General features: G+C 29.8%; 9 protein-coding genes and 2 long non-coding RNA genes across 27 annotated transcripts; 7 read left to right on the forward strand and 4 right to left on the reverse strand.

Moving 5' to 3' along the window:
* Nucleotides 1-2,079: 2,079 nt before the first annotated feature.
* Nucleotides 2,080-4,571, reverse strand: LOC129916455 (uncharacterized). The gene is made up of 2 exons (XM_055996431.1): nucleotides 3,428-4,571; nucleotides 2,080-3,374 (listed from the first exon to the last, which is right to left on the reverse strand). The coding sequence occupies exons 1-2, from the start codon at nucleotides 3,839-3,841 to the stop codon at nucleotides 2,346-2,348; spliced, it is 1,443 nt and encodes a 480-aa protein (XP_055852406.1). The 5' UTR covers nucleotides 3,842-4,571; the 3' UTR covers nucleotides 2,080-2,345.
* Nucleotides 4,572-6,790: 2,219 nt separating this feature from the next.
* LOC129915757 (lysosomal Pro-X carboxypeptidase-like) lies at nucleotides 6,791-16,197 on the forward strand. 3 transcript variants are annotated; one of them, XM_055995419.1, is made up of 7 exons: nucleotides 6,791-6,812; nucleotides 12,483-13,004; nucleotides 13,166-13,263; nucleotides 13,808-13,950; nucleotides 15,417-15,700; nucleotides 15,776-15,920; nucleotides 15,981-16,197. In XM_055995419.1, exons 2-7 carry the CDS (start codon nucleotides 12,589-12,591, stop codon nucleotides 16,074-16,076), a joined length of 1,182 nt encoding a protein of 393 aa, XP_055851394.1. In that variant the 5' UTR covers nucleotides 6,791-6,812; nucleotides 12,483-12,588; the 3' UTR covers nucleotides 16,077-16,197. The 3 variants fall into 3 exon arrangements, with proteins under 3 accessions (XP_055851394.1, XP_055851393.1, XP_055851395.1); XM_055995418.1 differs by lacking the exon at nucleotides 6,791-6,812 and adding an exon at nucleotides 7,975-8,240; XM_055995420.1 differs by lacking the exon at nucleotides 6,791-6,812 and adding an exon at nucleotides 8,289-8,399.
* Nucleotides 13,251-13,813, reverse strand: LOC129915758 (uncharacterized). The gene is made up of 2 exons (XR_008772367.1): nucleotides 13,675-13,813; nucleotides 13,251-13,582 (listed from the first exon to the last, which is right to left on the reverse strand). It is a non-coding gene; the product is annotated as an uncharacterized LOC129915758 (long non-coding RNA).
* Nucleotides 16,198-17,795: 1,598 nt separating the features above from the next.
* LOC129915327 (trafficking protein particle complex subunit 1) lies at nucleotides 17,796-18,531 on the forward strand. The gene is made up of 3 exons (XM_055994817.1): nucleotides 17,796-17,993; nucleotides 18,078-18,216; nucleotides 18,284-18,531. The coding sequence occupies exons 1-3, from the start codon at nucleotides 17,891-17,893 to the stop codon at nucleotides 18,477-18,479; spliced, it is 438 nt and encodes a 145-aa protein (XP_055850792.1). The 5' UTR covers nucleotides 17,796-17,890; the 3' UTR covers nucleotides 18,480-18,531.
* A 4,533-nt stretch (nucleotides 18,532-23,064) lies between these two features.
* On the reverse strand, nucleotides 23,065-30,394 carry LOC129913793 (E3 ubiquitin-protein transferase MAEA). The gene is made up of 7 exons (XM_055992651.1): nucleotides 29,659-30,394; nucleotides 29,488-29,593; nucleotides 25,311-25,586; nucleotides 25,106-25,230; nucleotides 24,905-25,047; nucleotides 23,627-23,699; nucleotides 23,065-23,566 (listed from the first exon to the last, which is right to left on the reverse strand). Exons 1-7 carry the CDS (start codon nucleotides 30,019-30,021, stop codon nucleotides 23,468-23,470), a joined length of 1,185 nt encoding a protein of 394 aa, XP_055848626.1. The 5' UTR covers nucleotides 30,022-30,394; the 3' UTR covers nucleotides 23,065-23,467.
* Nucleotides 30,395-30,706: 312 nt separating this feature from the next.
* LOC129913791 (NADPH-dependent diflavin oxidoreductase 1) lies at nucleotides 30,707-41,030 on the forward strand. Of its 2 annotated transcripts, none has more exons than XM_055992649.1 (6): nucleotides 30,707-30,725; nucleotides 32,618-33,001; nucleotides 33,066-33,289; nucleotides 33,361-33,574; nucleotides 40,003-40,636; nucleotides 40,698-41,030. In XM_055992649.1, the coding sequence occupies exons 2-6, from the start codon at nucleotides 32,629-32,631 to the stop codon at nucleotides 40,975-40,977; spliced, it is 1,725 nt and encodes a 574-aa protein (XP_055848624.1). In that variant the 5' UTR covers nucleotides 30,707-30,725; nucleotides 32,618-32,628; the 3' UTR covers nucleotides 40,978-41,030. The 2 variants fall into 2 exon arrangements, with proteins under 2 accessions (XP_055848624.1, XP_055848623.1); XM_055992648.1 differs by lacking the exon at nucleotides 30,707-30,725 and adding an exon at nucleotides 30,991-31,163.
* Nucleotides 35,298-36,399, forward strand: LOC129913794 (U3 small nucleolar ribonucleoprotein protein IMP4). The gene is made up of 2 exons (XM_055992652.1): nucleotides 35,298-35,567; nucleotides 35,630-36,399. The coding sequence occupies exons 1-2, from the start codon at nucleotides 35,381-35,383 to the stop codon at nucleotides 36,349-36,351; spliced, it is 909 nt and encodes a 302-aa protein (XP_055848627.1). The 5' UTR covers nucleotides 35,298-35,380; the 3' UTR covers nucleotides 36,352-36,399.
* Nucleotides 41,031-44,548: 3,518 nt separating the features above from the next.
* On the forward strand, nucleotides 44,549-48,370 carry LOC129913792 (lysosomal Pro-X carboxypeptidase). Its single transcript, XM_055992650.1, has 8 exons — nucleotides 44,549-44,785; nucleotides 44,863-45,275; nucleotides 45,335-45,440; nucleotides 45,513-45,616; nucleotides 47,415-47,560; nucleotides 47,624-47,898; nucleotides 47,957-48,101; nucleotides 48,260-48,370. Exons 1-8 carry the CDS (start codon nucleotides 44,616-44,618, stop codon nucleotides 48,362-48,364), a joined length of 1,464 nt encoding a protein of 487 aa, XP_055848625.1. The 5' UTR covers nucleotides 44,549-44,615; the 3' UTR covers nucleotides 48,365-48,370.
* Nucleotides 48,371-57,112: 8,742 nt separating this feature from the next.
* On the reverse strand, nucleotides 57,113-81,114 carry LOC129913833 (equilibrative nucleoside transporter 1). 5 transcript variants are annotated; one of them, XM_055992728.1, is made up of 11 exons: nucleotides 80,896-81,114; nucleotides 73,233-73,312; nucleotides 66,915-67,028; nucleotides 61,926-62,056; nucleotides 61,712-61,854; nucleotides 61,490-61,635; nucleotides 59,773-60,005; nucleotides 59,530-59,701; nucleotides 59,345-59,466; nucleotides 59,094-59,269; nucleotides 57,113-57,397 (listed from the first exon to the last, which is right to left on the reverse strand). In XM_055992728.1, exons 2-11 carry the CDS (start codon nucleotides 73,294-73,296, stop codon nucleotides 57,244-57,246), a joined length of 1,455 nt encoding a protein of 484 aa, XP_055848703.1. In that variant the 5' UTR covers nucleotides 73,297-73,312; nucleotides 80,896-81,114; the 3' UTR covers nucleotides 57,113-57,243. The 5 variants fall into 5 exon arrangements, with proteins under 5 accessions (XP_055848703.1, XP_055848705.1, XP_055848702.1 ...); XM_055992730.1 differs by lacking the exon at nucleotides 80,896-81,114 and adding an exon at nucleotides 73,799-73,918; XM_055992727.1 differs by lacking the exon at nucleotides 80,896-81,114 and adding an exon at nucleotides 73,433-73,563.
* Nucleotides 73,715-74,369, forward strand: LOC129913834 (uncharacterized). Its single transcript, XR_008772098.1, has 2 exons — nucleotides 73,715-73,821; nucleotides 73,871-74,369. It is a non-coding gene; the product is annotated as an uncharacterized LOC129913834 (long non-coding RNA).
* Nucleotides 81,115-86,525: 5,411 nt separating the features above from the next.
* LOC129912998 (C-terminal-binding protein) lies at nucleotides 86,526-116,651 on the forward strand. Of its 10 annotated transcripts, XM_055991302.1 has the most exons (9): nucleotides 86,526-86,885; nucleotides 91,880-92,005; nucleotides 92,437-92,662; nucleotides 92,738-93,043; nucleotides 97,871-98,131; nucleotides 98,200-98,340; nucleotides 98,425-98,650; nucleotides 111,886-112,070; nucleotides 116,376-116,651. In XM_055991302.1, the coding sequence occupies exons 3-9, from the start codon at nucleotides 92,465-92,467 to the stop codon at nucleotides 116,439-116,441; spliced, it is 1,383 nt and encodes a 460-aa protein (XP_055847277.1). In that variant the 5' UTR covers nucleotides 86,526-86,885; nucleotides 91,880-92,005; nucleotides 92,437-92,464; the 3' UTR covers nucleotides 116,442-116,651. The 10 variants fall into 10 exon arrangements, with proteins under 10 accessions (XP_055847277.1, XP_055847276.1, XP_055847279.1 ...); XM_055991301.1 differs by lacking the exon at nucleotides 91,880-92,005; XM_055991304.1 differs by lacking the exon at nucleotides 116,376-116,651 and adding an exon at nucleotides 113,072-113,386 and having other exon boundaries at nucleotides 91,880-92,662.
* The last annotated feature ends 1,737 nt before the right edge of the window (nucleotides 116,652-118,388 follow it).

Consider the following 118,388-nt stretch of genomic DNA (forward strand, 5'->3'; position numbering starts at 1 on the left):
AAGGACGAAAGCGAAAAATATGACAACTCTAAATTTTTGTTGTGTCAGCTGTTTTCGGAACATTCAATATACAGTGCTGCCAAGATTTCAGGTTAAGCCCCGAGGCGTTTTTTTTGTCCACTTAAGACCGGTGGTAATAAAAAACACACCTAATAGGTGTGGACAAAAAAAACGCCTCGGGGCTTAACCTGAAATCTTGGCAGCACTGTATATTGAATGTTCCGAAAACAGCTGACACAACAAAAATTTAGAGTTGTCATATTTTTCGCTTTCGTCCTTTTCTTGTAATTTTCATGTATGTTTTACAAAGAGATACAATAATGTATGCTAGCAAAACTATTTTAATACATTTTGTCCTTCCAAACGTCAGTTTTCACGTTTTTAAACAAATTCTAAACAATTTATGAAAAAATTAGTCTGGTAGCACAGATTTAAAACTGTTCAAAAAGTTAAGCCCAGAGAAATCTCCGGGCTAAACAACTAAGCCCAAGGGGCTAAGGTGTTGTTGTATTTAACATGTAAATTGCTTAGCCCAGACTGCGTTTTTTTTGTGCAGTTAAGACCGGTTGTAATAAAAAACACACCTATTGTAAAGCCATATGCATGGGATAGGGGTCATTGCCTTCATTTTTCAAAGAGAGTCCGGTTCCGCAGCTGTAAATAAACACGCTTGTTGATGAATGCCATCAAATTCACGGAACTAACAGCACAAGCACTGCATATATTATATCCTCTAAGCGTAAATCTGAGATTAAGGCCTTGTGTGAATTGGGTTAAATATTTAACCTCTGTTAAATTTTTGACACTATTGAGGTGAAACAAAATTTTTCAGCTTATTGTTTAATATTTTTCTCTGCCTCTTTTCTGCCATGATTTAATTTAATTAAAAAAAAAAACAAATCAAAATCATCTGCCAAAAAAATTTAACCCAAATTTAACCGGGTCCCAGAGCCCATAAAATTTTTAACAGCTGAAAATGTTTTATTCACCTCAATAGTGTCAAAAATTTAATTTTATTTGGGTTCACCTACCAAAAATCCGAGATTTAGAAAAGTAGATTTAGGCCGTGTGTGAATTGCGTTAAATAATAGTTAACCCCATTTTTGACGCTATTGAGGTGAATAAAAAAATTTCATCTGTATTGCTTATTGTTTAATATTTTTCTCTGCCCCTTTTCTGCCATTTAACTCCTTTTTAATAAAAAAAAAAAAAAAAACAAAACCATCTGCAAACAAAATTTAACCTAATTTAACCAGGTCCCAGAGCCCATTTAATTTTTAACAGCTGAAATGTTTTTGTTCAATAGTGTCAAAAACGTTACACGGTGTTAACTATTTAACACGGCCTTAATCCAGAGTGAATAATATGGCCGTTAATGTCCCCGGAAATTCTTTGTGTGTGAAAAAGTGGTACTTTTCAATTTCGCTGTGTCGAAAAGCGTACTGCAGAAAATTAACTCCACTACCCCAAAAAAATTAAAGGAACACAAAATGATTCATGATTTTTTAAATTGATATTCAATAGACATCTCATTAAAAAAAATTCTAGTATCATGACAAAACAAAATGCAAGTGAAAGCTACACTCTACTAGTTTTTTACCAAATATATTATTTCAAACGGTATATTAGCTAAATCATTGGAACTGTTCAAAAACCAAAATTTTCAATTTTTTTGTTTTTATTTTTCTCTTAATAAATTGGGAAATTTTTTTTGATCAAATGGTTATTATTTTTAGAAAGTCTATTAATTTAACTTCAAGATTCTTCTTGTTTGAAACTTTTACGATTTTTTTTTACACTGCGAAATTAATCATCAAACCAAAAACCATATTCTTGAATTTGACTATCAATACCTCAACAACGGAAGGAAGCATATATCCTAGTTTCATTTATCGCAATAAAAGTTTGTACAAATATTTTAAATATGCATTGGGTGTGAAAATAAAATTTAAAATTAAAAGTATTATTTGCAAAAATCCTAGATAATTGTTGTTGTATTAATTTTTCAAGTCTAAACTTCAACGTTCACTGTGGCGTATGTGGAACCTTGTTTTTATTTTTTATTAAGAAATTATTTTGTTTTGTCTATATCTGTCGCAATAGCTGTTTCTCCTCTTGATACTACAATACTTGTCGTTGTCTTAAAAAAAAAATTAAAAAAAATAAGATTTGTGATAATATCCATTAACAGAATTTAAAATGACGCACTAAAAACATAACAATATTCAAAAGTCTTTAATGAATTTTCATAATTTTATTAATTTTAAGAGAACCGTTTGAATTTTTTGTAATTTTTTTTTTCCAAAACTGTACATTTAACAATTAATTTACATATATAAGAAAATTTAAAATTTAAATATCCACCCAATAATTCTTTGCAAGTTTCTAAAACGATATGAAAGTATTTCCAAACAAAATACCAATATTGAAATTCCTACCAAACTACCAAATAAATAATACAAACCATAGAGGCGCTCATTATTCAATGGTATGTTCTTTTTTTGATACTTTAAATATCGACTTATCATAAATAATACATCATTCTTTACAAATTCTGATCTTAATATTTCCAATATTCCTGCTTCATTCAATTCTTTTATCATTTTATTGAAAGGAGTCAAATAAATCGAATGTTTTCGCATAAACATAACAAAATGATAATTGTAAATAATTTCCGGGGTAGTAAAAAGCCCAGTTTCGGTTTTGTTTTTTAGTTTTTGCAAAACATAATAAAATAACTGATCATATAAAGTCACTGTTACATATCGGCCTTTGAGTTCTTCAAAGAATTGTAGTCTTTTGTCAAATTCACCCATTTTAGCTATAATTGTACGTTCCTTGGGGAAATCAAATAACTGTGAGTTGTCGAAGGGAAGTATAATTGTATAGTTCCATTTAATGAGATCCTCAAATCCTGATGGAATCTTAAAAAAATTATCCTTACGAAAAGCATGATACAGAGATCCAAGATAGGCATTGCGCAAGATAAAAGTAAGAAGAAGCATATTTAGAAATATAAATCTAGCGAAATTACGTCGTGGTGTTCGGCACATTGGATATCCAAGAAAAACTGCCAAGAAATTAGTCACTGGATTGTGATTCTGTTCTCCCAAGACAAACTGATAAATTGATTTCCTCGCTATTTTGAGGAGGAATATAAGGATTATGGTAAGGATAAAAAAAACTGCCACAAGAATCCACACTTCAATGGAAAATGGTCTGGCAAGACGACCCAGTGAACTAAGCATGTTTTTCCCTCGAATCACAAAGAAAATCGCAGAATTATGATACGCGGTGCTTGGAGAGAAGCCCCATCGAACAATATTTGAGTCTCCGAAGCCTCCAATAACAACATCTGCTTCGCCATTTCTTAACTGCAATAATTTTCATTTCAAAAAGGATTTTAATCACAAAATTACTAATTTACCAATTCAAAACATCCATAAGATTGGTCTTCGGCAAAAGGCAGTAATTCAATCGTGAAATTCAATGTCAAAGCTAGATACTTCATCAAAGCTCCTTCAAGTCCGGAAATATTTTCCCAGTTTCCTATCGGCTCTGGTTTGCTTTTATTCCCAATGAAAGTGAAATATGGAGCAAAAGTGCGGGCTGATAACTTTATAGGACAACCGTGAAAATTTTTAAGTTTCGGCGGGAAAAGATTGTTAAACTTTTCAAAGCCTTCATTGAAATTGTACATAAGTATTGGAGAAAAGCCCCGACAGATGGATTTCGTAAAAAGAAAGTAGGTGAACATAGAGACACCTCTCTTTGGGTCTTCTGTTAGGATATTTACATCGATAACGTTGAAGTGATGACAAAGACTGAAGATTTCTTCCATGACATTCAGGATATCTGGTGTTTGTTTAGTTAAAATGATAAAAAAACGAAAATGTCTCTCATAGGGAGTTTCTTTTAACAAGAGATAGAGTTTCCTTAAAAAACGAAAATTAACAAATCATTGAATACTATTCATGTTTCAAGTCTTATATGAAAGCTTCTTGCGAGTCTAGAATTAATACATAGTACTCCAAAGGCTGCTTATAGTAGTCATGTTCATAAAACAATTGAATTGCAGCTCTTCCATTAATATGATGAACAATATAATCCAGGATCTCTCCATGTAAATATGCTGATTCAGTTGTAGAATGATGTTCTGCTATTACTATAGTTGATGTCAAGTTGCTAATATGTTCTTGAACTATAAACATTGCTACATCCTTTAAAAATTTATTGTTTAACTTATAAGTAGAGGTTTGTTTTATAAGGAGCGTAAGCCACAAAAAGAACAGACAATTCACTTTAGCCATATTAGGTTAACTAAAGACCTTATGATAGTAAGTAGTATAATTCTATTTTCAATTTGTATCAAATTAATTTGATTAAATATGAATATGAGACATGCTCAAGTTGTTTTTACTTAAATGTACATAGAGCGATGATACAACTTGTTTTCATAATCGACAAACATTGATATGACAGGTGTCTCATTGAAAACTTTTCGATTGGCTTTTAGTTATGCTTTAAATGTTTGCTGGATTTACAGTACCTTGCCATATTATTAGGCCCAACTAAAAAATAAATAAATTTTTTTTGATGATGTTGATGAATTTTTAAAGTTTTTTGTCGAAATATATCTTACATTTTTTTTGTCTCATTTACTTATACTTATCATTTTCACGGATTGATTTAAAGAAGGTTTTAGATTTTCAAAAATTTCGATAAAAAATAATGTGCAAAAGGTATAACGCTCTTCAAGACGTTTTCATTTTTATTTTACGATTTCGGAATAGACTCGAGGCTCAAAGATTCTCTATTTGTGCATAATGGGGTCCTTTGCATAAAGTTAAGAATATTACGTTTTACCTTGATGCAAAAATTAAAGTATTAGACCGGTCCGGAAATTGTCTGGTCATGAATTCCATAGAAAACGTCTTTAAGAGCTTAATCCTTTTTACACGTTATTTTTATCGAAATCTATAATTTCTCTTACTTGTTTAATAAGTCAATCCGTATCTACATGATAAGTGTAAGTAAATGAGACAAACATTTTTTTTTAGATATTTCGACAAAAAATTAAAAAATTGAGCAACATGAACCAAAAAGATGTTTTTTTCGCTTGGGCCTAATAAAATGGCAAGGTACTGTAATTATGATAATTACATTTCTATCTACTATGGCACAGTAAATCATACAGCGCAATGATCCTTCGACGGGGTATGTCAGCAAGTGGAAAAGAAAACTCAGGTTATTTGTAGATTTGTGAGTAAAACTGCTAATGTCATCAAGTTAACATCAAATTCCCTGAGGGTTAAGTGAATTAGTAAAAATATATTAACTCTTAGAAAACTTGATGAACTGGCACATTTTGGTATGACTTGCATTATTGTCCAGGAAAATAAGTGTTTAACCTCGGAATAAATACTTTTAGACTAAGGGAGAGTTTGTGCAAACATTAAAGCTATGCCCAAGTAACAATTTTACTTGCATAAGGTCCATTTTCTTCGATTCGGCAAGCTATAGTTTGTATACGTTATTTAAAGAAGACCTTTATAAGACCTGTTTGAACCGTTCTAAAGAAGCCTTCTATTTTCAAGTGACAGAAGGCTTTCATAAGACCTGTTCCAAGAGGTTCTTGTAAGTATGCAATGTTTTCATCTCTCAAGTATGCAGAGTTTTTCACCAGTAAGTATGCACAGCTTTTATCCTGCAGATATGCAATTTTTGTAACGCTTTAGAAAAAAACATTGCATTTTTATGTGAGGTTTCAATTAGCTCCCTTTTTCCACTCATCTTTAATATTCGAGTATGGTCTACTGGTAAGGTGCTGGCTTGGTATGCAGAGGTACGTGGGATCGATTCCTGGCAGGAGCATGTGAAAATAAAAAAATGTGTTTTTTTTTTTTTGAATTAAAATAATTTCCTACCATTTTAGAACAACAGAAAAAGCAGTAGAATTTCCGAAAAAGGAGAAAAAACAAAATGGAAGAAATGAAAAAAATAAAATAAATTGAAATAAAATAAAAAGTAGAAAATGCAAACAGAAAAAATCAAAAGAAAATAAATAAAATTAAATAAAATTCAATAAATTCTTTTTTTTTATGCATAAATTTAACATTTTCTACAACACCTTCAACAACTTCTATAAGGCCTTATTATAACATCCTACTCAAGTGCATTAAATAAACTCTCTGCAGGAAGACCTCCGTAAGGCCATTTTAAGCTGTTTATCACAAGCTATTAGCTTGTGGATTACCTGTGAAGGAAAGTCCTATGCAATTTCGGTAAAATGCGCCAAAATGATTTGTATAAGACCTGTCCTTCTTGTTATGAAAGCCAAAAAATAGCTTGCATTGACCCTTATGAAAGCTAAATTGTTACTTGGGTGGTGCAGCAATTTTGATCTTAAAAAAATGGTGTTATAGCTGGTTTAGGATTCACATACAAAAAATGTTGTTCAAATTTTTATTATTCTAATTTTGCCAAATTTTGTTGCAATAACTACATACAGTATTTAAAAGTAGTGTTTTTAGAGTCAAAAAAAATTCGCATGTGAAAGTCCCTTTAAAAAATCATAAATTTCCTAATAGCAACACTGGATTGATATTGTTTATATTGTTTTTCTTGGAATTATATTTTCTGATGTCATCTGTTTATTAAATGTTTAAATTGATAAATATTGGATTCTGTTTCATTTGCGCATTGGCATGAATGAATTTTTATAGCCCGAGTCTCCCCCACAGTCACAACTTGTGATAGTGTAACAACAAATCTCAAAGATGTGATCTCCAATTCCAATAGTAATAGAGCAGGTAACAACTCACAACAATCTAAACAAAGGATATAATTACATTCTTTTTGTGACTGGGGGAATTTTTTTCAAAAACAAAACATTTATACCTTTTCATTGGAATTAAAATACTACTAATTAAATATCTGCGCCTGTGTCTGAGAAATAACAATATGCTTTAATAGTCTATGATCTCGCTTTCAACGAGCTTCACGGTATGATTTTATTGTGGGAAAAAAGTATCCGAGACAACAAAAACATGATAACGATAGGGTTTCCGCCTACTATCCCGCCCAAGTTGACTTTTTTGCAGTTTTTTTTTTGTCTGAACACCTATATTTCAAAATATATTCACTGCAATAACATTACTTAAAAACACAAAAACAGTTTCTAGTTTTGTAAAAAGGATTTCACATTTTATCGTAGATAAACACTTTTTTACAAATTTTGCTTTTTTTTAGATGATGGGTCATCTTCACGTTTCACCTGAGCCTGCTAGCAGTGCCGTATAGATTACATGTTCATCTTAAAAGCCAATTCATATGAAGTCAAGTCTTATTTAAGACAGCAATTCGAATATAAAGTCAGGCAGATCAGGGTGTATAATCGTTGAACTGATTTGTCTTTTACCACAGAGGTCTCGAGTTCGAATCCCGAGACTGCCCAATAATTTTTTACTTTAATATTTTTTTTATTATTATTTTATATTTTTTTATATTATCATTATTTTTTAATCAAAAACATTAAAATGGATTTTCATAAAAAAAAAGTATGCATACACCTGAGTGCACCATCTCGAAAAAAAATAAAAAAAAAAATTACTTGTTGATGATAGTCATCTGTCAACCATAGAAAATACTAGCTGAACTTTCTTCTTCAAATAGTTTTCATTTCATGCACTTATGCTATTCATTCTGCTCCGATTTTAATGAGACAATGACTATAAGATAAAAGTGACAGTTACTTTTACAATTTTACATGTACATAGAAAAATAAACAATAAATTTGTATATTGAACCTATATTGTATTTCTTCTTATCACAAATATTAATCAGTCTGTGAAATATCAGCAAGTATTCTGATGAATCAACCTTTTAGGTCAATTTTTGTAAGATACTTCTGATAGATGTTGTATAGACTAGTACACACATGCACAATGCACATGCATACATAGTATAGTAATATTCATTATTTTTGACGACACTCGCGTTTGAGCTGGACTTGATTTCGCAATTGATTTTCAACTTTGTTTTCGTTTATTTGTTCAACCCACAGTGTTTTATAATAATTGTTTTGTTTTTATTGGTAAAATGTATTTCATTGGAAGAACTCTTATTATTGTGGTTTTATGTTTTTTAACATTTTGTGAATCCGCTCAGTATGAAGAAAAATATATAACAGTCCCACTTGATCATTTTGGATTTGCATCTGATAAACCTTTCAAACTAAGGTGAATTCAATTTGTTTTCAAAGCTGGCTCACTTCGAACTTGTTTGTTATTCAATCAAAACAATCAAAGTTCTGAATATATTTATTGGCTAACACATTGTATGAAGTATAGTAAGCAATCAACTATCGTGATATAAAGATTTTCTCTGCAAAAAAAATAGTGAGTGAAAATATCAATCGACATTATCTATTTTTCTATCTTCTTGTTCTGGTGGTTTAAACTTTTTTAGCTAAGCTTTAAAAATCAAGCTTTTGTTTAAGTTATCAAAAGGAAAAAAAAAACTTAAATACCATTGCTAAAAGTCACTATGTTTTAACTTTTTCTAGATGATTTGGTAATGGTACACTCGGGTGTATGCGTACCCTTATAAACTTAAAATGAATTTTAAAGCTTTTTCTTAGGTTAAAAAAATAATTAAAAAATTATTTGTTAGCAAAAAAAATTTTTTTTTTTTAACATTGGGTTGTCTTGCGATTCAAACACGAATCCGCTTTCAAAGTTGTCTTAATATCCAGACAAAGTAAGCCATTTAATTTTTTCTATAACAACGAATTTTTAGATTTTTTTTTTTTGAAAATTATAGGAACCGTTTTTTTAAGTATAAGTAGTTTTTTTTTAAATAATTTTTTTTTTAAATAAAAAAAATGATTTGGTATGCTATTTTAAAGAGATTACACAGGTCGACAAAAATAAAAATATTTTTTGTGCTTGGGTTTAATTTGCACTTTTTGGGTTCATGGTAAATCAAAACAATAGATAATCACCCTTTCCCCTCCTAAGATTTGCTTTTGTAGTGTTGGGAGCAAAAATACAATTTTCATACCCTGTGAGCCTAACTGGAGTCTTATGAGCTATAGTGCTAGAACCGTGCATTGTACAAAAAAAACTGTTAAGGTATAAAATGTAGATAATTTAAAGCTCTACATTTTTGCCACAGCGATTTATTCGACATAAATTATAAGAAAAAAGTTATGATGAATACAAGGGTTTTTCGCTCCGAAAAACCCTGTTTTGTTGAGTGCAAACTGTAATATTTTTTTATCTAACTTTAACTTTGGAAACTTTTATACTTTTTTTAAAACTGCAATACCGGGACAAGTTTTAAAAATAATAAACCAGAGTCACACAATACAAATTTCTGTCGTCTTGTTGCTCTGAAAAATAAAAGTAAGAAATTGAGTTTTTATGAAACTCGGAACTGTTAATTAATTTGGAGAAAAATGGCGTTTGAAATAAAAAATATTTTTATTAATTAATTGTTTCTTATTGTTAGGCAATGTTTTAGTGAAAGAATTGTAAAACAAAAAAATCAATTATGGGCAAAGAAAGCAAAATACTTTTGAAAAGTAGGGATTTTTCATATTTAATCGAAAACCTCAAGGATTTAGGATGAACAAGTACCAATTTTTGAAAGATCAAAAGTTGGCATATCAGCACATTTCGTTTGATCCATTAGTTTTTAGACACCCTGCATATGCAACAAAATAATAAAAATACTATGCAAACAAATTAATTTATAATTTTTCAATAAATAAAGAATTTCAATATAAACTAGTTTGGCTACTGCTTGGATACAGTTATTTTTGTAAGCAATTATTTTTGTATAGTAAAAATACCATAGGATTGAATTACTTTTACCATAAATATTGAAAATAGAAGGTATCATATAATGCCTTAAGCTCCCATCTGACAAAAATAATAAAACGAATAAACGAATAAATAATAAAACGAAAATTTCGATTTAATTTTTCTTTTTCTACTTAAATTTCTTGATTTTTTATTTTTTCTGAATATGAATATGAAAACAGCATTAAAATGAAGAAAACAAAACAAAAATCAGCCCAAATCGGTTAAGACGTTCTCGAGTTTTTGCCAAAATTAAGCACGACAATTTTTGTAAAAGACAGATTTACTTGAATGCTGGAAATTGCTCTGCTGACTTTAAAAGCAAATTAAAAAAAAATAAAATAAATGTTTTCCAAATGAGTATCAATATATCTATCATAATTTCATAGTCACTCACAACCCAAGCACAAATTTTGTGTTGACCTGTGTTATTATTCGACAAATAAACACAAAATTTCAAAAAATGTACTAGTAACTAGTAGTTTTCAAAAAACTGATTTGTCAAAAAAAAAAAAAGTCAACCCAGCACTGAGGGGTTTTAAAATTAGAAAATTATGTCGTTTTCGATTGGACGTCCAGAAGCGTCCGGAAGCATTCAGAAGCCTTCTGAAAGCGTTTTATTGGCATGAAAATGACATCCAGAACGCTTCTCAGAAGAGAAATTCTCTTCTCGATTTCAAAACAGAATCAAATCAAGAAGCACTAACACATTTACACTTACATGTCAAAGAAACACTCAATCATTTTTTTTTTGTTTTCTGCAATTAATTGTTAATTTATTTTCAAACAAATAAATTATGCTTTTAAAATATTTTCCACAAATGAATTTCCCATTAATTGGTTAAAAATTAGGTACAATTTTCTTTAAATATTAAATATTTTTCAAGTTTGACATTTTAAATTTCAAAGAAAAACAAACACAAACAAAAAAAAAAAACAGAATTGAGTGGAAGCGATTCAAACTGTTTTATTGGATTTCAGAATGAGTGAATCCTTGAGTGATTCCAATCGAAAACGACATTATAGGTCGTTTCAAATCAAAAGTCCCATGGAAAATTGAGCAAAAATAAAAAAAACTCATTCGCTTACTGGAAGGAAGCATGTATGAGGCAGCTGAACTTTTTCTAAAAATTACGATAAAATAATGAAGAACAGTCCTTGATATCATTATTTTAATTAATTTATCCGTCTGGGTGATTCAATGGGTTAGCCTCAGAAAGCGGAGGCAAGTCTCCCGAGCTTGCATCACTCCATATCCGCGGGCAATACACAAAAACATACAATTATTTAATTATTTATCATTTGAAGGCAATTGGGATAATTTGCCGAAGATATTGTTATAGGACTAGGTGAAGATGGACCAGAAATGTCCAGTTTATATGATAGCATTTCATAACTTAAAATTCTATTCACATCTTTTCATTTGTATAATTGGGCAGTAAATATCTTATTTTTATTTTTCAATTATTTTGGAGTCGTCACCATAGAAATCATTAATAAACAAATTCAGATTTTTCGTTTGTTTATTTTTTTCTCTAGCATTTATTTCATTCAAACAAGCATGATTTGTTGTTATTTTTGAGTTGATTTGTCGCAATGAGCCAATAGAATTGAGTTTTTTGTTTATTTTTTCTCAATTTTATTGGAAGGGAGAAAATAAACTCAGAGTCAGGACTTTTGATTTGAAACGACCTATAGTATAACATTTTAATATTACGGCTACTCAGACGCTTTTGTTTAAAGCAGTAAAGTCATTTAAGAAAAAGACCAGAAATAAAGAAAACGGTTGCACGAGTATGTCAGGTATCATTGACATGGTTCAAAAAATATTTTTTTTATATCAAAAGTAGGACCTTAAACTTCATAGTACATCTATTTTTCTTAATCAAAATTGTTAGAGATGTTTTTTTAGAACAACAACCTTTTCCATTTTGGTTGTATGGCAAGTACGGTTAATTTTTGAATCCAAGAATCCTGTGTAGAATATTTCAGAGCAGAAAATATTGATAGCTATCATTCTTCAGACTTCAGTCAATCTTAGTTAAGCAGAAATATTGTTCGGTGAACTCAAATCTGATCGCGTTTATTTAGCATTTCCTTGTTTAAAAATTAAACCAATTATGTACGTATCTTTTAGTATAACAGTCGACAGCTAATACCTGGGTATGAGTGATAGCAAAGAATCATTGGTATTCTTGGAAAGGTCTTTTATTGTATGTATGAGATGTACAAGTCTTACTGTGCCAAATCATTTTATGGTATCATAATTACCCAGTTTTGAAGTGCATCGCTTACCCAACTTAAATGTTAACCGTTATCTTGCTTGTGTTAAAAGTATTTCAAACTTTAGTTTCAACTAAACACCCTATATACTGCCAGTTTAAGTGAAAGTTAGAGCAGATTTTCATCTAAAAAACTATGAAAAATCTCAAAATGCTCTCATCCAAAAATTTCAGTTAAAATTGTAAGAATGTTTCAGTATTTGTTAAACCGTGTATTTAATTCTCTTAAGGCCAACTACTAAATCAAATAACTGACTATCTTGACTTGAACTATACCAATTATAAATAAACTAACTGTTTTTTTTTTTTTTTTTGTTTATTTTCTTACTTGAAGATATCTCATTAATGATACATTCACCAATGGAAATGTCAATTCACCAATACTTTTCTATTGCGGCAATGAAGCTAATGTTGAAATTTTTGCCAAACAAATTGGATTCATGTGGCAATTCGGTGAAAAAATTAATGCTCTCATTGTATTTGCTGAACATCGCTACTATGGAAAGTCACTACCTTTTGGAAACGACTCAATGATCGGTAGAGATCACTTTGGATATTTATCAACTGAACAGGCTTTGGCAGACTTTGCTGAATTGGTGGTTCATTTGAATCAGGAAGCTTCGACACCAAGATCTGTTATATCAATTGGAGGCTCTCATGGTGCAAATTTAGCAGCTTTTTTTCGAATGAAATATCCACATTTGGTGGCAGGAGCTTTAGCATCATCGTCAACTTTAAAAAAGTTTTCCAATATAACTTCATGTGACAAATACTCTCAGATTATAACGAGTACTTTTAAAAATGCATACAATGAACATTGTACAGAAAATATAAAGAAATCATGGACAGTTTTAAAGTAAGTTTTGAATTAAATAAGCATAGATGGGTTCAAAACTCAGTTCAAAACTAAAAGATTTTGGACTTAACAACGTTAAATTCTTAGTTCAGGAATGACTTTAAAAACCTGAGACAGCTCGTATTGTGGAGAATAAATTTTGTTTTATTTTGTTTAACTAGGGACGTTGCATTTGCGGAATATGGAGTTCAATTTTTTAATGAAGTTTTCAACTTTTGTGAACCCTGGAAAGCTGCAGATCCAGTCAATAATTTTATTTGTGAGTATATCAGGAGGTAATACTATTTTTTTTTTTTTTTTTTTTTCATTTTGTTGAGTTCCATTGGGTTCAAAATACACAATTCCGAGACAGCAGACAGGGTCAATATTATTTGGTAATAAGAAATATCCATTTGGTCATCATGAAGTCATCAGAAGCGAAGATAATATGATTTTTGATCGCAATACTTCCGTTCAAACGTCATATAAGTAATAAAAATAGAAGCGGTCCAATATAACTTCTTTGGGAACTCCAAATAGCACATTGATTTCTTTCGATATACATATAATTTTGAAGCTTACATTCTGTGTGAGGTTTTCTTGATTTAGGAGAGAATGAGACAACATTTTTCGAGTTTAACAAAAATAAAGAGAGAGGCTAACCCAGTCGAAGGTTTTACTTATTATTTACCATTTGGCATGTTATTTTTTATTAGATTCGTAAAATCGAGCAGATTTGTTGTCTTTGAGTTATGATTTTAATCAAGCTTCCTTGATAGTCTAAAACCTTCAAGTATTTATAGTAAATTTATTTATGTTTTCAGATGAATTAAATAGTATATACTGGCACATGGCCATGACAAACTATCCTTACGAAGCTGACGTATATACTTTTCTACCAGCAAATCCGATCCGGAAGTTCTGTTCTAATCTTGATGAGAACTATGATGGCCAGGAATTGGTCAAGGTAATTTAAAAAAAAAAAGAATTGAACGATTTAAAGTCTCGTTAATAAGGCGTTAAAAAAGCTCTCTGCACGGAGAAAAAATAAGGTGTGAACCACCTTATTTCTGGTACATTTAACTTTAATGTAAAGTTAAAATAGGGATGACTCCCCAGTAAAATGAAATTTACCTTACTTTTCTAGTAAATTTATAGCTTATGATTAACTTTACAGTAAAGCCTTTTTTTGTATGAGTTTCTAATAGAAATTACTAGAAAGTTAGGTACATATTTTACCTTACTATAAGGCTGAAAATATTGATTTTTAAAGTAAATTGAACTTCTCTATGGAAGGTATATAATTTAATTACAGATTGGGTCAAATAAAGTCAATTTCATTTTTATTGATGACATTTTTCTAAATAAAATTGTATGCATCTATCCTACAAAAATTAATTAAAATAAAAAAAGGTTTGTAATTATTGAAAATCATAACTGGGTAACACGTACTTAATCCTCAAAGCCATTTAGGAGTAAGAACGTATGACAATGTTATGTTTTTCAATAATTACAAAAATCACCTTTTTTTATTTTAATTAATTTTTGTAAGATAAATGCATACAATTTTATTTTGGCAAATATCATCAATAAAAATGAAATTGACTTTATTTGATCCAATCGTTGCGAATTCTTAATGAATTAATGTAATTATCCCGCACTCGCCACCTAAAAGCTTTGACAAAAAAAAAAAAAACATCCAACAAATGGATGGAGATGGAGAACAAATGGTGCACTTTTCAATGAAAGCCTTAAGAGTTTTTTCTATGTATCAAGGGCACTTATCTCTATTGGGGAAAATTCCTAGAATTCAGGATTATTATTACCTTAGTGTAAGGTAAGACTTATTCATAGAATAGTTAAATTTGTAAAATATGTTTTACTAGAATCTTAAAGTGAAAAGATTCATACACTTTTTTAGTTGAAGGTATATTTTACTCTACGTAAAGAAAATATTGCTACTCGTAAGGTATATATTACTTTAATTTGTTCACCATAATTTTCTTGTAAAAATTACTTTACGGATTCAAGAAATGTTCAATACATAAGGTAAATTTTACTTAAAATCTAGGGCTTTTTACTTTAATTACCTTACTAGTCATATGGAGCATAAAATACTAGATTCTTTTTTCTCCGTGTGCGTGAAGAAAAGTCAGTTTTTCAGTGTCGAAGTTTACTTAGAATTAATTAATCCTGGCAATACATTTTAATCACAGTTCTGTTATAAGGGAAATTAAGAACAGATTAGCTCCCCAAATTTGGTGATTAAACTCGGTTTTAACATAAATTTGGCACTGAAAAATCTTATATGCAATACCTTATAGGTATTATTACATTTCTTATTTCTGGTGTCCAAATCTAACAATGATACCCCCACGCCCACTTTATATAATGTATAAATAGGTTATAAAACATTTATCTATTTCATTCAAGGCTTTGCGAAGGGCTTTGGATGTGTACGCCAACCCAAAAGGTGAAAAGAAATGTTTCGAATTTCCTAAGCGCAGACTTATGCAGGAGTCTGATCAAAAAGCATGGTCTTTTCAAAGGTGCACTGAACTAATAACTGGAATGTGTGAGGGAACAAATAATAACATGTTTCCTCCCGATAACAATAATTTACAAGAAGAAATTAAAGGATGTAAATCAACTTATGATTTGCCAGTCGAACGATATGTGAACAGGATAAGGGATCATTTTGGTGTTGAAAAATTAAAGTGAGTATTTATAAAATATTAATCTAAAGTTTTTTCATAAGTTGGAATGGTATTTTAATTTTATTTTTTTTATAGAACTGCAACAAATATCATATTTTCAAATGGATTATTAGATCCGTGGAGTGCTGCAGGAGTTCTAAGAACACCCAACGATGAATCAATTGTGATAAATATTCCTGAAGGTGCACATCACATAGATTTAAGATACTCCAATCCATTGGTTTGTTTTTATATTTTTGTTTCGTTTTACTTCTTACAAATATGAAAATCAATATTTCAGGATCCACCGTCAGTCACTCAGGCAAGAGAAGTTGAAGAACTTTATTTGAAAAAATGGATAAGACAATTCCGACGAAAAACTTATAATTTTATGTAAACATAATATTGGATTGTTAGAATAGAGTGCAAGTTGCTTAAAGTTTTAAAGCTTTGAATGTATAGATTTAATAAATGTTAATTTAAAAAAAAAAAATAAACAATTTGAAGAAAAGTTTGAACGACTTGATTAAAATGCAACTCTAGTAAATAAAAATTCAAAATCGGTTGAACCAATTTTAAAAATTAAGAACTTTCGTTTAGAAATAATTTAACAAAATTAGTGCTGGCATAATATTTATAGTATTCAGTTAACAATATCTTAATCATAAATTTAAAAAAAAATTTTGATTTTATTAAACAAAAAAAAATAAATCCAGAAATTTATTAGTATTCGGAAATTTTTGTTTTTGATTTTAGCTTTAAGCCTAGTTCGAAGCTGAAGCGAAACAAAATTTTCCATACAAAATTTGTTTTTGCTTTAAAACTTATTTTCCGATGTTTTTTCTTGAATTTTTACTTTCCTATAATACCCGATGGTATTTTTTCGTTAACAAGTCCACTGTTGACTTTGGAGACTTCAAAATGTTTCGTTTCGCTCCAGCTGCGTACTAGGCTTGAAGCTTAAGCTTTGGAGAATTTTAATGATTTTCAGCAAAACGGTAAGTCTTATCAAAAAAATTTCAATGCAAGAATTGTAGACCAGGTGGACTAAGTCACTTTTTGCATTGTTTGAAGAAAAACTTACATAATAATTTTCTTATAACGATTTAATTATATTTCTTTTATGAAATCGCTAGAGGAGCAATAAAGAAGTTTATTTACTGCAATTTCGCTTTCAAATAAACTTTACCCCTTAAATACTAATTATTTTTAGGCTAGATTTGATGCCATTTTTGCGGGTATGCGGTAGAGGTACGGGTAGCGGTAACAGTACTTGTATGAAAAAAATTCCAAACTGACATATCAACGTTCAGATGTGGAATTTTTTTCATACAAATATCGTTACCGCTACCCTTACCTCTACCGCATACCCTCCGGTGTGGCCAAGCCTTTAGACGAGAACAAATCTAGATTTTAAAATTGAAAGTTAAAAACGTCAGATTTCGGTGAATAAAAATAAATTCTCAAGTTGAGAATAAAAATCCTCAAGTTGTTTTCAACTTTGAGTGAATAAAATCGCCCTAAGTAGGGTTCTATTCTTATGAGTCTTAAAGGCTTGGCCACACTGGAGGGTATGCGGTAGCGGTACGGATAGCGGTGAGGGTACTTGTATGAAAAAAATTCCAAACTGACACATCAACGTTCAGGTGTGGAATTTTTTTAGTACAAATATCGTTACCGCTATACCGCGTACGCGGTAGCGGTACGGGTAGCGGCAAAGATATTTGTATTAAAAAAATTCCACACCCGAACGTTGATGTGTCAGTTTGGAATTTTTTCCATACAAATACCCGTACCGTTACCTGTACCTCTACCGCGTACCCTCCGGTGTGGCCAAGCCTTTATACGAGTTTTACAGCTGTGAAATAAATCATGAAAAGAAGCTTCTCAGGATAATAATAGAATCGAAATTGTTAGTTTGGGCGTTAGCTTTGGAGAGTTTTAAAAATGTATCCACTGACTGCGTCCTTGTCTCTGCAATAAAAACATGTTGCAAATCAATATCAATAATTTGGAACCACTTATAGCCTCATTGCCATTACATTACGTTGCGTGCGATATGAAAGCTGCTTACGTTTTCTGACATTTGACTTCCATGTAAACAAACTCAACATAAAATTTATTTCATTCGGTAAAAAAAAAGAAACAAAAATACAAATTAAAAGCATTTCAACAAAACTAAAAAAAACATTTTAAGCAAAAATTAACAAGATGACGATATACAATTTGTATATTTTCGATAAATATGGTACTTTACTTTACTACGGTGAATGGAATCGATTAAAAAAATCAGGAATTACTCGAGAAGAGGCAAGTTGTAAACAAAAAATATAAGAAATAATGTAACTCCAACAGATTTGTTAATTTGTTTAATTTATTTTATATTTATGCCAGGAAGCTAAACTCACGTATGGAATGTTGTTTTCAATAAAATCTTTTGTAAATAAAATATCTCCTCACGATCCCAAGGAAGGATTTTTATTCTACAAAACAAACAAATATGCTTTACATTATTTGGAAACACCTTCAGGTTTGAAGTAAGTTGCAAAATATTATCTATTTATTAGACTTTTTATTGTTTAATGGATAAATTTAATTTTCTAGATTTGTCCTGAATACCGATGTAGCTGCAATGAATGTTAAGGAGTTGTTACAACAATTGTACAGTAAAATTTGGGTTGAATTTGTTGTTAGAGATCCTTTATGGTCTCCAAGTACTCCGGTTACCTCGGATTTGTTTCAAACTAAATTAGATGATTTTATTAAAAACTCTGCAATTTATGGTATAAGAAATATATAGTCAATCATTGTTATTGTAAATTAAATAAAAAATGTTTCATTCCGAAATTAGCAATAAAATAGACTTAATTGACATATTTCAGGAATATGCCTTGTAGGTATAACTTATGTCGAATTCCTTTCAATTGAAAAATCGAATTTTCGGCGATCTCGAAGCGAATTTTTTCTGAAAATCATGTTCCATAGAAAAAAAATTCGCCTCAAACGAAGCAGAATTCGAATTTTTTTTAATCCCTCTTTTTTGAGAGATTTACACGGATTTGCACACACACTTGGAACATTTGACATTTCTCAAACGTCAAGCTGAAAGTTTTCTTCGTGTTGTTTGTTTATTTGAGAACATCAACTTCAAATAAAGAGTAAATTTTTATTGAATATCGTATTTTTATTGCGGAAAAATATGAAATAAATAAAAAAAAAACAATGTACGATCAAAATATATTTTTTCCTGGCATAGTTCTTGTGAAAAAGTCAAATTACTGTGACTTTTCTTCTCGTAATTGTCGTCAGCAAATTTTTTCTCTGTAAAACCACAGCATACGGCCAAAATAATAACCTTCTACTTCATCTTCACTCAGATCTTAATAATAACTGCAATTTTACTTTGATTCTGATTAAAATAAATCTATATTACGAAGAAAATAAACAAAATTATTGATCAAAGGAATCTCTGGTTTTATTTTGCAGAAATTGTTTTGGTTTCAGCTTGACGTTCGTGTAAAAATTGTTGTCAAATGACACACATACAATCGCAAAAAGAATTCGGTCTGTTTTCATGTTCCTTTTTAACACCAAAAATTCGATTTTTTTGAGGCGATTCAAAAAATTGAAAGGAATTCGACATGAGTTATTTCAAGGGTAATTTGTTCCTTGAAGTTAAGATCACAAAAATAAAATTTGATACATTCTTTCACCAATCAAAAAGGGAAAAGGGGTGTGAGTTAGAAATACTCACGCCCCCTATTTCCTAAAGCAGTAAATACTAGATTAGAAATATTTTATTTAGCTAAGTACCTTGTCATAATTATCAGGCCCTAGGGGCAAAAATACATCTTTTTGGTTTAATTTAAAAGTTCAATTGACCTCAACTCCATATGCGTTTTACCTAAGTATAACAGTCAATTGAACTTTGAAATTGAATTATATTGAATCACTCCGCTTAAAATAAAAATAATTTTCATTATTTTTTCCTTTGTTTATTTTTAGTTTATGTTACTCATCTTACATTTTTGTTTGTCTCATTTACTTACACTACTTATCATGTACAGTGCTGCTAAAAACATTCATTTTTATCAATTGAAGTTTTATAACACAAAACTGTAACAAAATACTATTTAAATATTTGTTCTAGGTCGTTTATATATCAGTTAAGCAATTTTAACAGAAAATAATGAGCTTTAATGCATACAAAAATTTTAAAAATTGAAAAATTAAGTTGAGTCAGAACTGAAATTCTGCGAAAAACTAACCGGATTTTTCAAGGATTTCGATTCTCGTTGTTGAGGTAACGGTTTTAAGCGTCACTTCAATATCATTTTTGTTTGCAGTAACAAAAAGAGTTGTTAGCTTTGCGAATTGTAAAAATTATTAAATGGTATAACGGAAAAAACGTGTTATAGTTATCAAATTCGTTATTGAGTTGTAGAACGTTTTCAAGCCGGAATAAAACAAAATATTATCCCTTTGGGATGTTGAAAATTGCAACGTCAAGTGAGTTTGATATCGTCAAAAAATAAAAAAGCGAATAATTTGTTGAAGGAGATCAATTGGGTGGATGCCATCACAAAATATCCCTAAAAACAGATAGGCGAATAAAGAGTTTTTTGATAAAAGATCCTTTTGCGACTGTACAGTAAGGAAGGCTTTGAGAGATTTGGTCTTTAACTCTTTCTGCTCGGAAAAAAACCATTCTTTAATACTAAGCATTGCCTAAAAAGGTAGGCAATGAAAGGGTCTTAAGAAACACTTTAAATTTTAAAATAAAAATACTTCATCATGGTTGTATTTACAAAAAAACATCTGAGTTGCTCGATAACACAACGGAAAAATATTCTTTTCAGTTATAAAAGCAATTTTATCTTGTTTTATTCCGATTGTGAAATGGCGCAAACATGGACATGTTTGAAACCAAAAAAATATGCTCCCTATTGTGAAGCACAGCAGAGGATCAGTGATGGTTTGGGTTTTTTCAGCTGCAGGCTCTAGCCCGTTACAACAAATCAACGGAATTATGGATCATTTCCAGAATAGAGAGAGGTTTTAGTCGATAATGGCTCCATTAAAGGAGAAAGAAATGCCTTAACGTCGCCTCTTTCTGCAAGTTAAGATGCCAAAAATTCTTAAAAGCTCATTAAACAGTAGTTTGGGGCAGACAATACTCCTGGATTAGAATAGCCGGAACAATTAGCCGACTTGAACCAGATTAAAAATTTGTGGGCCATCTTTAAGTGACGGGTAGAAAAGAAAAAGCACACCTCAGCAACTAACGTACTTGTAGCTTTGAAAAAGTACTGGGAGCATATTCCTAGTTCTATTTTATTTAATTTGGCCTAGTCCAAGTCTCGTGCCAAGCAGTCTTCAAAAAGAAATTTTACTGAGCAAAATATTAACTTTGAAAATTAACATTAAAAAATCCGGTTAGTTTTTCACAGCTGAAATTCTGACTTTACTTCATTTTTCAATTTTTAAAATTTTTGTATGTATTAAAGATCATCTTTTTCTGTTCAAATTGCTTAACTGATATATAAACAACCTAGAAAAAATATTAAAACAATATTTTGTATCAGTTTTGTGTTATAAAATTTCAATTGATGAAAATGACAAAAAAATCCGTTCGTGTTCTTAGCAGCACTGTACATAGATACGGATTAATCTAAAAAAGTTAAACAATTCAAACATTTTGATAAAAAAAAAAACGTAAAAGTAGTGATAAACTCCGTTTTCTTTGGAATTCATAACCTCTTTCAGCAAAGAAAAGTAAACATGAAATTTATTTTATAATTGATAAGATTGCAACACCCTTTTGACCTTTTGACAAATATTTTAATATAACTTTGTTAAATCTATACAATTTTTGAAACCTGAAATCAAAACAAAAATCCTGTTAGTTTGGGAAAGGGTGAGATGTTTAAAAAAAAAAAAACTGTTATACGAGCGCTACTGTTAAGAATGATTTTTAAACAATAAATTTCTCACGGAAAAAAGATTTTGTTCCAAAGCACTTGCTAAATGGCCAAAATGGAAAAGACTGTTTTTTTTCACAAAAACGGTAGGTATTAACTATTTCAGTTTTCGTGGTTAGTTATCAAAACACCTTTTCAAAATTTTGTTTTCCATGTTAGTATGCTTTTCAACTTAGTTCATATTAATTTTTATATTTTTTTGCACATGCAGTACTAAAATAGAAGCAGTTCGCACTTTTGCAAAAGGAAAAGACCTTTTTTGAAGTGTTTCACATAATCTATAGATTTGTTTGATTTTTCAAGTCAAATTATAACGGTAACTACAGGTTTTATTTACAATTTTTCTTTACAAAAATAACGCTTTTAAAAAATTATATGTATTTTTCTAATCAGATTACCATAACAAATGTAATTATAAACAAAAAAATGTAAGTTTAATCTTTCACTTAAAAGTGTGAATGAAAGATTTAAAGATTTTTGTTAGACAATATATGGCAAATGAGTTCCAACTTTTGAAAACGGTTCTTTGGCAGGTACCGTTAGCCTTCCATAGACCCTTTTTTTTTTTTGTATTTTATTTTTTAACGGTTATTAACGTTAAAACTATGTTGAATGGGTTAATTAACGTTAAAACTAAGAATAAAATCATTTGTGAATTGTTTCAAAAGTATCAATATTTTGTTTTCAAAAATCAAATTTTTGAAATGGACACATGAATTATTATGTCGAATAATAAAGTTTTAAGATTGCCCTTCTATTTTGTTTTCTAATAAAAAACTATTAAAAAACGGCTCTAACGATTTTGAAAGAAAAAAATTCTTAGTATACCCACCTAGAAGAAATTAAGCGGCATTCTTCATTTGGAGTTCTAAGATGTTTTTTGAATTCTAAAAACAAGTTTTAATTTTTGTATGTAAGATCTTTGCCGTTAAAAAAATAAATAAAACTTTTCAAAAATTGGTATCTCAACTTCTCAACCAATCACCGCCCCATCAAATGACAATTATTCATCTTAGGGAACATTTTCTCAAGAGAAAGTATTTCTTTTTTTAATGACAAAAACAACTAAAACTAAAAATGTTCTCTTCCCAAATCAAGAACATTAAAAACAAAGTAATTCAATTCGTTTCAATAGAACCTTGTGATAACTTTTCTTATGATGGTCTGTCCATGAGTTGTCATATGATATGTGCTGCGATTGATGGAATGATACTATTTACCTATTTCATGCCATTTTATTATTTTCTTTATTTTTAGTCTTTATGACTCCTTTGCCAGCTTGAAACCAAATTGAATGGCTTTAAACGGCCAAAATCAAGCTTTCGATGTCTACTTTAACCATTTTGATTTTATAAAATTTCACCATGAAAATTTCCTTACCTGATAAAACTTGGATGAAAATAATTAATTTCAAATGTAATATTTGTTTTTATTTATTTATTTTATATCGGTAGTACTTCAAAGATATACATAGTTAGCGGTAATTCATTTTTCTATGAATTGTTTGATATCGTTTTTTTTACATATTAATAAAAATATATTTTTTCATAATTTTATATTATATGTGAGTTCACAAAGTATAGGTAAATGTTTTGTTTTATGCATAACCAACGGTTCATTGTGGTTTTGGTTTAATCTTAAACATACAAAAAATTAAGATTATTATTATAAGAATAGAGTAAAACTTAAAATTTAAAGTTAATCAAACATAACGAATTCTTAAAAAAAAAAAAAAAATAGAATAAAGTAGATATTTCAAAAAAGAATAAAATAAATGTGGAGATTTATCCTTGAAACATGTTATTATTCACATGAAAAATACTTTTTCGATTTTCGGATTCGAAAATTTAGCTTTAGTTACGGGGCACACGACAGTACCATTTTCATCTGTTATCCTAGGAATAGCCTGAAAAATTATAAAGAGAATTTAAGATTTTGAAAAGTATACAAAATTATAATTAATTACCAATTGACCATAAATTTGGCCGTTTGGAAGCATCATTGGTTGATTGTGTTCGTTTAATGGCAACTCTGTTATCCTTTGTGAGAAAAATAATTTTGTTATACATATCACAACAAAAACATTACTGTTAAAAAAGGAGCCAAGTTCTCCTATTATGAAATTATGCTGGCACAAAAAGCACTGAGATGTAAAAGTGTACCAAGTTCTAAAGTTTGGGTTCAAATTCGTATTAATAAAATTTTGATTGTTCTCTTGACAATTTTTCTTTTAATTACCGATTTTTAAAGTTATATTGAAATTATTGATTTTTAAAGTTATTTCAAAAATTGCCAAGTAAACAATCAAAATTTTATTGATACGAATTTGAACCCAAACTTTAGAACTTGGTACACTTTTACATCTCAGTGCTTTTTGTGCCAGCATAATTTCATAATAGGAGAACTTGGCTCCTTTTTTAACAGTAATGTTTTTGTTGTGATTTCAATACTTTTTGCAAGGTATGGCTGTAGAATTGAAAATCTCTATATTTGATGAAAATTCAGTGAAAATGGGCGGTTGCCACGCCCCCTGGCTGAAATTCTCAAACTTTAAATTTTTTCCTTTGTATAAACTACCATCTCTACCATTCTACCAAATTTCAAGATTCTACGATAATCAGATGTGCTCTATTATATTTAATGAAAATTCAGCGGAAATGGGCGGTTGCCACGCCCCCTGGCTGAAATTCTCAAATTTTAAATTTTTTCCTTTGTATAAACTACCAGCTCTACCATTCTACCAAATTTCAAGATTCTACGATAATCAGAAGTGCTCTATAATATTTGATGATAATTCAGCGCAAATGGGCGGATGCCACGCCCATTGAATTGAAAATCTCAAATATTCGTTTTTTCCCTTCGTATACACCACAAGCCCTATCACCGTGTAAAATTTCAAGTTTCTACGTTAACGGGAAGTTCTCCATAATTTTGATGATCTGTCAGTGAGTGAGTCAGTCAGTCAGTTACGGTTTTTGCGATTTTTGAAGCCCTATATCTCAGAAACTACTCATCGTAAAAGGCTGAAATTTTGTGAGGAGTTTGGTTTTGACAAGCTCAATAAATGTAGCGAGTTTGAAATTTCTAGCATCTTTGGTGTGGAAGTTAGAGGGGGGTCGAAAATGGCCTGAGCTGTTTCCTGTAAATAAGGGTGTAGTGCCAAAGTTGCTAGAGAACTTGGCTGGGCACTACCGTGCCCCTTGATTCCTATTTTTTTCTAAAATTTAATAAAAATAAAACAAACCTGCAAAATAGACGACTTTGTACACAGTGAGAAAATGGCAACGTCATGGCGATTTGGTTCAAGTCCTCTTGACAAACGGGACAGTTGAGGTTCTTGCATGTTGGTGAGTAACATTGAGCAGTCTTCAGTGCTGATAAACCAGCCTAGACAATATAAGTCCATTAAAATAAATGAAAACAGAACATTATTTATAATTGTTACCTGAACTGCAACACTCAAAAGTGACTGTGTTGAAAGTTGGAATAATCTGTAATTTTCATTGCGGAAATTCAATACCAATGTATCCCAACGTCCCATGTCAAAAAGGCCTTTGTATGGATCGATTTCTAAATGAAACAATTTTAAGTGATCATAAATTATTACAAATAATTAATTAGATTTTTCTTTAAAAAAGATCTTTACTAACGAGTATCTGGTTGATAAGCGAGAAGTGCCATACATTTGCAAATCTCATTTAATTGTGTCTTATCAAATGCTGGGAAATATTTGCGGGCATGTCTAACTGCTTCTGTTCGATTATTGAATCGCACCAACTCGACAAATTCCTGAACACGCAATTGAAATTCAATATTTGAATTGATTTTGCGAAGCTTAGATTTATTGTCATTGCACCAGAGTACACATTTTGCTGTACGATGATTAGCCAAATCTTCTTCAACTTCACGAGATGTTTGGAAAATGTCTAAAATAAATAAACACAAAATTATTAATAAAGAAATTTGAGAATGCTATAATTTTTTTTTTCTTTTTTCATTTCTGGAAACTATTTATAAGTTAAAATTGTGTAAGATTTGCAGTTTATTGATATTTCGAAGTCAAATGAAGGATCACAATCTGAAATGTTTATACTTACGTATATACTTTAGTACATTAAAATACTTGACTTGAACATTAGATAACAGGCTCTTATTATGATCTTTTAATTTCACATCCTATTAGTAAAATTAAAAAAAAAAAAAAAAAAAAAACAATCATGGTATGCTATCACTCACATCCACAAAATTGATGGGAGTTTTTATTGATTTACGTGATTTCGGTATGAGTTTGGTTTAAATCTTACTTTAAATATATTTTTTTAATTTATTGTACAATATCACTGCTTCCCCTAATGTGCTACCATACTCTAATGTGGTATACTAAACTCCCTTAGAATATACCAACAATAAAACAAATTTATTTGAAATTTTAAAAAGCATTAGTAATTTTTAATCTTTTGTTATTTTTCCTTCATTCTTAATAAAAACAAATAAAAATCTATACTGCGTATTTCAAAAATGAAGACACTCATAAAATATATAATATTATATTGGGGAAGAGTATACCACATTACCCTCCACTTTCCAAATGTGGCGTTTTCGAGGCCACAAAACTTTTTTCACAAACAAAAAAAACCCTGCAAAACATTCAAGACACGAAGCTAATATACTATAACACATCTTGACAAATTTTCGACGAGTTTGATTCAATATTTTCCAAAACATATTCAAATAAAAAACATGTATACCACAATACCCGACTTAACTCTACGATGCAGATTATAACGGTTTAATCACTCGATGCTTTTAAAGAGCAAACTTTAAAAAAGACGAGTGCCTTAGGAAGTTGAATCTTTTTTGAAACCGATATTGACATTTCAGAGCAAACAGCTAAAATAGCACTGGCCAAAGAAATTAAACTTTTTTTTTTACAAAAACCAAATAATACTTTTCTGTAGGATTTTGGCGTCCAGAACTTTAATCCGAACTAAAAAAAAAATATAATAAATTTAAAAAAATCTATCACATCATGTTTTTGCGATATTACCGTTAGAAAATCGAAAATGCTGCTTTTTAACAGTTTTTGAGATTACTTCTAGCACGTTATTGTTTGTTTTTATTAAATATGTAACGGTTTCTAGAGGACTAAATTTCTTGTCTCTAAATCCGTTGGAATCTTTTTAATATCTTTTCTTCTTCGAGAAATATATAATAGCAAATCTCGAAAAGTTCTTCTCCGATTGCTTTCAAATTTTGAAATAAAGTTGCATTTGCAATGTTTATTTATTTACTATTTATATTATAATTGCTTAATTTTTTTTTTAATTTAGTGCATACAAATTGTATTAAAAAATGTGCAATGCAGGAAAACACCAAATTTCAAAACTATCATTTTTACAATTTTTTTATTTCAAGAATTTCCTGTTTTTAATGGAGACTTTAAATTTAATGTTTCAATTAAAAATAAAAACTGTCTTGGTTTTTACAAAAAGTTGTCCCATCTACGTATATAACACATTTTTGTATATAAATGCAATCATTTTTGTACTATGTAGTTCGGTTTTTATTTTAGATGCTACGAAATTTTTGTATAATAAGTCAAAAAAATTAATTAAAGGCCTAGTACGCAGCTGAAGTGAAACGGAAGAATACCATCGGCTATTATAGCAAAGTAAAAATAATAAAAATACAAATAAAAAAATTCAAGAAAAAACATCAGAAAATAAGTTTTAAAGCAAAAACAAAACCAATTTATTTTCGTTCAAAATTTCGTTATTAAATTTTTGTATAGAAAATTTAGTTTTGCTTCAGTTGCATACTACTCTAAAAAACTGAAATTGACTCGCAGTTTCTGTAAGCAAATATCTTACCTCAATATCGATTCTTTTTTGGCTCTTAATATGTTTTCATAGATTACACTGGTCAACAAGGTTTTTGCCACAAAAACCAAAATATACTTTTCTAGTAGTTTTTGGGGTACTGAATCCGAATCTGAAGTCAGAAAAATTTGATTGGCCTTCGTTTTTGAAATATTACCGTTAGAAAATGTCAAAAAACGTAATTTTGGCTGTTTTCGATTTTATGTGGAGTAATTCATTATGAACAAATTTGTAACGGTGCCTATAAGAACTAGTTTTATTCTTTCGAAAAATGTTTAAATCTTTCCGATATCTCTTTTATTGCCCGAGATATTTAAAATTTAAGTAGCGGTTTTTGAATCAAAAACAACACTGGCCAAATTAAACTTTTTTTGCCACAAAAATCAAAATATACTTTTCTGAAGGTTTTTGGGTTGCTGAACTCGAATCCGTAATCAGAAAAATTCTATTAGCCTTCGTTCTTGAAATATTACCGTTATAAAATGCAAAAAAATATATAATAACGGTTATATTTCAAGAACGAAGGCTAATAGAATTTTTCTAATTGCGGATTTGAATTTTTCTGATTGATTTGAAAAATGAATCAAGATTTAAAATTTTTAAAAATAAACTTAAAATATTTTTGCAAAATAGTTAAAACCTAATTAAAGTTAAAAACTAATTAAAATTAATATTAAATTTCACAAATATAGATTTAAAAATGTTGTAAAATATAGATTTTAAATGTTGTAAATTTGCAAGAACGTTAAAACACGTAACAGAAAAATTGTTAAAAATTTGTAAATTGTATTTGTTAAAAAGTTCAACGAACTAATAAACTTTATTATTATTATTATTATTATTATTATTATTATTATTATTATTATTATTATTATTATTATTATTATTATTATTATTATTATTATTATTATTATTATTATTATTATTATTATTATTATTATTATTATTATTATTATTATTATTATTATTATTATTGAGTTCAGCAACCTTCAGAAAAGTATATTTTGGTTCTTGTAACAAAATTTCTGTGGCCAGTGACTTTAACTTTAGATTAAGTTTAGTTTCTCTTTGGCTTATTAAATAAAAGTTAAGATATCTCGAGCAATAAAAGAGATATCGGGAAAATTTAAACAGTTTTTGAAATAAGAATATCTGTTCTTATAATAACCGTTACAAATTTGTTTATAATGAATTACCCCACATAAAAACAGAACCTCGAAAACAGCCAAAATTACGTTTTTTAGCATTATATAACGGTAATATTTCAAAAACGGAGGCCAATCAAATTTTTCTGACTTCGGATTCAGCACCCCAAAAACTACTAAAAAAGTATATTTTGGATCTTGTGGCAAAAAAGTTAAATTTTGTTGACCAGTGTTATTATTTAAAAATCGCATTTATCATTGAATTGCATGGAAAGTTTTTATCCTTTATTTATTAAAACTACGGCTATATGATATATTTTAAAACTATTTATATTTTTTATCCATTATGCTGACCTCCAAAAACTATTCAAGATCTACAATATCCGGTATTTAGGCATTAACTTCAATTAATTGCTGCAATTGAATTAACACTCAAGGTAAGTGCAGAGGTAAGTATCGCGTGCATCCTTTGACGAAAAAAGGAACTGGACTTAGCCAGCCAGGTAAGGAAACAATACCAAAATTCTAATAATGAGATTTATTTACTTAATACTTTACGCTTTCAACTATTTTCCCAATTTCCTTGATTTATAATTGCGGATTTAATTACGCACTTAACCCCTTTACTATGTAGGTTATTACTCTACTGCGTAAATAATTTTTTCTTTCAACAACAACTCCTTTCAGCTATTTTATTATTTTTTTTTCAAGGTCGATTAAAAGGAAATTAAATCAAAATTATTTATGTTTTTGTTGCTTACCAAATGGGAACAATTAAAAAAAAGTTTAAAAAGATTAATTACCTAAGTTGGTCAAATGTCTGATGTCACTGCGATCAGCTAATTTCTCCGCAGTCTCATAATAACCCATTCGCAAGAGATGTTCAATAACCATTCGATCCATGCGAATCTATAAAAACAAAACACACAAATCATCAATCCACCAAACCAATCAAGAATTCTTATCAATCTTACCCTCTTCCATTGATCCACAGATGCTTGCCAAATTTCATAGCTCGTCTTCATCTCAGGCGATGCATTGGCCTTCAAATGTTCCAGTTTTCTTTTGCACACATAACTGGCAGCCAACTCATCCGAAATACTTTCGTCAGCTTTTCGTTTGAGCACTTGCAAACGTTCCACAACTCCACCAACAAGTTTGCTAATCTCAGCAATTGTTGGATTTTGTCCCTTCATGGCTTTTTCCACCTCCTTGGTCGCACTAAAGGTCTGATCGACCTCGCGATCCAGTGTTTTCTGGGCCACACGAAATTTCTTGTTCAACACTTCGTAGGGCACTTTGAGTGTCGCATGTTCCATTGATTTTATTTCCGACATTTTTGTTGTGTAGTTTTTCTTTTTCGTTTTATTTTTTCTTTAGCAAGCAACTCAATGCACACTCCCTTTCTTTTGTAAAAGAATATTCTTCTTTTGATTTACAGCTATTTTTGCTTTTTTTTGTCTTGTGAAATTTTATTGAAAATTCTTTGTTATTCTCATGGAAAAAAGTTCAATGTTTTGATTTGATAGAATTTGAGTAGCAAATTATTAATGCTTTAAATAGTTTTTTGTATATTTTTATATCTGCACAGCTGATTTGGTGCGTCGCCACGGCTGATTTTTACAAATATGCGATGTGAGTTTTTTTCCAAATTGGTAAATTGAATGGAATGGGGGAGCAGGAGCACGGAGCACGCCACAGTCCCAAAATCTACACAGAACAGAACATAAAACAACAAATACAATTTTGGGGTATTGCCATATAAGAAGTTTTGAAGGAATCTAGTACAATTATTGAAAGATACAACGATTTTGAGGTGTAGGACTGTAGGATAACAACTACACCCAGAAAAATATTACGTTGTAGTTTATAAAAAAAAATATGTGCGAATTTTATAATCCGTTTCTTATTAGAATTATTTCTTCCGGTTCCAGCATCAACAATCAACAGAGCTGCTGGTTGCATCAAACCGATTTGTCACGAGTCGATTTTTGACGATCGCAATGCGTTTAAAGTGACAATCTCGTCATAATGTGAGTAGGTAAATGAAATTTCTTTATTTTCCTTAATTTGCATTTTTTTGCCAGGAGTAGTCTACTAACTTAAGAGGAGGTTAAACATTTATGCAGAATTAAGTAGACATACGCAAAATCATTTTCTAAGAAAAATACATATTTCTTTCTTACAGTGTGTCTAATGTTCATTTTTGTGTGTAGCTTTGTAGTTCCCAAACAAAAATGTAGTAGAGTTCATGTTGTAAGTTTAACTTACATTACGTTACGATATATATGACAGTTCATACACCACTATACGTTAGTGGTGTATGTATGTGTGGTTTTGTTGTTTTCTTCTGTCAGCTGTTCGTGATTTTATAAAAAATAATTTAACTTACCAAAAGCTTCAGCAATATTTTTTGTATACACTTATAGAAATTGAATTTGATATAACATTGTGATAACTGTTAATATAAAATTAAAAAGTGAGTTGAAATATTTTAAAAATTATTGAAGTATCTAACTATTTGTTTCCTGCCCTAAAAAGTTTTGACACTTTGTTGCGTGTTGCAAACGAACAATGTTCAAAGCACGTAATGAATGTGCGTTCAAACAATCCTTACTTATGCTATTAATTCCAGGTTTACAGTAGAGTCACGCCAAATGTCTTATACAAAAAGTACATGAAAAAATAATAATAAACAATTTAATTTTTTTTTTGTGGCTTTAAGCTAGTACGTAGATTGCGCTCAGAGCAAATTGGTATCATAAATCACAATAGCCGATTCCACGCCTGCTTTCTATCGGGATCATTTTCATTGAACCAAAAACAAATGCCTATTTTAATTAGTAGATGGCTTCTTTAGGTCGACAGGAAAAAAAAATAAGAGATGGAGCATGAATTGGATAATAAACAAACATGAGCAAAAAAGAGATGAATATACAAATCTGCATTCATATTGATATAGATCGTTTTATTTAGAATTCATGACCTAAATGGATCATTAGTCATAATTAAACGCAGCTATTAGCCGTTTTTTATTATCACTTGATCCATATAGATCATTAATTAAAACGTATTACAACAAATACATGAGATCTTGCTTTTCATCAGGATCACGAATCGTGATCTTGCAAGATCTCATGTAGTTGTTGTAATACGTTTTAATTAATGATCTATATGGATCAAGTGATAATAAAAAACGGCTATTATTAATGTGGGGTAAGACCGTTATATTATAAAAACAAATTATTAATTTTTCAGTTTTACCATCACTTACTTTTGCGTATTAGAGTTTTCTTGGCTCATAAAGTACTGACACACAGTATTGTCTTTGGTGCTTTATAGCATCAAAAATCATGTGCAGCCCTATTTCTTGACGAAGCAACACTACTAAATTTTAACAAAAGCTGAATACCTTCACCGAAACTTAAATATTAATTGGAAAGCCTTCTCAAAGCATCCCCCTAAAAATAAAAGCCTACAAAATGTTTTTATAGTTGTTAGTTTTTATAAGACCTTAAAAAAGATGTATTGAGTGTCTCCAATAAACTTGCATAAATGACTCTTCAAAAGCCTATCAAGCTTCTCGACTGTCCATATTGGTTTCTCTAGTACCGTTTACAAGAGCATTTTTCCTGAATTGGAAGAGCTTCGTTAAATCCTTATAGAAGTCAAATTGTTAGTTGGGTATCATGTTTCCGTGAAATCTTGCTTAGTGGGTCCTTAGAGAGAGAGTGACATGAATTTAGAAATAGGATTCACCAGAACGCTCAAATTGAATAGCCACATTATACTAAAAAAAAAAGGTTTTCAATATAAAATTTGTATGACGTTTTCAGTTTTCTAGAATATTTATCTATAAACTCTTTATTATTTTTATATTTTCAATACTATTAAATTTTGACTGTTGATTTTGTTTTTGTATATCTTTTAAAGCTCTAAAAACAATGCGTCTACTTGTATTATATGGTAGCCAAACTGGAACAGCTCAAGATGTAGCTGAAAAAATTTGGAGAGAATCCAAAAACTACTCATTTACTGGTCCATTTATGTCTATGGACGACTATGATATTCAAAATTTAATAAAAGAACAACTTGTAGTTTTCGTTGCTGCAACCACCGGACAAGGCGAAGAACCTGATAATATGAAGAAATTTTGGAAATTTCTATTACGAAAGAGTTTACCCACAAATTCTTTACAAAACTTGAAATTTGCTTGTGTTGGCCTTGGAGATTCAAGTTATGCCAAGTATAATTTTGCTGCAAAGAAACTCAACAAAAGGTTGATTCAACTTTCGGCTTCTCCTATTATTCCAATAGGTAAAATTTATTCTTTATTTGTTCTAATTATATAAGCAATTTTTTAATTGAAATAAAATTTCAGGACTTTGTGATGATCAACATGATCATGGAATGGCTGCTAGTTTACTCCCATGGATTCAAAATTTGTGGACAACTTTTAAACAAACATATCCTTATCTAAAGGAGACAATTTCAAATGAGTTCTGCTATAAATGGACTGTTTTTGAAAGTTCCAGTACCTTTAACTCAGATTTGAGCCATTTAAAATGGCCATTTAAGGAAAAGCCTTTAAACTTTCAAGTTATTGTAGGTTAACTTTAAAATTTCTTATAAAGTATGGTAAAAGATTTTTATTCTTATTTCTATTCTTTTTTTAGGAAAATGTGAGAACCACTTCAGAAGATCATTTTCAAGATGTCCGGCTGATAAAGCTTAAATTTCCGCCAAACTCAACTTGGAATCCAGGTGATGTCTTACAGGTACGACCGTGTAATTCTGATGAAAAAGTTGATGAACTGTTTGAAATTTTGGGCGAACATAATCTGCCTTTCAATAAAAATACTGTGGTTGAACTTAAACAAAATCACGAAGGTAAGCAATTAACTTAACATTGACCTTATATTGTAATAGAAATATTTAAAGAATAGTTATTATAAATAATGGCTAGAACTTTGCTATAATAGTGAACGTGTTTAAGGTCAATTAAACATTGTTTGTGTACAAAATTCCAAAAGAAAAACTTAATCTTTCAAAGCTATCTTTGTCGATTTTATCTTTGTTTCGACAGTCAGAGAACATAAACTATACGAAAACACATTCGGTAATAAATAAACTCAGGCTGATAAAAGCACTCTTTTTCCACATCTTAATATTAACAAGGGACATGACGTCCAATCGGCGGTCTCCAAATAGTCAATCAAACCAATCATGTTGAGGATAAAGGAAAAGGCATTCTCCTTATATTTAAGGTATCCGAAAAGCCAACATTGACTGATAACTATTTTCCTTTTGTTTAACTCTGCCGTAATGCCTAGTACGCTGCGGAAGCGAAACGAAAGAAAAAAGACCACCAAATCTTAATTTTTTAAATGTGCTTAATTAAAAGAAATCCACTTAATTTAAGTGTAAAATCCTCTTATTTTTATGTAGAGACAAGAAAAACAAAACTGGCAGCCACTGGGGATCGATCCTTTAACTGTTGGGTCACTAGGATCAGACCATCTCACCTTTGAAAATTAGTATGATAAACTACCCCATTCTCAGCAAACCTCACAAGTTACAAAAACCTCACAAGGTGAGCTGAATTTGATTTTGTGTGGTTTTCGATCACAAAAACCTTTGTCACAAACTCACAAGTTGGATTTTTGGTAGTAGGAAGTTTGTGAGAAATAAATCCTTACAAAACCGAGTTATGGTAACCTTGTGAGGTTTTTGCGACTTGTGAGGTTTGCCAGAATAGGGCTGTAAAGTTGAGACTTCATACGATAATTTTTAAATTTGTTTAAGTTGTTTCAATTGTCAAATATTTAGAAGATTTCCACATTAATTTTAAATAGGTTCCTTTTTTTAAGAAAATTATGAAGACGGCGGTACCCTACTAACAATTTTGCTTCTATAATGCTTTACAGCAGCAACAATTGCATCTGTAAAGCTTTATAGAACCAAAATTGTTTGGTTCTATGTTAAGGTGCCATTTTTTTTCTCCGTGTGCATATTAGGCTTTACTAACCTTTAAGCCTAGTACGCAGATCGATCTAAATTTTAGCTCTCATTAAAAAATTCTCTCTAAAATTTAGCCGAAATAAAATGGCGCAAAATGTTAAACGATTAAGTAAATTGCTAAAGCCATTTTAGTAAGTTACTAAGCCAAAAAGCATACGGATTTTTAACTTAGTAACTTACTTAATTGCTTTAGCAATTTACTAAATCGTTTAAAATTCTGCGCTAGTGTAGTCAAGAATTTTCCATTGAGTTGTGCCAGCCTTAGCTGCATTGATAGGGGATGCTCGGGACGGTTATTCACTTTCAATGAGTGAAGCGGGCTACAAACAAACACACAAACATGTGTGTTTTCTTTAATGGCTGCCATCAAATAAAAATGAAATCGACAAAGGAGCTCAGCGAAAGGTGAAAACATAAAAACAAATTCAAAATGTGTTTTGGTGTCTCAAAAATTTTAAATCAGTTCCAAATAATGGCCGCTACTGTTAATTTCATCGAACATCGAACTTGTATCTTACATCAAACATGTTCGTTTGATTTGACATTTCTCTTAACGTCACCACGTGCGGTGTTGATTTGATTTTATTTTCATTTGTATTTTATTTCTTCGGCTTGATTCTTTCTATTAATTTAATTTGTTTATAATAAATTATTAAAAAATAAAATAAAAACAACATGCTACGTAGACAAGCCCGTTTACGACGAGAATTCCTCTACAAAAAATCAGCCGAAGTCCGTCACAAAAAACTACAAGATAAAAAAGAGTTGCTAGAAAACAGTTTGCAAAAAAATACACAAATTCATGGCAATCTCCAGAAGCAAGCAATTCAACTTCAAGACAAACTCAAATACAATGTTGATGGTAAAGTACATATTACAAAAAATACTCCAAACAATCAATTAACACCAAATTGATAATTTTAGATCCAAATGGTGTCACCGAAGCAAATATCGACGATGAATACCGTTGGGCTGGTTGTGAAGATCCCAAAATAATGATCACAACCTCTCACAGTCCTTCAGCACGTCTTAAAATGTTTGTCAAAGAATTGCGTCTGCTATTCCCCAATGCACAACGAATGAATCGTGGTAACTACGAGGTAAAGCAACTTATGCACGCTTGTCGTGCCAATGAAGTGACAGATTTCATTATTGTCCATGAACATCGAGGTGTTCCGGACAATTTGGTTATCTGCCATTTGCCTTACGGTCCGACGGCATTCTTTAATATCTCTGGCGTGGTAATGCGTCATGATTTGCCAGATGTTGTGCCAATGAGCGAACAGAAACCACATCTTATATTTCATAATTTCAAAACAAAGTTGGCCGAAAGGACAATGAATATATTGAAACATTTGTTCCCAGTTCCGAAGAAGGATTCCAAACGTGTGATGACATTTGCTAATCATGATGATTACATTTGTTTCCGTCATCATACTTATCAGTATGTGAATAAGGAATTGGAGTTGAAGGAAGTTGGTCCGAGATTTCAATTGAAGTTGTATCAGATTAAATTGGGTACATTGGATGAACTGCAAGCTGCTAATATTGAATGGGTTTCAAGGCCGTATATGAATACAGCGGCTAAACGAAGATTTTTATCTGATGATGATGGGTGGGTGCAAGATGACGATAATAATGTGTAGTTTAATTTGAAGAAATAAAAGCGATTTTATATAAAAAGAAATAAGGTTGAATTTTTTTTTAAATTTTTTGGATGTTAAAATTTTTGTTTTATGAAATATTTCTTTTCACTCAGTTTGAGTTTTGAGGTCTCACCGGAAGAAGACGAATCGAACAAATGCGAGGAGTGTACAACATTATCACTTTATGTACAGCCATATTTACTACAAAGCAAGTGATGGATTTAAATGCATTTATATCATGTAGAAAGGTCAAATGTATCTTAGGGCCATATTCACATCTAACTTACAAACGATGAAAGCTATAAAAGAACCGAAGACGAAGAGCTAAAAAAGTATTTTTCAGCTTTTGACCAATTTATTAGAAATTTGTGTGTGTATATTTTTTAAATAACATTCACAAAATGGTGGTGATTCCAAAAACATTTGTTTTTTTTTCAAGTAGCTTTTAGCAGTTTGTAGTGTGGAGACTCTTAAATTACGAAATTACCCCCAACGTGTAAAAAACTAAAATATTTAAAAATAAATTGCACGACTGGGGTCGCACGTACTTGCTCTTATGATTAAAGTAACTATAATGTTAAAGCTTTTCATTCAAGAAATTTAAAATTTGATATTTTGAAGAAATTTCATAAGTAGTATAAAAAAATTAAATCTGTTTTTATAATTAATTAAACTCCGTTTTAAATTATCTTAAAAAAAATAAAAAATATGCCATTTTATTTCTTGTATAAAAAGGTATTTTTAGAAAAAAATTTTCGAAAATTGTAGGAGCCGTTTTTTAAAAAAATAATTTTTTATATATAAATTTTTTTAACATTTTTCAAAAAAAAAGTTGGTATGCCATTTTGAAGAAATAATTAATTTACACATAAAAACTAAATTTCAAAATTTTTCATTGATCCGTTTTCAAAAAATTGATTTTTCAAAAAAAAATTTTGAAATATTTTTTAAAAAACCAAAAATGCGTTTTTTGAAAATTTTCTAAAATTTTAATATTATCTTTACTAACACACTTTTGTATAAAAAATTTTCATTTAAATCGGGTTAATTTTGTACCAGATATTCAGAAACGAAAAAAACCGTTCTATGACAGGTACCGTTAATAACGGTACAAAAAATATTTTTTTTATTTAAAAAGTTGGCCCTTATGTGTAGTATTACACACAAAAATTTTAATCAAAATCGTTAGAGCCGTTTTTGAAAAAAATTAACTTTTCTATTTCCGTTATATGGCAGGTACCGTTAGTTTTGGTCATAAAAAAAAAATTTCAATTTCCCCTCTAGGGAATCACCAAAAACTGCTAACTACCAAGTTTGAAGAAAATCACTTCACTCGTTTAGGCTGCAGCTCCAGATAGAGACAGACGGACAGACAGACAGACAGACAGACAGACAGACAGAATTGCCGGACCCACTTTTTTGGCATTCTCCATCATCGTAATGTCATGTAAAATTGTTATCTCGAGTTCGATTTTTTTTACGAATCCTAAACTTGCCCTATAGTACCTATATCGCAAGTAAAAATAGAGCTTCTAGAAATAAATGAATATGATTTTTAGCCTAAATGACCCAAAAACCATTAGCGCAAAATTTTAAACGATTTAGTAAATGCTTAAGCCGTTTAAGTAATTTACTAAGTCAAAATCAGACTGATTTTTAGCTAAGAAAATTACTAAAATGGCCTTAGCATTTTACTAAATCGTTTAAAATTGTACGCCATTGAGTTTATTATATTTTTTTTCTAAATTATTTTAATAAACGCTGAAATTAAGGAAAACTTAATAAGTATGAACATTAGACTGATTCATAGTCATAATCGAAAATATTATTGGAAATGACAAAAAAAAAATACTGTAAAAGTTGCAGCCTTTTTAATATTAATATTAAGTACTGTCGTATCGCAAATTTCTATTTCCCATATGATTTACATGTGAACATGTTTTTGAGTTTGGAATTTTATAACTTTTTAATGGTTCATCAAAAAGGCTAGATTTAATCATTTTCTTGTATAAAATTGAACTATCTACAAAAATGTATTTATACAATTTTGAAAAAACCGATGCGAAAAATTAATAAAAATAATTTTTAAAACTACATTTTATATATTAAAGCTGAATGACTTCGAAACGGGGCGGTTTATCAAAAAAATTAACAAGAGCTTTTTTGTAGAGCGTTCAATTTTATAAAAGAAAATCATTAAGTCCAGCCTTATTGATGAACCACTAAAAAGTTATAAAATGCCAAACTCAAAAACACAATCTTTCCCATGTAAATCATATGGGAAATAGAAATTTGCGATGCGGCAGTACTGAATATTAACTGCGTTCCTTTGGAAATATTTATCTACTTTTTAGTACTTAAAGCTGCTTTGAACTACTTTTTTAGTATAGCAAAGTAGATCAAAGTAGTTTTAAGTACTAAAAAGTAGATAAATATTTCCAAAGGAACGCAGCTATTAATATTAAGGGCTGTTACTTTCCCAGTATTTTTTTTTCGTCATTTTCAACAATATTTTCAATATAACTATGAACAGTCTAATGAACATGCCCCCAAATATGAAAAAATTAATATTTCACAAACTAGAGGTTCTATAAAGAAATCAATATGAACCCAAATCCATAATATTTTATATAAATCTTTCTAGAAAATTTAAAAAAAATTGAAAATTGTTGGCCAGTGTAATCTATATAAATTTATAAATTCTGTAAATATACTATATTTTCGGCACTATCTTTTGAAAATATAGCTAACTAATCGCTCGTCTGGTGAAGGAAAAGAGTTTTGTCATATTTGTCATATTTTGCAGATTACATTAAAATGTAAAAAGTTACTAAAAAATATAATTTAATAACTTCGTACTAAACTGCAAATGCCGTTTTTTCTTTGTTTTGTTATATTTATGTATTTATAATTATACGTTCAAAACAATAGATTTTACATGAATATTTTCTTATCAGTCACAATGTGTGGGGTTTGTCCTTTGTTAATTTGAAATATTTTCTTAAGCACCATAAGTAAAGCGTTTCTAGACCTTAAATAACTTACGTCAAAAAATACTGCATGTGTAATTACCTTCTCATCCATTTTTGTCTATTTCGGAAAGTTCTTAATCGTAGATTTCTCTCTACTTAAACATAGTCTACTAATTAAACTTTCTCGTTCTTATTAGTAGAGAACAGTTAAAAAAGAGTGTATAAAACAAAATTAGCTGAGAAAATTTAAAGAAATAATTCAAGAAAAATGTTACTCATACGCCATAGTGAACATAATTTGATACATTAAGAACCTTTCGGAAAAACTTTCTCAGGCATTATGTATACTACACAAAACAAGTATTTATTTCTGCTAGATTAATAAAACAATAACGCTTTGTTATTATTTGAGTTTAAAAATCATAACTTGCAGAAATTCAAATAGAAAAAATAAATGAATTTGAAAGTCATTTTGCCTTTTTAACTGTATTAAATAAAATAAATTTTAGATTTACAAACTGAAAATTTAATTTAAGTCCCCCTACCAAAAATAATGTGGAAATGATTTACGTTTTATCACATGAGGTACAGCATATTAAACATTTCTAAAATTTACAATTTTTTTATTCCTTTAATGTTTTGGGTGTTATATTTCACTTCCGAATATTCTTTTTTACAGACCTCCCTGTTCCACTGCCATATCAACACCCAGTTACCCTTGGACTCCTGGCAAAATACGTTTGGGATCTCACTTCTGTTCCTAGACAAAGTGCCTTCGGATTATTAGCTCTGAATTGCAAAGATGAATTAGAAAAGGAAAAACTTGAAGAATTCACAACATCGGAGGGTTTGGAAGAAGTGATAGCCTATGCAAATAGACCGCGCAGATCAATACTGGAAATATTATACGATTTCCGTCATGCAACAGCCGCTTTAACTTTGCCTATATTATTTGAACTTTTTCAAATTATACAGCCGCGAAGTTTTTCAATAGCTTCTGTGGTTGAGGAAGGGTCTCTTAATCTTTTGGTGGCCATAGTTGAATATAAGACAAAGTTATCGACACCAAGACGTGGTTTATGCTCCAATTGGCTTAAAAATATTGTAATTGGAGATGAAATTCTAGGAACTATCAAGCGAGGAACATTTATAATTCCCAAAGATTTTTCAACGCCATTGATTATGGTTGGACCTGGAACTGGTATTGCGCCGTTCTTAAGTGTTCTCATGGAAAGAGAATATTCAGCAGAAATTCCCACCGAATCAATGGTATTTTTCGGTTGCAGAAATAAGGACAAGGATTTCTTTTGCAGGTAAGAATCCTCTATTAATTAATTTAATTTATAATGAATTTAATAATATTTTTTGTTAAAGGGAATATTTTGAACGTTTTGAATCAAAAGGAATTGCAAAATGTCTGACTGCTTTTTCTAGAGATCAAGAAAACAAGATTTATGTTCAACATTTGATAAAGGATTATTCTTCTTCAATAAGAGATCTTATTTTGAATAAAAATGCAATTATTTTGGTAGCGGGATCCTCCAACAACATGCCAAAGTCTGTTAAGGAAGCATTTACTGAAGTTCTGGAAGATGAATTATTCATTGAGAAAATGATCAAGACAAATCGATACCAAGAAGAAACATGGTCCTAGATAAAATTGTATTTAAAAAAAATTAATAATAAAAGTTAATAATAAGTTACTTGTGGAGGTATACAATGTCTTTCTATTTTACATTTGTAAGCAAAGTTAAGAATTTATAATGTGGGCGTTAATAAACTTATAAAAGTTTCAGTAATAAAAAGTTCAATTGAATTCCAATTGAATTGTTAGCTTATTATCTGTAAGTGATAAGAAACTTGCTGACCCATTGACAACAAATGAATGTAAACAGTGTACAAAAATACAAACGTATCACATGCATGAGTATAAATAATAAGTCTGACACAAAAATTCAAATTAGATGAATTTGCTTGTTGAATGCTCTTCTAGATGGTGTTCTCAAATGCGAGAGATTCAATATTGCACAGTATGGTCGCATTAACTTGCTCACCCTAAGTTAGCGTACTCAAAGCAATCACATCGACATCAAAATATATTACGCGATTCAGTCTGCAGTCCATTTGTCGTTTTCAACAACTCGTTTTTTGTCGTGAACAACGACACGACAGAGGAAACGAGAGCTGTCGAAAAAACGACACGACAACATCGCTTATAGGCATGAAATGTTTTGATAGTATAGTGGCCCGACCTAACTGAACCTTTTTTACTTTTCATTAAAATATTTCCTTGAGTAAAGCAAAAGAAGGTCATTACATTTCTCCTTTTGATTTCCGCCATATGCGGAGGTAAGATAACATTTGATACTTTGATTTGTATACCAACAGAAGCTAGAACCAAGTTTAATTGTTCAAAGGAAGCGTACAAAAATCCATCATTCAATTCGAGAAAGAAAGCGATATCGCGTATTTTCTTGAATGTTCACTATGGCGTATGAGTAACATTTTCGTAGCTTTTTTGCGCTGTTTAACTTATTTTTTTTTTAAATTATGTGTACCTACTAAATTAAAAAAAAAAATAAATGAAAATGAAATGAATTCCAATCTGATATTACAAAAATGGTTCTACAAAACATAAAACGGCTTAGTTTTCGTTCCGAAGCCCATTGTTAAGGTAAGATTTCACTGTGCAGTGGTTTGAGCACTGTTAACGCTTAGGAAATTCTATTCACTAAACAGTTGTAGGTATCTGGCTGCCAAAGATAAATATATTTAATTTTTTCAGTTTTTAACAACAGAGAACAGACCTTTACCAAAAATTAAACTTTGCAAACATCTTCACTTTGAAATAAATTGATTTAAAAAATTGAAGGGAAGAGGTGGAAAATGTATGAGGTGTATTGTATATCAATTCTGTTTATAGATATAGGAATAATATTTAAAAAGGTGCATTACCGTAACATGGGGTTACTTTGCTCCGTTTTTTGCACAATTTTTAGAAAACCTCTTAAAAATGGTAGAGACATTTTTGTATCTATTTGTTTTTTTCTTTTAATTCATTGATAAGACATGAAATAATGCATTAATTCTAAAAAATCATTCAAATAACAGTACAAATATTTTGTTTTTTAAGTTGAAAAGTGGGGCAAAGTAGTCCAAGGGACGGGGTTACTTCGCTCCACCTGAAGTTTTTAACTATACTGCCTGTATTTAAAGAGCTGGAGCAAAGTTAGTATTGTATTTTAATAGCCCTGGATCAAAGCTTCAAATCTGTAAGAAAAAAAAAATTGTAGGTACACACACAACCCTTTTTTTTACAAAAAACAAAACAGCCTCTTTTATTTCATTAATTGATTATATGTAAATAAATACGAACTTAAAGAAAAAAGAACAGAAAACTTCATTAATTTAACTAAAATAAGTTTAAAATAAACATGAATACAAATAAATAAACGAAAAAATAGTTCACTTTTAAAAACAATTAAAACATACCTACTTAGAATTTAAAACACATTTAATTATAAAAATAAATTGCTCCTGGGGCAAAGTAACCCCAAAACAAAAAAAAAAAACTGCTTAGTCACATAAAAAAAATGCAATAATTATTATTTATAAATTAAACAAACAAATGACAAGCGCGGAGTAAAAACAAAATAATATCATAACTAGAATATTTGTACTTTCTTTGTCAATTATCACACAACTGGTTTTACACACCAAATTTTTCACCACAAAAAAAACACGAATTTTCTACATCAAATTCACAGGTCAACTGCTTCTTAAAAACTGCCGGTAGATGGTCCGTTACAACACGTGGTAGATGTATATATGTGTGTGTGTATATTACAGTAGCTTCGATATAGAGAATCTAACATGTCTGAGCGTGAATCAAGAAACTAACTTTTTTCGTCAGTGGCGCAAAGTTACCCCCGCCGGGGCAAAGTAACCCCATGTTACGGTATGCAAAAAACTTAATTATAACAAATTAAGAACATAAATTATAGTTAAGCAACTTTATGAGAGTATTTATAAAACATATTTAAAATTAAAAAAAAAAAAAACATTTTTGAGCAATAATAACTTCATAATACGATCATATCTCTAAAAAGTAACGTCATAGATTTTTTTCAAGAAAAGACCAAGTAAATGATTTTTGATGCTAAAATAATGAAATGTACCACTGTTCGTCAGTGCCTCCATCTGTAAATCGATTTGGTAAAAAATTAAGTATTTTTAAGGTAAACAAAAAAAGAAATTATACAAAATTAGAATGTGCAAAAAATAATTTTTTCCGAAACCAAAAATTATGCTTTCTAATAGGTTTTGAATATAGGTTTTGATTGAATCCAAAAGCAGAAAAAACATTTTGAATAAAATAACAGCAAAATTCGGTTTTATTGTTGAAAAGTAAAAAAAGAAATATCCGTACCAAATTTGAAGCAAATTAATTTTTTAAATTTTTTTTTAAGAAACCTATATTTTAAATCTGTATGAAAATCTTATAACTTAAAATTTGGATTTTCCAGCTAGTCTTGCTAGTGATAGTTATTTGGATTAAATCGTATTTACATTTTTGGTGAATCTCCTCTGTTATTTATATCAAATAATTTTAACTTAACGGCAAATAGCCATGTCTAAATTATTTTGTTTTATTTTAAAATGTTATATTAATTTTGTTAATTCTGAATAAAATCAAATGTGCCCATGATTATGAAAGTGGACTAAGTCACTTTTTGCATTGTTTGAAGAAAAACTTACACAATAATTTTCTTATAACGTTTAATGATATTTCTTTTATGAAATCACTAGAGGAGCAATAAAGAAGTTTATTTACTGCAATTTCGCTTTCAAATAAACTTTACTCCTTAAATAATAATTATTTTTAGGCTAGATTTGATGCCATTTTTAGGAGTGACTTAGTCCACTTTCATAATCAAGGGCACAAATCTAATCTAAAAAATCTTTAATCTCGAATTGATTAACTGGGATTAAGTTTTATTGCAAACATTTTTAAATAGCATGAGAGTTTAAACTATAAACTCAACTTATTTTCAAAGACAGTTTATTAAACTTATTTTTTGATATCGTTGTGAAAAAAATGGCAAATTCTTCATTTATTCACAAATCAAATACTTTGTCTTTAGAAAGTAATAATAATAAAAAAAAATTATTCACCCCAATGTTTAAGAGCGATCGTTGATCTTGATACATGACCAGTTCTCATTCGACATCTCAATCGAATTGATCGTTGCTTTGTGTGTACAATTGCGCACAATTAATTCCATCATCAGAATGCCTAAAATATTTGGCATTATTTTTTTTGGTTCGTTTTTGTTTTTGATACGACTAACATCAGCAAGTGATAATAATGTAAAAACAAAATATTCCTGGAAAGAAAAATACTTGGACAATGTTCCGGTTGATCATTTCAATTACGTGACAGATGCAACTTTTTCATTGCGGTAATTTAATATTCATATTCAAGTCATTGTTTTAATTTATTCAGTGATTTCTCTTTTATTCGAAAACAATAAAAAAGTTATTTGATTAATGATGAATACTCGAAGAATGATAACACAACTCCGATACTATTTTATTGTGGCAACGAGGGTGACATTGAACTCTTTGCCCAAAACACTGGTTTCATATGGGAGAACGCACAACAGCTGAGCGCTCTGATAATCTTTGCCGAACATCGTTACTATGGAAAGTCATTGCCATTCAAAAATGCCTCCTTTGATAGTCCACAGCATTTTGGTTTTCTAACAGCTGAGCAGGCTCTAGCCGATTATGCTCAGGTTTTAGATGTGATAACAGGTGGAGAAAATGATAGACCTGTGATTGCTATTGGTGGATCATATGGAGGTATGTTGGCAGCTTGGTTCCGCATGAAGTATCCACATTCTGTGACAGGTGCGCTAGCTGCATCAGCACCCATTTGGCAATTTAAAGGTTAAACACAAGAAAACATTAATATTTTTGCATAGTTAGAAAATTTATTATTTATTTAGACCTAACACCATGTGATATCTTTACAAAGATTGTCACTTCAGTTTTTAAAACATCACTCAATTCAAACTGCAGCGAAAATATTAAGAAATCTTGGAATGTACTCAAGTGAGTAAATGGCTTTTGTTGTGCATTGTGAATTAAAATGTTATTTAAAATTAATTGCATTTCCGTCCACAGAAATTTTGCTGCGAATGACACCGGACGGGCATATCTTAATACGAGATTTAAGTTCTGCAAGGGGGAAGAGATCACCAAGCCGGATGACGTTGATGCATTTTTTGGTTTGTTACATTATATTTAAATGTTGTTTGCTACATTCAGAGTAAACAAAAAATGTGGAAATCTGAGACTAAGTTGTGTTCCACGGAGGTTCGGACTCGATTCAATTAAAAACAACCTGATTTTGAAGACCCCATTGTTGAAGACCTGGCCATTAATAGAACTCAAGTTAAAGGCTTTTCAAACTTACAGTTCTTTTTGATGAAGAATTTTCAAATTAATTCAACAACCTAAACTTCTACAAAGCCGTCTTAAAAAAAAATCTTGAAAATGCACTCAGAGAAAAAAATAGTTAAAAAAGGTTATTTGTGACTATTTTAATAGTCAATCGAAGTATTATTCAAATCAACTATTTCATAGTCAATTTAAACTATTAAAAAAATTATTTGTTAAAAATGCTTTTTTAAATAGTTAAATTGCAGAATATTTCAATTGACTATTAATTTAATTTTTATTAATTTAAAATAGCTCTGACTATATTTTCAACTTTTTTAACTGAGTGTATTTTTTTTTCTGAGTGTATTTTCAAGTTTTTTTTTTCAACCGGCTTTGTAGAATATTTGGTTGCTTAATAATTAAGTTGAAAAGATCTTGAGTTCTTAGCGGTATTTTTTCATTTTCTAAAAAATTTTAAAATAAAATTGGTATGTCACTCGTATGAAAAAATTTACGAACACAAAGTTTCAAAAATCAACCAGTTTTCAAAAAAATAAATTTTCCAAAAACAAGTATTATTTATTAAAAAAAAAAAAATACAAAAACGGCAAGTATTGGTTTCGTGTAGAAAAAAAATCGAGGCTTTAATCAAAACCAACATAACGATGATGTAGGTAGAAGACCAAAAAAGTGGTTTTGTCCGTTTCCGTTTTTTTCTTTTTTCTAATATCTCCTTTTAAAGCTTATCTGCCATATAACGTTTTCGAGGTAGATATTGTAATTTTTTAGAAAAAGGCTCTAACGATTTCGATTACATTTGGTGTACGTAATAGTCTTATGGCCAATTTCATAAAACCCTTTTAAATATTAATCAGGCTTTTACTTACATCCTAAAATGACGTTTGTCCCATACAAAAAACGTCATTTAAAATTTTAAAAGCATGTCATATGTTTATGAAATCGGCCATTAGTAATTCTAACAAAACTGCGTTTTTATTTTATCTTAAAAAAAAAATAGGAAAACGGAAATATGGCGTGGCCGTTTTTTTTTTTTAATTGATTTTATTAAATATCGTATATTTCATCAAAAACTGAGCCAATTTTATTCAAAATTTACAGACAGATATTTCTTATCATTTTGAAGTAAAATGTAAAAAATTAAAAAAAAATTTTTGAAAACGAAATTTTTTTAGTTTAATTTTTTTAATTTGATTTTTTTTCCCCCAAAACTTCACCAAAATCTTTAATTTCCAATAACTATTTAAGATAAAGCTACAACAAGAGCAAGTAGGTACGTGCGACCCAGTCGTGCATTTTTTTTTTTTGTTGGTGCCGAAACTAAACTATACTTTTCCAAAGGTTTTCGTTGTGCTGAACTCGAATCCGAAGTCAAAAATATTCTACCACGTATCGTTTTTAAAATATGTATCGCCGTTGGAAAATGCAAAAAAAACGTTTTTTGACTGCTTTTGAGGTCATGCTCTACATGGGGAAATACGTTTAAACATATATTGTAAGGTTTTCTATAAGAACTGTTTAGTCTCGGAACCAAAAAAAAGTTAAATTTTAATTAATTAATTAAATACATGTATATTTTTTATTTGTAAAATATTTAACTTTGAAGGAATCTAATTTAAATTTCAGACTATTTAGAAGATGTTTACGGTAACCTGGCCATGGCCAACTACCCATATGCCAACGAATTTCTAGCTCCACTTCCTGCGTATCCTGTTCGTCAATTTTGTTTCTACCTATCTCAGGCGTATGACAAAGATAGCGAACTATTAGATGTAAGCTTAATGGTCCCTTATACTCCTTTTTTAGTCTCTTTTTCATACTCATACTTTGATTAGGCACTTGAAAGCGCACTAAGTGTTTACTATAACTTCAACGGAGCATCCAAGTGTTTAGATTACAAATCTGCTTATGCCCCATCATTGGGTGGCTCGGCTTGGGATATTCAAACATGCAACGAAATGGTTATGCCAATGTGTTCCAAGGACGATGGTAATATGTTCAGGAAAAAGGATTGGGATTTCAAGGCGTACTCAGATAAATGTTTTAAGAAATTCAAAATTCGTCCCAGAGAAGATGAGATTTTGATTCGGTTTGGTGGAAGGCATATTGAGTAGGAGAAAGGATATATCCTTTTTTTCAAAGTTTTAGTAAATTTGATTTCTTTTTAGATCATATGGAAACATAATTTTCAGCAACGGACTTCTTGATCCATGGAGTGGTGGTGGTGTATTGAAGACATCGAATAGTGGCATAACAATTATAATTATACCAGAAGGAGCTCATCATTTGGATTTGAGAGGATCTATGCCTGAGGTTGTATAAACTTAAATTCCTTATGTTCAATAGTTTTGAGAAAAAAACGTTAAATCTTTTTATAACATAGCTTAGAAATGGTCAAAACATTTTTGGCGCATTATTTAACGTCTGTATTTTGGTATACAAATAACTGATGACTTTTTTTATCTTTCAAGGATCCATTATCGGTTATCGAGGCAAGAAAACGAGAAGTAAGAATTATTAAATCATGGATAGCAGACTTTTACATGGCGAAACTAAAACAAAGAAGAAGATTGTAAATTTTTTTGAAAATAAAGATCAAGCATGTCCATTTTTTTGTAGAAAAAAAAACAAAAATAAAATTTTTTTCTTTAAACTTAATATCGAATACTTGAATGATATCTATGGAATGGAATAGAGTCACCACTAAAGTAAAACTTTTGCATCCTCTCAAGCATTTGAAGGATCCAGGGGAAAAATAACTCATTTTGAAAAAACACATTTTAAAATTTTGTTTCCCATACAACTTAGTACTAAAAAGCACACAATTTATTAATTTTTTGCAGCAAGGCTTAAATTTGTTTTATAAAAGTAAGGATGCCATCAGATAGTGCTCAATAAATACTGCAAGACCTCATCATTAGTTAATTTTTGACAAAATTTAGACATGTGCTGTTTTTCCCCTGGACCCTTCATTTACTTCAGCACTTCCTAAGTTTGTATTCATAAGCTAAAATTAAAGAAATGTATGTAGGTATATCTTTGATTGCGAATTCTTAGTGAATTGAAATTAAGATCAATATTTGGATTCGGATTTAGATTCTCCACACAGAGAAAAATATGACCCCCTAAAAACTAACAGATTGCCATATTGTTTTACTGTCCATACATTTTATAAGGAAATCTTATTAAAATTAACGATTAATAAGGTTTTTTTAAGGAGATTTCTTATTATTTTTATAGAGAAAATCTTATTAAAATTTGAGTGAAAAATTCATTTTTTTTTTGCAACTTGGCACTACAACAAAAATCGCGATCAATATTTTCATGGCAGGTTGGTTCAGGTGGTAAGGTGTGCGAATAATGATTTGAAGTCTCCAGTTAGAAAGCAAACGATTTCTTACTGGTTCTTCTTTTTGTTACTTTAGAGCGATAAATCATTAGTAAAATAAAAAAAAAAAACAATGAAAAAAACTTTGATTCTGAATCACCTTTACAAATTTGCAGATGCAATTTACGATAATTTTCACAATTATTCAATAAACTACAGAACACGAATACTAATTTTTTTTTGTGAATTAAAATTACATTTAAATTGAAGCGATGGTTCTTGCAGCATCAAAAGTTTAAAAACAAGCCTTGGTCTTTTTTTTAACTACCCTCCCTCTTCCGAGGTATTTGGGTTAAGGTAATTTTTAAAAGCAGTTTACATTAGGTGGATTTTTTCCTAAATTTGTAACTAGAAATTTTGAACTTGGTACAGAGATGATTTCTATAAAATTTTGAAAGTTGTTTATTTTTTTAAAATTTTTGTTTAATATGTCCTTTGGAAGGTACGGATGCCTCATAACATTTTCGAGATAGATTACTGAACGACCGAAAAAAAATTGATTTCAAAGAAAGCTTCAATATAATTTTGATAGAAGCTAAAACAAAATTTTATAAAAGAAAAAATTTGGACAAAGAAATTTATTTCTTGATAATCAGTTTTTGGAAAACGACATTTGATTTTTTTCTTTTTTGAAATTCGTGGCATTTTTTTTTAACTGTTCAAGGAATTTTCATTTTTTTTTGTCTTAAAATATATATTAATAGAAGAAACCAAATTGTGTTGGAGACCTCAAATTAATTTAAGAAGTAATTTTTTCGTTTTTCATTTACATTTACTAAATTTATATAAACTCCTGCTCAAAATTAACGCACACATTTTTCGTCTGAAGTTATACCCCTGCATCTTATTTTAAAAGGCTTTAAAATTCTTTGGTGCATTTTTTTGTGTTTTGTTATTGTTTAGTAAGTCGAAAAAATGCTAAACTGCAACAGTATTATCAACCAAAAAAAAGATAAACCAAATTTAACAATTCAAGGTCTGAAAACTGATTATAAAATAATTTTTATTTTTAAGAAGAAGAATTTAAAAAAAATGGAAGCGGGTGACGGTGCTTTCCCATAATTGTATTCAATACTTGGTATAGTCTCCTCTAGCGCATATGACAACCTGGAGTCGTTTGTCCATTCCACTAATTAACTTTTGAAGGTTTTGTTTTAACACTTCTTTCACTGAAGTTTTCAGTTGATCAAGACTGCTTGGAGGTGGATTTCGGTCGCGAATGCATCTTTTCAATATTTCCTACACATGTTCTATTGAATTCAAATCCAGATTTCTGTGTGGTTAATCCGAAGCTGGAATATTAAAATCTTGAAGATATTCTCAAACTACTCTAGCATGCATTATCGTGCATCAGACTAAACTGTGGACCAAATCTAGGGGTGATTGGAACCAGATGCTGTTCGAGGGCATCAGTCAAGTATTTTTGGGTACTTAACTTAGGTCTAGAAAGGCTCGCTAACTCCGTAGGTGTTGTAAAGCAGATTTAACTCCATGAAATTTTATGACTCTTCTTTAAAAGGCTCGCGGGTTAACAGACAGACTTCAGCAAATCTCTCCCCAAATCTTCCCGACAAACATATTATTCCATACCTTTAATTTAAGATCACTATTGTCTCATTTGAGAAAATAACCATGATGCTGTGGCATAAAGTAATAGCAGAACTTTACTTTAAAATAAATAGGATGTGCGTTAAATTTGAGCAGGAGTGTATAAAAAAGTTTTTTTTTAAATTTAAATATTTAAACAACTTACTTGAACCCTTAGAGCACGTTCACGCAACCCATCATTTGATTTCGTTTCGTTAGCTGTGAAATACATAATATTCTGTTAGTTAACGAAACCCATAACCTACCATTGGTTTCCTTTGGTTTGTTTCTGTAAGAGCGTCAAAAAAAGGTACAAACAGCTCCAAAAGTGTATTGAAAATTGAAAAATTGTTTCTCAGACAATATAGAACCCTTAAAAAAAAAAATAAGTATACTCCATAGTGAACACTTCCTTTTTGATTGCTTTTTTTGCGTGAGTACAAAGTGTGAAGTATTTTATTTATTTAGCTGACGCAGATGCATTCTGATGTAAATAATTTGGTTTATTTTGAGTTTTTCTTAAATCAAAAAACGTTTAATGAATGGTTATGTATATTTTAGGTATATTTAATTTCAAAATTGTATCTTTCATGCCATAAATAAATATGTTAACATGTTTATATATATAAATTTTTATCTACACATATAATACATAATAATGTAAATTTTTTTATAATATAATTCATAAAAAAAAGTTTACGAATTATAATATTTATTTTGTTTTATTTTTTTCTTTATTTTAACAATATTTTCTCTTCATTGCGGTTCTACATTATTAACAAAAATACAAAATGGTATAAAAAAAATATTTATTAAAAAGAAATTTATTAATTATGTAGTTTATTTTATTTTATTTAAATTTTTTTTTTCTATTGGTATCAAAAATTCAAAATTTTGTGATAGGATTATTGTCTTTGTTTGAATGTGTTTTAAAATTTGTTTTATTTTCTATGGAACACATTTTAAATTCCTTTTTTTGATTGATGAAATATTACGAACATGGTCTATGATAGTGTTTTTTTTTTTCTTTCACTAAATATTTTTGGTAAATTTTTTTTTAGAATACTTATTGATTGGTTCTTGCTGGTATGCGTTTAGTAGATTAAGTTTTTTTTTAAGAAGAGTAGAACAAGAAAGTATATGTGTGCTTTTGTTTAAAATGTATATAAGAATTTAAAGCCATCAGTAAAAGGCTAATTTGAATATGTGCTTTATTCATTTAAATTGTTTTGTTTGATTTTTAGAAAGGAAAAATATTGCTTTTATTTAGAATATTCATTTTGATTGTTCTAACTACATTGTAAACAGTTGTTTTTTTTTGCATCTTAAAAGCTAAACTAACCCTGGACGCTCTTGCATAGATACGTTACTCGTCTTTGGTTATCACTCATAACTTATGAGTTTTCATCAATTAACTTGAGCCTTTTTTAAAGATAAAAGCATCTAAATCATTACTTGATTTTGCGTCCATACTCTAGTATGTCAATAACATTTTTTTTATTTATATTAAATATTGGTGTAAGCTTGAGAAAGCTTTTAATAAGATTTTGAGATAAGATATTGAATCAGAAAGAAAATATGTATACAAAATTCATTTAAGAAATAGTTTTTTAGTGCTGCGAGAAGAGCTAATCCCAAAGTATTAAAGCCCAGTTCCTTTTTTAAGCGAGATCATTTTGCTGTCATGTTTAACACCGAAGTGGCCCATCAATTTGACTGCATTAACTTTGGGATTAATTGAAGGAATATATTTGATAGATGTGTATTGAATTTAACAAAAACATTATGAAACTCAAACATTTACTATCAAGTATTCTTATAGTTTTTACCAGTAGAAAAAGAAGAACATGAGAGAGAGACATAATTATTTCAATTATGATGTATAAAAATATATTTACTCTTAATTAAATTAAAGTAATAAAAAAAAAGAATAAAATGATTTAAATGGACTTTTTTGTTTATTAAAAAAAATAAATAAAAAGATTTATTTTTCTTTTCTTTGTTTTTTAATTTGCACTTTGTTTATGTATTAAAACAATGCAACTATGAATTTTTTTTATCTGTTGATTGTTTTTAAATATATTATCATTTTAAGATTATTTTAATATTTTTATTTTTTTAATTTATAACAAGCCAACAAATTATTTTATTAGGTATTATTAACAATAAACATTTCATTTTTTTTTTTAATTTTATGTGATGTATTTTGATTGTGTATTTTCAATATTTTTAACAACGGGTAGTGAAAACAATATCTATTGACCTTAAATAGATAAGTCACTATTGATATTTTTTACTTAAAAAATATTTTTACTTTTTTTATGAATTTTTATTTTATTGGGAAAACAGTTGTTGTCATGCGAATTGCGAAGCATACAATTTTATTTTTTAAAGATTTTCTTACAACTTGTTTATTTGAATTAATAAAATATAAAACGAAATACTTATAAAAATATTTAATAAGGAAATAAAAAAAATCCAAATTTGTTAAACTTTTAAAGAAAAAAAACATAAAAGTTGTCTTTAAAAAAGAGTCAGACGGTCATAAAATTACTAAGGTAAATTCCTATGTACTTAATAGTGCAGATTTTTAAATTAAATTTGCGTTTTTGTGTCATAAGGAATTATCAAACTTTTATAATTTGTGACACTGTTAGGTATAGATATTACTTTTTTTTCATTTTTAAAGCTACTTACATTATTCTGTTTTTCCAATTTACTGTATTTAATACAGAGGTCAACCTTTTTCATTTTAAAACCTGTTTCGTTTTGCAAAAAATCTCACCTTCTGAAAACCAAGAGCTTGTACTTCAATTCAATTTAATTTACATTATGAATTCATAAAGTGTTGCTCATTATCTTTTTGCTTATAATATGGTGAAATCAAAAGGTTTAATATCCGCTCTGATTTGCTACTTTATTTTTAAATGAGTTTTTCTTTCTGGTGATTGTATTTCTTGTTAAAGCAATCTCATGAAGTGTCAAGTTTTTTTTTTAATTACTATATAAGCCTGGAGTCCATCTCCCAACGACCTTTAAATTTGTTCATTCCACTGGCCTTCTCACACTTCATATATCATGGTGTTATTTGCGAAGTGACTTTCATTACTTCTGTAGAGTTAGAGGTCAACCTTTGAACTTTTATCATGGGCATCACCGTCAGGATGGATTTCCTTCTAAAGAAGTTTGATGTAAGGCATCTGAAAAACAACTCAAGTACCACAGCTAAAAAACAATTCAAAGTTTCTCAAATTTTTTTTTTATTATCAAATCAATTAAAACTAAAAATTAAACTAATCTTGGCTTTATAAGCATGCATAATTTTCAAATAAAAGAAAAATACAAAGAAAAGCATTTTGTCATACAAAAATATTGTTGCTTTTATACTTTTATAAAAAAAAATGTATCAATAAATCAGATAAAACAATTAGGAAACTTAATACAAATTCTCTCAAAGTTCCATGTGGAGTATACACAACAAAAATAAAATAATAAAAAAAAAAAAACATGATACAAATATAGTAACGAGTATATTGTGAACGTAAAAAAAAATAAACAAGTCAAAAGTTAAACCATTAATTTAAATAAACTAATTTTTAAAAAAATTAAAAAAAAGGAACAAACTGACTAACTTCAGCGACAGACTTTCAACATTCAAAAAGTAGGTACTGCACTCAGTTTGCTTTAATTAAACTATTTGCTTGCCACAAGGTTACATTTTTGTTTAATTTTATTAGTATAAAAAAAAAACAAACGGTTTTATTTTTGCGCTCCATGTAGGTACATGCCAGTAAATTAACGAATTTGCCATCATCGCTATGAAAAAGCTCGCTCATATTGTTATATTGCTTTGAATCAGTCACATCTTACAAAAAATCTGCTTTGAGTAATACAAAACTCAAAAACTGACATTATACAAAAAAAAAAAAAATAAAGAAAAAAACTGGATTTACTGATTTATTGATAAATAAATTATTTTTTTAAATAATTTTAACATATTAACAATAAAATCAATCTTGGTTAAAAGGGTTACTTTAATTTATACTAGTACAACACATACCATGTTGGTTAGGGTGGGTCAAAAAAATCGAAATTCTTTTTTTTGAATTGGTACTCCGAAAAATCGATTGCTAGACCCCTCTAGAATATACACACCAAATATGAGCTCTTTATATTAATGGGAAGGTCCTCCGCTTTGCAATTTTCCATTTTTACATCAAGCTTCTACTAAAAAAAAATATTTTTTTTATTAATTGACTTTTTAGCAAATTTCTTTTCAGATTCTTGTAGGAAATTGAACGCTCTACAAAACAGGCCTTATACACTTTTTTCGTTTATCTAACCGTTGAATAGATATTTGAGGTAAAAAAATCGAGAAAATCTTTAAAAATTCGTTTTTTGGTCTTAATTTTGTAACAATTGAAAAATTATAATCATCAAACGCGCAAGACATATTCTTGTTGGAAATTGATTGCTCCACAAAAAAGGTCTTGTTAACTTTTTTCATTAATCTAACCATTCTAAAGGTATTCGAGGTCAAAGTTAAAAAAAATTATGAAAACATTTTATATTTTAAAAAATTTTCCAGTTCACTGAAAATTTAATATTTTCAATTTAACAAGACGTAATCTTGTAGGAGCTTAAACGTTCTACAAAAAATTCCTTGGCATCAAATTGATTGCTTTAACCGTTTAGAAGATATTCGTATCCAAATCGCAATGCATACGGGTCATAAGAAAACTATTGAAATCAGTGAGCATTGGTTTGGATACGAATATCTTCTAAACGGTTAAAGCAATCAATTTCATTCCAAGAAATTTTTTGTAGAACTTTTAAGCCCCTACAAGAATATATCTTGCTAATTTGAAAATTATGAAGTTTCAGTGAATTGGAATTTTTTTTTAAATATAAAAAGTTTTTATATTTTTTTTAACTTTGACCTCGAATATCTTTAGAATGGTTAGATTAATGAAAAAAGTTAACAAGACCTTTTTTGTGGAGCAATCAATTTCCAACAAGAATATGTCTTGCTCGTTTGATGATTATAATTTTTCAGTTTGTTACAAAATTAAGACCAAAAAACGAATTTTTAAAGATTTTCTCGATTTTTTTACCTCAAATATCTATTCAACGGTTAGATAAACGAAAAAAGTGTATAAGGCCTGTTTTGTAGAGCGTTCAATTTCCTACAAGAATCTGAAAAGAAATTTGCTAAAAAGTCAATTAATAAAAAAAATATTTTTTTTTAGTAGAAGCTTGATGTAAAAATGGAAAATTGCAAAGCGGAGGACCTTCCCATTAATATAAAGAGCTCATATTTGGTGTGTATATTCTAGAGGGGTCTAGCAATCGATTTTTCGGAGTACCAAATCAAAAAAAAAATTTTCGATTTTTTTGACCCACCCTAATGTTGGTACCTAACAAAGGCATAACTAACCTGAATGCATTTCGAAGCTACTAAGCTGAGAAAAATTAAACAAATCTATATCGACTCGTGTAAATTCCTAGCAGTATTTTAAGGTGTTTATATTCTGACCTCATATTCAATTTTTAATCTTATTTTATACAAAAATTTCAGTTTAAAAAGGCCTTTAATAGGTTATCTTATGAGTCTGTCTAGGATAAATTATATGAACCCGAGTTAAACAAACAAAAAAAAAAAACTCTAAGTAAATTGTAACAATTGTATGTGTTCTTAAATCTTTAATAATAAATCTTTCCCATATTTTTTAGCAGCAAGATATCCTTTTTTTATCCTATAAACTATTTTTTAATGTTAAATCAAATATTAAAATAAAAAACCTTAAACATGTTACAAAAAAAAAAAACATAATAATAAGTTAACAAGTCTTTGCATTTTATAGTACACAATTATTATGAAACTTTTGTACTTATATACAATTTTTTTTAATATGCTATGTGGTCGATATTCTTTTTTTTTTAGTTTTTTTTATGTTTTCCCGTTTGAAATATTTTTTTTTTGTTTGTATTTAAATTATTTATGTACATAATTAAGATGCATATAATGTAGCATGAAAAGTTCCATAGGAAAGAATTTGTTTCTTAATTTTTTTTTCTTTAGTTTCAAAAAAAAAATAATTAGTTAAATTGTCATTGAATTTATCTCAATCAATACAATTTAGAATGGTCTAAGTTACCAGAAACAAAAACGATTTCTTTTTTATCTCTTTTTCTTTAGTCATGGTGTTGGACGTCATAACATTGCATGCAGCTTAATCTTAAAAATGATATATTTTATTAAATGGTGTCTTTTGTAGTATTTTTGTTGTTGTTGTTGTTGATTTAGTTAAAAATATATTGCTTAATTTAATATTAGACCATTCCTTGCTTTGAGCAAAATCTGGTGATTGTATTTTTTCTACTTTTGTTTTTTTTTTTCTGGTTTGACTTGTATTAATGCCCTGTACTTTCGGCATGATGTTAGTTTCAGTTCTTATTGTTGCCGATGTTTTTTTTTTATTAAAAACTTAGGTTTGCTACAATTATTGGAAAGACCATTGTGAATGTTATTCCGGTGAAAATTCCAGTGATCAACATGGCTGCTGCAAACATGCCAGCAGTAACTTGATGTTTCTGAGCAACCGTTTGTGGAGTGTACATCATACCAAGGGAACTAAAAATATTAAAATATTAACAAATTAAATATGAAAAAAGAATGGGATATTTTTTTAAATAATGAAGTCAATAATAAAAAAAAAAAAGATCGCCTTGCACAATCCGCCTTGCACAGGAATATTATCTTTGGCAAAGGCAAGGAGGGCCAGGAGCATACACCAACCTATTTGAACATTTTTCTCGTCCAATTTATGAATCTCGGCATATTATAGTCTACAGTCTATAAGAAAAGAAATGTTCGGAAATCGGAATACACTAAGCTCCGATTTGTTCACACTCGATTATCTTTTAATCAAGGATTTTTGTATGGAATAATCCTAGATTAAAAGATAATCGAGTGTGAACAAACCGGCCCTAATTACATCATCGTAATAATAATTAATTTATATGATCGACTTAAACCTTTGGCAAAAAAAACGATCGGAGAAAAATTTGTCATTGACATCTTCCCTATAGCTGAGGCTGCTATTGCTATAGCTGCTTCAATCACTTTGCGCTTGTCCTGAGCAGTAGTTAGCTGCTCAGATGCGATTACTTTTCAATATAACTGCTAACTGCTCAGTCTTTAGTCTTACAAAAATCCAAGCCAAACTAATTTGCTTTTTTCTTTTCCTCATTAATTTTCAATGACAAACATGAAATAATGAAAGATAAAGATTTCACTCCTTTTATAAGCAAAACTGCTCTCTATTCTTTCATCTTTGTAACTTCGCTACTTTTGATTAGAAAATATTCTGGTTTTTTGTGAGTATTCTGTTCATCATATCAAATAATTTGATTTATCGATGAAAAAAGCAAAGATGCAGAGTAAAGTTTAACATGAACATGAACTATCATTGTTTCAGTTTTTTGTTTTTATATTTTCAATCATTTTTCAAATTAGGAAGAAATTTAAGAGTAGTTTGCGGCTTTAACTGCTATTTAGAGTGAGCTGCCCACTACTATCACTGCTTTTAAAAAATCGCTCTTTAACACACCCAAAATCTTTCCACTCCGAGTGATTTTAGAAAAAAAAGTCGCATTCGATAGCGTTATAAGGGTGGAGTTAAACGGAGCATTACGGCTTACATGCTAAACAAATTCACTTGCAGTTCTTCGGTTCTTCGACAAATTCCGTCATCATCGGAACCTTTGATGTCGGGAAAGGTTGCCAAGGGTAATACAGCTTTTTTTAACATCGTACTTGAAGGAATTGTGCGGAACTCACAAGTCAACACCAATATCATCATTTGTTTAAAGTCCATTTAACTCCTGGCTTATGACAAGGCCCGAGACCAAGCGACGAATCGGACAGAACATCACGATGGACATATACATATATTTTTGAAGTTCTTCGAGACTTTGTTTATTTAAAATCCGCTATAACATCGATAAATGATATCACTGCAGACATTGATATTTGGGGTGTAAGATGTACTGCGACCTGTAAGATCTATTGTACCCTCCTTTTAAGCTATATGAGTTAGTACCTCATTTTATAGCTCCTCCTCTTACCTAATTCCTTTCATGAAATTGATTATTTGGGGTATTTTCATGGACGTGGATTGACTATTGCAAAAATTATTGACATTTAAAGACGAGCAGAAAAATTACTCTATCAAAAAAAATTTACGCTATCAAAGCACTATTTATACAAGCCTCTATTGTTTTCGTATTTAAAAAAAAAATGGTTGAAAATATAAATAAAATCATACCTTAGATAACCGGAACTGAATGACATTATAATGGCGATTGTCCAATATATATAATCATTTTCAATATAAACGGTCAACACACGTAACACATTTTTGGGTCTATAGTTGCAGATTATAAATAATGGCAGGAACACCACTCTTAATACAACAGGAATCCAAAGATATCTTGGTGTTGGCTATTAAAAAAAAAACAAACATTTGATTAATACATAAAGAAAAATAAGAAGATCTAAGTTATTTATAAAACATACCCATTGGACCCAGGACGTTAATGAGCTTCCAAGCATGGCAAAAAAGTTAAACGTCAAGAAACATGTTATCGCAGTGAACAAATTCTCAGGAATGAAAAAATCTTTGTCCATTCGTTGCACATCTTAAGTAATAGTTCAAAAATAAAATTATATTATTTGAAAAAAAGATTTAATTTAAAACTTACCTGAATGAACGGCTGGAAAAACTGCTAATGTAACGAAAAACACAAAAAATACATTAAACAGTTGTGGAGATGCCTTTTTGAAAATAGTCCAATATGGTGTTTTACTCTTATCGTCTAATGAAACTTGATTAGTCTCTTTTTCTCTCATTAGTTCATTGTACCTAAAGAATCTCTTTAAAAAGAAAAGAAAAAATGTTTGAATCAACAAAAAAAAAAAAAATCTTATGGATGGTATATACTTACATTTAGTGGCAGTGCAAAATATGTATCAAAACATACTAGCAGGACGAACATTGCTGTTATAAAATAATAAATAGCGGCTGTTCTTTGTGAATTAAAAATCAGTGAACTACAAATTGATATAACTGTTGCAAAAAGTCCACTTATATTCGAGCCAAGGACAACGGCTCCAGTATATTTGATTGGCAGTGTTGCAACCATACCAAAAACGGTATTCTGGTAAATTCCATTAGCCACTGAAATGATAAATTAAATTTAAATTTTTGAATATTGAAAGCTTTGGATTGTATAAAAACAAATGAGATATCCAGAAATGCTTCAATAGAAACTTGTAACGCAATCCACATATATCTGTGGGTACTCATCTCGGTGCTTCCAAATAGAGATAGATATAAAGGAAAACAAAGTAACGGTTTTTATATGGTTTTGTAAGCACTTTCGAACAAAGAGAGCTAAAGTTTCTTAAAGCCTGGTACGCAGATCGAACTCCCATACAAATTATCGAACAAATTTACCCGATTTTTCGATAACACTGTTCTACAAGATTTTTAAACCAAAATAAATTTTCCTGAAGGTTTTAAGGGTGTTGAACACGAAAATTGAAAACTTTTATTAGCTTCCGTTCTTGAAATATTACCGTTAGAAATTAAAAAAAAAACCTTATTTTGACTGTTTTTGTAGTTATGCTTTAATATGTGGTGATTTATTTCAACATATGTAATTTGTAATGGTGTCTATAAGAACTGCTTTTGAACTTCTTTCAAAAACTGTTTAAATCTTTGCGATATTTTTTTTATTGTCCAAGATATCTTAAGTTAAAGGTTATAAGCCAAAGACTAACTTCACTTAAGCTAAAAACTTTGAAGTATTAACAAAATTAATAAAATTTGAGATCAAAGAATCTGAGGGAGATGGTACTCGGAAGCAATATGTTAACAATGTCTTCATTTTATCTTGATTCTCACTTTTCACAAGAAATTGAAGTTCTTTTGGGGTACTCATGGTTTCACACTTAAGTTTATGGCACATGACCAACCTGATATAACCTGATAATTTAACCTATAGCAGGCAATGTTTTTTTAGGGAAGTTATATGCAAATTAATTAACTATCGTCGTGAAAATATTTTTTTTTTTGTAAAGAAATTACGAATCAAATTATCTAGAATGACAAGGATTTTAGGATTTACTGCGAAGAGTCTAAGGGATCTGAAAATAACTAACCAAGTTGAATTAGTAGTTTGTTACGTTTTTTAATAAACAGAACTTATTCTGTCTTGAATGGGTTCACCTTGCTGAGTTTGTTGAGGCCTGTCTGTAGGAGCAGAAAGTGGGAGCAAATGTCCAGGCTTGAAGCATAAGAAAGGAACTGAAAAATAAAACCATTTCCCCCAGTTCAGAGCAGACGTTGTGTAAATAACAAATCAATCCCTTTACTTAAAACATTGGTTTTCCAATATCTGTCAAGTTTCCTGCCATATTCAAAGCTTTTACGTTTAATTTGTGACAACAAAATAATGAGATATACGATTAAAAAGCTTAGTCTTAAACGCTTGGTTTTTATACGTAGACTTTAGGAGATACGAGAATTTAAAAAACACAAAAGCTGATGTTCTTTGATAGCGTTATTAGGTTGATCCTTAACGACTTAGAAAATAAAATAAAAGGGAACATTTTCTGGAAGAATCTAAAAAAATTAAGTAGCAAACAATAAAAACTCACTGTTAAGTATAACAACACAAAGCATTGTTATCCAAAAGAAAGCACCAGGCCAACTCGATGAATCTAACATCGCTAGCACCACGGTCACAATGAAGACACAGATTTCTATTAGGATACTCCAAACAATACGTTTCGTCAAGTCTCCACTGCAAAAAAATATAAACAAAATAGTAATTTAGTTTCCTGTGAAATTTATTTTTATATTTATTTAGCAACACTTACCCCATATTTACAAAAACATTCAACCAATTAAATACCACATTTGGAATTTGTGAAGCAAAGCCAATATAGGCCAAAAAATTAGTCGAATAGGCGCTGTCTTCACCTGTTGTTAGTGTCGAATTTAGTTTAAAATCTACAAAGTACTAGAAAAAAAAAAACAAAAGAAAATATTAATTGCATGTCATTTAAAAATATATTTATCTCAAGAACTTACACCTTTAGCTGTGATAAACATATTCCAAGGCATTAGGGTTCCAAGGCCATGCAACATAAATATAAGAAACACCAATTTCCATTTATCATAAGGCGGGCTAATTTCCATTTTAGCCCTATCCATTGTCATACCTTGAATGATGAAGAAATTTTTTTAGAAAAACAATAAAGTACTATTTTTGCTTGTGTCATCAATCAAAAGTGAGAATTTAGCAATGAAATAAATTTTGTGCTGAGATAATTGAAAAAAAACTCGCACCCCAATGATGGAATCAATTACAATCGTACAAATAGAGTATTTTTGATGTTTTTATTTTTTCTTTTAATTGGATCAAGTTGCTTGTGGTTGAGTTTTATTTAATTTTTATCGCTGACCCGAACACAAGTTGTTGCTCTTGACTGCCGGCTTTTTAATATTTTAATAATTTACGATGCAGAGTCTAGAATTTTTTTTTTGATAACATACGCAAAAACCGAACCAAGGCGGTTTCGAGAGTAACTGAAAGCGTCAATTAATCTGGGAAAATAAAGACAGACAGGCAGATGAAAGCAATCCGTCAATTTGGAACAGAAAGTCGTTAAAGTTGTTCTTTCGTTTTATGCTTTCAACAAAATTAACTAAGGCAAAGGGTAGAACTTACAACGCGAACTAACTTTCTAGTCGAATCAGTGAGACTTAATTTGGAGTCATAATTATATTATTTTGATCAACCAAAACCACCTGCAAAGTGTTTTTAAGTGTTTTTATTGGTGCATACGTTTTTGTTTTATTAGCGAAGTTATGTGAATTAAAAAAAAAAAATTGTTTTTATTATTGTATATCAAAATAGTTAGTAAAGATCTTGGGAATATACAAATATTACGAACAAAATTTTGTTTTTCTTTTATGTATTGCTTCTAGATTTTGATTTTGAATAGACTTTGAATGAAGGGAAAAAATCAATAAACTCTTTTATTTTTTAGGGGCTTTAATTGTTACAATGCTCAACGCTTCAGTTGACGATATTAAAAAAAAAAGAATTACTAATTCTATGGTTCAAAATATGAAGGAATGCATTTCTAAAAAGCAAAAGGTATTTATGGATTTGGAGAAGGATATGCTTTTATAAAAGAAAATGCTTTTATAAAAAAAAATAGGTACGTAAGCTCTACAGTGGTCCATTTTAAAATAACAAGATGTTGTACTTCTTCGATCTTTTAGTCTGATAGCCATCAAACAAAATCAAACTTCAGATAACAATAACATTATGATGATAAAGAATGCGAAAAGAGTGGGTCCCACAATTCAGTTTATATGCTTCTCTATCTCTAGCTACAGCCCAAACCAATGAAGCGATTTGATTCAAACTTGGAAGTCAAAGAGTTTTGGTTGATTCCCTAGAGGGGAATATGATGTTTTTTTAGGTCCAAAACTAACGGTACCGTTATATGACCAATTACAAAAATATTTTTTGAACCATTATTATTTTTGGGTTAAAAAAATGGTTACAATAAAATTTTTTTTTAATAAAAAATAAATTTTCAAATTAAAAAAAAAATTATTTAAAACAAAAGCAAAATGTTTTTCATTAAAAATAAATATTTTAATATATTCAATGTAAAAATCTTGTGTTGAAATTTTATTTTTAAGAAAACAAATTATTTTCTTTTTGCAGTTAAATTTTTAAAGCAAAAAATTTATATTTGCAATGAATATTTTTTGTTTAATACATTTTTTATTTGTTACTTTTTTTTTACCAAACATTTTTTTAATGCAATTGTTTTATTTGCAATAACTTTTTTTTTTCAATGTAAAAAATGGTCGATTAACAATATATTTTTTGATACAACAAAATTTTAAATTGCAATATTTTGTTTATTTGTAATGGAAGGCAATTGGATTAAGAAAAAAAAAATGCAGATAAAAATATAATTTGCGTATCAGTAAACAGAAAATATTAAGTTTCAAAAATACCTTTGAATTTTTTTTATTAAAATCTTTTTGACACTCTGAACTGTGCACCTGACTTGAAGGAATGATTTTAAAACATTTATCGAGTAAATAAAATTGAAAATTCATAAAATGTTTATGGCCTGGATTTATGTTTTGTCAAATAGAGTAACCAGAATGTAATTAAAATATTTTTTAACGCTCCTTTCCTAGCTTTTTCAATTAAAAATGTATATAAACACGTATCTATAGTTTTGGGTGTAAACATGATAACTGCATTCAAAAGAAGTCATTAAAGGGCTACTGCTTTGATACTTTTTGTCAACATTTTCACTATAGGTAACGTTCAAAATATGTTCAACAACCTTTTAATAAATATTTGAAAGCCTTAAATGAAAAATTTCCATTTAAGCAGTTATAATTTGTATACCAAAAGCACAGATACAATTGCAAGAATTTGTAATTTTTGTATCCTTACACAAAATACTCGTTTTATGCTTGTCTTGTCAAATATTTCGTGAAATATTAATTCTAGCTTTCAATATGGATTCGTTACATTTTTCAGATTACAAAAGACATAAAGAAACAGACGAGTTACAAGCTTGTTATTTTTTCATATCTTGATTTGCAAAGCAGTAATTTGAATACTCTTAATTAGACACAAATTTCTAAATTCCTGAAATACTAACACAAGAGAGTAAAATTTATTTCGTTTTTTTTTTTACAATTTTTCACTCACTCGATCTCCAACCGGTGCGAATATTTTCCAAAATTCTATCGCGAGTCATTTTAAACGTGCAACTTCTTTTTCACAATTGATTTCTACTAATGCAAGATGGTTCTAAACTTTGGTCAATTTTTCAAATTTAAATTGAAATTTTCTCAGAATATAAAACAAGTTCACACGCCTACAAAATTCCTTAGGGATTGGGGTTTGTTTTTTATTTTTTATTTGTGTTAGATATACAAAAGGATTGTTGCTACCGAGTCAGTCACTTTAAAAATAAAACTTAAACATGGAATCCTTTTCGGATGGGAATGTGAGTTTGAAATGAACTAAAAAAATGATGTAATTTCTCATGCGACCAAACCCATTGGTATTACAATTTGAAATTATTCCACAGTCGACGACGCACAACGACGCTAACAAACTGACCACAAAAATCAGGATTCGTCTACCCCTTTGAAATTTGCAATAAAACCTGTTTCTTCCTGTCACATCGTTTGGATGGTTGTTGTGTGCTTTGCTTATACCATTGTTGATGATGGGATGGCGATGGATATTCGTTCGTTGCTAGTTATTATTTGTTTTATTTTTTTTTCTGTTTGCCTCATTTCCCTCAACTGGAATTCAATTCTTTCATGTTATTGCTTTCGTGCAGAACTCTTGCACGCATTTTTTGCATTTGGGTAAAAAAGAGTATCAATTAAATATAGCCTTTTAATTGGTTTCGATGATTTAGTTGTTATTGAACCACAGTTAAACATGATAATTGATGATATTTGGTTCCCAAATCAATCGATTTATGATTAATTTTGGAAAATAGAAGTATTGGTTAAGCTGGAATTAAATAGCGGGTTAGTTTACAACAAACAAAGAATTAGATGTGTTTTTTTTAATTCTGTTTTGTCGCCAGACTTCGGTGAAGCCTTAGATTTTCCAGTTTTTTTTAATCAACGTATTGCAATTTTTTCTAGTATTTGAAGTATTTTTACTTAACTTAACGAAATTTTTACTTTCTGAAGCTTGTTCTAAACTTTATGAAATGAAAACTTTTAAAAATGAAATACCAGTTAAGGTTTTGAAAGCCCTTGAAGAAAGAAATATTTATGGTTGTGCCGCAGCTTTGACAAAGTCTGAGACGAGAGGCTCAAATTCAAATTTAAAAAACAAAACGATCTCAGCAAATCTATACAATTCTAAAAGAACATCTAGAGAATAGAATTTTCCGTGCCAGCAAAGAGAAATATTGGCTGGGGTAACACAAGGTAGTGTTCCAGGTCCAATTTTGTTACTTTTGTTTAAATCCAAAATTAAAAGAATGCTTCTGTTTAATAAGAGATCAAAAGTATTATCGTGACCGAAAGGGTATTATTTTTTCTTTCTGTTTTTTTTTTTATATATAAAGGTGGGTCACTATGGTGTATGCGTAACATTTCTGTCCAAAGAAACAAGTCAATATAAAGTTGTTTGATAAAACTGATGCTGTTTTTTCAATAAACTGTTTCCGATTGTTTAGGTTTTTTAAACGATATTTTCTTAACGATCATTTGGACGAACATAATTTTGTAGAATATCATATATATATGACTATAACATTAATTTTATCCCATTAACATTAAAGAAATCAAAATCGTATGTGTATTCTTAACACATTCATTTTGTATTTGAAAGAAATGTTGCTTTATTAACGAAAGAAAATGAATGAATTTTATAGACATTCAAAAATAATGTCTGTGATAAGAAATTGTGATAATAGCTCTAAGTTTTTGTTGTAGTGTTTTGTTTAGTTTTTCATGTTAATTTATTAAATTATTTATTTAAAATTTTAAATTCAAACAACAATAATAAAAATGTACTAAAATTTAATTTTCACCACTAAAATGAAATAAAAATCCACTGAGGAAGCTGGAAAGAAACCGGCGAAACGTAGGGTAACAAAAAGATGAATTAGTGTTTCATTAATTGCATCCAAAAATAAAGATCATTAAAGCCCAAATAAAACCTAAACTTTCAAAAACGTTTATCGCTAGTGAATAAGTTACAGTACAGAGGTTTGACTTAATTCTATTTTTTTTGTGACCCAATGGGCTATTGCACCAACTTCCAATTTACAAGCAATTTTTCACACAAATTGTAAGATAATTAATAAATTCTGTTGCACCAACTCTCACACACAAAAAGTTACAAATTTGTTTTGAAAAAAAAAAAAAATACAAATTTGTGATTGTAAATTTTATTTGATGCAATAGGCCACAGATTCAAAAACTTGAGACGAATTATAATTTCGAGTTTGTGGTTTCAAAAGAATAGAGTAACTTTTAATAAAACAAACTTACCCTTAAAATTAAGCTCATCATTTGGTAGGTTCCTTTGCTCCCACGATGGTGTGAGAGATACAGGCTTGTTACGGTCTGTAAGGAATGGAGATCTTTCACTGTTGTCAGTGCCATCTGAAAAACAAAAAAATAAAACAAAAGTGAGTAAGGTAAATAAAAACAAGAATTGTATAGAATAAATGTTATGTTCTAACATTATGTAAATATTTTTTATATGTATTAACAAAAACCTGAATTTTAGGGTTTCAAGAGGCAAAAAAGGAGAATTTTCGCACCAAGATCTAACGTTACGTAACATTTGTCCAAGTTTTTTTTTCAACTTGCAATATTGATATGTACAATAGTGCAAGTTTAGAATTCGTAAAAAAATAGATAACAATAGCTGCGTTCCTTTGGAAATATTTATCTACTTTTTAGTACTTAAAACTACTTTGATTTACTTTGCTATACTGAAAAAGTAGTTCAAAGCAGCTTTAAGTACTAAAAAGTAGATAAATATTTCCAAAGGAACGCAGCTAATTATACATGGCTTTACGATGCTATAGAATTCGAAAAAAATAGGTCTCTTAGACGACGCACACTGGGGCAGCTCCATAGAGATCAGTGCGCAAAAGGTCACTTTTGCATACCTATACACTGAAAGTATACAGTATTTATGATATGAAAAATACATTTTTTTTTATTTTCATGCCTTGCACTATGTTAGACACGCGATCAAAGTTGACAAGTTCGTTGTGAAATTCGCAATTGGGAAATAGTACATAAATAAGTTCCTTTTGTTTTTTTAATAACTTTGTTATTAATTGCGCCATTTAAAATATAAAATATGTCCATGGAAGGTAAAGATGTGAAGATTATTTTTTTTATTTTAAAAATGAAAAAAAGAATTCTTGTAATTAATTAAGGGATATGAAGTGCGAGTGTTTTTTTTTTAGACGTTGTTTTAGTTTTTGTACAATATCTTCCGTGGCGGCAAAAGTTTAGCAAACCTAATAATTGGCGAAGACTAAGACATACTTCCTTAGTATGAATGTGAAAGCAGAAGTGCCGCCTATATTTTTTTTTCATTTTAGAAAAATAGTGTTCGCGATGGGGGAAAATACGATAATTAAGGCGACAAGAATTGATAACCGCATCTTGTAGAAGAGTTCAATACAATCATTTTTTACTATGGGAGAGGGGGTCTATCTCCCCCCGTTTAGGCGGGAGGGGCAATTTTCTAAAATATGACGAAAAATAAAAAAAATTATTAAAAAACAACGGCAACACTTACAGTTATGAACGATACCTTTTTCAAAAGCCAGAATTATACACTTAATTCTAATTTTTAAATCAAATTATTTAAATTAATTGTTCTCTAAATAATCAACTATAAAGTCGAAATTTGGGAAAAAAAATTAAAAAAAAACGCATTCAATACTATTTTTACCAAGACTGTGAATTTAAATATGAAATTTATCGATGAAATAAACTGCCTCATTTAATCTCTTATCAAATTCTGAAAACCGTATGCTTCTATGACTCCTAGTTTTTGAGAAAATTGAAAATTAAAAAACTACCTTTTTATCAGATTTGTATTTTTTAGCTGTTTTCGTTTTTACATGAACATAATGTTTGCAAGCAGTATGCCCCCTAGCAACTCCCCTACTTAGGCTCACTATTATAGTATTTCGGGTGAGTGCGATTTTGGGTGTAGGCAAATTTTTTTTTTAAATTTAAGTTTTTCGAATCAAAAAGAAACTTTGTACATACCCAACCTTGCCCCCACCCCAAATCTTTTAGTGTGCCCAAGCAAGGGGGTTGCAGGGGGATAGCATGCGGGACAAAGAGGGTCCTAAAAAGGGAGTTAAGTTAAAAAGGTGTTAATATTAGCGAAAATAGCCAAGAAAATGAAAATCTGATACAAAGGTAATTCTCTTATTTTTAATTTTCTCGGAAACTAGAAGGCATTGAAGCAAATGGTTTTCAGTATTTGATAAAAAATTAGTTGAGGCAGTTTATTTTCATCGATTAATTTCATATTTAAAGTCACAGTCTTGATTAAAATAGTATTCAATTTGTTTGTTCAAATTTTTTTTCACAAATTTTGACTTTGAAATCGATTATTTCAAAAACAAGTGATTGAAATAACTTGATTTTAAAACTCAAATTAAGTGTACAGTTTCTGCTTTTGAAAAAGGTATCATTTAAACCTGTAAGTGTTGCCGTTGTTTTTTAATAATTTTTTTTTTAATTTTGCGTCATATTCTAGAAAATTGCCCCTCCCGCCTAAACGGGGGGAGATAGACCCCCCCTCCCATAGTAAAATATAATTGTATTGAACACTTCTACAAAATACTGTTATAAATTCTTTTCCCCTAAGTTATCGTACTCGTGCCTTTTTTTCCTGTGTAAACACGCATGTTTATGTTTAAGCAACTTTGTCTTTTCTTAGTAAAAATTAAATTTGAGCTCATTTTTACTATTTTACATAACTATTAAACACAAAAAGTCACTTTAGACTCTTCAAAATAATTTATCGCACAAAACCACTACTTTTGCCCCACTGTGCGACGATTTTAAGGAACATTTTTGTACAAAAAGGTTTTAGTAACTTTGTCAAAATTTAAGTAACATTTTTGAATGGGCGGAATTTTTTTTACATACGATTTTGATGCAATTTGTTACATATAGGTGAATACAACAACTCCTTAACCAGTATTCCTATTTATTCAAAAGAAATATTATTCATAATTAAAATGCCATGAAAATAACACGGTTTACATTTAAAATGGAGGAAGTTTATTTTTGCTTTCCTGTAAAATTTGGTAAAATGGAGTAACACACTTTGCGGGCGTTACTATGAACGTATATTTAGATTTTTAAAAAATATTTTTTTTTTAAACAGATAAATTAATATTTTAGAAACCTTGTTTTTACATGTCCATTATAATATTTGAATTTTATTGGCATACCAAATTTAAAAAAAAAAATGCATTTTAAATTAAAAAAATATATCTTACAAATAAAAAAACAAATTCAACTTAAGAAGAATATAGTTTTTTGTTTGAAAATATTTTTCAGTTGAAATAAATATTTTTTTGTATTTGAAATAAATATATTTTTTTAATTCGTACCAAATGGAAAGCAAATGCATTAAAAGTAAAATAATTTTTTAAAACCCTGAAACACTGATTTTTATTAATAAAACATAATATTGAAGAAAAATTAGCAGAAACGAATCTGAACAAAATTTAACAGGACAAAGTTGGGTGGTTATCTATAAGTGGAATTGGCATTTTAATGAACAAACATTAACATTTTTAACAGAATTACCTTATGATAGTATTAGGCTCAAATTTTTAATAATTTTTTTAAACGCAGCTTAATTTTTTTTTTTTCATTTGAATATTAATGAATAATGCCCAAATATTTACTCCTTAAAATTAAACATAAAACAAAAATACCACTTCTAGGCGGTAAAATTTAATTTCAAAGTCATAAAAAAAATACACAGAAGTCATCACAAAAGTTTATTGCTTTTTTAATTTTTACGGAAGTGCCAAAAAAACAAAGACAAAGCGTGTGACTTCATATTTGTTGAATAACCAAAATAATATATAGAACCCTAGATAATTGAAAAAAATTAAACAATGATAAGAATATACAAAACCCAGAAAACAATGTGGACTTTTTTAATTATGGGTGCTCATCGGCACACCAAAACAATCATAAACCGCCAAAAAAAATGAACTCATAACCTTCAATTATATTTCATAATAACAGACAGTAAGGCTGCCATAAATTTTTATGAAACCAAACAAAAAAATATATGAAACAATTAGGTTGCTTCTTAATGATGATTGCTGAAATTGATAAGCCTATTCATAGTATATGCTCTGCTCAGTGTTCATATAATCTTTTCAGATGATTCAAAGTAAAATAAATATTTATTTTATAGTTATGTACTTTATAAAAAAAAATGATAAATAAAAAAAATCATTATTGTCATTGTTAAAAAAAAAAACATGATAAAGATAACGACTTAAATGAACAAAGAAAGATAAACATAAAACATCTGTTCTTAAATATTTCTTCAATTCATTGACCTCATTTTATCTTTAAAAGATATGAATATTCGGTTTAAAGGAATTAATATTATAACTGTCGATAAATTAATATCCATAAATTGAGTTGAAAAACGTTATGCTTTAATAATAATTAAACGTCACAAATTGTATCCGCGTTGTTAAATTTTTGTCAAAACTATTGCCTCCATAAAAGGGTTCACTGGTCAACAAAATTTAATTTTTTTTTTGGTGCCGATACTAAGATATATTTTTCTATAGGTTTTCGGTGTGCTGAAGTCAGAAATATCCTATCGGCTCTCGTTTTTAGAAATATTACCGTTAGACAGTTCAAAAAAATTGTTTTTGGACTTATTTTGAAGTTAACAAGATTTTCTCAGATGAACCAAAATATACTTTTCTGAAGTTTTCGGTGTGTTGAACTCGAATCGGAAGTCAAAAATATGCTATCAGTTCCCGTTTTGGAAATATTGCGTGTCTACCTATTAGGCAGTGTCCTGTGAGAACACCTGTGGTGGAGCTAATATGCATTCTGTTTAAATTCAACAATCCCTTTGAACGTTTCAAGTCTATACAAGGCCATATTTGTTTAATTGCTAGGCAAGTCCTGCTTTAGCATAAGTTTACATGTAGCGAGAGGTATTCCAATATTTTTCTTTTCTGGTTGTAGAGGAGTGATGGTTACTTTTTTGTCGAGTTCGTCCGCCCTGCAGTTGCCTGGAATGTCTCTATGTCCCGGCACCCATACGAGGGGAATGTTAAACTGCTCAGACATCTCCCTTAGAGATGTTTGGCATTCGAGGACCATGATTGAATTTGTAGTGACAGAGGCAAGAGATTTAATAGCTGCTTGCTGTCCGAGAAGATCCGAATATCCATCTATCTACTAGGGGAAATAAATTGATAGAATAGAATTTTGTTCGACACATTTCATTAACCTACGTTTGGCGACGAATATTTCTTGGAGGGGAAACAAAACCCGAGGTGTAAATTCACCGAACCATTGTCAGCATTATTGATATTGCATTAATTTTTGATTTTTTGAGGAACAAACTTTAAAATAGGACTTCTAATATTCACAAATTTCATACAAATTTAAGGGTATAATTCAATTTTAAAGGTGCTTTTGAGTTGTTTATGAGTTTGAGCAAATTTTTTTTATCATTTTCGGTAAAGTAATTGCTTGTATTTTTACTTCCCGCCAAATGACGTTTATACTCTTCAAGTGGGCAATTTCGTTTTCCCGATGACCACGCTGAATGTCAAAAAAAGTACACTTTTTTATTTATACGCGACTCATTCGAAAATATTTTCAAATTATTTCTATAAGCAACTGCGAAAGCCTTAAAAGTTATAATAATTAAATAAACTAACATACATTTTTTATGAAAAATCCAAGTTGATGGCAAAAGATTTAAATGTTCAAAATTCATTCAATAAAAATCAGAGCCTCATTTATATTGGCTCAAGTACAATAAAAATCAAGATTAAATAATCTTATAAAAATAATAATAAAAAAAATGTATAACCGTTTTCTTTTAAATGTCCGCACTATATATTTACTAAACTTTTACTAAAAAAAAAGCAAGATTTTTACATTTTGATTTCTGATCAAACAAAACAACTATCTTTAAAAAATTATTCTTTGTAACAGAAAACGTCATAAGAGTACAAGATTAATTATTGCACATTACATCAATAAAATAGAATACTTAAACAACAAAACGAAAATCTTCTTTTATTTTCTCAGAGTCATACACTATCAAATCAAAACTATTCTTTATTTTTGTTTTGTCAATACAAATCTAATAGAATGAAAAACAAAAAATCATCTTTTACAATATCAATAGAAAAAAAAAAAAAACAATTTCCACTATCAGTTAGAACTTTAACCCGCGGAAAATTATGAAATCATCATCATACATTTTCTAAGAGTGTTGCATTGAAATCCACTTGTTAGTTAGTAGTTTCTCTATCTTCAACGGAAATTCAAATACAACAGACGTTTAATTTATTGGTATACATATGAATGATAGACAGATTGACACAATCAAAATCATTTACTCAACTCACGTTCGGTTTTTTTTTTTAATTTCTGTTATGGATTATTAATTCGAAAATACATGTTTAATGAGAATTTAAGCTTAAAGGGGAACATAACTTGTAACTATAAATATATTTTATGTAAATACTACGTGAAGAAATTTTTTAATTAAAAAAGAAAAAAAAAAGAAAAACGAATTCAACTTACTTTTGATAATTTGTGGTAAGGGCTGATTCCCAGTTAACAACTGTTGCTGCTCCCTGTGCGACATTATTAACAATTGATTGCTGTAAAAAAAAAATAAATTTATTTATTTTTTCTTTCTTTAACTTTAAAATTTTAATAAAAATTCACATTCAATCGACCACCAAAAAACACACCCAAAATAGCACAAAGTTATAATATACCTCCACGAGTTATTGAATATACACACAAGCCTTTTCACAAAAAAAGTGAAAGATTAAAAGATTACTTAATCGAAAAATTGTTAATTATTGATAACCAGGGCGCTATATACTTCACATTGACGCGAACATAATCCCACACTCTAGGTTCCAAACTATCTAATCAGACTGCTAGTTCGAAACCTGACAACAAATAGCTGGTTCTTATTAATTCTCTACTTTAGACTGCGAATTGTGTTTTGTGTATAGTAATTAACAACTCCATTCGGGTGATGAGGATGATAATGCAAAGTGGAAAACAAAACATTATCTGCATACGAAAAAAAGAAAAATAGGAAACAAAATGAAACAAACAAAAAATTTATTCACCCACTGGTTGGCTGGGATAAATGGTACTGGTACTCGTTTTAGAATTTATTTGTTCATTTTTTTTTTTTGTAGAATTATCTTGTCAACCAGCAATATGCACGAGAAATCCATTATTTTATTTCTTCATTTTCGGTACACAGCGCAAAGTTAACTGCTGATAAAAAGTTATAATCATGAATCACAGATATAGAGGAGGGGCAGAACTGGTACAAGTACTAGTGGCGACGAGAAGAGGGAGGGAGTATATTGTGTGGCTTCAATTAGCTAGCTGGCAGCGGACTATGTTATCTTATGCTGCTCAGACACCCATGTCGTCGTCGGTCGTAGTCGTCGTCATATTCATCTTCGAATCGAATCGACTACGACATGTCGATGAGTAATTGATATCTAACCTTGTCTGGCTTTTCATTAATTATTCATTTAACCCAAAGAATAATAAATTCTTTTACTTTGACACTGGCCGGTTCATACAAGACCGATAGAAGAAATAAGAAGACACAAATAATGAATACCTACTTTGGAGAGATAAAAAAAAAAATAAGGAAATCTTAGAAAGATAGAAGCCATTGACTTGGATGGAGGAGGAAATTAACAAACAAAGTTCTCCTCTTAAATTATTGTTATTGTTGTGCCAATTTGTTGTTGTGAATCAAATTACGAAGCTAATGTTGGTTGAATCTTTATATAACAATTAATAATGAGACTCGTGTAGCTCAAGTGTTTACATATTCTTTGGCTGTTTGTGATGATTTGGCGACTTGTTTAGAGGAATTATATACAGACGTGTATAACAACAAGTGATTCAATTACGAATATGCTCAAATTTCGTTCTCGTTTGAAAATATAGATATTGAAAACTGAGAAACTGCCAGTTGAGGAGAAACTAGAAAATTGGATGAAGACATTTAAATTAAATTCGGGAATTCAAACATTGTTGTTAAGGGACAGTGCCAGTTTGTTAGAAATAAATTAATACTTAGTTTGGCATTGTTAGAATAATTTTTGGTTTATTTGGCAATTTTTGTTTCGCGAATTGTCATTTGATCTTTAAAATTCTAAAATTATTTCGAGAAATTACTCCCACGCATTTGTAATTGGCTTATTTAAATGACAGTTTTGTTTTATTTTTTTTATTATTATTATATTTTATTATACAGAAGGCTCATAAGGGAATTATACTCTAGCTTGGTTTAAAATATGGCAGATGAACTGTCGATCATTGCGAATATCCCATTTTTCGAGGCTGTCAATAAATCAGCGAAAGTATATGCAGAAGATCAGCAATTAGAGAAGTATTAAAACAATACAAAAAAATTAATTTAAAAAAAATGTACCCTCATGAAACTTGGCAAAAAGTTTTCTTTTTTAATTAGAAACAAGGTTCAAAAGAGTCTAAAAAAAAATTGGATAAAGGGTTTTTTTCCGCGGGAAAGAGGGAGAAGCTGAAGACTATCAAAACAGTGAACAAAAATTGTTTGTGGAACATAATCATATGACAAATGTTATTAACCCTTTCGGGACGACATTCATTGGAATTGGGTTAGGACATTGTCCAAATACAAGCTATCTGAATTTTGTATTGAAAAAAGTTTTCTTGTCCTTTAGAGTTTCATTATTAATAGTATAGTATTGAGTATCAACATCATTAAATATGTAATTGGAATAGAATTAACCCTCCGTTGTCACCCATAGATCAGTTTGACCCATGATTTTGATTGAAAATTCGATTTTACAAAAAAAAAACTCTTTTTCTAACAATTTCAAAACATAGTCGACTCACTTTAAGTTGGACTTTCACGGGACACGGAAATTGGTTCGAGTAAGAGGAAAATTCGACTTAGCCCTGATTTTTCAATCGTCAGTTAAACTATCAGAAGAATAAATGTCGATATAAAAAAACTTTTTTTCCTAGGAATAAGCTCTATCTGAGGTTTATTTGACTATTTAAAAATTGGCTTTAGACGAATTAATTTATACTTTTTGCTTTAAACTTTTTCATTACAAATGGTGAAAAAGTTCGAGTTAGAGTTCGACTTATAGGGAATCGACTATATTCCTGCCACATTCTTTAAACTTTAAAGTAACATATTTAATACTAAGTTTAATTTGATTTTTAATAAGATCGGCTATAAAATACCAAAAATATAAACGATTAAAATTGGTCATGAGTCATTTTGACCAAACTTGTGACAACGTTGAATGAAAAAAAAAAAAATATTTTAGAAATTGTAACACAAACAAATAGGGTTTTGCAACTTAATCAAGTATTTTTTTTGAAATAAATTATACATCATTCATAAAATGATGAATACAATAGTCACATCCGCAACTATGGAAAAATTCTTATTGGTCTTTGATTTGCAAGTGGAAAAATTCAATACTTTGAAAAAAAAAAATTACATCACTATGAATTATTTATTCAATTTTCTCTTTTTTCTAACTATTTATCTATCTTTTCTATATGTATTAATTTAAAACTTATGTTCGTTTGTTCTTTATCTTTTTTGGATTTGCTTGAACACCCTTACTATAAAATGTATTTATAACTTGATCACATTTCCACCCGTTCACTCCATATAGCATCTTAGTATGTGTTTTTTTTTTTGTCAATAAATCATCTTTATAATGGTAATGTTATATACTAAAAACTTGACTACAGCAACGTCAACTCTCAGAAACTATTTTAAATTATAAAAGCAATAAATAATGTCAATTTAGATTAGATTAAATTTCTTTTACTTCAATTCAATCTAACAATAAATAAAAAAATGATTTTTTTTAACAATTAAAATTTATTTAAAGTTAGAGAATTGTGTAACAAGTTACACTAACAATCAACGCTTCGGTGAACAGTATTGAAATATATTGAGGAAAATCAAACGAACAAACATTGTTTTGTTGTTCAGTAGAACACAATGATTTGGATTTGCAACAAAAGTATACACTGTGGAAACTTTTGATTTCGAATAAATACATAAATACATATTAAATATTAAGAAAAATGGTGTTATTATTTGAGATAGTTTATTCTAAAGCGCTTTTTTAAACTCACGAAATGTACTACACTGCCGAAGAGCAAATATAATAATCTAATTGAATGAAAAAAAAAACTATCTCTTGCTTTCAAGGTAATTAAAAGAAGGCACAATGCTGTTTGTTCTTGTAGATGTAGCAAATATCATTCTTTCATACAGGCACAAATGTTGTATAATAATATTCACATTAAAGAGAAAAATGCAATCTTTAAAATTTAAAAATTCTTTCAGGGACAGACAAGTTAAACTTTTACCATTATCAGAAAAATTATCAAATCTGCGCAGGCGAAAAACATATCCGATTGCTGTATTATAAGCGACTTGAAGTTTTCTCATAGAAATCTTAAAATCTTAAAATGGATGAATAAAGACAGACTCAAGATAATGCTTGGAAAAAAGTATGCATTGTGTTTTTCAGGGTTAATCTAAAGGTTTGATGAAGCCAAGTTAAAAATAGAATGTAAATCTTCGTTCATTTTGTAAACACAATCTTCATTTAATTAAGGGGTAATAACACCTTGTAAACCACGAAATCGAGCGTCATTTTCATCAGCGTATAAAACAAAGAAGAAATATTATTTTCTTTTGGTGTTTGCTTAGTTTAATTAAGTATATAAATAGGTAACAGAATAAGCAAATGTTAATTTTTTTAATGATGTGAAATTTTTTAAATTACGGTGTAGTTCAGGGTCATAGTAAAATCCTGTGCTCTCATCGGGCGACCAACTAACTCCTACAGTTTTTAACTGATTGGGCTGAAATTTTGTGTGTAGCTTAAAAATACTATTCTCTAGTGAAAATTTAACGATTTTATGGTCTTTTTTTTCAACAAATTTTGTTTTTGGAATGAAATAATTTTTTCAAACTAATGCCATTTCTTTAAAAATTGATATTTCAAAAAAAATCCTACGTACTTCACTAAAGAATAGTATTTTTTAGCTCCACACAAAATTTCAGCCCAATCGGTTAAAAACTGTAGGAGTTAGTTGGTCGCCCGATGAGAGCACAGGATTTTACTATGACCCTGAACTACACCGTAATTTAAAAAATTTCACATCATTAATAAATTTAACATTAGCTTATTCTGTTACCTATTTATATACTTAATTAAACTAAGCAAACACCAAAAGAAAATAATATTTCTTCTTTGTTTTATACGCTGATAAAAATGACGCTCGATTTCGTTGTGTACAAGGTGTTATTACCCCTTAATATAAATGCAATGGCAAATCAGTTATGAATCATGAAAATAAAAGAGGTCCATGAATAGAGCCCTGAGGAACTCCAGTTTTAAGAGGCAGAAAAATTTGAGCGGCCGAGGCTTTTGTGAACACTTTGGGTTCTTCCTGTTAAATAACTAATAATAAGTTTAACAGAACGCTGATCAAATTCACATTCAAATGAACGCTGTCAAATGCTTTAGAAAAATCGAGTAGACAAAGTATGGTAATGTGGTTTTAATCAAAACCCATCCCATTTTTACGATTTTCGGAATGTATGCTATTTCAATTCAATTTTCAATTTCAATTCAAAATGGTATACAAATAAGACTGAGTCTTTTATAGTACCTTTAAGTTGGACTTGAAAATTTAATAATTTAAGCTTAATTTTACTTATAATAATAAGATACAATAATAAGATACAATTTTAAATTTAAAAGAGAAACAAAAAATGTTTAATATATTCTTTTACTGTTTGTGTTCTAAGATGAATTAAGATAATTAATCAATGTTTTTTTGAATCCTAACATTCCTATTACTTGTTTTAAAGACAATGGTAAGGAGTTCTACAGTTTGATGGTATAAACATAAAATAATCTTGATGGAATTTAGATATGTACATAAAGGGGTAATAATATTCAAGGTGCGAGCAGACTGGGCAAAGTTCAATTTGTCATATAAATATGAAGGTGTTGGTGTTTTTTTGTTTATTATTTTATGCAAGAAAATTAGACATCTTGCATCAAGAAATTGCGAAACATGGTCAAACCTTTGCAGACCAAAAACGTAACGAATTATGCTATTAAAAGCAACAAGCAGTTTATGCAAAGCGATGGAATCAAGCTTGGCGTAAACTACTGAAGCATACTCAATTATAGGAACGAGCAATGATTTGCTTATTCTCAATTTTGCATCGACTAACGTTATTCCGGCAATACAAACATATTAAGCTTTCGAAGAGCACCATAAATACGACCAACAGCAAGGTTAATATGGTCGTTAGCTGAAAGAGAACGATTTATTTTGAAGCCAAGGCTAGTCACCGTTGACGCAAACTCAAGTTTAAGTTGCGTTAGTATTAGGTATAGGTGGAAGGTCGACTGTGTCAAATTTCTGTCTAGAAATGGCGATTATTTGAGATTTGGCCGGGTTTAGTTTTAGGCAATTACAAATAATCCATTCATAAATCCGCTGCAAGTCTTCGTTCATTCTGTACGATAAGTCCTCTAATAGGTTAAACGGTCGAGAAAGGTGAATTTGGACATCATCTGCATAGAGATGTAACATGACATTTTTGCACACTAATGGAAGATCGTTAATAAATGTACAGAATAAGATAGGACCCAAAATTGAACCCTGTGGAACTCCAGCAAGCAGATTAATCGAGTTAGAAAATGTGTCACTAACTTTAACTCTTTGACTCCGGTTTTCCAAGTAGTCTTGAATAAGACGTACCGATCTTCCTTGTCCACAAGAAAAAGGGTAATCTCTACAAGTTATGATTTTCAAAAATAAGCTTATTCATGTCCTAAACTAAAATTTATTATTTATATAATATATTATAATAGGTCCCAAATAAATTCAATTTTTTAAGAAAAATCAAGTGTGCTATTTCTTTGTCTAAAGCTGTTTCAATCGGTCTGTTATTGTTGAGTGTTTCTCACACTTAATTTTAAATTTCCATCTCATCGCGCCTATATTTGCCAAATCTTTTATCACAGACTGTGTGTATCATGGGAAATATTTATATCAAGTCGACACCATCATCATCGTCACCATCATCATCGTAACCATTAAATTAATAATAAGCCAATTTAGAAGCGACCGGCAAAAAGACTAAATATTCAATGTAAACAACCCAAACCCACAAGAAGCTACACAAAAAAAAAAAAAAAAAAACAATTTATGAATTAGCTACTGAATAAATTAATCACATTAAACTTGTACTACGTTCCAACGTCCAGTTACGCGTTTTCTACGTCACATCATCATGTATAGACAATTCGAGACTAGAGAGAATTCCATCAATCAAGATCAAAAACAGAAATTATACAAGTCGAGAGTCGACACAACCGAGTCGAGGCAAAATACCAAAACATAACCAACCCAACCAAAGACCCACATGTGAATGTGGAAAAGCCTCGTAATTTAATTGAATTAAAGCAAAATGACAACTGAATTACGACGAACAAAGTTTAGAGTAGTAGTTTGGTTTGGGGGCGAAATTTTCTTTGTTTTTATTATTTTATGATTTTCAACAAAACAACTAAATTATGCGGGGGCCTAAGATTAAGACGGGTCAATTTTGTATTTACAAGTTACACACCCAACAACAAAGAAGAGAAAAAAAAACGATACCATCCTGAGGCCAAGTCAATGAATGGGTGTCGCCTTTGCCTGTCAATCAATGAAGCATTGAGCACATTTTTCCACTTCATAGGAAAATTAATGGGCGGCCTCGTCGGACTGGCTGGCATCGGCATTTTTTTCCCTCGATTGACTTGAGGTTAGAATTTCCCAAGACAGAAAAAATCAATTCTACATATAAAACTTAAAAATAGAATTTGTATTTTAAAAATAAGTTAAATCTAGTAAAAAAAAAGAAAAAGTCCCTCACAGATTTTGGAGGAATTTCCATCACCCAATCATGAATAAATCCCAATTGGAGGGAGATAACACATTTTAACAAGATACAAAATATCATTTGTAACTTTTGTGTGTGCTCGGTTATGTAGGACAAGGTAAGTAGTTTAGAGTGGCGGAGTCTTTTCTTTATTTGGTGCTTTGGGGAATTCTTTCGTCTTTTTGGTCGTCGTTGTTTGCAAATGAATCTTTAGCTTACCTTTTGTTTTTTTTTTTTGTTATTTAAATAAGGTACAAATAAATTTTCATTAGTTTTTTTTTAGTTCACTTTTTTAGTAGAATGGTATCACTTCATTTATAGTCATAAAGTAAAGGTATTTTTTTAATTTTATTTATATAAAAAAGTATAAACATGTGGCGAGGGAATATATTTTTGAGTGGTGATGGTGAAAGCCGACGACTAGCAAAGAAAAACCAAAAGAGAGAGATTTTGATTGAAGTTAAATTTTTTTTTACTCTCTCTTTTTTTTGTGTGGAGGAAAAATGAATTATTTTTATATTTTTTTTTGTTGTTGGTTGTGCTCAGTTTGACAGGAGGTAATGTGTGAGAGTAGTGGTGTGGTGTATGTATATGAAGGTTTTGTTGGGTCTAGTAGTGGTGGATGAATTTTTTTTCATGCTGTCAGGTGAAATTGAGCTAAAAATTTATTTATAGGTTAATGGTATGTTCACATTACCCTGTTTCATTGGAGGGTAGTTTACTTCTAGTAGATGTTTTGGTTAAAACCTGGTAAGCTGTTCGCTCTAAATTTTAGCAGAGATAAAATTGCCATAAGCCTGGTACGCTGCTCGCGCTAAATTTTATCCGAGATAAAATTCCCATACAAGTTATCGATAATTTGTATGGGATCATTTTAAAGGCTTGGCCACACCGGAGGGTATGCGGTAGCGGTACGGGTAGAGGTAACGATATTTGTATGAAAAAAATTCAGCATCTGAACGTTGATATGTCAGTTTGGAATTTTTTTCATACAAGTACCGTTACCTCTACCCGTACCGCTACCGCATACCCTCCGGTGTGGCCAAGCCTTAAAGGCTTGGCCACACCGGAGGGTACGCGGTAGAGGTACAGGTAACGGTACGGGTATTTGTATGGAAAAAATTCCAAACTGACACATCAACGTTCGGGTGTAGAATTTTTTTAATACAAATATCGTTGCCGCTACCCGTACCACTACCGCGTACGCGGTAGAGGTACAGGTAACGGTACGGGTATTTGTATGGAAAAAATTCCAAACTGACACATCAACGTTCGGGTGTGGAATTTTTTTAATACAAATATCGTTGCCGCTACCCTTACCGCTACCGCGTACCCTCCGGTGTGGCCAAGCCTTAACTCGGCTAAAATTTTTCGATAATTTGTATGGGAGCTAAAATTTAGCGCGAGCAGCGTACCAGGCTGTACAAGTTATCGATAATTTGTATGGGATCCATTTTAGTTCTGATTAAATTTTTCGATAATTTGTATGGAAGCTAAAATTTAGCGCGAGCTGCTTACCAGGCTTAATCTAGTACATCATCTACTCATGCTCTTCTTCCCGAGTAGATACGATTTGTAGTGAATTCGTTGAAAGTGTGTTCCATTGAAAATCGCTAGTAAACTACTAGAAGTACTTTGCCACCTCCCAATGGAACAGGGCTATTAGTACGGTTCAATTTTTTTTTTTTTGGTAAAAATGCACCCAGAAAATAAAAATTAAAGTTTAAAGGCTTGGCTTGGTATGGGTAATTGTATGAAAAAAATTCAAAACTGGAATATCAATATTCTTGCCAAAATTGTAAGAAATTCGACAATTATTAAACAAAAATTATTTAATGCACACATTTTGCATTGCAAAATATTTTCATTCCCAACTAACATTTTTGCTTCCGGGTTTCGAGCCCAAAGGGCTATTCGCACCTATAAAACTGGTATACTAACCACGGTATTTATACTCCTAAGAAATTTCTTAGGGGTATCTTATAGTGGGATTATAGGTGCGATGAAAAATTCTCTGTAAGCATTGTATAAAGGCTTGGCCACACCGGAGGGTATGCGGTATAGCGGTAACGATATTTGTACTAAAAAAATTCCACACCTGAACGTTAATGTGTCAGTTTGGAATTTTTTTCACACAAGTACCCTCACCGCTACCCGTACCGCTACCGCATACCCTCCAGTGTGGTCAAGCCTTAAAGGCTTGGCCACACCGGAGGGTGGTACTTGTATGAAAAAAATTCCAAACTGACACATCAACGTTCAGATGTGGAATTTTTTTCATACAATTACCCGTACCGCTACCGCATGTACCCTTCGGTGTGGCCAAGCCTTTAAAGGCTTGGCCACACCGGAGGGTACATGCGGTAGCGGTACGGGTAATTGTATGAAAAAATTTCCACATCTGAACGTTGATGTGTCAGTTTTGAATTTTTTTCATACAACTACCCGTACCGCTACCGCATGTACCCTCCGGTGTGGCCAAGCCTTAAAGCTTCGCTGGACTTCTGTTTAGTGTCACACTATAATGATGTTGGGAAGTGCTTATAGTGTCACAATATAATAATGTTAGTTGGAAAGTGTTTGATTTTTATTCACACTTAAAAATTCTCAAGTGCGTTATTGTAATTATTTTTTGTGTTAAATAGTTTAAAATAAAATATAAAAACAGTTAAAATTGGTGTAAAGTTTAAAGTATTTCTCCTTTATACTATTAGTATCAACCTAGGTCCTCAGATAAACTTGGTTTATAAAAATAAATTAATACTAAAATAAAAATCAATATAAATGCAACACAATTTAATTTCTTTTTATTTCTCCTCCTTTTATTTCCCCTCCTTTTATATCCTCCCTCACTTTTTATTTCTCCTCCACCACTTTCGTTTGTTGATGACAAACTTTACAGTAGTCTTACAGTGTACTTCTTCCCACACCTATAGGATCGAATACCACTTTCGGCTACTGATGAGAAACTTTACAGGAGTATTTCATTGCACTTCTCATAAGTTTAATAGGAGTGAAAAAAGGGGGCCTTTTTGATGATAAACAGGGTTATATGAGTCTTTTAGGTGTGAAATTAGTCATGACGAGAAGCTTCTCACCATCGTTATAACATCGAAATTGTTAGTTGGGTTTGCAATATTTTTTTTTTATGCAAAATATTTTAAGCTGCAATAAATATTTTTTTTTTTTTCAATGCAAATATTTTTCAGTTGCAATGCGTAGGTACATACCTACTTTTTTTCAATGCAAATTTTTTATTTGCAATAAATATTTTTTTAAACATTTTTAATGCAAATGCATTACAAAAAAAAATTATTTTTTACAACCCTGTATTCCCTCAGAAAATTCAGTAGGGGTGTATTCACGATCCGGTGCAACAAAAAGGTGTAAAATTGCTAAATTTTATTTTATAACTGCAACTACAACAGACAAATTTTGCACCATTGTATTTTATTTTTGCAAAAGTGTAAAAAAAATGTAGTCTGTATATTTGGCTGTTTTAATTTAAGAAAATGTTACACTTTTGCTTTCGATACAAGACCATTTGCATCGAATCGTGAATACCCCTATTTATTTCTTGCTTTAAAAATTATTTTCTGTTGATTGTTCTTGATTTTAAATTAATTTTGAATATTTGTATACCTACTTATGTTTCCACCTACGCTAAATCCGAGATTTAGCTAAGTAGATTTAGAACAAATCTCGAGATTTATTTTAAATCTACTTCGCTTAATCTCAGATTTGGGTTCAGCTACCCTAAATCTAAGATCTTCACCTACTTTCAATCCGAGATTTAGAATAAAATTCGAGCCTGGTACGCTGCTCGCGCTAAATTTTAGCTCCCATACAAATTATCGAAAATTTTTAGCCGAGATAAAATGGATCCCATACAAGTTATCGATAAAAAAAAAAAAAATTTCAGCTGTTAAAAATTTACTGGGCTCTGGTTAAGTTTGAGTTAAATTTTTTTTGCAGATGGTTTTGTTTGTTTTTTTTTTTTATTAAAAAGGAGTATCATGGCAGAAAAAAGGCAGACAAAATTTTTAACAATAATCCATACAGCTGAAATTTTTTTATTAACCTCAATAAGTATCAAAAATTTTACACGGTGTTAAAGCCTGGTACTCTGCTCGCGCTAAATTTTAGCTCCCATACAAATTATCGAAAATTTTTAGCCGAGATAAAATGGATCCCATACAAGTTATCGATAACTTGTATGGGAAAATTATCTCGGCTTAAATTTAGCGCGAGCAGCGTACCAGGCTTAACTATTTAACGCAGTTCACACACCACCTTAATTCAAAATATCTTTAGCTGCAATAAATATAAATATTTTTCAGCAAATATTTTTCAGTTGCAATAAAAATTTTTTTTTACAAATATTTTTCAATTGCAATAAATATTTTTTTTTCAATGCAAATTTTTTTAAAATTAATATTTTTACAACTCTGCTTGGGTATAGTTCTATTGCTTAATTTTTCCTCTTTCTGAAGTTTGTTAAAGCCTGGTACGCTGCTCGCGCTAAATTTTAGCTGAGATAAAATTCCCATACAAGTTATCGATAATTTGTATGGGATCCATTTTAGCTCGGCTAAAAGTTATCGATAATTTGTATGGGAGCTAAAATTTAGCTCGAGCTGCGTACCAGGCTTAAAATGGAAAAGTGGCACTCCGTAACCACTGCCCGATGCACATGATTTTGGATTTTCAATCGATTGAAGAATCACTGTTCGGACAGGCATAATTTCACTAGTTCAGCCTGGTACGCTGCTCTCGCTAAATTTTAGCTCCCATACAAATTATCGAAAATTTTTATCTGAGCTAAAATGGATCCCATACAAATTATCGATAACTTGTATGGGAATTTTGTCTCAGCTAAAATTTAGCGCGAGCTGCGTACCAGGCTTTCCTGGATAAAATCAATAGCTGCGTTCCTTTGGAAATATTTATCTACTTTTTAGTACTTAAAGCCTGGTACGCTGCTCGCGCTAAATTTTAGCTCCCATACAAATTATCGAAAATTTTTAGCCGAGATAAAATGGATCCCATACAAGTTATCGATAACTTGTATGGGAATTTTATCTCAGCTAAAATTTAGCGCGAGCAGCGTACCAGGCTTAAAGCTGCTTTGAACCACAGTACACATAATAAGGTAATATATTCCGAACGTTGTCAAAATTTGTTTGTCAAAAATGGGCACCAATCTGTCAGGTCGGCCTTTAATTTTCATATTTCAATCGCAGTAAACAGGAAATTTGTTTTTGTTTTAATTTATAAAATGTCATTTGAAAAAATTATAAATTGAAATAAAAACAATTTCTTCGTGTTTCTTCGCGGAAAATGGTCGATAATTTTTGAAAAATTAGTGGTGTGCGTGGTTTTTCGGTTTTTGTGCGTTTTTCGTCGGTAATTTGAAGCAATTAAGAATTCGGTAGCTGACATTGGTTGCCAAATTGTCATGTTTTGACAATTTGGCGACCAATGTCAGTTCGAAATATATTACCTTTTTATGTGTACTGTGGCTTTGAACTACTTTTTCAATATAGCAAAGTAGTTCAAAGTAGTTTTAAGTACTAAAAAGTAGATAAATATTTCCAAAGGAACGCAGCTAATTTAACACTTTGGGCTACGTCACTACTATTCCCAATCAAAATTGTAAATCCACCTTAAAAATAAACCAAATTCCATTCTCTCTCAACACATCCCAAATTTAGTACTAAAAATATTCTCCATCCAACACCAAAAATAAATCATTCAACACCCACTTACGAACCCATCGAACACAGTCCCACCATGCAAAATTCAAACAAAAATCCATCTCTGAATACATTCACAATTTCATTTTTTTGCTCTGGCCGTGTTGTGCTGCTGCTGTGTGTCGTCGCGGAATGCATAATCGCGTCATTTCTGTACTAAAAAAGTACTTCTCTACTTTTCCGCCATTTTGAAAGCTGTGAGTGGGGATTCATGTTTTAAAGAGACGCGTTACTTCTTGAAAATTTTTACAAAAAATTCCAATTTCCACCACAAAAATCGTCAAAAATATACACAAATTTGAGAAATAAATATATTTCACATCGAGTGCTAATCGAATTGTGTTTGTGTTGCATAAATAAACGTATAGAAAAGAAACTCTTTGATCAAGAGAAAAGAAAGAAAAAAAAAATATATCCTCTGAAAAAAATAAGAAAATCAATTCGGATCGGACGGTGAGTGTAAGTTTTTTTTTTTTTTTTTTTTGTTCTCCCGTCAATTTTCATACATATACACACATACAAACATACGCAAAACACACACTCGAGACGACACGACTCGACATTGGATAAAAAGAATACGCTATATTGTTCTGTTTGCAACTAAACCAAGTGCGAAAGAGATGACGGATGAATTACTTTATTGAGTTTTTTTTTTTTTTTTGTACTTTTTCGATTTAATTGAGTGGTGTGGCGCTGGTGTTCGTGTACGCTTTGGCAGACATTTCGCAAAAATATAACGAAAAAAGGAAAAACTCGCCGAAACGACGACGACGAAATTTTCAATTCTTTTAAAACTTGATGGAAATTTGATTTGATTTTTTTTGTTGCTTCTTGGCGATTGCCCGCGGAAAAGTGCCCCGGGCAATAAAAGGATTCCCATTTTTCGTAATAATTCTGGTGCATAAATTTAAATTTTTTGGATTTATTTAGTGGATAAAATTGTGGATCTTTTTTTATTTGTGTGTGTTTTTTTTTCTCTGGCTTATGGGGGTGGACAACGGCGGCACTCTCTATACACGATTAAAGTACTAAAGAAAAGCACAAAAAAAAACAGCGAAAAAAAAACGTTACTGACGGTGGTCTCGTCCAAGGAAACGGGCTTCGCTGTCCTCAAATATTAATCCACAATGGTGGTTATTTTTTTCTTCTTCATTTCTCTCGAATCTCTCCATTAATGGTTTTTTTTTTTTGTTGAGAGATGCATGAGGTTTCCAATTTGTTCCCAACAAAAATACCTAATCCCTTTGACATTTCTTTTCAAAAAGTAAATTTTTGCTTCAACGCCACAAAAGAAGTATAATTTCAAAAAAAAAAATAAAATACAAATTGATAGATTATTTTATCTATCAAAAAATGAAATCCAATTAATGTGACAGAAAAGAAAATTCAATTAATGGATACCACCGCGACAGCATTATTTTTTAAATGGGGGGAAAAGGCGCGCGGAATGTATTTTATCTTTGTTCCCCCAAAATGCGGGATTCCGCCATTCGATTCGATTTTATGTTTCTCTCCAAAAATCAAAAAATCGACGACGATTTTTCGATTTGTGTGGAAATATCACAAAAATACGAAAATTGGTGGAAAAATTATTTATCGTTTGTGTAAATAAGCGCAGCAGAGATTAGTGCTGTGGCCTCTGCTTGGCCAGTTTTTCAAGTGGCTTTGTGTTGATTTTCATTCTTCTTTTTTTTTTTTTAAAGAGAATGCGAGCGATTTACGATCGAGTCTCATGGTTTTTTTTTTGTCGATATATAAGTTAGCCAAGCATCAAGCACGGCTTTGTATGTCTTTTTTTTTTTTTTTTCTTAAAAATTTTGTATCCAATTCGCCACCAGCCGCCACCTCAAACAACCTAACCACGAGAACAACACGATGATGATGAATTTTCTTTTTTGTCTTTTACTGCATTTTTTTTTTTTTTATTTTGTACAATTGGACGACACGCACTTCTCTCTTTTTTGTTCGCTGTGTGTGTCTATTCCGAGCGAGGTGCTGCTCTTCTGCTCATTTTCAATGTTAGGTTTGGTGTTCCAGGAAATTTAAAGGTTTAAAGGTCTTCATATCATTATTTCTTCATTCATTCCTCTCGTTCCTCATTTTTACCTACCTACCTCGTTGGTAGTCGAAAAAAAAGAAGAAATTATTGTTCTCTTTGTACAGTTAAATTATCGATTTAGGGCGACATATTAAAGTGCTCTGGGAAGTGTTATTGTGGGGTTGGAACCAGGCAGGCAGCATGGAAGAGGGAGGGGGTGCAAAGGGTAGAGTAGCTAGTAGAGTAGGCAAAAAAAAAAAAGCAACGAAGCAGGTATTTTCTCCATTCCAATTGGTGTGTTGATAAGATTTATAGAATAATCCCACGTATATACTGTACTCTGTTTTATTTTTTGTATTTTATTTTCTATTCGTTATCACTTTTCAAAAAAAAAAAAAAAAAATAAGCGACAAGCGAGAAAATGTGAGTACACAATAATAATAATAATGATTATTATATTATTTTTATTGTGTAAAAGTTTGCTTTTTGCTTTTCTCTCTCTCTCTCTCTTATTCTGACTGATTTTTGTTAAGTCCGATTCTGATTATAATACACATATCCAACTAAGTGTGGAAAAATGTGATTTTTTTAGGGCTATCGCTGTAGTATGGCGGGGCGCCAATTCAATAAAAAAAAAATACAAATAAAAACAGAACAAAAAAAAATGCACCATTCCATTAACATCGAACGACGACAGGTGCGGTAATGGTGACGAAGACGACGACCGAACGACGACGACAGTCAGTGGCAGCAGCGGCTGGGAAATCGGTTTGGTGCTTGCTACTGACTCTCGAGTCGTGAGTTCACATACAAATGGTATTATAGTGGAGTAGGTACATTTTTTTTTGTACACACGCTTGCATTTATTATTATGTCAGAATTTATTCGAATTGAAAGGGAATCATATTACCTATAACATGTTTTTTTTTTGTTGTTGTTTTATTGGATTCAATAATTTCAATAAAAAAAAAATATAGGTATTGTGACTGACTTTGTTTCTTTATCAGTAGGTAGGTATTTATATGTTTTTTTTTTTTTTTTGTTAATACCTCGAATCGAATGATTCATATATTTTTTTTTGATTATGCATTTCATAAGTTATAATTAAATTTTCTAATATTAATTAGTTTAAATTGTTAGATAAACAATATTTGTAATAAATTAAATTAAATTGAGAAAGTAATGGATTGTGTATATTATCGATACAAATATTTGATAGGTAGGTAGGAAATTATACAAAAACATGGAATTTAAGTACGATAACAAAATACATACATAATTAAAAAGAGTAAATACCAATTTATTGTTGTTTGTGACTGTACTTGTTCAATTGGATACCAATGTGGTTTAATCTGTTAGGATGAAAGTATGATAAAAGGGTTTTATTTCTGACTATGCATTATTTAAAAAACAGGTGCTAATGCACTTACTTCAAACGGGGAATAGGTACAGCGAATATGAATTTTGCTTTAAAATGTCATATTTGAGCCTAATTGGCTGTAAAGTTTATCCCTTCATTCGATTGGATCCAAGTAAACACCTACTAGCCCGTCTCAAGAAACGCTTAAAAATCCGTCTGATTTGTTGTATTAATAAGTTTCAAATTGTTTAAAAGTATTTAGCTATCGCATTTTTCATTTTTCCTGGAGAAAGTGAAGGAGGTAATTTCAAGTAAAATTTTTTTTTTCGACATTTTACTGACTTAACTTCCAAGTTTCAAGGAAACAAAATTTACTTATAAAAGTTGTTACAATTAGAAAATTTAGTATAAATTATAAATAGATTATCAATCTATTTATATTTTTTGTAAATGGAAATGATAACTCATTACTAAAATATTTTGAATTCCTTAAAATATATTCTTCAAATATTGGGCATGAAATTCTGATATTTGCAAAAATTTCCCAAAATATCAGGAATTCTTTTGTGGATGCAAGTTTCGGTGTTGATGAACATTACTTTGAAAGTCTGCATACCGAAACGAGTTGTTACAGTATTTGTACCTATGCAGCAAAGCAAAGTTTAAGATCTTCTTTCATAGCTTAAAGATGAATATTTATCTGTTTAAGAAATGTAGTCCACTAGTTCAATCTTTTCTCTTTTTATTCGCTATGTCCATCAAATTGTTTTTTTTTTTTTCAAATGATTGGTTTTGTACGAAGAACTATTTAACCTAGAAAAAGAAGATTATTCTTTGCAATTTTTTGAATCTTCTCAGAAAAGTTGGTTAAAAAAAATCCTTTTTAACTGAATTCACTCAGCAATTTAGCAATTTAAATTTGATCCCATTTCAAACGAAACGTAAAATTTTAATCGTGGTAGAAATGTTAACCCAAATTTTAATGCAATTCACATACGGCTTATAATATCTTTAATCTGGCTCTTCGTTAAAAATGTTCAATAAAATAATATTTTAAGCAGATTTATGAAAACTGTGTTTGTTATCCGTTCTGAAGTTTCTCACAAATCTATTCTGTCCTGGAGTCCAACTATGTAACTTCATTCTACAATGAAAATGTCCGAATTCGCAAAATTTTAACTATGTAAATCTATAGCATATCTTAATAATCCAAAATCGAAAACTTCTAGTACTGCCAACTTTGTAAGCGAACGTACATAGTAAATTAATTTATCTTTCAAAATATGTATAAGCAAAAATTAACATTTCACGAATGTTTCTACGCTGTTAATTTTCTAAAAGAAACAAAAATTATTAAAAAGAAACACCATTTTTGTCGCCCAGCTTTTCGTTTGGTTTTTATATTTCGCTGAAAAGAAGTAATTATTTTTTGGGGTTTTATTTTTTTTGTAGGACAAATAAAACTTTTGAAAAAATATTGTTGAGCTCTCATCAATGATTATTTAGATACAATTCACTTAATGATAGTTGTGGGTAGCTGTGTACAAAAATGAGCCACCAAATACCTATGTCTTTTACAACGCAAATTATTTTGTTGGAATTTTTATCCATGTTGATGGTCAATTCTCAATTTAAGGTTTTGAAAGTCTTCATCGGTTGTTTGCAACTAAAAAGTATACATAAATAGTTGATTCTTGGTTTTTGATTTGTTCTTAAATTTGATTTTTTACCAAGCCCAAAAATGGGAAAGTGCAATGATAGAGGTCGATTATTATGGTCTTTATTGAGCTAAATTTTCTTTGCATGTAAAAAAACCTGTTACATACTTATGTTTAAAGTGTACCATCGGGCCAAGTGTTTACTTCAACTTGATAAAGTTTTAGGAAAATAACCTGACATGGACTACTTTACGTTATTTAACGTATTTTTTTTTTATAAAAAACAATTTCGAAGTCTACTAATTTAATTTAACTTTTTCTTTTTAATTTTAATTCAAATCATTTTTTTAAATAAAATAAATTTATATATATTTTTTTTTTTTCATTGCAGTTATTGAGGCAAATCAACATGAAGGGATTCGATCGCGAAAAGCTCACCCTTCATTTTTAGCCACACGACGATTTGATTTGAAGTTGATAAGAAAACAAAACAAAACAAATTAAATCTAAAATCAGTGTAATAAAACAGTAAATTTAATATAAAAACAATATACAGATCACATAAAACGAATATCACAAAAGAAAACAAAAACGTTTGCCATCATCTTCTGTGAATTTTCTATGTTCGCATACAAAATATATATAAATTGATATATATATATATTGAAAAACTACCGACAAAAACATACACACAAAAAACTAAAAAAACCGGCTACAAAGAGCACAAAATAACATTCATATCGATTTGGTCACATTTGACAAGTGAAGTCGGCATTTTGATTCCTTCATTCTGTTACTTTTTTTTTTGTTTTCAAACAATTTTTTTTTTTTAAATAATTAATTTTAATTTTATTATTTTTTCGTTTTAATTATCAAACTCGCACACACATACACACACATATACGAACATACAACTCTCAATCATTACAACAACAAAAATTAAAAAAGTAATCATACATACAAAATTGCTTAAATCATGGACAAGTCTATGATGTTACCATCAAAACGATCACGCTTAGACGTTAAAGGGCCATTTGCTAATGGCCCGCTGCAGGCACGGCCGCTTGTTGCTCTGCTCGATGGTCGAGATTGCTCGATTGAAATGCCAATACTTAAGGATGTTGCCACAGTTGCGTTTTGTGATGCTCAAAGTACATCCGAGATTCATGAAAAGGTGAGTTTGAAATTTGTTTAACAAATAAAAATAGTATTGTGGTAACTTATTTATATTTGTTATTTTTGTTATTAGGTTCTTAATGAGGCAGTCGGAGCCCTCATGTGGCACACGATCATTCTAACAAAAGAAGATTTGGAAAAATTCAAAGCACTTCGTATTATTGTACGCATTGGTAGTGGCACGGATAATATTGATGTTAAAGCTGCGGGTGAATTAGGCATTGCTGTGTGCAATGTGCCCGGTTATGGTGTGGAAGAAGTTGCCGACACAACAATGTGTTTAATCTTAAATCTTTACCGACGAACCTATTGGCTTGCTAATATGGTTAGAGAAGGAAAGAAATTCACAGGACCCGAACAAGTTAGAGAAGCCGCCCAAGTAAGTTGAATTTTATTTAATTCTTTTTTTTTTAATGCGGGAAATATATTTAACAATTTTGACACCATTTTGTGGTGTCACCCTTATGCCTCTTATGGCCATGCCTAGAAAAAAGTATATACATATGTAAATAATGTACATTTATGTTTAACCATTTTGAGATAAATAAAATCTATTCTTTCCTGGTGTCACTTCTATGGAATGCATATTTAGGTTAAGTATATAATGCCATATTTAAAATGGTATTACCATTGTATTCCCTGAAAAATATTTCGTAAAATCGTATAACTTCGAAAAGATAGCCGCAGTCGGTTAAAACTACAGTGCGTTTCATATTTATAACCCAATTTGAAAATCGTAGATTTTGATGATGAAAAAAAAAACAAATTATAGGAAGTAATAGTAATGGTCAAGACAGCTTATTAAAACAACAAATTTATTCAAAAACTTAACAAGTGTATTTTAACTTCCGAATAATACAAAAATAACAGAATTCAAGTGTTTCAAAAGTGTAACCAATGATTTAAACTGGTAATAAATATAAATGAAAAACGGGAACTAATAACTGATTTGGGAAACAAAAACTTTTTTTTATAAATTTTATTATTAAATTAATAGAATTGATTTCCAACCAATAAATTGTTCTCTATTGGTATGGATTCTGGCATTGTCCTGGTGAAAAATCTAAGTTTGGTCATGGTGATCAGCCAAAAAAGATACTAAACTGCGTCGAAGAAGTTGAACATAATCTTTGCTGTTCATTTTCGATCAAGTGAATTGCATTTTGAGGCAATCCTTTGAAGAGAAAGCGCCCTACATCATCAACGAACCGCCATTAAAATTTCACCTATGGAAGTTTGCGGTTCCCTCGGATACAAATAGAATCTGATATACCAATACTATTTCTCATTATTTTTTGTTACGAAATCCAAAATAACACAGTTTTTGCAATTTTCAAAATTAATTTGAACATAAGCGACTTTGTCCTTAACTTCCGAATTTGGTTTTATTCACTCCAAGTTGACGCTTCCAACTTTCGATTTTAAACTCGAGAGTTGATCAACTTCCAGTTTCCTCAACTTCCCTAAAAAGTAGAAGCTTGCGACTAAACTTGAGAGTTTGTTTAAGATTTTTTTTTTTTAATTTTTCTGTCAAAATTTTGTTGGCAGTTATTGTGTTAACGAATTAATATCCAAAAGCAAACAAAAATCGAAAAATTAAACACAAAATAGAATACAAATATGCGATAGATTCAAATTTTAATTTAAAAATGGCCCTTAGAGCCATTTTCTTCACTAGTTTTTGTTTTTAGTTGACAGTTCTCAACTCTTGATCAACTTCTAGTTTTCTCAACTTCCGAAAAAGCAGAAGTTGACAGAGCTAACTTCAGATTTTCTATCAAATGTCATGTTTTTTTCTTTAAATGCTGATACGAAACATTATTTATGGAAATTGGGAATTAAACTAAAAAATAGCAAATAAAATAGGAAATTTGATTTACCACCGATTTTGTTTTACATCACTTCAAAATTATTAAACGGCACACACATACTAACACAAGAAATTTGTTTAAAATTAATTTGTAGTAAAAAAAAAGACAGAAAAATGTATTGTTTACACCGATTTTATATAATTTATAGTTTTTTTTACACGATTGATTTTTAAATTGGACTATGAAGAGAATCCCATCAACTCTAAATCTAGCCTTAGTCAAAGCTAACCAGTTTCAACTTCCGACAAAACTAGGGTACAACTTCAAACCGTCATTTCCTTCTTGGCAAATCAATCCCGAATTACTAATCATGGACCTAGCTCAATATAATAAAAATGACACCAGTCACACCATTTACCGAGCTCTTTTTTCGAGCATCGCATCGGAACTTCGTACCAAAGGATGGAATTTCCTTTTCACCGATGGTTCTAAGACCCCAGACAACACATCATACGCAGTAACACAAGAGAATGGTCAAATAATGAGCATTGGCATTTTGCCGGGTTTCACATCCATTTTCACAGCTGAAGCTTTTGGTATTCTACAAGCAATCAACACAGCAGCTAAACAACGTAGTAGAACTATAATCTGCTCTGAAAGTATGTCTGTGTTAAAAGCTACTATAAACCCAAACAACAATGTAGAACTAGTAACCGAAATAAGAAATCAGCTTTTCAAACTGCAAAATAAAATCAAACTGATGTGGGTACCCGGCCATACTGGCATATGCGGTAACGAAGAAGCAGATCGAGCTGCCAGTTCCACAAAAGAGGCACCCGTTTACTCCTTCAACATTTTTACAAAAAAAGACATGAACAAATTCATACAAAATTCTCTAAGAAAGAAGCAGCTAAATGATTGGAGCCAATACCATCACCACTATAAGGAAATTAACCGCTACAAAACATATCCTCAATACCCGGATCTACCAAAATATAAAATCAGAAATTATATTCGACTTAGGCTTGGACACACAGCCGTCACTCACGAATACCTCCTCACCAAACAAAACCCGCCCATATGCACCACTTGCAACGAAACTTTAAATTTAGAACATTTATTAAAAAATTGCATAACATCTAAAAAGTTTTTAAAAAATAATAATGTATATGATCTACTTACAACTCCAAATCATACAAATATTGAAATTATAAACAATCTCATATCAAACCTAAAAATTAAAATTTAAATTTATTGTAAAATACCCAGAGCTAATAGTCCTCGCAGCTAGGCTCTTTAAAAATTTATATTAGCTAGTTACTTTTAAGTGCTCGTTAATAAATAATAAATAAATAAATAAAAAATAAATTGGACTGACAGTCTTTGTGTTAACTGTCACAAATATCCCAGGCCCAGGAATATTTTTCAAACTGGAAGTTGGCCAACTTCTGTTTTTAAAACTCGAGAGTTGAGAAAAAAATAGTGAAGGAAACATATAATCAACTTGTGTTTCAACTTTCGAGTTGACGTCAACTCTCAAGTTCGCCAACTCTCGAGTTTGCTTCAAGTTGAGTAATAGTGAAGAAAATGGCTCTTAGCACCACTGAAAGGAGTCTGATGGTTGGGTTGGTCCCCGTGAAAGGGCTATAACTACAGCCTATGAAATGTCATACCTAATTTGTATGTTTTTGGTGTACTGAATCCGAGAATGAGGTCAGTTTTCTTACAATTTGTAAAGCAAGTGAAATAAAAAAACATACATTTCCTTTTTTAAGAAAAGCAACAAAACATATGTAAAATATATTTAATTTTTTGTCAGTGAGGCTTGGTGCATTTTCGCTTGTACGAAGCTGTTGGAAGGGCTCGTTTAAGAGCCCAACAATCATTGATATGCTCATTTTCCTTGACATTTTTTGTTTCCATTTTTTTTCCATATCCTAGTGAAATCGTTAACCGTATACTTCAATTACATCTCCCAAATTTTTATGAAATTAGTTGTGGAAATCCAGAAAAAGGTATTTTAGCGTTTTGAAATACTTTAAGCAATTTTCCGATGATTTTTTTTTTTTTATGTAGTTAGGGTACTTGACATTTCTCAAACAGCTATTTTGATGTCAGCAGATTCCTTGCCCGAGAAGTACCCGATTTTTATTTATATTACAAGTTGCCTTCAGTCTTTCTTCTGTTAATAGTTCCATCATCATTTTCTCAGAATCGGCGCCGATACAAACCGACAGATTTATGTACATCTTTGTTAGCGTTATATGGAGCTGTTTTTAATATTATTATAAATCAATAACTTCTCGCGCAAGAAATCATTCATCTATATCATGAAAACAACGAAATTGACGATTGTTTTATGATTTGTAAACTTAAGCACTATATGGAATGCACGAAAAAAATTAACAATAATTTTTTCGTGGAGTTCTTTTAGTGCTTAAGAGACTTGCAAGTAAAACACTTAAAAACTTTCTGTTATTTATCGCATTCCAAGAATGTTCAAAACAAAGAATTTTATCATCTCCCATGTTCAAGTTTTTATTTTTTCATTTTAACGACAATCATAAGGATAATTTGTGGAAATTCTTGGAAGCAAAACAAATTTGAAACTTATCATATGAGCTTATGACTCTTAATCCTACGCGGGATTTATAAATTTCCGCTGATTAATTGATTTATAACATTGATTGATGAATTGATGGGAATTGTTTAGGTAAGGAATGAATCTGACTATTTCCCTGAAGCATTGAATTTACAAAAATAGAGGTAAAACAGTGACGCCCAAGAAACATTTCAATGATGTTCTCATAAAATGAGTGTTTCCGAATTGGACTGAATTTTTCTATCAGCTTTAAGGATCTATTTTGGATTCAATCTAAGAAGGCTAAAGTTGTTTATTTACTCCAGAGTTGATAGATAGTTGTGCTCTCGGTTTTGTCGTATTTACGGCTTATATAATGTTGCCAGATCAGATTACCCTATCAGTTTTTATAACATCTGCGTTTGCCTAAACATTTGCGAAAGAGGTGAATCAAAAGTTTTTCAGTCTACTCGATTGATGGTCGTTATTAACTACAGAAAATAGCTTTGTTTCTGAGAAGCATTGATCTTCACAATGTCGATATCCTGCTGCTTAATTTAACGAGTTTCTCATACTCTTGTTGTAATTAAATTCGTACAGAAGATGATGGTGAGTTTGTTAATAAATATGAGTTTGTTGTAAAAATGTAGTCAGCAAAACTGTTGAGTGCACCAACAGTTTCCCAAGATCCTTGCCTCATAGATAATGTTCTTAAGTACAGGCGGTCTCATGTTGTTCTTTATAGGGTGTTTTTTTTTATGAAAAATTTATTGAATTTATGGAAGTTTATTTTATATATTTTTTTTTTTTACAGGGATGCGCCAGAATTCGAGGTGACACTTTAGGATTAGTTGGACTAGGAAGAATCGGATCTGCCGTAGCCTTGAGAGCAAAAGCTTTTGGTTTCAATGTTATATTCTATGATCCATATCTTCCGGACGGCATTGATAAATCCCTTGGTCTAACACGAGTCTATACATTACAAGATCTTCTATTCCAATCAGATTGTGTGTCGTTACATTGTACCCTCAACGAACACAATCATCACTTAATTAACGAATACACAATTAAACAGGTAAGTCTTAATACAAACAAATATTTCTCACCATAATCATTTAACTTTAAATATTGCTCGTTTTTCAGATGAGACCTGGTGCATTTTTAGTTAACACTGCAAGGGGCGGTCTGGTCGATGACGAAATGTTGGCGCTAGCACTCAAGCAGGGAAGAATAAGAGCTGCAGCTTTAGATGTTCACGAGAACGAACCTTTTAATGTATTCCAAGTAAGATTGTAGTAAAACATCTTACACCTCAACTCCACTTCTGAATTATGAATGTTACTAACCAAATGTTCTTTTGTTTTTCAGGGAGCCTTAAAAGATGCTCCAAATCTTATATGTACACCACATGCAGCCTTCTTCAGCGAAGCATCTGCTACAGAATTACGTGAAATGGCAGCCACTGAAATTCGACGGGCGATTGTCGGCAATATTCCAGAAGTTTTGAGGAATTGTGTTAATAAAGAATACTTTATGCGAACACCTGCAGCTACAGCCGTTGCTGCTGCGGCCGCTGCGGCAGTCTACTCCGAAGGTAAACTACAAATATTATCAAATCCAGAAAAATGAAAAAAATAAAAATTTAATACAAAAAAAAAAACAAACATAAAAAAATACAAGAAAATTATATATATATATATTATACAAAAATTTTAAATTCTTAAGAAAACAAAAACAAAAAAATTAAAAAAAAAATATAAAACAACAAACAAATGCAAAACAAAAAAGATAACACCGAAAAAAAAAAAAACAAAAACAACAAGATCCTTGTAAAAATAACGAGATTTTCCATTTATTATTATTTTTTTCGTTTCAATTAAGTTTTTCTTAAAAAAAATATTGAAAGTAAATTTTGATTTCATTTTTAAATTAAATCCAAAAACAAAAAGCATCCAACAATCTTAAACAAATACAAATAGATTTTTAAAGATTTTTTTTTCTTATATATAATTTTCCTTAGTATACATATCAATTAAACAAAAAAAAGTAGACAAAACAAAAAGTACACAAATCAAAATAAATAATTATTCATTGATAGGTCAAATAGATTTTTTTAGGGCTTAATTTTTTGTATTGCATATGCAAAGCATAGCATTGCTTAGGGAAAGACAAACAGTAACACATAATTGCTAATTCTAACACTCACACATACACACAACACACGCACTAAAAATTATTACAAATATTTATGATATTTTTTTTGTTTTTGTAGAAATAACATACAATAAGCATAATTTTATTCTCTATCATAAACACAAAAAGCAAGCGAAACTTAGTTTGTTGAATTTATTGAAAATGAAAAACAAAACTCTAACGGTGTCATAAAAATTATAAAAAAAAATAAAATTGGTCAGACATTTAATAGGAACTATTAGGAGCTATTGATTTGGAAACTACAAATATATTTACATAGGATGAATAAGCACTCAAAGGTTTAGCAAATAGAATTAGAATATCATCCTCCGGAGGTGGTGGCACGTAGAAACGAATAGTTTATTTTGAAATAGTCCTTCGAATAGTTTCAGTTTTTTTTTATATCAACTGTAAATGAAAATAATAAATTTTTTTTAAGATTCAATTAGAAACCTTTTGAATGATTTTTAAATTATGATTGTAACCTGTCGTTTCGGACAATTGAATTACCAAATCATAGTTTTAATATTATAATTCTATGAATTAATCACCTAGGCGCAAAAACAAACATTGATTGAATTAAAAAAAAAAAAAATTGAATGTAGTGACATCTAGTTGCCATTTTTAAGTGATTTTTCTCAATTTTTGAAGAATATCTGTTTTTTTTTTCATTAATTACCATCCTTTTTTTTAAACAACAAAAAACATGTTCATAAGAAGCGACAGTTGGAATTTAACTAAATCTTCAACTCAAAGGTTCTCTAATGCAAATCAAAATCATCTAATCCACTCGAAATTTGTTTTCCTGCTAGAGCAGGATACCAATTAAATTCCATCAGAATGAAATTACTTTCTACATACCTTATTTGGTAAAAAAATCTTCATTCTTAAAACTCTAGAAAACTGTGTTGTTTCCGTTTCAGCGGAATAGACCCTGAGTAAGGAAACCTTCTTACATCGTTTTCCGTTTGGAAATCAATGCAATTTGGTTTAAAACTATAGAATTAATGCATAACCATAAATCCAGATTTTTGTCTTCGTAATGGAAAATTTCACACAAATCGACACTACGTATGATCGGATTTTGTGATTGTTTTTTCGTGAATCGTAGCAAATTTCCGATACGAATGAAATTCATGATTTGCCTATTATAACATACAAATCTGCAGTCGACTTATTCGACCTTTTTAAAATCCGCTCTCAATTTTTTTAAAACTCTCTGGAATAACAAAGTACGACAATTAAACAGCCCTTTAATGTAGTGAGAAAGACTCCCAATTGAAAAATTCAGGGGTCTTGAAAAAGTTTTTGGAGATTTTTTTGATTGGAAGCCCTTCTTCGTAAAGAATGGTGCTTTTAATTTGTTTACTCTCATAGCCCGAAATATATGAGGCAATTTTGAGTTTGGATTTAATTTAGACAAAAATGTTTGCACATTCGTTTTGAAACTGCGCAAGAAATCAATTAATTTTTTCGAAAATAAAAATTCATTCATAATTGTATTTATCAGTTTTTTTTTTCAATGTTGAACACTCATAATTTTAAGACACAGTTTTTCAGTACGAGATCAAAGTAAATTAAGAATAAGGTCGACTTATTTTGTGAAATATCTCAGGATCAAATGAGAATGTTTTTCGTTTTTAGTTTGTTAGCGCCTTCAGCATCAATCTTGCGCTTAAAATTTACTTTCTCAGTGAAATGGGCATACGCTTATTTGAAGGGTGAGCTATTTCTGAGTTAACTAAACACTGAAAAACTGGCTACAAATGTTTAACATGAACAAAAAATGATCGAAGGACTTTAAAAACAATTTCAAGTTGAACACATTCGGGTATTATGCAGTGCTAGATATCAAAAATATTAGTTGTATTTCTTTTTATACATCACAATCATTATAAATAAGTTTTTTTTGTTCTATTTTATAATTTGCCATAAAACAACAAAAAATTATAACCATTTTTTTGTTGTTAAGTTTATTATAATCTTCAAATCTTAATATTTGTATGTTTTCAATATCAATCATAACAAAACAAAAACTTTATATTTGAGTGCAGGTTAACACAATTATAAGGCAGAATTTAGGACATTCATAAACATTTGATTTTTTTTATCCATTAAAACTCGCAAATCATTAGTATACGAAATTTGTTTTAGTTTGTTATAATTATTATTATTATTATAACACGGGAAATAATTTGAAAAAAAAAAAAAATATATGTTTGATTGTTGTTTTTGTATTCTAGTCTTATAACTACAAAAAAAAACATAATCTTTTACTTTTTAAGGCTTTGATTGATGACTTTTAGTATATATACATATTTTTAAAAAATTTTGTTTATTTTCTATTAATTTAATAATAATGTGTTTAAATGTATGTGTTTGTCCTAAAAAATATCTGTCATCCTGTACCAAAAAAAAATAATCGTTTATTTTGAATCATTCTGAAAGTGTTTTGTTGCATAAAACTTAAAAAAAAAAAATATTTGTTTGTCATTTGTGCAACCCAGTGATTGTTCATGTTTTTTGTTTAATTCATTTAAATATTAAACTTTATTTTAGCTAAAATTATAAATTTTCTATCGAAAATTAAGTCAATGTGCGATTTAACGATTCCAAAAGTTTTTTTGATTACTCTAAAAATGGAGTTTTTTCTATTCATTCAAATGCTTATTAAAATATTTGATCATATTCAGTTCACGTGGTCCAGCGCTTCACTAATTGGAAGCCTGAAAGGCTTTGAAAATAAAGCCTTGACGAGAATAGCGGGGGGGGGGGGGGGGGGGGCGATTAAATCCTTCCCCACACCCGCATTTTCACATTGCCAAACCTCCTTTGTGTATAAATCTTCACAGAAAGCCTCTTTTCGCTAATTTTGGCATAAAGCTGGCCAAGGAAGTGAAAGTAAGAGTAATATTTTCCTAGAGCATAACTTTGCGGAAAAGTTATTGACTTTGCCCTCGTCAACTTTGATTGCTGTTTCTTTACTTATGTGAAGTGTTGCCCAACAAAAACGGTCGGATTTCTTTTCAGACATTGCTTTGGATATCATCTCGGTTTAATAATCTCACTTTACCTAAAGTGGCCTCACTTTAATAGTTGACATGGAAGGAGAAGAGGTTCTGTAAATTTAGAGATTAATCCAAATGAGAGAACATTTTGAAAACTTGTCATACGAGTAATTACACCTCTAAGCCCAGACAAGAGTTACAAATTTTCGCTATGTACGATCGTAGATATCCATCACGAAAGTAATTCTTAACTGTATTTCAATTTTAAATAAGCTTTGAGTTTTTGTACCAATTATAGTTGGGAATTCCACCAACTGACAAGTTTTTTAATTCATGCACTTCTGAGTTAGGTATGGCAACAGAGTTCATAATTTGTGCTTTGAATCCTTGCTTTCTTAGGCGCAAAGTTCTTTGAAGGGTTACAGGTTTACTGGGACATGCGACACCGATGTAATGCATAGCTTTGCCTTAACACACAATTGATTGATTATAATCTATGTCATTGACGCGAAACAACACACTATTGCCTGGAGCAATCGAGTGCATGGATTCTGTTTATTTTCTGTTAAACCCTTAACAAAGTAAAGAGAAGTCAGAGTCGATGATTTGCTAATTAGAGATATTTAACAAGTAATTCACCATCCGTGTCCTTTTTATCGTTCAATTTCCGTAGCGTGTTGCGCCTAGTCATGTAGATCTAAAGCTGCGCCCACATTATGTTGATTTGTGATGATCAACACGCAAATGTGAACGTGTTGATCAATAGCGCTACTCAACCTTTGCTGACCTGAAAGCAAACCGATTGAAAAAAAAAACGTGTTGGTCAACATAATGTGGACGCAGCTTAATGCTTTCTTATTAGACGCTCAGCAAAAAGCTACTTCTCAAGCACAAGAATTTTGTGTAATAAATTCATTAAATCGCACATTTTCTTTTTTTTTCCTTGCAACAAAAACTTTTTCGTATTCATGAACAGTATTTATCATAATTGCAAGCCTCGAGTTAAGTTAACAAAACAACTGCTTGAAAACTGTGTATGAATACGATCCAATGCTTTTTATGTATTTTTTTTTTAACCAAAAATGTTTTTTGCAAAATCACACTTTTATTATAATTTTTATGACAATCGTAAGGGGAAATAATAATTTTAAAAATGATACTTTGTAGAAACAAGATTAATTGTTAAAAAAAAATTTAAAAAATATATAAACTTACTGAATTTTATGTATATTTCATAAGGACTACTCACACATGCAATTTGAAGAAAAGAAGAAAAATATTCAAACAAAATTTGTCAACAAACAAAAAACTAATTCAAATGTCTAAAAAAAATTATTTTGCTCTAAAAAAATGATCTCATCATCCGCGTTTATTTTTGCCCTCAAATAGTAAAAACAAAAAATCCAGTTGAAACAGATTTAAGAAAACAAAATTTCGAATCAAACCTGAGAAAATACAGACAAACCGAATAATAAAACATAATAATAAAATATAATTTGTTGTTATTACGAGAAACAGAAAAGAAAAAAAAAAACATATTTTGCACAAATATCCTTTTATATTTTTTGTTTTAATTCCTTAATGTTTTTTTAATTATTTTTTTTTTAATTAATTAAAATCGAACGAAATATATGTTAAATAAGAAAATAGAGATGCAAATGCAAGGAAACAAAAAACAAAAATCATATTAATAATTAAAAAATAGAATAAAAATGGAAAAAAGGAAACAAAATATAGAAACCAAGATGAAGGAAGATGAAGAAGAAAATAAAAAAAATAAACTGTTATTTTATATTGTATAAAATATTTTTAATAACTGTGAAAGCTGAATAAAATTAAATTTTCCAGAAAAAAAAAACAAAGAAATCAAAAAACTATTTTATGTTTCTTTTTTGTATATGGTTTTTTTATTTACAGACGGGTTACGTGATTTTGTTGTGCATATATTCACTGCGTTTTATAAGCGTTTTAAGCGATACATATTTAGCGAACAAAAGTTTTCTGTTGATTTGTTTTCTCTCTTTTTCTCTCTGTGTCTTCAACTGAAAACTTTTTTATAGTTTATTTTTTTGAATGATTATTATTATATGAAACAAAGCAAACAAACAAAAATAATTTATTTATATAAAATAATTAAAAAAAAAAAAAACAAAAATTGCATGGGATGATGGAATCATTATTTTTAAGAGCATAACTATTTTATTGCAAAAACAAAATACAAAAAAACAATCACAAGATTTTTTTTGAAACAAAAAAAATTTATTACAATAGATCAATAAGTTGTAGAATGATTTTTGTTTTTAGTCCGTTGTAAATTAGATTTATTTGTGTTGTTTTTTTCTTTTTTTGTATGTAAGTGAAAGTTCAGTAAGGTTATTTCTATTAATCGTATGTTGTTTCGCTTACTATTTGTCTTTTAAGTGTTTATGTTTTAATGACATATGAAAAACTGCATTTTGAACTTAGTTTGATGTATGTCTTAGAACAGGAACACTTCTTCATCTCAAAAAAAGCTTTAAAAACGATTTTTCTTAACAAAAAAATAATCGTTACTTCTAAACATCAATTGTTATAAAATTAAAGTTCAGGTAGAAGCTCTCATGTTTTATCAAAATTATTTCTTCCGCTAGAAATAGTGTTATGTCTTATCACAATTCCATCATTCCCATCTGTTTTTAGTTGTGCTCATTATTTAGGAACTATATCTATTCAGTTTTTCGATTCAATTTAAACTAAATTTATTCCTGTGTATGTATTGTACAAAAAGCTTATTATAGTTAACCATATTTCAAAAATTAATTATAGCCTTAGTAATGGTTATATAGGTAATGCAGTTTTCATTTACTATTGAATTAGGGCGATTTCCTGGTAATTAACGTTACATTCAGAAAAATCTCCAAACATGAAATCAGCTTAAACGTTAATTTGTTATTTGTTACTGAGAAAAGTAAAAGAGCTTGCATAATTTGTCAAAGCTTCATGTCAACTTTTTCATGGAATTACCCATTAAAAGTATGAAGGTTAAAATCCAAATTGAAAAAAAATCTTATGGTTGAAAAGCTGTTCTGAACTCAAATTTTTACAATAAAATAAATAAGTATTAATTTTGCAGTTGTCAAAATGTTCCAACGAATGTTTTTGGCATCTAGGTAGTGAAAACCAAATAAAGTCGACTCCATCTATGTATTTCGAATTTTCATGGAATTCCAAAATAAGGGATTCCATTTAAAAGGGATTAGAATTGTGATTTGGTTAAAAGAATTACATAATTAAATGTAAACAACACAATTATTGAGTCAAGAGAAGTTTCTTGATTTATGGTTAATTTTCATCTTTAGCAAAGTCAAACTGTATTAAAAATGCAGAGTTGTATAACTGAAATTTTTTTGGCTAAACACTAATCTGAAGGTGCCCAACGAAATTTTCATTTAAATATGAGAAATTAACGAAAAAAAAAAAAGCCCGTAAAAAAGTTTTTTTTTTTTTTTATTTGTGTTCAGCAACCCAAAAACATAATGTCGGCCATTAAAGTAAAAAGTCGAACTTCCCACTTTTATGTCTAATTACAATTTTTTTTTTAACCATATTGAGAATCCTGTGAATACTGAACGAATCTCTGCAGCATGGGATCAAAGTTTATAAATATTTGCATGGCCACATCGAATATAGGTTTCTTCACGTTAAATTAAATTGAGGCTGGAGACTGTAAAAGACAATTCGCTGTTAATGCTTACAATGATTTTCCGTTCCCTTATTTCGCAAAAAGTTTCCTCAGATTTATTCCTGTTTTGTATGCTTAATTTTAAATCTATTCAAATTTCAACTGAATGAAATTAACATTCTTGGAGTGCAAAAGTGTATTGCTTTCTGGAGAAAATCCGAAAAAATAGTTTTTAACAATGAGTATTTTTTGGAACCTTGTTCAATTGGGCCGTGTTTTATTTTCCCCTTGATCCTGATCCGATCATTGTATTTATTTGCTTTACGACAACAAATCGAAATCCTGCTTTTGTTGTAACGCAAATAATTATAATGATTCGATCAGAATCAGGGGGAAATTAAAACACGGCTATTAAGACTGGGTTCCCTTTTTCAGCAAAGTCAAATCTCATGTAAAAGCATTTGTGTGTATTAGTGAATGTGTTTCGCTCTCTCGCCATCGAATTCTCTGGTTTTTTACTCTCAGGATGTTGGTTATGGTTTTCATTCATTGTCTCTTTGTGAGATCGCCATCGCACTCACGCGTGCGGGGTGACATGCAAATGGATGTAGGTATACTACATAGATCTTTATATGGATATGGTGTTTGTGGACGAAAACTGGTTTGAAATTCAATATTTTCATGAAAGATTTCTGGAGTGTATACCTATTTATTTTTGAAATGAAAACTTGTTTCCATGTTGCTGTTGTGGATGGCATTTGAGTTTTTTGTGTATCAGAGAAATTTTTTGCACTATAATAATAATTATAGTTGTTCAGCGGAGAAGCAGGTAGAGGATGTGTTATATGGGTGCATTGATAAAATATACTTGACAGTATCCTTTGTGTAGTTTGTATAAAAATATGAGTAGATGCGCAGAAGGATTGGTTTTCAGGTTCTTGCTCACTTTGCAGTTGTTCTTCGTTGAGCAATTTTTTATCTCGCACACGCGCGTGCCGGCTGACATGGAAATGTATTTACTTACAATATATAGAATGTTTAGGTTCTTATCTATATGTTGTTTGAGGATGGACTCGATATCAATCCAATTTACTTTCAACACCTTTTTAATAAAGATTTTTTTAGAGTCACCAATGCAATGAACTCAGTTGAATCGATTTTGTTTTTTATTTACCTATACCTACATTATTAGGAAACAAAAATAAGGCAGCATTAATAACACTGGTCAACAAAATTGAACTTTTTTTTTGCCACAAGAACCAAGATATACTTTTCTATAGGTTTTTGATATGCTGAACTCGAATCTGAAGTCAAAAAAAATTTGATTGGCCTCCGTTTTTGAGATATAACAGTTATAAAATGCTGAAAAACGTCATTTTGGCTCTTTTCTAGCTTCTGTTTTTATGTGGGGTAATTCATTATAAACAAATTTGTTGCCAATAGCATTTTTCTGATTGCGCATTCGAGTTCAGCAACTCAAAAACCTTTAAAAAAGTATATTTTGGTTCTTGTGGCAAAAAAAGTTTAATTTGTTTGGCCAGTGCTATTTCTGAGTCAAAGACCACTCCTTAAATTTTAAATATCTCGGGAAGTAAAAAAGATATTGGAAAGATTTAAACATTTTTTGAAAGAATAAAACCAGTTCTTATAGGAACCGTTACAAATTTTTTCATAAGAAACTACCCCACATAAAAACATAACCTCGAAAACAGCCAAAATGACGTTTTTCGGTATTTTCTAACGGTAATATTTCAAAAACGGAGGCCAATAAACATTTTCTGACTTCAGATTCGAGTTCAGCATATCAAAAACATATAGAAAAGTATATTTTGGTTCTTGTGGCAAAAAGCTTGTTGACCAGTGTAACTTATAAGTTACTTTTTTTTAAACCTTGAAATTAATTTTTCAACTATGTAATCAAAGTTTAGGGAAGTTTTCAAAATAATTTTCAAGCTCAACACTTTGAAAAAAAAATGATCTATTTTTTCAAACTGATATTTTATTTATAAATTCAGATAGGCATTAGCTACTTTTTTGCTTGTTTCCTCAGTAGGTGTAATTTTAAAAACTTTGTTTTTGCTAAGGAAACATACTGAGCATCTTCACCTATTCAAAACTATTTCTATAAATACCATCAGGTGCATTCTAACCACAAATACACTTATATAACCCTTTACACATTCCCCCGCGAAAATATAACTATTATACCTACAAACCTACAAAAAAAAACCGAATCCGCAACATATAAACAAAGACTATGAAAAACAAAACGATATACAGGGTGTCCCACAGTCACCGCCCCAAATGAAAACCATGGATTCCTGAGGTCATTTGAAGTCGAAAAACTTAAGAGGTAATTTTCTCGTTTTCGTCCCGTTTTCGAGTTACCACGGTTTTTATGATTTTTGCTCTCTTGTTCTTTAACTGGCCTTATCTTTGCCAAAAACTAAGTTTGATTTGAAAGATTTTTTTTACAACCAATCAAGAACTTATTACAGTTTAAGTTTGTCTCAAAACTTTATTTTCTGCGGACAACCGTTTCTCCACAATTTTGCATCAAACACAATTTTCTTCGATTTTTAAGTTGTTTTTTACACTTTCATATCATTTAAGTCAAAAAAACACGTTAATGAGTATTAATTTTTTGTCCTTTTTCTTAAAGCCCAGTTTATTTTCATAAAAAAAATAAGTTTTATTTCATAAAAAAGGCTACTGAAAGTAATTAAAAAAAAAATAAACAAACTGAGTGAATTAAAAAAAAAATAATTTTTAAATAAAAAATTGATTTAAATAAATTAAATTTTTTTCTGAGCTTTATCTTTTTGTTCTTTTCTTAATCACAATAGCTCAGAAAAAGTTTTTAATTCATTTAAATCAATTTTTTATTTAAAAATTTTTTTTTTTTTAATTCACTCAGTTTGTTTATTTTTTTTTTTAATTACTTTCAGTAGCCTTTTTTATGAAATAAAACTTATTTTTTTTATGAAAATAAACTGGGCTTTTAGAAAAAGGACAAAAAATTAATACTCATTAACGTGTTTTTTTGACTTAAATGATATGAAAGTGTAAAAAACAACTTAAAAAACGAAGAAAATTGTGTTTGATGCAAAATTGTGGAAAAACGGTTGTCCGCAGAAAAAAAAGTTTTGAGACAAACTTAAACTGTAATAAATTCTTGATTGGTTGTAAAAAAAATCTTTCAAATCAAACTTAGTTTGGCAAAGATAAGGCCAGTTAAAGGACAAGAGAGCAAAAATCATAAAAACCGTGGTAACTCGAAAACGGGACGAAAACGAGAAAATTACCTCTTAAGTTTTTCGACTTCAAATGACCTCAGGAATCCATGGTTTTCATTTGGGGCGGTGACTGTGGGACACCCTGTATTTATATTATATAACCCCGCACGCACGCGCGAGTGTAGTATAATAAACAATACAACCCAGAAATCAACCTAAATATAGAAATCAATCATTGTGCACAAGCACATGTCAAATGTCAATACACATTTTTACACACAAACAAATGCATACCACATATCTAATCCTTTACCTATATCCCCGCACGAGCGATTTGAATATTACACAATGCAAAGAATTTCGCTGACACCAAAAAAAAAAAACCCAAAAGTGTCAACTCGCAACCGCGGGTGCGATATTATAAACACGAAATGAATTGTTAGAAAAAACCCAAGAGTCAACAAGAACAAAACAACCCTTTTTGAAAACAAAAGATAATGATCTTGCAAAAAATATCTACTATCTACCTACTCTCTTCATAATTTCATGAATGATTTCTGCCTGCCTGAGTGAGGAAATAGGAAACAAAAAAAAAAAATACATATTATGTAAACACAAAAAAAAAAAACAAAATATAACGAGAAAATGAGAGCGCAAGAGCAAGTTTTTTTTCAATAAATAGAAAAGAACAGAAAAAAAGAGTTCATCAGCGCCAGCTTATGCGTGGCATTCTTTTGAACTAAATTTGCATGTGTGCGTGATCAATGGAATTTTCAAAGTAAAAAAAGCTAAAATAGACACTTTTTCAACAATTTATATTAAAAATACTGTGAGCAAAAATATATATTTTTTTTTTGAAACTGATTTGAAATATAATGAAAAAAAATAATAAAAATAAATTGTGGATGCTTTGACTGCCCCTTCCTCAAAAACAGAATGCAAATATTGGTTTATTAAAATCAAATTTTTAGTGTGTAAATAAAAAAAATATTTTTTTTTGGCAAACGGGTTGCATGAACAACTTTATTAACTTCTCATTAAAAAATACAAAAACATTTTAAAAAATAATCACGCTTTGCCCCACGACCAAAATGCTAAAAAAGTGCATTTTGACACCTTTCCTTCAAATTAACCGTTCAAACTAACTTCAAATTAAATTTTAGAAATTTTATTGGATTCTCCTAATTTCCCTTTATTGTTTTCTTTTTGTTTCATCTAAAAACACTAATAAACGGTAAAGTTATTCTAAGAAGAGTGAGTAAAAAAACATGAAATTACAACAAATTAACGAAGCTTTTTTTCTAATAAAAAAAAAAAAAAAAAAAACTGTTTCGCGTACTGCATGAAAACACATTTGATCATTATAAAACAAAAAAAAAATAAATAAAAAGTTTATAAACAACGGTGCCCCAACCAAAATTCTGATTCAATCTAAATTTGCAGGAAAAAAATCATTTTCGACCCTTATAAAAATCGCACAAGAAATGTTTCTAAAATTTAAATGATGCAAAAATATTTGTACGTTTATTACCTTTTCAAAAAAGTACGTTTCATAAGATTATCTTATAAACTGCAAAAGTTATACAACAATTAGTCAACCGTCTTCCATTAAAATGCTATGGAAACCCCCCCTTAATGAGAATTTGTTTAGAGAGAAGAGAACAAAGAACAAAAGAGAGTATATTATTGGCGGATGGCAAAATAAAACATGTTTACTCATTGACGTCAACTTTTTTGTGCACCCTTCTTTTTCAGGATTCCGATGCTCAGCAAGTGGCTTGGAATAATTCGACATTATGTAACGTAATTTATATAAATTACATAAAATCTTGTGATTTTAAAATTTGTATATCGTCGCTGTAGTTCTAATACCTCGTAACCCAGAAAAGTCTATTATTTTTCAGGAGAGGCAAAAAACTAAGCATGAAATGTATGAGAATCAATACAAATGATCTGGTTTTTATTAAGCGAAGCTCTGACAATATCGATGTTAGGCAAACAGGGTCTTTTCTATTACATTCGGATTTTTTTTAGTTTCATTAGTCCAAAATTGCGTTTTTCTGGGTTACGAGGTATTAGAACTACAGCGACGATATGCTAAATGCTATTATTTCTATGTAAGCAAACGATGGAGTGTACAGTACAGTACACACTCCCTATGCACCTATTAATGATTTATTATGGTTGCAGACATGGCGATTTTTGATTGCACGTAAAAAGCGATTGAAATTTCGAAGTATATTTTTTTTTATTTAAGGAGCAATAAAAGCGATTTTTGATTTACCATTCATTCAAAGTTCTGATGTCAGTTATGTATGTATTTTTACAAAAGAGGTGAAGTATATGGTGAATTTTTTTCGTTTTGTTTTAACCTTCAGGGAGAAAGTTGATTCTTTAAAAGTACTAAAATTGGTTCTCATTCTATGGGACTGTGGTTAAGATATTTCTAATATAGTTCTGCACAAAAAAATATATCAAGAAATCTGAAGTCCAAGCTTGAACTCACTTCTGTGTATAAGCATTGTCTATGTCTTTGTCTATTCATTTACGAGAGCTTCTACCAATTAATTTCTCCATTTCTCTTAGTCAGAGAAACAATTTATGTGCGTTGATACAAAATCATTAAAACCAGGTTAAATCATCAGAACAAAATTTTAAATTATAAATAAATTATTTTTTTCGTTTGCAAATTTTCATACCTAAGCTAAAATTTTATAAAAATACAAAACAGGATTAAATGGAGGATATTATACAGGCGCACTGCAACAGGCCCACAGCACAACACCCCACGAAGCACCACACAGTGCAGGGGCACATGCTCCTCCATCTGTAAATCCCTCTCCAGTATCAGCACCGCCAGTGTCAGCTGTACCACAGCCTCAGGTTGGACTTCAACTTGGACTTGTGAGTAAATCGGTAGGTATTTCTTCAATTTCTCTTTTGTATAGATAGAAAAACAAAGTTTCAATATTGTTTTTATATAGATAATTCTTGTAATCGTTACTTGTTTTTTTTTTATTATTTTTTTTCTGTTTCGTTATTTTATTTGTGTAGATTGGATAGATTTATGGTAATTTTATTTTTTTGTTTAATTAGTTTTTAAATTAATTAATTACTAGAACGTTAAGTTAAGTAACAATTTTGTTAAAAGTAGAAAACTGTAGAAACCTTTATTTTCGATAAAAAAAAATTCCAATTTTAAAACCGAATAGAATATTCATTATCATTTTCCGTTATACATATTTTAAAATCCTTGGAAGAATATTCATAATTCAAATGTTTTTACAAATAAAAAAAATTAATATGTTAAGTGGATTCAATATCCTCGTTTAATTAAGATTGCATAGGTCAAATAGTTTCTGTTGCCCAGAAAAAGTTAAAACTTGTTAGTCTCGCTGCGGTTAATCTCACCTAAACGACAATTTCGAATGATTACTTTTGACTTTTTTTTTAAATATCATTGGGAAGTTGTTCCTCTTTTGAGACAGAAAACAGATTCCACCAAGTCAGCATTAGGCTCCTGGGAAGCTTAACTTTAAAATTTAGTTTAGAAATTGAAGTGTTTTGTCATTTCTGCGATATCTCAAAAAATCCCTTCTGGTTAGTCTCCTTTGCATGGGAATATCCTTAAAATATTTTGAAAAATTGCTCAGTCCATCGGCTATTTCTAGTCTTTCACCTTCCAAAATCTTCTAATTAGTTTCAAATACCTAAAGTTCAAAAAACCGTCCCATTCCATGTAAAATGCATTTTCTAGTGTTTCATGCACACACAAGGTCCCTTTTTCAATGTTATAGTCTCGTTATATGCACTTTTACATTAATTATCTACTTCAATAAAAACAAAACAAAAAACAAATGAAAAAAAAAAAAAAACAACACAAAACAAATAATAATAAATCTGTTTCATTACAACAGCTCTTGCGGTGATTGATCTTTGTTTATGACCTTCTTTGACATGGAATTCAAGCCGATTTGGCGTGCTTCTTTGGATCTCTGCGCAACACACTATCAAAATTAGCAACACTGAAAGTTTTTTTTTATTCAAGAGCAATTCAAAATTTTGTTAAAAATAAAATTAAAAAAAAAAATTAAGTACTAAAATGAAAAAAATCAATTTTATGTATATTTTCAATTCAGATGTAGCTTAAAAAAAAAAACTGTTAAAGCAGCATGTAATTTACTTTATATATTTTTATTTTAATAAATTTTTCTATACTACCCAAAAAAATAAGAACAGAGTTGTTGTTAGTTCATTTCTTTATTTTTTGTTTGTTTCTGTTTTTGTTTTTAATAAAACAGCTTTCACAATAAGTAGGTATGAGCATTACCATAGCTTGCTAGCTTCTTTTGGATGAATAAAAAGTAAGCTTTTTTCTAAGGTATCACTAGAACTCCCTATAGCGCAAGCAAGTTCGCTGTTTTCAGCAAGTTTTTGGAATTATTATATTCTGGGATAAATGAAGGACTGTGCATTTGCAATTGGATGGTATTCAAATACACCTAGCTATTTAAAAACAAATACTTTACGAACTAAGAATTAAATGAATTTGAGGCTATCGTGAATAAAAATGATCATCAAAAGTTTCCCTCGGAATTTCTTTGTATCGGCAATACATTTGCCAGGGATATAAAGCTTTCATTACATAGGATTTTTTGTTCCTTGGAAATAAATTCGGAGGGAAATTCACGAGTGCACAAAAAATTCGAAGGGAAAAAAAAATATTTTGAGGGAAACACAATTTCCCTGGAGATTCACGATGATTTAAAAAAAACTACTTTTCCCTTAATATGACCGCTCTAAATCGATAAAATATTAAATCTTATGCCGTTTAAAATATTTGAAATTTGAAGATAAAATAGCTTTTGAGATAAATTAGAAAGAGATGTTCACGAGCGAAGTGAAGTTAACAATACAGATGCATTTTTCATAACAAGCGTAATGTACATATTGTATTTATCTTTGGTTATCTCAACATCCGAATTTTCAATTTGTACACTGAGGGAAAAAACAACAACAAAACACTATGATTTAACTATTTAAACTAAAGACGATCATTTTAAAATCAAATTAGAACTACATACATACATACATTATTTTTAATTCAAAGTTATTTCAACTTCGAAAACAACCTTTAATTAAAATAAAAAGAAAATTGGGATCCTAGGTCAATAGCAAGTGATTTACCATATTTTAAATTTTTTTTTAAATTTCTAATTTATGTAGAATTTCTTTCAATCCAGAATTTTTGAATCAAGTAATTATGATTTTAAAAGAAATTATTTTTGTTTGTATCTTGTATGGGATAAAATAGATTTATAGCCAATGATAAAGTACAAAAAAGGGCACTGGAGATTTACTATAAGTCCTGTCTCATAATAGTATTAATAAAAAAAAAGAAGCTTCAAATGTATTAAATACATATCTCAACATAATATTCGTTATTTTCTATCATATAAACGAATTAAACCTAAACCTGTATGTGAAACATTTTCTAAAAACAAATCTTGCTTGGCTAAAAAAAGTTCCATTTATGATAAACAAAAGCTTTTACCTCATAATTTATAAGTATCAACAATAAATATTTCAGTGGAAAATTTGAGAAGGAAACAAATTTTTTTGCGGGTGGCAATGGTGTAGTGGATGTAGTGCTTGACTGCTAACCTGAAGGTGTGTGTTCGAGCTCTACCTTGGGCAGCATTCTTCTATTTATCCCCCAGCTTGGACGCGGTGGGATTTTTTTATTTCCCGAGAAACAAAACCCTTCTGGAGATTCACAATAAGGCCTTATGAAATCAGTTGATCTTTGTGAACCATTATGCTATAGTAGTTTGTCATAAGTGGCCTTTCTATCAATAAAGCGCTAGTCGTCATTGTGAAAAAAAATCGAACAAAATTCTTCATATAAAATTAGCTTGTTGAAATTCTAGCAAATTTTCTTACCCCAAACTTAAACCTACGCAATTTGTTGAATGTTCGATTTCATTCATAATGAAGGCCTGCGTGGAACTTACAATAAGGCCTACAACATAATCTGCATGAATCGAAAATGGACTTTGTAATTTTGTTACCAAGGTTGTATTTAAAATGCGAAGGACAATAAATTAGTTCATACATTTTTGAAGCTCATTTAAAAATGAAAAAAAAATTGACATCCAAACCCTAAATCATAAAAAGTAAACCTCTTGTTAGCCACATCCAAATTGAGCTCGTAACAAAAATTGATATTTATGCGTGTTAGTTCAAATCGTTGAGCGCAATGTAATCGAGTAAGTCTAACTTTTTAAGTCTCGACTGTGTGAGCGATAACCACTAATAATTTCCTGTAAAGAACCGTAGTCAATTTGCAAAAATGTTTTTTTTTTTGAAAATATATTATTTTATAAGAACTAAACGGCATGTACCGGACACTCAATAGCTAACCTTTCGCTTACGTCCTTAGTGAAGCAACATTTTTAAAATATGTATATTATTTGAAGGTTTTTGGTAGTTGAACTGGAATCGGGTTTTGAAATATTCCTGTATAAAAATAAAAAAAAAATAGTGTTCCACTATTTTCGAGGTTATGCCAAAGTAAGTTGGCTCGAAAAAAAAAACAAATCGTATATTTGCTACCGTTAAGGCGGGAGGAACACTTAAAACATAGTACTATTAGACGTTACAGTTTTGAGATCAACTTTTTCATTCAAAAGTAATTTGAAATCTTCTCTTCAATGTGATGAAGCATCCACAAGTCTCAGTTAACAAATATAATTAGTTAAAATGTTACATTACGTCACGTGCCTAGCATTAAAAACCAAGTTTTAGCATTTATTCTTAGTTAAAACTTTATGGAAAGATAAGCTGGCTAGTTATCAATTTGGAATTTAAGTTTGTAAGCAATAGTTATGTCTTGAGAAATAGTTTCTTATTCCAAAAAAAAGTTTTATATTGCCACCCCAATCCATTTATTACTCTTTTTTTATGGAATGCCTCTATGTAGAAAAGCATGATACTCAAATATTTAATTTTTACGTTCATATTTTCAAATATCGTCTGAGTGCATTAACTTTCATATTCAGCAAACTTAACAAATTATAAAATCAATTATTATTATTATAAAACTAAGTTCAAAAAGTAGTTACACATACATAGTTCACCGTATATTATAAACAATATTTTCAATCAAAGCTCTATATAGTCCGACAATTGAATAATAATGTCCTTTTCTTTTAATTTTAGCCGCTGAGTGCACCCGATCCTAATAATCACCATTCGTCTAAGCCAGAGCCGTCAGAGGTCCAATAGTTCAAAAACGCCAATTATATTACTAATTAAAGCAAAACAAGTGAACACCATAGCTGTTGTAAGTCATCAGAAAAGAACAAATAAAAAAGTAACAAATATTAAGAAACACCGCAGAGCCGTAATAAGGAGAAAAAAATGTATTATTTTTTTTATATTCTATTTTTGTTTAAATGTTTTTTACAAACAAAAAAAAAAAATCAAATAAGAAAATGTAACTTCTCTATTTCCAACAAAGAACAAAAAAAAAATCGCTTCTCTCCCAAAAAGACTCACAAAACAAAACAAAAACAAGAACAAAAAATTAAATCTGCAATATTTGACTTAATTTCGCGTTTGCATTAAAATTATAATTAAATATTTTAATTTCTATTTTTTTTTTTTTGATTATACCTACTAGTTAAGAAAAATGTTATAAAGAAAAAAAAAAAAATTGTAATATGAGAAAATAGAAAAATTTAGACGAACATTTAACACCAAATTTTCAAAACATAAACAAAAACGCATTAATTTTGAGTTTAACTTTATATTTAAAAAAAAATTAATATTAAAAAAGAAAATTAGATTAACGAATTACATAAAGATAAAATAATAATTTTACTTTTTCCCTTGTTGCTACGACTTCAACAACAACAACCAACAACAAAATACCGAAACACCACTATAATTTTTTTTTTTTTGTAATTCAACACGATTAATTAATTATATATATAAAATATATAACAAACAAAAAAAGAAAACTTATTAATGATGCATGATTGAGAAATAATAATAATTATAATATTGTAAAGCCCTCCCCTCGAGACGTTTGCCTCGCTCAGGCAAGGATCATTCTTAAACAAACAAAAAAAAAAATGTTCTTTTATTTTTTCTTTTATTCTTATGTTTCTTTTTTTTTTAAGAATTCGTAGATACATGTAATTTTAAGTTCTTAAGTAGACAACAATATTAAATAAAAAAAAAATATATATAAAAAAAAACCTATTTGAGATACAAGTAAAAAAAATCCTTTATAATACTAACGAAAAACAAAGTATAAATAAATAAAAAAAAAAAACAAAAAATAAAGAGAAGTAAAATAATTTTGCTTTTAAGATGGAAATGAAAGGTATCATCAACGGCAGCACCCAATCCTTTTATGTTTTTATTTTAAGAATTCTAATAGAGGTTCATTAAAAGGTGATTGATTTGATTGAGAAAAGGAATTATAATAAAAAGAAAATAAGAAAAGACAAAATATTGCAATCAGAAAGTAAACAAAAAAAAAAAACTTCTAGTGCCTTTTGTATTTCGTATACCCAAAAAGTTTTCTTCTCATCGTCTCTCTCGAATCCCGCTGCTGGTTTGAGAACGTGGTGTGCAGCAATGAACTTTTGTAACTTGGTGTATTAGTTAATTGTCAAATTGTTGCCTAGAAATAATTTTCATGTGAGTTTTTAGACTACAACAGTTTAATCCTTCATGCAACGAGAAGAGGAACATACCAATGATTTTTGAATAAATCTCTGCACCTAGAGTAGAGTTGATAGATCTTCAAGTTGTGCTACAAATTAGAGCTACAGCTGGATTATTGTATTAGGAATTCATGTCGGTTTTTTGTGTTTGTGAATGCTGTACGATGATGTTTGGGAATCATTATTTCGACTAAGCTTTTCAAAATTAAGTCGAAATTAGTCTTCGAAGTTTGTGAGAGATAATAAATCACATCAAAGTCACATCAAAACCACAAAAATTTAACGGATCTTTTGTGACTTGTATGTTTTAATGCTCTGTACCAATTTTCAGCTCAATGCGAATTAAATCTGGGTTTGCACTCCTTTATGTCTATTTTGTAAGGACTATACGCATTTTGCTGTGATATTTGCGTTTTGCTCGATGTGAATAAACTGCTTTTGTTTTTAAGACCGCCCTATGCGCGTATACATTGAGACTGTTTTATTGTAGGAGTAC

Source organism: Episyrphus balteatus, chromosome 3 (assembly GCF_945859705.1).
Source record: "Episyrphus balteatus chromosome 3, idEpiBalt1.1, whole genome shotgun sequence".
Taxonomy (NCBI): Eukaryota; Metazoa; Arthropoda; class Insecta; order Diptera; family Syrphidae; genus Episyrphus; species Episyrphus balteatus.

What these genes read in the sequence shown, in the direction of transcription:
- LOC129913793 (XM_055992651.1), bottom strand. Translation starts at nt 30,021, where the DNA reads ATGTCGGAAATAAAATCAATGGAACATGCGACACTCAAAGTGCCCTAC. An exon ending in CTGTGGATCAATGGAAGAGG is followed by an intron (nt 29,594 to 29,658) that starts GTAAGATTGATA and finishes TTGTTTTTATAG; the next exon opens with ATTCGCATGGATCGAATGGT. An exon ending in CGCTTATCAACCAGATACTC is followed by an intron (nt 25,231 to 25,310) that starts GTTAGTAAAGAT and finishes TGTTTCATTTAG; the next exon opens with AAATCGATCCATACAAAGGC.
- LOC129913833 (XM_055992728.1), bottom strand. Translation starts at nt 73,296, where the DNA reads ATGTCGCACAGGGAGCAGCAACAGTTGTTAACTGGGAATCAGCCCTTA. An exon ending in AATGTTTTTGTAAATATGGG is followed by an intron (nt 61,636 to 61,711) that starts GTAAGTGTTGCT and finishes ATTTTTTTGCAG; the next exon opens with TGGAGACTTGACGAAACGTA. An exon ending in TTTTCCAGCCGTTCATTCAG is followed by an intron (nt 59,467 to 59,529) that starts GTAAGTTTTAAA and finishes CTATTACTTAAG; the next exon opens with ATGTGCAACGAATGGACAAA.
- LOC129913792 (XM_055992650.1), top strand. Translation starts at nt 44,616, where the DNA reads ATGCCTAAAATATTTGGCATTATTTTTTTTGGTTCGTTTTTGTTTTTG. An exon ending in AAATCTTGGAATGTACTCAA is followed by an intron (nt 45,441 to 45,512) that starts GTGAGTAAATGG and finishes TTCCGTCCACAG; the next exon opens with AAATTTTGCTGCGAATGACA. An exon ending in AAGATAGCGAACTATTAGAT is followed by an intron (nt 47,561 to 47,623) that starts GTAAGCTTAATG and finishes TACTTTGATTAG; the next exon opens with GCACTTGAAAGCGCACTAAG.
- LOC129913791 (XM_055992649.1), top strand. Translation starts at nt 32,629, where the DNA reads ATGCGTCTACTTGTATTATATGGTAGCCAAACTGGAACAGCTCAAGAT. An exon ending in TTCTCCTATTATTCCAATAG is followed by an intron (nt 33,002 to 33,065) that starts GTAAAATTTATT and finishes ATAAAATTTCAG; the next exon opens with GACTTTGTGATGATCAACAT. An exon ending in GACAAGGATTTCTTTTGCAG is followed by an intron (nt 40,637 to 40,697) that starts GTAAGAATCCTC and finishes TTTTTGTTAAAG; the next exon opens with GGAATATTTTGAACGTTTTG.
- LOC129913794 (XM_055992652.1), top strand. Translation starts at nt 35,381, where the DNA reads ATGCTACGTAGACAAGCCCGTTTACGACGAGAATTCCTCTACAAAAAA. An exon ending in ACTCAAATACAATGTTGATG is followed by an intron (nt 35,568 to 35,629) that starts GTAAAGTACATA and finishes TGATAATTTTAG; the next exon opens with ATCCAAATGGTGTCACCGAA.
- LOC129912998 (XM_055991302.1), top strand. Translation starts at nt 92,465, where the DNA reads ATGGACAAGTCTATGATGTTACCATCAAAACGATCACGCTTAGACGTT. An exon ending in CATCCGAGATTCATGAAAAG is followed by an intron (nt 92,663 to 92,737) that starts GTGAGTTTGAAA and finishes TTTTGTTATTAG; the next exon opens with GTTCTTAATGAGGCAGTCGG. An exon ending in AAGTTAGAGAAGCCGCCCAA is followed by an intron (nt 93,044 to 97,870) that starts GTAAGTTGAATT and finishes TTTTTTTTACAG; the next exon opens with GGATGCGCCAGAATTCGAGG.
- LOC129915327 (XM_055994817.1), top strand. Translation starts at nt 17,891, where the DNA reads ATGACGATATACAATTTGTATATTTTCGATAAATATGGTACTTTACTT. An exon ending in AATTACTCGAGAAGAGGCAA is followed by an intron (nt 17,994 to 18,077) that starts GTTGTAAACAAA and finishes TATGCCAGGAAG; the next exon opens with CTAAACTCACGTATGGAATG. An exon ending in GAAACACCTTCAGGTTTGAA is followed by an intron (nt 18,217 to 18,283) that starts GTAAGTTGCAAA and finishes TTAATTTTCTAG; the next exon opens with ATTTGTCCTGAATACCGATG.
- LOC129916455 (XM_055996431.1), bottom strand. Translation starts at nt 3,841, where the DNA reads ATGGAAGAAATCTTCAGTCTTTGTCATCACTTCAACGTTATCGATGTA. An exon ending in CTTATGGATGTTTTGAATTG is followed by an intron (nt 3,375 to 3,427) that starts GTAAATTAGTAA and finishes AAATTATTGCAG; the next exon opens with TTAAGAAATGGCGAAGCAGA.
- LOC129915757 (XM_055995418.1), top strand. Translation starts at nt 8,101, where the DNA reads ATGTATTTCATTGGAAGAACTCTTATTATTGTGGTTTTATGTTTTTTA. An exon ending in GATAAACCTTTCAAACTAAG is followed by an intron (nt 8,241 to 12,482) that starts GTGAATTCAATT and finishes TCTTACTTGAAG; the next exon opens with ATATCTCATTAATGATACAT. An exon ending in TTTGGTGTTGAAAAATTAAA is followed by an intron (nt 15,701 to 15,775) that starts GTGAGTATTTAT and finishes TTTTTTTTATAG; the next exon opens with AACTGCAACAAATATCATAT.